General features: G+C 39.1%; 14 protein-coding genes and 6 long non-coding RNA genes across 29 annotated transcripts; 12 read left to right on the plus strand and 8 right to left on the minus strand.

Annotated features, from left to right (window-relative positions):
- Window positions 1–577: 577 nt before the first annotated feature.
- Window positions 578–4045, minus strand: LOC121796112 (diphosphomevalonate decarboxylase 1-like). Its single transcript, XM_042194856.1, has 10 exons — window positions 3600–4045; window positions 3095–3293; window positions 2724–2787; window positions 2526–2589; window positions 2368–2448; window positions 2031–2117; window positions 1694–1851; window positions 1501–1549; window positions 1069–1193; window positions 578–960 (listed from the first exon to the last, which is right to left on the minus strand). Exons 1-10 carry the CDS (start codon window positions 3816–3818, stop codon window positions 738–740), a joined length of 1269 nt encoding a protein of 422 aa, XP_042050790.1. The 5' UTR covers window positions 3819–4045; the 3' UTR covers window positions 578–737.
- Window positions 4046–9913: 5868 nt separating this feature from the next.
- Window positions 9914–11286, minus strand: LOC121804371 (putative nuclease HARBI1). Its single transcript, XM_042203878.1, has 2 exons — window positions 11070–11286; window positions 9914–10952 (listed from the first exon to the last, which is right to left on the minus strand). Exons 1-2 carry the CDS (start codon window positions 11275–11277, stop codon window positions 9952–9954), a joined length of 1209 nt encoding a protein of 402 aa, XP_042059812.1. The 5' UTR covers window positions 11278–11286; the 3' UTR covers window positions 9914–9951.
- A 522-nt stretch (window positions 11287–11808) lies between these two features.
- Window positions 11809–12876, plus strand: LOC121805081. The gene is made up of 2 exons (XM_042204854.1): window positions 11809–12078; window positions 12153–12876. The coding sequence occupies exon 2, from the start codon at window positions 12153–12155 to the stop codon at window positions 12792–12794; it is 642 nt and encodes a 213-aa protein (XP_042060788.1). The 5' UTR covers window positions 11809–12078; the 3' UTR covers window positions 12795–12876.
- An 11811-nt stretch (window positions 12877–24687) lies between these two features.
- On the plus strand, window positions 24688–26654 carry LOC121742985 (pentatricopeptide repeat-containing protein At3g04760, chloroplastic-like). The gene has a single exon (XM_042136151.1). It carries the CDS (start codon window positions 24765–24767, stop codon window positions 26508–26510), a length of 1746 nt encoding a protein of 581 aa, XP_041992085.1. The 5' UTR covers window positions 24688–24764; the 3' UTR covers window positions 26511–26654.
- A 70-nt stretch (window positions 26655–26724) lies between these two features.
- On the minus strand, window positions 26725–35164 carry LOC121742961. 4 transcript variants are annotated; one of them, XM_042136114.1, is made up of 16 exons: window positions 34933–35164; window positions 33696–34181; window positions 33244–33487; window positions 32402–32682; window positions 32052–32213; window positions 31138–31899; window positions 30959–31050; window positions 30393–30455; window positions 30230–30318; window positions 30082–30147; window positions 29250–29849; window positions 28996–29070; window positions 28761–28828; window positions 28591–28648; window positions 27842–28061; window positions 26725–27623 (listed from the first exon to the last, which is right to left on the minus strand). In XM_042136114.1, exons 2-16 carry the CDS (start codon window positions 34112–34114, stop codon window positions 27031–27033), a joined length of 3792 nt encoding a protein of 1263 aa, XP_041992048.1. In that variant the 5' UTR covers window positions 34115–34181; window positions 34933–35164; the 3' UTR covers window positions 26725–27030. The 4 variants fall into 4 exon arrangements, with proteins under 4 accessions (XP_041992048.1, XP_041992056.1, XP_041992074.1 ...); XM_042136122.1 differs by having other exon boundaries at window positions 31162–31899; window positions 34933–35163; XM_042136140.1 differs by lacking the exons at window positions 33244–33487; window positions 34933–35164 and having other exon boundaries at window positions 33696–33810.
- A 5650-nt stretch (window positions 35165–40814) lies between these two features.
- On the plus strand, window positions 40815–44758 carry LOC121742994 (ACT domain-containing protein ACR12-like). 2 transcript variants are annotated; one of them, XM_042136162.1, is made up of 10 exons: window positions 40817–41032; window positions 41359–41419; window positions 41599–41721; window positions 42522–42613; window positions 43073–43157; window positions 43467–43526; window positions 43787–43842; window positions 44007–44112; window positions 44202–44270; window positions 44448–44758. In XM_042136162.1, the coding sequence occupies exons 1-10, from the start codon at window positions 40890–40892 to the stop codon at window positions 44508–44510; spliced, it is 858 nt and encodes a 285-aa protein (XP_041992096.1). In that variant the 5' UTR covers window positions 40817–40889; the 3' UTR covers window positions 44511–44758. The 2 variants fall into 2 exon arrangements, with proteins under 2 accessions (XP_041992104.1, XP_041992096.1); XM_042136170.1 differs by lacking the exon at window positions 43467–43526 and having other exon boundaries at window positions 40815–41032.
- A 468-nt stretch (window positions 44759–45226) lies between these two features.
- Window positions 45227–47381, minus strand: LOC121743007. Of its 2 annotated transcripts, XR_006038191.1 has the most exons (4): window positions 47128–47381; window positions 46991–47051; window positions 45752–45815; window positions 45227–45283 (listed from the first exon to the last, which is right to left on the minus strand). It is a non-coding gene; the product is annotated as an uncharacterized LOC121743007 (long non-coding RNA). The 2 variants fall into 2 exon arrangements; XR_006038190.1 differs by lacking the exon at window positions 45227–45283 and having other exon boundaries at window positions 45652–45815.
- On the plus strand, window positions 46062–48978 carry LOC121743017. The gene is made up of 2 exons (XR_006038192.1): window positions 46062–46826; window positions 47375–48978. It is a non-coding gene; the product is annotated as an uncharacterized LOC121743017 (long non-coding RNA).
- A 427-nt stretch (window positions 48979–49405) lies between these two features.
- LOC121743040 lies at window positions 49406–51560 on the minus strand. Of its 2 annotated transcripts, XR_006038200.1 has the most exons (4): window positions 51307–51560; window positions 51170–51230; window positions 49931–49994; window positions 49406–49462 (listed from the first exon to the last, which is right to left on the minus strand). It is a non-coding gene; the product is annotated as an uncharacterized LOC121743040 (long non-coding RNA). The 2 variants fall into 2 exon arrangements; XR_006038199.1 differs by lacking the exon at window positions 49406–49462 and having other exon boundaries at window positions 49831–49994.
- Window positions 50241–53105, plus strand: LOC121743050. The gene is made up of 2 exons (XR_006038201.1): window positions 50241–51005; window positions 51554–53105. It is a non-coding gene; the product is annotated as an uncharacterized LOC121743050 (long non-coding RNA).
- A 478-nt stretch (window positions 53106–53583) lies between these two features.
- LOC121743029 lies at window positions 53584–55737 on the minus strand. Of its 2 annotated transcripts, XR_006038198.1 has the most exons (4): window positions 55484–55737; window positions 55347–55407; window positions 54109–54172; window positions 53584–53640 (listed from the first exon to the last, which is right to left on the minus strand). It is a non-coding gene; the product is annotated as an uncharacterized LOC121743029 (long non-coding RNA). The 2 variants fall into 2 exon arrangements; XR_006038197.1 differs by lacking the exon at window positions 53584–53640 and having other exon boundaries at window positions 54009–54172.
- A 498-nt stretch (window positions 55738–56235) lies between these two features.
- LOC121743023 (germin-like protein subfamily 3 member 2) lies at window positions 56236–56997 on the plus strand. Its single transcript, XM_042136201.1, has one exon. It carries the CDS (start codon window positions 56254–56256, stop codon window positions 56896–56898), a length of 645 nt encoding a protein of 214 aa, XP_041992135.1. The 5' UTR covers window positions 56236–56253; the 3' UTR covers window positions 56899–56997.
- A 7935-nt stretch (window positions 56998–64932) lies between these two features.
- LOC121796127 (cytochrome c oxidase assembly protein COX15-like) lies at window positions 64933–67828 on the plus strand. Its single transcript, XM_042194876.1, has 7 exons — window positions 64933–65283; window positions 65601–65899; window positions 66143–66368; window positions 66464–66712; window positions 66793–66903; window positions 67082–67213; window positions 67480–67828. Exons 1-7 carry the CDS (start codon window positions 65053–65055, stop codon window positions 67648–67650), a joined length of 1419 nt encoding a protein of 472 aa, XP_042050810.1. The 5' UTR covers window positions 64933–65052; the 3' UTR covers window positions 67651–67828.
- Window positions 67829–69300: 1472 nt separating this feature from the next.
- Window positions 69301–70038, plus strand: LOC121804147. The gene is made up of 2 exons (XR_006051115.1): window positions 69301–69447; window positions 69538–70038. It is a non-coding gene; the product is annotated as an uncharacterized LOC121804147 (long non-coding RNA).
- Window positions 70039–70883: 845 nt separating this feature from the next.
- On the minus strand, window positions 70884–72871 carry LOC121796135. Its single transcript, XM_042194887.1, has 3 exons — window positions 72079–72871; window positions 71444–71598; window positions 70884–71373 (listed from the first exon to the last, which is right to left on the minus strand). The coding sequence occupies exons 1-3, from the start codon at window positions 72662–72664 to the stop codon at window positions 71119–71121; spliced, it is 996 nt and encodes a 331-aa protein (XP_042050821.1). The 5' UTR covers window positions 72665–72871; the 3' UTR covers window positions 70884–71118.
- Window positions 72872–73993: 1122 nt separating this feature from the next.
- Window positions 73994–75909, plus strand: LOC121743057 (pentatricopeptide repeat-containing protein At4g21065). The gene has a single exon (XM_042136240.1). The coding sequence runs from the start codon at window positions 74044–74046 to the stop codon at window positions 75826–75828; it is 1785 nt and encodes a 594-aa protein (XP_041992174.1). The 5' UTR covers window positions 73994–74043; the 3' UTR covers window positions 75829–75909.
- Window positions 75847–79307, minus strand: LOC121743066 (vesicle-associated membrane protein 727-like). Of its 2 annotated transcripts, none has more exons than XM_042136260.1 (6): window positions 79177–79307; window positions 78496–78728; window positions 78208–78409; window positions 77992–78112; window positions 76298–76360; window positions 75847–76213 (listed from the first exon to the last, which is right to left on the minus strand). In XM_042136260.1, exons 2-6 carry the CDS (start codon window positions 78683–78685, stop codon window positions 76085–76087), a joined length of 705 nt encoding a protein of 234 aa, XP_041992194.1. In that variant the 5' UTR covers window positions 78686–78728; window positions 79177–79307; the 3' UTR covers window positions 75847–76084. The 2 variants fall into 2 exon arrangements, with proteins under 2 accessions (XP_041992194.1, XP_041992185.1); XM_042136251.1 differs by having other exon boundaries at window positions 79029–79292.
- A 6310-nt stretch (window positions 79308–85617) lies between these two features.
- Window positions 85618–89988, plus strand: LOC121796143 (glyoxylate/hydroxypyruvate reductase HPR3-like). 2 transcript variants are annotated; one of them, XM_042194898.1, is made up of 6 exons: window positions 85618–86178; window positions 86380–87356; window positions 87470–87556; window positions 88423–88966; window positions 89038–89263; window positions 89379–89988. In XM_042194898.1, the coding sequence occupies exons 1-2, from the start codon at window positions 85678–85680 to the stop codon at window positions 86896–86898; spliced, it is 1020 nt and encodes a 339-aa protein (XP_042050832.1). In that variant the 5' UTR covers window positions 85618–85677; the 3' UTR covers window positions 86899–87356; window positions 87470–87556; window positions 88423–88966; window positions 89038–89263; window positions 89379–89988. The 2 variants fall into 2 exon arrangements, with proteins under 2 accessions (XP_042050832.1, XP_042050840.1); XM_042194906.1 differs by having other exon boundaries at window positions 87470–87531.
- On the plus strand, window positions 88475–89295 carry LOC121798038. Its single transcript, XM_042196895.1, has 2 exons — window positions 88475–88966; window positions 89038–89295. Exons 1-2 carry the CDS (start codon window positions 88475–88477, stop codon window positions 89293–89295), a joined length of 750 nt encoding a protein of 249 aa, XP_042052829.1.
- A 6656-nt stretch (window positions 89989–96644) lies between the features above and the next one.
- On the plus strand, window positions 96645–97526 carry LOC121798123. Its single transcript, XM_042197008.1, has one exon. The coding sequence runs from the start codon at window positions 96645–96647 to the stop codon at window positions 97524–97526; it is 882 nt and encodes a 293-aa protein (XP_042052942.1).
- The last annotated feature ends 21795 nt before the right edge of the window (window positions 97527–119321 follow it).

Below are 119321 nucleotides of genomic sequence, written 5' to 3' on the forward strand. Positions count from 1 at the left end.
ATAGTATCCTCTGTTTCAGCTATGTTTTGGAAAAAGTATAGCAAGTGTTGGTGATAGAGTTTCTAGTCTGGTCATACCAATACCAAGCCTTTTGTCCATGACTCTGTGGCGGCCTATCAAGTGCAATGGAAGGGCCTAGAATCAGACTACTTAGCATAAATGACTACAACTATATGATCATTCTGGTTCACGGATTTGGCTATAATAAAAACGAGGCTCCTATTGCTGGATCGGTATTGCATCAAAAAGGGTTTTGAGTTATAGAATCCTTCTTTTCTTATTAACTATCTCTCGTCTTGGTGAAGGTGACTCCTAACTACTTCTTAGGCATTGGATGAGAAACTGGGATACTTGGTTTCTTTTGATAGACTGGGTTATAGAGAATGTGATCCTGACCCAAAAAGAACGATGGAAGCTCGGAGATCAACTAGAACTTGGCACAAGTCTTACCTAATATTGTATGAATTCACTCCAACTCTTGATAGAACATAGCTTAGAAGGAGATTGGAGTAAGGAAATTGTGTACAAGATTTTATGCAGTTATTTTCAAGTATCGTTTATATCTGAAGGTTTGATATTCCTGTGAAAGCAAGAGTTGTTCTATTATAATATTTGTTAATAGATTCTGAAGAGATTTTTACACAATAATTTGGTAGAAAGCAAGAGGAAATGGCTTAACAAGAAAAACTCCTTACAACAAAATGTAAAGGTTCACACGGCTTCTGAAATGTGGCTATTCACTTGGGCAGCCCAGTTTCAGGGTTAATTAGAGACTGGCTTTCATCGGCTAGAACAACAGGACCTCTCCCTGGTCTTGTGCAGATAAAGTAGCTAACATCTCCCCTATATCTCTGTGTCGAAGGATTCTCCTTAATTTCAGGTGGTGGGGCCAAAGCTTCGATATCCTTCAAGTCCTCAATACCAGCATCTTTTAGTATCGTCTTGTCACCAATGACATAGCTGTGGAAATGAGGGTCGTATACAGAATAGCACATGAGTTATCGCATGTACAGATCATATATGCAAGAACAACAATATTGCTCGTATAATTTGGGAACTCAGAACGACCTGTTCAAATCAGTATCGGATTGAGGAGGAAACTGAAAGAGCAGCCTTTGAAGCAAAAGGGCTGCAGTCTTTCTATCTTTTGAGATTAGTACTGCATTTGGCCCAGCATCAAAGGTATAAGCCACCTGTGAATTATCTTTCTATTAGTAACCTTTTATCTAAGCAAACTGCAAACAACTGCCACATGTCGAGTGACAAGGGATTAAGAGAAAGTTAACAGACATAATCCAATCGTGGGGGACTACCTTGATTTCTTAGAAACTCATGACGATGAACTAAAATGCCCACAGTCAAAGTTAAGTCAGGTTATAGAAAAAAGTCATAGGAAGAAAGTGACAGAAATTGTCAATTAGTTCAAAGGTACATAGAATTTCGTTACATATGCGATATGTTTTAACTAGTAATTAAGTTACAAAGAGAATAAAAATGAACCAGAGGTGATCCTTCATGACGATTCCATTTCTCAACACAGCTGATAATCCTGAAATATTCATGACTTGATGAGATTCAAATTGATGATTTACAAAATAATGCTCAAATATTTGAAAATGTAAAATGGAAGATGAAATTGGGTGAAAAATATAATATGGTGAAATAATTATTTGAATTGAAAAGTGGTGCTTGCCTGTGAGATGTGTCATTCATGTAAAATATGGGGGGCAATGTGTCCAAGCAAACTGCATGGAACTGATTACTGTCCGCACAAGCCAGACGAGCAAAAGATGGAAAATCACGCTTAGCTATAGCTTCTTCCATTTCTTTTATACGCTTAGGTACTACTTCCTGTGAAGTTTCAGCACACACTAAGACATTTTTGTCTAAAAAATGATACCATAATATCCAACATAAAGAAGAAGACTAGAGAGAGGCCCATGAGGGTTAATACTAACAATTTCAAAAATCAAGTTAGACATGTAATATCGAAAAAGTTCATGCAGTACCAGGGAAAGTCACGGACAAACCTTTGCTCTATGTTTTATAAGAGCACTGGTTTCAACTGTGTCACGCATTCCAGATGTACTACTAGTTTCCTTCTGTTTTGAGCTTACCTGAAATTCAGACAAACACCACTTATAACAAGTACTATGCTTGGTCCATGCAGAATTATATGTTAGAGACTTACAACAATCAATTGAATGTAACAGATAGGTGAGTCTAAATTTTTATCTTATTTTTAAAAAAGTACCTGTTCCATTGTTCCTTCTACCTTTCACTCTTCGCTATTTTATTTTATAAAAACACATTTACACACATAAGCTGGTAACTGAATGTGATGTTAAGAGAAATATGGCTACATACCACTGCAATAATAATAACGAGGTCATCCCAGTGTTTTTCATCAGCAAGTTGCACTGCGATACTGTCACTACCATTATCCTCCTGCAGTTATCCTTGAAAATTAGGTAACAACAATCAATGAACAAAAGTCTCAAAAATAATGTATTTATGAAAATTACTTTTCCCATGATCCACTTGACAAATCCACCATACAAGCTGCGGCAAGCACTTCCCGAGCCTTGCCTGATACACATACAGAAAACAAAATCATTAACTTTTCACTCAGATCTGCATAGTAAAGAAGATCACAGACTTCATAACCTAGAAAATATTGAAGACGTATCTGATATCAATGAACTCAGGAAATCTATATTTACCTTGCAATAGCAGAAAGTTTGCTGTGATCTTCTTTCACATTCATTAGCTTTGCCAAGGAAAAAACTGAAAATAAAAATGATCAACTTAGTTATGCGAAAAATAAATGTAGCTGAAATATTTCAGTCACTTTACTATGACTAAAAAACATTTAAATAACCCCAAATTAGCACATAGTCACCAATAGCTTTCATTGACAACTTATGACACAGAACTAGGTCTTTGGGTGACCAACCCAAATAAATATTTACACAACTCCAAGCCTACAATTGCTTCCGTGTATGAAGGAATACAATATAATCATGCAATGTGGAACATACAAGGCAGGATTTTTTGATTTTGTAAGTAAGTGATAGAGGGAGTGTCAAATTACCTAGGCATGCCAAACCAGCAGCTGATGATGCTAAACCAGCAGCAGTAGGGAAATTGTTATAAGAAACAATGTGCACATGTAGCTTCTCCCAGTCCTTTTTAGTGATTTTGATGCCCCTGTTCTCATCCTCAAAATCAGTAGCACGTGAGCGAAGTTCTCTAAAGCAATTTTGGAATCTGCCTCCAGAAAGAGATACCTCCTGCACAGTTAATATCCTAGTTTAAACAGGGCTAATTGAATATCCTTTCGAACCCTTTTACAAATAGTCGTATCAAGTTACAAGTATGTTGGACACTAACCACCAAGCCTAGTTATTCTTGTTCAATATCTACTTAACTCAACATTAGCCGATTCAAATAAGAAGACTTTCGATTATATTCATAAATTTCTGAAACCTCCCCCAAAAAATCAAAATGTAGAAGCCAATTGCATAAGTAGAATACTGTATATTGCAGCAATAATCAGTCTGTTACTGAATGAAGAACACGCACACGCATATTTATACCTTTCCGTTGAGCCAGATACGATCATGAGTGAAGGCGGGGCTGACAGCGACGGAGGTGGTGGTGCAGAGGTGGCCGGGGTCGAGCGTCACGCTGATGCTGTCGTTGATCGGAAGAATCAGCTCCTCGTCCCTCTTCCCCCAGTACTTAATCACCGCTATGTTAGTCGGCGTCTGCGCCGTCACACTCAGAACCCATTTCTCGCCGACCTCCGCCGCCATTAAATTCTCTTTAATTTTTTGGGAAGATGCTCTACTCTGTCTGGGTGGATTGGATCTGACAGCTCGGGGCGCTGTATTTATGCAATTGGGCGGCGTGAGTGTGTAGATTCGATTGGTTGTACATATATGTTCATGCGCAGTGCGTGTGAAGGGGTAGATTGGTCAGAATAGAGGAACGCCATTGTTGAGTGAAGTTAAAAAACAGTTAGCTTCGTCACAAACTAGGCAGTCGCGATGTGGGGCCCATCCAGAACTATTGCGATTCAGGGTTTAAGAGCATCCACAACGGTGGACGCCGGCCCCGCATCCGTCCGTGCCAACGGCAAGGACGCTGCTCGCTACTGCTGCGCTCGCTCCGTGCCAGCGAGCAGGCGACGTGGCGGCACGCGATTGCCGTTGCCTTTGAATTATTATTTTTATTTAAAATTCGTTTTTTAATTTTAAATAATAATAAAAAATAAAAAAAATATTTTCCAAACCCCAAAAATATGGCAGTTTTTTTGCCCGTTTTTCTGAATTTTTTCCCCCAAAATCATCTATAAATACACACATTCATCATCCATTTATCACATCAAATCATCTCTCATTTATAATTCTCATACAAACTATCACATTCATCCCTCACTCAAAACCTCAAATGGAGGCGCGAAGAACAAGAATACTACAAACAACATCGTGCCGCTTACGAAGCATATGTCGCGGCGAATACCCCCGCTCCTCCTCCTCAACGAACTAGATCAACTCGCCGCTACATCCATCGTGACCGGGAGGGAGCCCACGAAAGGCTCGTTGCCGACTACTTTGCCGACCAGCCGCGGTTTCCGGGAGATTACTTCAGGCGCCGTTTTCGCATGTCAAAGCGCTTGTTTATGCCAATTGTTAACACATTGTCCGCACGTGTTGAATTCTTCCAAACAGGTCCAAATGCAGCCGGCCGGCAAAGTATCACGCCGTTGCAGAAGTGTACATGTGCCATCCGACAACTCGCTACTGGGAAAACGGCCGACATCTTCGACGAGTATTTGCATATCGGTGAGTCCACTGGAATCCTTTGTCTAAAGAATTTTTGCGAGGGCGTTCGTTCAGCTTTCGGTGATTAATTCCTTCAGGTACCCACCACCGATGATTGTCAACGGTTGCTTCGTCTTCACGAATCAGTCCATGGCTTTCCCGGAATGCTTGACAGCATTGACTGCATGCATTGGAGGTGGAAGAATTGTCCGACTGCTTGGAGGGGGCAACACTTAAGCGGTCACAAAGGCGGCGGCCCAACACTTATCCTTGAGGTAGTCGCCGACTACTGCCTATGGATTTGGCATGCATATTTCGGCGTTGCCGGATCCAACAACGACTTGAACGTGCTCTATTCGTCACCCCTCTTCAATGATGTGATGAATGGTGTAGCACCGGTGATCGACTTCACCGTCAACGGAACTACATACCACATGGGTTACTATCTCGCCGATGGTATCTACCCAAGGTGGTCGACTTTCGTGAAGACGCTCAGCAACCCGCACGACCCGAGACGAGTTCTTTTTGCGCAGCGTCAAGAGTCCGCGTGGAAAGACGTCGAAAGAGCCTTTGGAGTCCTTCAAGCCCGATTCAACATTGTGAAGGCACCGGCTCGGCTGTGGTACGTGAATAATACAGCCGACATCATGTTACGTGTATTATCTTACACAACATGATTATAGCCAACGAAGGGCCGAGGGCGGCTAGCTTCTACGACGAAGATGAAGCCGGAAGCTCATGCCTCCCCCACGCCGAGGTGAGCATACGACGGTTGGCCAGAGGATCGAGACAAAGCACACAATGCGCGATACCCGAACCCACATTCAGCTACAAGAAGACCTAATCAAACACATGTGGGCGAAATTCGGCAACGAGTAGTGGTTTTTTTAATTTTTAGTATTTTAATTATGTAATTTTTAATTTTTAGGATTTTAATTATGTCGTTTTTATTTTATTTGTCATTTGTAATATTATTTAGGTTTTTTAAATGAATTTTAGTATTATGGAAATGTTTTTGTTTAATTGAATTTTAAATTAATTGTGCTCGTCCTTGCGGAATAGCACAACTGTGGGTGTTGTGCTCTTGCCAGAGAGGAGGCAGAAAAAGTGGGCCGGCCCACAACCGTGTCGCTGGCAAGAGCACGGTTGTGGATGCTCTAAGCCTTTAAGAGCATCCACAACCGTGCTCTTGCCAGCGGCATGGTTGTGGGTCCGGCCCCACTTTTTCTGCCTGCTCTCTGGTAAGAGCACAACACCCACAGCTATGCTCTTACGCAAGGATGAGTACAATTAGTTTAAAATTCAATTAAACAATAACATTTCCATAATAATAAAATTCATTAAAAAAACCTAAATAAAATTACAAATGACAAATAAAATAAAAACGACATAATTAAAATCCTAAAAATTAAAAATTACACAATTAAAATACTAAGAATTAAAAAAACACTACTCGTTGCCGAATTTCGCCCACATGTGGTTGATTAGGTCTTCTTGTAACTGAATGTGGGTTCGGGTATCACGCATTGTGTGCCTTGTCTCGATCCTCTGGCCAACCGTCGTATGCTCACCTCGGCGTGGGGGAGACCTCGCTGTTGAGCTTCCGGCTTCATCCTCGTCGTAGAAGCTAGCCGCATTCGGCCCTTCGTCGGCTATAATCATGTTGTGTAAGATAATACACGTGAACATGATGTCGGCGATATTATTCACGTACCACAGCCGAGCCGGGGCCTTCACTATGTTGAATCGGGCTTGAAGGACCCCGAAGGCTCTTTCGACGTCTTTCCGCGCGGACTCTTGACGCTGCGCAAAAAGAACCCATCTCGGGTCGTGCGGGTTGTGGAGCGTCTTCACGAACGTCGACCACCTTGGGTAGATACCATCGGCGAGATAGTAACCCATGTGGTATGTATTTCCGTTGATGGTGAAGTCTATCGTCGGTGCTACACCATTCATCACATCATTGAAGAGTGGTGAAGAATAGAGCACGTTCAAGTCGTTGTTGGCTCCGGCAACGCCAAAATATGCATGCCAAATCCATAGGCGGTAGTCGGCGACCGCCTCAAGGATAAGTGTTGGGCCGCCGCCTTTGTGACCGCTTAAGTGTTGCCCCCTCCAAGCATTCGGGCAATTCTTCCACCTCCAATGCATGCAGTCAATGCTGTCAAGCATTCCGGGGAAGCCATGGACTGATTCGTGTAGACGAAGCAACCGTTGGGAATCATCGGTGCTGGGTGCCCGAAGGAATTCATCCCCGAAAGCTGAACGAACGCCCTCGCAAAAATTCTTTAGACAAAGGATTCCAGTGGACTCACCGATATGCAAATACTCGTCGAAGATGTCGGCCGTTTGCCCAGTAGCGAGTTGTCGGATAGCACACGTACACTTCTGCAACGGCGTGATACTTTGTCGGCCGGTTGCATCTGGACCTGTTTGGAAGAATTCAACACGTGCGGACAATGTGTTGACAATTCGCATGAACAAGCGCTTTGACATGCGAAAACGGCGCCTAAAATAATCGGCTGGAAACCGCGGCTAGTCGGCAAAGTAGTCGGCAACGAGCCTTTCGTGGGCTCCCTCACGGTCACGATGGATGTAGCGGCGATTTGATCTAGTTCGTTGAGGAGGAGGAGCGGGGGTATTCGCCGCGACATATGCTTCGTAAGCGGCACGATGTTGTTCGTAGTATTCTTGTTCTTCGCGCTCCGCTTCCGCCATTATATGGGTGAAATCTATTTGAGGTTTTGAGTGAGGGATGAATGTGTTGATAGTTTGTATGAGAATTATGAATGAGAGATGAATGAGAGATGATTTAATGTGATAAATGGATGATGAATGTGTGTATTTATAGATGATTTTGGGGGAAAAAAAATAAAAAAAATTCAAAAAAAATCAGAAAAAATGGGAAAAAACGGCAATATTTTTTGGATTTGGAAAATATTTTTTTTATTTTTTTATCATTATTTACAATTAAATACCGATTTTTAAGTAAAAAAATTTTTTGAAGGCAACGGCTATGCCGTTGCCCAATCCCGTGCCGCCACGTCAGCTGCTTGCTGGCGCGGCGCTGCTTCGCCTCGCCAGCGGCGCGGACGGCGGTGGCGACTGTTGCCACCATTGCGGATGCTCTAAGGTTTAATTTCTTTTTCTAAAGTAGTCAAACTTGAAACAATACTGCAAACTACAAATCCTAAAATGCAGTAGAATATTACCTCCAACAGTACTGCAAAGTGCAAATCCTAAAATGCAGTAGAATATTACTTTCTAACGGTGCTACAAAACCAATTTTATTATAGGTTTTTAAAGATAAAATACTATCTTTCAGTAATTGTACTAATAAATATTAAAATTTTCCATTTAAACATGATGGACTAATGAAGGAACGAAATACGGAATCTTTCAATGTCAACAAATATTTTGCTGCAAAGCTTCACGGGCATTTCAGTTGATGAGTACGATGGCTACGGTATAATCCATTTAGAGCATCTCCAAGGAGAAAGTTAAAAGGAGAGTTAAATAATATAACTAATATATTTACTTTTTTTTATGAAAAATCATTCTTCAAAGGGAGAGGTATTTGAGAAGGTATCATACTTTTTTTTCAATTTTGAAGAGGTATCTTTACCTCCCAATCAATGAAGAGGTAAAATCTTATAATTAGCATATTTGTCTTCTTTTCATGAAAAACCATTCTTCATGGGGAAAGATATTTGATTACACTTTATGTTTTTTAATGCATTTTGTACTATTATTTTATTTTTAAAAAATAATTTACCTTTTTATATACCTTTTTCCTTTGAAATATGTTACTTTTTAAAAGGGTAAATTTCACTTTTTAAGAATGTAAATACACGCTATACCTTTTCTACATACATTCTCTTCTTGGAGATGCTCTTAGATGATCTGTGAGTTATACATTCTCTTTTTGGAGATGCTCTTAGATGATCTGTGAGTTATTAAATCTCATTTAGCTGTTTGTGAAAGTTATTAAAGATAAATCTCTTCTTGGAGATGCATAAATCTCATTTTGCTGTTTGTGAAAGTTATTAAAGTCGGTGTACTAATTATAAATCCTGCTACAGACATGCTGATTTCATTTAATACAAGCATCTCTTACTTATGTTCATTCTGAGACAGAGAGATCTGTATCATCATTTTGCTTGCTTCTCAGACCTCTTTATTCTAGACCTTTTATGAGCTCTATGACCAGTTAATTTCCATAGTGTGATATACTTGATATAATATATATATATATATAGGGGTGTGATAAACTACAAACCCTCTATAATATAAACTATATAAACTTTAATCCTACTCACTTAATACAATTAATCAAAGGTTAATATAAGAGATTTTTCTAATGTCAACATTTCCTACAAATCTGTACACTCCGTTAACATCGAACGATCAGAATTTGTACACCCCCGTTGACATAATTTGTACACCCTGTTGACATCAGTCCCCGTTGACAGAATTTGTACACTCCGTTGACATCAGCCCCCGTTGACAGAATTTGTACATTCCGTTGACATCAGTTTGTATAGTTTGTATTATAGAGAGTTTGTATTTGATCACACCTCTATATATATATATATATATATATATGGTTTCCTGCTTATGGAAAGCTCCTTTAATGCTAAAAATTGGGAAGTCTGGTCTTTATCGTCAGTCAGACCATCTCCAACCATTTACACCAAACTCAAACCCATTTTTCCAGTTCTGTCACATCAAACAGTAATTCTACTCCAACCATTTACACCAAACTCAAAACCCAAAAGAATATTCCATATTCACCTATTTTTTTTACTTTTTCAATTTTAACTACATATTTATTTAAATTACACATTCACCCCACGACATTTTGTCAATAATTTTCTAAATATAATTAAATAATTTGATATAATTATTTATAATATATATATATATATATATATTAAATATATTATGCATTCAATAAAATATACACTAACTTCAAATTATAATACATCAAACGTACTATAATAACATTCAAGCATAAACCAAAATACATTCAAAGACATCATGATTATACATAACTTAAAATACATTCAAAGACATCATGATTATATAAAACATAGGACAACGCATAAAAAGTAGCTAAAATTCAAGATTGTGTATTTGAGAAATTTTCCCACAAATGATCAACTAATGCATTTCGAAGTTCTAGATGTGCATTTTTATTTCTTATTGAGGCATACCGAGTCAAGTACTCTTGAAATCGAACATCTTCATTTGTCGTCATCTCAACTTCTGGTTGTGGTGCGTGTCTAGCAACTTCGATTGGAGAACTCAGGTCACGCTCATTTTCAACTATCATGTTATGCAAAATTATACATGTAATCATTATGTCACGCAACACTTCTTTATCCCAATACCGCGCTGGTCCTGCTACAATTGAGAAACGTGATTGGAGAACACCAAATGCACGTTCTACATCTTTTCTACATGCCTCTTGCCTCATAGCAAAATATTTTGTCTTTGGGGTACGAGGCTCATGAATTGTTTGCACAATAGTAGACCATTTTGGGTATATTCCATTAGCTAGGTAATAACTCATATTGTATTCTTTGCCTTGAATAACATAATAAGCAGGAGGAGCAATACCTTGAGTGAGATTATAGAAAAGATGAGAGGAATCTAACACATTGATGTCGTTGTTGTTGCCGGGCAATCCAAAAGAAGCATGCCATATCCAAAGATCATAATCTGCCACAGCTTCAAGGATAATTGTAGGACTTCCACTACGACCTGAAAATGAACCGCTCCACCCTGTAGGACAATTTTTCCATTTCCAATGCATACAATCTAAACTACCTAGCATCCCTGGAAATCCACGTTGCTCACCAATATATAAAAGTCTAGCAATATCATTAGTTGTCGGGCTTCTCAAATATTGCGTTGAAAAAACTTCTATTATTGCACGACAAAAACGTTTTAGACTTTTGATCGCACTGCTCTCATTTATTTTTACATACTCATCACAAGCATCAGCTGGTACACCGTATGCCAATATACGAATAGCAGATGTTACCTTTTGAAGAGATGATAGTCCAAGCCTTCCGGTTCCATCTGGTCGTTGCACGAAGTAGTCATCGTGTTCCTTAACTGCATCCACAATACGAAGGAATAATGAACGAGACATCTGGAATCTCCTACGAAACATGGTTTCATTGTACAATGGATTATCAGCAAAATAATCATTGTACAATCTAGCGTGAGTACCCTCTCGGTCACGGTTGATGACAATATGCCCTAGAACTGATCCACGATATATTTGTGGACTTTGATGGTCACGAAGGTATTGGATCAACATGTTGTTGTCGATTCTACGTTGCATATCCTGCATAAATTGGTTGTAAGTGTATATCATATGAGAATTTTCACCATCTTCATCAGAAGATGAAGAGCTAGAAATAAAATTCGAATTCATGGTGAAGGATAGATGAATTTGAGTGATTGATTGATATGATAAATGATCAAAACATGCCTTCAATTTATAATGATTTTACAAAAGCACAATCTGCGTGCTTTCAATCGTAACCACACATCGGAAATATAGATTTAAATCCTAGCCATCCATTCAAATTCTAGAAACAAAAAAGCACAATCCACGTGCTTTCAATCGTAGCCACTCATCGCAAAAGTAGATCTAAATCCTAGCCATCCATTCAAAATCCGGAAACAAAAAAAGCACAATCCGTGTGCTTTCAATCGTAGCCACCCAGCGAAAAAGTAGATTTAAATCCTAGCCATCCACTCAAAATCCGGAAACAAAAAAATCCCAATCCGCGTGCTTTCAATCATAGCCATTCATCGCAAAAGTAGATTTAAATCCAAGTCACCCATTCAAAAAGTAGAAAAATAATTTCATATCTATAAATGTAAGAAACCACAACATCACAATTATCTCATCCAAGTTTTTATCTTTATCTCACAAAATGTCAGTTCGTCAAGAAAGTTATACAGAGAATGAAGACATACTTTTGTGTAAAGTTTATATGGAAATTTCACAAGATCCTAGCATAGGCACATGACAATCAGCACAACGATTCTGGCAGCGCGTGGAAGATGGATTCAATCAAGCTGAAGAAAGAGATCCCACTTGGCAGGAGCGTACGCAAAGATCTATGCAGGCTCATATTCAAGCCATCAAGAAAGCAACAAAAAATTCCATGGATGTATCCGAGCTGCTGAAGCAAGAAATCGAAGCGGTGCTTCAAATGCAGACATAGTGAGTGCTTAATCATATTTTAATGTTTCATTTTCTCTTTGAACATGCGATTAATTGATTATAATTATTTGTAGATGAATGAAGCCATGCAAATGCTCAAGACAGATTCAAAATACAAATCGGGTTGGAAATTTTTTCATGTTTGGGAGATGATTAAAAATTTTGAAAAATTTAAAGATTGTGCAGGGAGAAGCTCTAGACAACAAGCATCACGTGGGATGCAAAGTTCTGATTCAGAAAGTCAGGCTCATACTATGCATGGCTCACAAACTTTGTCTTCATTTCCTATGAGCTGTGATGATGGCGAGGAACAAATCCTTGGCGGTTCTTCTTCATCAAGGCCTATCGGCGTGAAGAGGGCTAAACTGAAGAAAAAACAGTCTGATAACTCGGAATCAATTATTGCTACTCTAGAAAAACAAAATGAGCTATATACTGCAGACATGAAACAAGCAAACGATAATATGTCTATGTTTTTGAAACAACAACAGAATAGCCATGATCTCAAAACTGTGAAGGAAGAAAATAAAATCATGGCTATGGACTTGAGCTCCATAGTCGATCTGGATAGTCGTGCTTATTTCCAAGCCGAGAGAAGATGCATTTTACAAAAAAGAGCTCAGCAACAAGAACAACCAAATGACTATGCAACTGGAACATATCCTCCGTACTTCGATAATATAGGAGGTTCTGGTTCTGGTTTACCGGATTATTAGATTATGTTTTTCATTTTGTTATTGTAATATGTTGTTTGTCTTTATTTTAGTTTTATGTTGTTGTAACATAATTTCCATTTGTAGGACGTGTTAGGTAATATGAGTACTTTTATTACTAAATATTGTACTATTATTTAATTTGTTATATTATAATATTAAATACTAATATTACAATTCATACTCAATAAATTATTCAATAAATTATATTAAACATAATTTCACAAATCACACAAAATAAATAATTAATGCTAATAATTTGTATAAAATAAACTAAATATCAATTAACTTTCTCAACTAAATATTGATAAAACCGTATTAAAACATATAAATACTATGCACCATTACATTTATACATATAATAGTAATTAATTAGCCTAATTCTCAAATAAATACTCCACATATGTTTAATTGGAGGTGGTTTAATTAGCCCATGCCATTAATAAATATAATCTATACCTAATTTTCTCTCTCTCTGTCTCTCTCTCCCAGCGCCGCATCGTCTTCTTCCCCTTCTCTGGTTTTTTATTTCTCTTCTCTGCATCTCTGCTTTTCCTTCACATCTTCTTCAACCATCTACAACTCTCCACAATTGTTGCTTCCATTCGAAAATACAAAGGATGAGGGAGCTAATTGCAAATTCCAGGAACTTCAAAAAGTGAGATGCAGTAGCTACAGTGCTACTGCATCTTTGGAGTGATACTGTTCAAAAACGCAAAAATGGGACGATTTGGGATGCGTTTTGGAGTATGATTGGAGGTGTTTTTCACTGGAAATTTGCATTTTGCAGCATGTTTGGAGATGGCCTCAGTTAGTCATCTGCGGTAGCTGAATATTGAATAACTGAGATCTAAGTGAAGCTCTTTTGCATTGATGAGAAAGAAGAAATAAGTATAACATAACAAGTTTTGTACTTGTACAATTCATGTGAATTCTTGTTTTGTACATGTACAATTCAGCACATACCAAATTATTTTTTCTGTGTCATCTACTGATGCTTTTTAGATGGACCGAATACTTTGAAGTTTCATTTGACGGGGAGCCTCAAGATGAGCTATTGGTTTTACTCTACATAATGGTGTTGCCCTAGGATGAATTTCGAACAATTGATGTATCCAATTCAGGTTGAGGAGGAACAAACTTAGCAGCAAAATTAGGGTTGTTGGAGAAGAAAAGGGTCGTGTTTCCAAAGACTCGAATCCAAGCAAGAAACTGCAGCTAATACGCAGTGTTGGTGTGGCTCTTTCATCCCTTGTTGATGCTAGAGAGAGATGTAATCGTGTTGTGGTCTATGGTCCGAATTCTTTGGAAGAAGACATAAAACTGCTTATGTATCTCCTTTTTATACTCCCTCTCTCCATTAAAAATGAAATATTTCATAAAATTAAAATAATTATATCTCTACTTTTTCATTTCTCTTACTTTACCCTATCTTCATTAACTCCCTAAACAACACTGCATAAAATCTCATACCTCAAATATTGAGTTTTCTTTTTTTGTTTAGGCTAGCAATAGAGTTCCATTTTAATGAAAGAGTGTAGTGTTCTTCCGACTTAGGGAGTGACGCATAACTGTTATGCGTCATTATTAATGAAACACACAACCCTTATGCGTCTTCTGTTAGTGACGCACAACCATTATGCGTCGTTAAAGACGCATAACTGTTATGCGTCTTAGTGTAATGACGCATAACGGTTATGCGTCTTAGTGTAATGACGCATAACGGTTATGCGTCTTTCAGTCAGGTTTTAACAGCAGAAGGCAGAAGCAGCGCACAGAATACACTTTCTATTCCTCTCTCGATTTCATGCGATTTCCGGCGATTTCTAACGTTTTCTCTATAAGACCCGGTAATTGTTCTTCAATTTAGCTACATTCATCATTATTCATGTTTATTTTGATTTCATTTGTTAGTTTTACCCAATTTATTAAATTAGGGCTTGTAGGAAAAATGTCCATAATTGTTGTTTTTAAATGTTTTTTATGCAGAAATCATGCAAGTATTTGTGAGTTTGTATTGGGGTGGTAGAGTAGTGCAACTACCACATATGGGTATTGGTTATGAACCATCTCATGCGAGGAGCTCGATCATATTAAATTCATGTGTTTCTTATTCTGAATTGGTAGCAATGATCTGTGATGCGATGAGAATAGATATGAACCAACACATAATTGAATTATTATGGAGACAATGTATAGTCTTTGCTGCCCAAACCTTACTCTCCGTCCTATGAACTCTCAAAACATTTGTTGTGTCATTTGCCAACAATGAGGCTGAAATGTGTTCGTTTTGATGAAAGAGTAATGACGGATCCTCAGGTCCATAACATAATTGTTCTTCGGAACTTGCAGATGTCATCTACTTCAAAACATTCACCCAAAATTTTTATGAAAAATATTGTAAAACATAACCAAGCTTCAATTTTTATCATAAAAACTCAACAATCTAACTAAATTGCAACTTCAATTGAAAACGACAAGCTATATTCCAATTTGAAAACATAATCAAGATTCAAATAGGCAACAAAAGGGGCGTAATTACAAAAACTGGATCACTTACTTCTACCCATTGAATTATATGCATATGAAATACACAAATAGGCAACAAAACAATAAAAATCGACCAAAAATCCATCAATTTCATCATAAGCCCTAATTTTGCTAAATTACGGAAAACATGCACAAATTAAGCAATAAATGATGTATTTAGCCAAATTGAAGAACAATTACCGGAATATGGTTGAAAATGGTGGAAATTCACCGGAAATTGTTGGGATTCGTCGGATGAAGTCGACCCTAGACGATTTGTTCGCTTGGTTCGCTGCTTTCTGCCTTCTGCCTGTTTTAAAACCCGACAGAAGACGCATAAGTGTTATGCGTCGCTAGGGAAAGACACATAAGTGTTATGCGTCATTTAAGAAAGAGGCACAATGCTTATGCGTCGCTAAATAAAGACTCATAATGCTTATGCGTCACTAAATAAAGACGCATAATTCTTATGCGTCATTTAAAAAAGACGCATGATGGTTATGCGTCTCTCTATTAACGACGCATAACGGTTATGCGTCACTCCCTGAGTCGGAATACAACTAAAACGCTTCATTAAAATAGAATTCCATTAACATGCATTACCAAAAAAAGAATTTTTCCCTCAAATATTTTATATTTAATGGGACGGAGGGTGTATAAATTTATCAATGTTAGTTGTTCAATAAATTGTAAGAATAAAATATTATTATCTAACCCATGGAGTGTGGTCGAGTGCCATGAGACCCGTTTATCCTTAATTAAAATATTAAATGGTCAAATCTTTGTCTTTAGAGCATCCACAACCGTGCTCTTGCCAGCGGCACGGTTGTGGGCCCGGGCGGTACTATTCATGCCTGCTCTCTGGCAAGAGCACAACACCCACAACTGTGCTCTTCCGCAAGGACGAGCACAATTAATATAAAATTCAATTACACAAAAACATTTCCATAATATTAAAATTCATTTAAAACCCACAATAAATATTACAAATGACAAATAAAATTAAACGTTGCATAATTAAAATCCTAAAAATTAAAAATTACATAATTAAAATCCTAAAAATTAAAAATTACATAATTAAAATCCTAAAAATTAAAATGACACTACTCGTTGCCGAATTTCGCCCACATGTGGTTGATTAGGTCTTCTTGTAGTTGATTGTGGATTCGAGTATCGCGCATTGTGTGTCTTGTCTCGATCCTCTGGCCAACCGTCGTATGCTCGCCTCGGCGTAGGGGAGACCTCGCTGTTGAGCTTCCGGCTTCGTCCTCGTCGTAGAAGCTAGCCGCCCTCGGCCCTTCGTCGGCTATAATCATGTTGTGTAATATAATACACGTGAACATGATGTCGGCGATATTATTCACGTACCACAGCCGAGCCGGGGCCTTCACAATGTTGAATCGAGCTTGAAGGACCCCGAAGGCTCTTTCGACATCTTTCCGCGCTGACTCTTGACGCTGCGCAAAAAGAACCCGTCTCGGGTCGTGCGGGTTGTGGAGCGTCTTCACGAACGTCGACCACCTTGGGTAGATACCATCGGCGAGATAGTAACCCATGCGGTATATATTTCCGTTGATGGTGAAGTCGATCGCCGGTGCTACACCATTCATCACATCATTGAAGAGTGGTGACGAATATAGCACATTCAAGTCGTTGTTGGATCCAGCAACGCCGAAATATGCATGCCAAATCCATAGGCGGTAGTCGGCGACCGCCTCAAGGATAAGCGTTGGGCCGCCGCCTTTGTGACCGCTCAAGTGTTGCCCCCTCCAAGCAGTCGGACAATTCTTCCACCTCCAATGCATGCAGTCAATGCTGCCAAGCATTCCGGGAAAGCCATGGACTGATTCGTGAAGACGAAGCAACCGTTGGCAATCATCAGTGGTGGGTGCTCGAAGGAATTCATCCCCAAAAGCAGAACGAACGCCCTCGCAAAAATTCTTTAAACATAGGATTCCAGTGGACTCACCGATATGCAAATACTCGTCGAACATGTCGGCCGTTTGCCCAGTAGCGAGTTGTCGGATGGCACACGTACACTTCTGCAACGCCGTGATACTTTGCCGGCCGGCTGCATCTACACCTGTTTGAAAGTATTCAACACGTGCGGACAATGTGTTGACAATTCGCATGAACAAGCGCTTTGACATGCGAAAACGGCGCCTGAAGTAATCTGCCGGAAACCGCGGCTGGTCGGCAAAGTAGTCGGCAACGAGCCTTTCGTGGGCTCCCTCCCGGTCACGATGGATGTACCGTCGATTTGATCTGGTTCGTTGAGGAGGAGGAGCAGGGGTATTCGCCGCGACATATGCTTCGTAAGCGGCACGATGTTGTTCGTAGTATTCTTGTTCTTCGCGTTCCGCTTCCGCCATAATATGGGTGAAATCCATTTGAGAATTTGAGTGGGGGATGAATGTGTTGATAGTTTGTATGAGAATTATGAATGAGAGATGAATGAGAGATGATTTGATGTGATAAATGGATGATGAATGTGTGTATTTATAGATGATTTTGGGGAAAAAAAAATAAAAAAAAATCAAAAAAATTCAGAAAAAACGGGAAAAAAACGGCCATATTTTTGGGATTTGGAAAATATTTTTTTTTTATTTTTTAGCATTATTTATAATTAAATACCGATTTTTAAAAAAAAAATAAAAAAAAGTTTAAACACAACGGCTATGCCGTTGACGAATGGGAGCGCGCCACGTGTGCGTCCGCTGGCACGGACGTGCTCGATACATCGAGCAGCGCCGTGCCAGCGGCGCGGCTGCAGCGGCGGCGGTCCTGCGCCTTGCCAACGGCGCGGACGGCGGTGGCGTCTTTCGCCACCGCTGCGGATGCTCTTAGGTATGAAGCAGCTTTAAATTCTTGGGCATGTCTTACCCATTGAGGTGTCTACGAATCCGCGTAGAAATTAGTCACTCGGCTCGTCCTTGGAAATTATAAAAAAAACAAAAAAAAATATGATTATCTTATTTTTACACTATTCTCTTTAGACCACTAATTAATTAAGCTTTTTAAAATCCGGTATCACTGAAGAGTTACAATTATGACCGTAATTAACTTATTTTTTTCCGTATTCCATTTTGCCAAAAAAAAAGCATTATTTTTCCAACTTTCATCATTAATTACTCTGGGATTCAGAATAAAAATAACAAAGAAAATAGAGATAAATATTGACGGATATTCTCCGTAATTGTTCTCTGACGACCGATCTACCATTTGTCAGAAAATTATTACTTGCGACTTTTCGACACGTGTATATTGCTAAGACATTCTGAAACGTGAAAATAAATTGAACTGGAATGAATCTTGAGAAATCTGTAATACTACTAAGTACTAAACCAGTGCTACTATACACACGTGAACTTCATATCACATGGATGTTATTAGTTGTAAATAATTTATTAATATTACGTTGGTTTAATTAATGTGGTCTTTCTTATTCGGTATGGGTTCATTAAAAACAAATTATTAACCTTCTTTCGAAAAAAGTAAAATGGTATACGCGTATTATTATTATTGTTATTATTAGTATTAGTATTAGTATTAGTATTAGTATTAGTATTAGTATTAGTATTAGTATTAGTATTAGTATTAAAACACAATCGATCCTTGATGTACTTATTAATAATAAGCGCTTTTATTGCTGATCCAATTTAATTTCGATACTACATCTATTTTTTCTTTTTAAAACTAGTCGTTTCCAATTGCACTATTTCTTGCATTAAAATACACTTTAGTACAAAAAATATAGTACTAATACTTAAGTACATCTCATAATATTCGATTTTCTAGACTCGTACGTAGATGTAATGTTTGGGTTTTCTAGACGCTCAACTTGTAATATCTAATCTCTTGAAATTAGCTTAATATAAGTCCGTTGTATACCTTCAAGGAATTTTACTTATATCTTAAAATTTAAACATAATTAATGTATTATTCTAATAATTATACTCCGTTATAGAAACCATTATAATGTGACTGGATATTCCAAATTTAAGAGTACATGAATTCAATTTTAAGCTTGATTATGTTTATATCAATAAGTCAGTCAGTTTTTATATACTCGTATTTGCAATACTCAACTCGTGCTCAGCTCAGGGACGGAGCCAGGATTATAAATGAAAGGGGGCAAAGTTATATGTGATGAAAATTTTAGAATTTGAGAAGGGGCAAATACAAGAAAATTTTAATAATTTTACAAAATTGGACCATAAATTAGTACATGTAAACATATTTGAGGAGGGGCATTTGCCCCACCTTCTTATAAGGTGGCTCCGTCCCTGGCTCAGCTCACAGGTAGCTACGAACAATAAGATAAATTAATTTGTTGTATTTTGATGTTAAAATATAAATTAATTAGTTGAAGCGTCTAGCGTGTATTACGGGGTGATTAAATTTTGAATTCGAACAATTAATAATAATTGGGCATCGGTTATATTTGTCATCGACGATAAATTAACCTCAAAATGTGGACGCATTGCAAACAGGGGTGTGGTCTATAATCTATATCAAATTTAGAATACCTAATTTGAATTATTAAATCATGATAGTGTGAATTAGATAGATGAGATCATTAATGCCAGCTCTTACCAATTTTGAATATTGACTTGAAAATCGTAACTCCGCCTGTTAAGCTCTGCTCAATGATGTGAATATCAATTTAGGATTCTTTAATTTATGAGTTTTTGTTTTTCAAACTTCTCCGATTGACATTACTTTTTTTTTCTTCTTGACATTTAGATTTTTCACTGGAAAGAAGGTCGATCAACATAACATAACCATATACATTGAAATTATATAACACGCGAATTATATGGCTATTAATCGTTTCTTAATAATATACTAATTGTTTTATTAAATAATAAATTGACTACAAATTTGTTATCTTGTAACACTTCCCTATTTTCCTTATTATCTTGTGACACTTTTTCTTAGTTTTTGTCTACTGGGATTATGAACTTTTAATAATTCTCCTCTAACCAAATAGTAGTACTGAACACACGTCACCCAATCCAATAAATCAAAAGATAAAATGCGATGGAATGCATCTTCTTGATTAACTATTCTAGGAGTAGTATTTTGTCTCGATTATCTATGTATTCTTGTCGACCTATATTTGAATGTTTGTAATAGCTATAGTCACCTTATTTATCGCATTTTTCTGTATGGCATTAAAATACGTACATGCATCTAACTATAGCACGAATTACAATTATATGTCGGTGTTCCATGCCATGTCTACAACATCTTAATTTAGTTTCTTTTTTACACCCCACATGACGCATTTCATATTTGTTTACTGTAAAAATCCAGAACACTACATTTAACAAAGTTATACTACTCCCTCCGTGTCTCATGTTACTTACATCACAAACTCCTTACACTATTTATAGTTTAAGTTAGAATTAATGCATTTAATTAATATGTTAGTTTAAGGTAAGAGCTCATTTATTAAGTGATGTCTCATTACACTTAAAATTTTAATTTAATTACACTAAAAAATCAATCCTAAATTTACGGTCTAAAATGAAAAGTGCGAGTAACATGTGACGGAGGATTTTTTGCTTGTTGAGATCGAACTACATATGGATCGATGTTCACCAATGCATCCATAGTAGATTTTCATGATTGAAGTGTAGAAAAAACTAGTTCTTTATACGTTTATTTTCAATTTATCAATTACAGAATTACTACAAGATTTATTTTAATGACGTGGCATAATAAAGTGACCAAAAGTTTGTAAATAATGAAATGTAGTACAAATTAATTAATCAATGATCAGAAATTTTAGGGAGTGTATATTTTGTTGCCATGAATTGAAAAGTTTAGTCTCAATTGCAACCTTTCAAAATTAGGTTGAGTTTGCATCATCTCCCATAATTTGAGATTAAATTAGCAATATATAGAATAATTTCCACAATTATTTGGATTTAATTTTGATACGTAACAACCATAGTTGTTTAAAAGATAGTAGGATGGCTAAAATATATACTAGCATAGTTCCTTTGTCATTATCTTATGAGGGAACATCCCCATATGCTTACTTTAATCTTCCCAACTGATCTCCTTCTTCTTCTTCTCCTCTCTCTTTCAATCCAACAAATGGCTTCTGATCAATCCAAGTTAGATCTATCAGAAACCTCCTCCGATCTCCCACCGGAGTCCTTCTACGTCCCCAGCGACGACGAATACGAGTGGTTCGATCGCAATGCTGTAATGCAGCGCAAATCATCCTTGAAGATAGGCTACAACCGCAACTTCACCTCTTTCTCTCATCGCTCCACCGTCGTCTCTCATCAAAAACCATCGGTTTTTGCGCTGCCCAAGGTTCAGAAAACCGGTAGAGCTGAACCGGGCAGGTGGTTGTTCAGAAGCCGGTCTGAATCGGGCGGGAAGGCTGCCATACATGCAGCTGAACCGGCTTCACCACGAGTGTCTTGCACTGGGAGGGTCGGGTTCAAGAGCGGTGACGGTAAGAAAACCGGCCTCGCTAGGATTTTCAGCTCTATATTTGGAACTCGGACCGGTCGAAGCCGGTCGCAGAGAAGGGGAAACGGTCCAGTGGAGCTGACCGGTCGGTTGGAGTCGGGTGAGTGGTCAAATGGTACGAGCGCGTAAATTAATAAATATATATAAATTTTGGGTCCCATTTTTCATGTACAAATGTATAGCCATGTAGATAAAAGTCACTATATATTTACGCGTTTTTTTCCTTCATTATTATTGATAAAGATATGTGTTTCATAGGTTTGTTATGATTTTTAATTCTCGATAGAATGCTGTTTGGTCGTCCTTTTACACAATTCTTGGGTCGTAATTCATTTATTAGGGGAAATATTGCTATGAATTGTGTGGGAAAATGACTTTAAAATGGGTAAATACAGAATTGGTATATTCTCTATATTATTATCGACTCTATATTGTGTATGCGTGTGTGGTGATTAATCGGGTCATATATTGGGATATCCAAAGAATTAGCATATATAATAAGAAATCAGAGTTAATGCGCGTATGGTGATTAGTAAATATCATTTCAAATTTCAAATGGTACTAGTAGTAGTAATTTATTATTGGTTAAAGAGTAGCAAAGGAAGAAAAGTTGAAGGAGTTTGAACTAGTTCAAGGCAATAATTAAGATGGTGGACCAAACGCAGAATTGATTATAGTTATACACTCGCTCCTCTCAATGATTAAATAGAGAGAGGGATTGAGGAGCATCCACTTAATTTAATACCAACCAAAATTTGAAAACAATACATCATGTTTATTTTTTATACTTGGTGCGCCATGTAAGAAACACGATTTGCCTAAATCAATAATTACTTGATTAATATACATGCTTTTAGCTGGTATTCTTTTAATAGATTGATCAAACATGTTGAAAATTTGGACAAGTTTTAACATAATTTGTGTATTTAAAGTAAAGGCTACTAATAAGTTGTACATGTATGTGCATAGTAATTGCAAGTTTTGGACAAGATTTAGCACAATTTATTATTTTTGATATGTGGGGAAGCAATGCTTGTTGGTAGTTCCCAAATACGGAGTACACATTACAGCCATGATTAGGTAAGAAGAGCTCAATTAGTTATACGAAGTGGAGTAGTTCAAAAGAAAAAAACAAACAGAGGCAGCAGCATTCAATATAAATAGTATTCATTCAGTTTGAGTGTGCAAGTTATGATGATCCCCTGGTTAAATAGAATGTTGAAGATTTAATCTATTAAATGAAAGGAACCAGATTTTATTATCTCAGCAATGTTACATGGGTTAAAAAACAACGTAAGCCGAAGCAACTTACAGTTATAGTAGTACATATTACTAAGCACAATAACAAATCTAAGACATACAAACAATCATGATCATCAGAATTTAAACACGTGATTATATTGATCCAGCTTCAACAATCAAAATTAGCTCCAGTGACTCACCAATACAAACCAAAAACATACAGTATTTGAAGAAAGAAGAAAGTCACATTACTAAGCATTATTCAACCATTAAATATCAAATATCAAATATCAAAATCAGCGAGATAATACCATATCCATATGCACAAAACACTAGTATGTTAAGAGAGAGTTCATTTATTCTATATACTCCACATCAGCTTTGTTCTCACAACTGATGTGGGAATTGAGTCCGTAACAATAAGTGTTAGAAATATAAAATATTATAGGGATCAATTACATTGATTAGGATCAATCACATTGTTTATAGATTTAATACTAATTAGAGGAGATTGATATCATACCTTATAAAGGTATTTGTAACACCTATTTAAAGGGTGATTGGCAGAACAATAATCATCAAGCAATAAAATCGTGAATTACTTTTCTCTACATTCTCTCTATTCTCTCCAAACCCTAGCCATGCCTGATACACCATTCAAGAATAAGCCCTCCTCTAATGAATCAAAAATCAAGCAACTCGATCCAGAAATCAATCTAGGTAGGAAATGAATGGCCTTTCTTTATAGGTTTTGGTTGTGGCGTGATTTCCAAACGAATTCATTTTGTGAACTTCAAGAAATATACTACTGGTAGTAGTAGTGGAGTACTTCCTTCTTTCCCTCATAGTTGAGGTAAAACTTTTCGCTGAGAGTTTAAAAAATGGATGTTTAGTATGTTAAGTAAATGGATAAAAAAGTACAGAGAATGGAGTAGAAAGTAAATAAAGTAGAGAGGATATAAAGTAAGAGTAAGAAAAAGTGTTAATTGTTTTATACATGGAAATGACTCAACTATGAGAGAACTTCCCAAAATGAAAAAAATGACTCAACTATGAGGGACGGACGGAGTATTATTTTCTCTCTTTTCCCGTTTAGACATGAATACGTGATACTTTCATATTTGTAATTTATAATAGGGTTCATTTCCTATGAAATTTGGTGAAATGTAATTAACATGATAAATCACAATGTTTTAAAAAAGTTTAATTGTCTCATATATTGTTTATAGAGGCAAATTCAATGTTAAATTGGTGTAGAGGTGTAAAATTTTTGGTATTGTCAATTAATATTGTCAATTAATATTGTCATATATGTATATTAATGTTACGACGTAGACAATTAAAGAACGTAATTTTTAGCTTATGAAAATCAAATATGACAATTTTAAAAATTTTGTAACCTCATGATTTATCATTCAAATTTTAAAGATAAAAGAGAATTTTATCAAACTTCATAATTTTATAGGTAATTAATCATTTATAATAAGTTGACTAAGATAATGAATTATCAACTTGCTAATGAGAAAAAGCGAACCCTATCAAAATATGACACGTGTCGCCACAGAGGTCCCTTATCCGATTCTTAATATGTAATGAAAATCGGGTCCTGCATCCGATGGTGGTAATGGAAGTGGACAACAAAAGGCAACACCTTCACAACCATCTCTCTCGATAATGCTCCATGAGAGCTCAACCTCGTGAAAACTAATGACTACAGCTCTCTGTGCTGAATTCTTTCCTCAGCGCCTCCTCTTCACCCCTCACAAACTCCGCCACAAAATCCCTTCTTACACCTCCCTTTTCAGATGCAGAAGCAACGGAGATTCCCAAATCACAAACCTAGACACACTCAAGGTTAAGCTTTCTACTGAGGCTAGGTCCAATCATGTCTCCGCCTACACCGATTTCAAAGAAGCTCATTTCTTGAAACTTCTCCACCGATCCTGCAAAGCCGGGAACTACGATGAAGGTCTCTACTTTCTTGAATGTATGGTCAATTTGGGGTACAAAGCAGATGTCATTCTCTGCACCAAGCTCATCAAGGGCTTCTTCAGCTCCAAAAACGTCGACAAAGCTGCCAAAGCGATGAGGATTCTTGAGAGATATGGCGAGCCCGATATCTACGCTTACAATGCCTTTGTTAGTGGCTTGTGCAAAGCTAATATGATTGATTCTGCTAATCAGGTGCTGAGCAGGATGCGGAAGAGGGGTTTTGCACCTGACATTGTCACCTATAATATTATGATTGGCAGCCTTTGCAATCGCGGGAAGCTTAGTTTAGCTTTGAAGATGATGGATGATTTGATAGCGGAGAAGAATTGTCAGCCTACTGTCATCACCTACACTATCTTGATTGAGGCCATGATTCTTGAAGGTGGGATTGGTGAGGCAATGAAGATCTTTGATGAGATGCTGGCTAGAGGGCTGCAGCCTGATATGTATACTTACAATACCATTATTAGAGGGATGTGTAGATGTGGACTGATGGATGAGGCATTCGAGTTTGTTAGGAGCTTGACGAGTAGAGGGTGTAAGCCCGATGTGATCTCGTATAACATCTTGTTGAGGACTCTGCTGAATCAGGGGAGGTGGGATGAGGGGGGGAGGTTGATGGAGGAGATGTTTGCAGCTGGGTGTGAGCTGAATGTAGTCACCTACAGCATTCTGATCAGTTCGCTGTGTCGGGAGGGGCAGCTGGAGGAGGCCATCAACATGTTGAAGATCATGATGGATGAGGGGTTGAGCCCGGATACTTATACCTATGATCCATTGATCTCAGCTCTGTGCAAAGAAGGGAGATTGGATTTGGCGATAGCATTCTTGGATTACATGGTCTCGAGCGGCTGCTTTCCTGATATAGTGAACTACAATACTATATTATCAGCATTGTGCAAGAATGGCAATGCTGATGAGGCTTTGGAGGTCTTTGGGAAGCTTGCTGAGAACGGGTGCCCCCCGGATGTGAGCACCTATAACACGATGGTGAGTGCGTTGTGGAACTCTGGGGACCGGGGTAGAGCTCTGGTGCTCGTCTCGGAGATGATAGGTAAGGGGATTGATCCTGATGAGATCACTTACAATTCTCTTATATCATGTCTGTGTAGAGATGGGATGGTGGATAAGGCTGTTGAGTTGTTGGGAGATATGGAGAGTAGTGAGTTTATACCATCGGTTGTTACTTATAACATTGTCATTCTTGGACTGTGCAAAGTTCGTAGGATCAGTGATGCTATTAGAATACTGGCAGAGATGGTTAGGAAGGGCTGCCTGCCTAATGAGACGACGTATGTTCTGCTAGTCGAGGGTGTGGGGTTTGCAGGGTGGCGAGCAGAGGCCATGGAGCTTGCAAACTCTCTGTGTAGGAGAAATGCTATATCAAATCAGGCATTGACGCGTCTTCATAGAACGTTTCCCGTGAATGATGCTTATGCAGGAGGCTCTGCTAGAACATAAATGAAAAGGCTAATTTTGTGTTTTTTGCTCTGATTCTGTTTAGTTGCAAGTCTATATTGATTAGTTCTTGATCTTCACTGTTTTTTCACAAAATTTTGATGGTGTGCAGTTGAAGCCATTAATACAAGAAATTCTTGAGAGAAACTGCAGAATTCGTCATTATATTCATAGCATGCACACATTATTATCTACTATTGTCGTGATGGATTCCGAATGAATAAACTTGAATTATGTTTATTTTGATTATAAGATTATTGAATCAACATCCTTTGTCAAAATGACATCTTACAATAATGTAATACAGAAAGAATGATAGAAATACAATCACAACATCTCTTAGTGGGGAAAATAATTAGTCAGACTATGAAGATTTTCCTAGATTACAACAAAAATGCATACTTACAAAAGCCATTAGGCCAAGACGAACGTAGGGTGAGGCACCCACCGAACTGAAAAAAAATGAGCAGTCTATTTCTCTAAACAAATCAGTATTCCAACAAGCTGTACAAGGGGGTGAAGCTCAGAAGATGAGCAGGTCTGAGAGGTCATCCATGGGTATCTCAAGGCCGACAACGTCATCGTGTTCTTCACCGTCTACTTCAAAATTGAACCAAGAATTGAGATCCTGAGGTGCATCTGTGTCGCAATCTACACCTAGCTCTTCTATACCGTCTATGTTGTCGAGGGGCAGAGCCGAGAAGTCAGCCGAAGAATCCTTGGCGTCTCTCGATGACCCAGGAGGGGAATTACCGGAAGACATGAATCTAACATCTTTTCTCCTGTTGCCACTGTGGTTTGCTGCTTCACTGCCTGTTTCTGCGATTTTATTGACTCCAGACATTGAAAGCTGAGCTGTTTTCTGCTTCGGTTTCGATTTTGTTTTGCGCTCGCCCTTTGCACCACCCATGGACAACCTTCCGTGCTTGCTTGAATCCCTATCCCTTTCGCTTCTCTTTCCCTTTGCACCACCAGACATGCCTAGACCAGCCGAGGCTCGGAAAACGGAACCACCTACATCATCAAGAGATAGTTCTTTTTTCTTTCCCCTATTTGATATTGGCCCATTTTTAGCAACACCGTGATCGAAAAGACGAAGTGAAGTCCCAAGTGCATCTGCCAAATTAAAAAAAAAAACATTTTTACTATTAAAACGAATAGAAGATAAGAAGGATAAAACGGAAAATGCAAATATTGTTTCCAAGATGTGTTGAACATTATTACAGGATCTAAAACACATTAAGTATATCACAGCATATTGAGAACTTGCTGGGAGTTGGATCATATTTTGTATTGGCTATTTGTAACTACATTTAACAAGATAAAGTGCTTACCATTAGCAGCTGCTGGGTTAACACCAGAAAGTAGCTCCATCTCAGAGAACTGAGGAGGTGGTGCGTAAACGACTTCCCGAAGTGCAGGCTCAGAAAAACAACTGATACCTGAATCTTCGAATTTACGGCATCTAATTAGTGTCCTCTTGCAAAAAGCCAAAGCAACTTGTTTTGGCACCTTAGTAACTCCATGCTTAGAAGCAAAGGCTCCTTTAGTTGCCTGCAAATCATTCCAAACAAGAACCGAAATCAGTATGTAGTTTTGTTCCATATAAAACAAGAGAAAATGGTGCAGTGCCTTACTAAAGATGATGGTTACTGAGGACACTTAAAAAATGTATCAATGAGAATTCAACAATTCAAATGTACTACTCCCTCCATCCTTTAAAAATATAAACTTTTTGGAATGACGCAGGTTTTAATGCACAATTGATAAAGTAAGAGAGAGATAGAAAGAAGTGATTGAAGTATTATTGTTAGTGGAGAATGTGTCCTATCTCGTTAGAGATAAAGAAATTTCCTAAAATAGAAAGTTAATCATTTTAATTTTTAAGGGACTGACCAAAATGGAAATAGTTTCTATCTTTAAAGGACGGAGGGAGTATAATATTAACTCACACAGTCTCACTCGAGTGGCAGATGGACAGGAAAAATCAATAAGGTATAGTTTCACAGACAATCCAGTACTCCAGGGTTCGGAAGATTTATTTATCGATAATACCATAGAGCATCAAGAATTTAAAACTGACCAGAAGTTTCTTATAGCTCGACTCAACAAGCTTGTCCATTGCAACCTGCTCAGGGTCCCTGACATACAATAAAACACATTGTATGTATCATGAGTTGATGCTAACAATACTTCTACTACTCCTTGATTATTTTTTTAACATATGATGGCTTCAAGTAATAAGAAATTTACCTTCTCATGCCATTTTCTCCTTGAATAGCCTTATCTATTTTATCCAAGCATGTTTTCTTCTTCCTAACCTAAATTTTAAGCGCAGGAAAGAAAATCAATCACATTGAACCATGCACACAGCCTTGAGATGTTGAGAGCAAGTGTTCGAAAGAGGAAGGAAGCAGGAACTAGTAACAAAGACTGCTCATCCATGAATTTAGAGAAATATGTATATCTTAAAGATAGTGCAGATGACCTGTTCAAGAAGTCCCTTCTCCAACCTAGCAATTTCATGGTTGATTCCCTCATCTTCTTTGTCAACCAGTGCAGGCTGCATAGTGTCCATTAGACAGTCATTAACAAAAACGCATAAAAATAGGAAACGATAATTAATCACCTATATGTGCACTTTAACATCAGGAATGTTATTCAGATAAGTTGCATGAAGAAAAGGAGAGTAAATATGAAAATTGTAATTTTCAGTATCAGTCTTTATGATCTGAAACTTACCACAGCTTCCAGGAACAGGCCAATGCTCTCCAGTTCTACTACAAGCTTTTCTTCAACACCCATCTGCTCATATTGAAAATTTAAGGAAGAAATGCTGCTATTATTTGGCAGCACGCTTTGTGGAGCATGCTCAAATCTTGAAAGCCTAACCAAAACTTCAACCTCTGAATGCATGAAACCATCTTTTTGTGTCAGATCACCATTACACATATAGTCTAGTGCAGTAGGGCTCCTATTAACATCCATATTCCCGTTACAAGGAAAAATCTTATGTGCATTGCCATTTTTCCTTGTTTGAGCCCCAATTATTGGCTCAGAGAATTCTAAGTTATTCGCACGCTGACTTTCAGTTTCAGAGAGGAAGTATGAATTATTAGCCGAATTCCTTAGTCTACCAAATCCAGTTTCTTCAAACTCTTCAATTTCATCTTCCATAATAAGAGCAGATAGTACTCTCTGATAAAGTGGAGTACTTCTGCAAAAGCTTTTCTCTGCATCTGAGGACCCATGTATAAAGGAATTAGGGCGTTGCTCAACAGAATCCAACCTATCTAAAGAAGCAGAGCCAGAAGCTGGCATAGCTACACGGCGATAATCATCCTGATAAAATAAAAGCAAGCACTTTAAACATCAGATACCGTAGAAAACCAGAGGTGTGTGACAGATTCTGTTAAGAACATATTAGAAAACACTCAAAAAATTATTTCGATAAAAAGATTCAGCTCGAGTTATGAAACAAATAGCAGATTAGGAATATCACATGGACCAACAAGGGTTGGAGAAGTGGTGTTCAAATGAAATATGATGAAATATTAAGTTACAAACCAGCTACCTGATCGAAATCCCCATTGCTCTGGTTCTGAGCCAAACTTGTACATGACACTTCAGCCAATTTTAGCTGATACAAAATAAAGAGAACATTTAGAAATTGACTAACAACAAGAATTGGAGAATATAAGTAACCATCAATAAGGTGTCACCTGTTGTGATGAGTATGATTTTTCATCTTGACCTATAGAAGCAAACAAGGCCTCAAATGTTTTCCAGAAGGCACTTGAACATGCTTTGACTGCAGCATGGTGGTGATCAGCAAAACATGTAGGATAAACTTTTTTATAAGATAAAAAAAACAGCTATGCTTACAGCTAGAGGTGCAGGCCAGATTAGCGGCTGCCAAGAGTTCTTCACGATCATCATCTGATTCCCCTGAGAAAGAAGAATACCTCAGTTTGTTCTGATTAACTCAATACCAAGACACATAAACTGTCTTAGGGTTCGTATCACTTATTCTGCTAAAGGACTCACACTTCATTCTGAACATGACATTGAACTCATTAAAGTGAAGGTGGTGAGCTTAATTAAGTGATAAAGCAGGTCAAGCACAAGGTACAAGTTCTATTGACAACTATAAGGTACTGATAAAAAGCCAAAAAGTGGAGCTTTATCTTAGCCTAAGCTCTACAGGACTCAAGAAATGAACAAGGAGCAATTCATAGATCTAAAGAGAAAGTAGGTTAGAAACCCATTAAAAGAACCACTGCCGGACCAATGGTCAAACCTCAAATAGAAATAATTAGACTTAAAATCTACAATTTAAAGATTTCATCTACCACTGATCACATAGTGGATTCAAGAAACCTACAAAAACTAAAATTTTGATTGGCACTGTCCCCATAACCCAAAATTTAAAATATATTGAAAGGGTTTACCACTGCAATCCGGGGATCCCCCATGTGTCACATGGCCAAGACGAGAAAAGTTTCTGCGGTCTGAAAGCTTCTTCAAAGGACGGCCTGACTTACTGTGACATATGTAAAGACTTATTGAGCAACAGGAAAAAATTACATAAAACTAGGATTCAGTGTACTCAGCAAAGAAAATAAAGTACCACCCACTCTTCTCAAAACCAGACCTTGCATTTCGCAGAGGCTTGGTTGGCACCACATTATCCATTTTTTCTCTTGTTGGTGAAATACTAGCTCTAGAAAACGGTGATACTCGTCCACTCCTCCCTTGCCTTCTCACACCATCAGTAATATCTTCTTTGGCAACAATTTTATTCTTTTTAATAGGGATTGTTGATGGTCCAACACTCTGGCCTGCATTTGCAGTCCTTTCTTCCAGATCACTACTTCCCACACATTTATCATTTATTCTGTTATCACCAGCACCGGATTCTTCACTTTCAGACAATCTGGCTGGAGATGAAATATATTCAGATTTTACTTTAAAATTTTGGCTCCCATTAGTGATGCTCTTGGTAAGAAGTGAAGTGCTGATCCCACCAATGCTTATCCTTGGACCAAACTCTGTAGGAGAACACCCTTCAGATTGCATCTGCATTTCATCATTGTTTGATACTGGAATAAGATTTGTTCTCCTTGTTCGTGACATCTTCTGTGGCCTCTGACCACCCCATTGAGTTATTGGGGGAGAGGATGATCCGGAAGGTAAGGGACGCTTGCGATTGTTAGGCCCACCATTGGAAGTGTTTTTAGACACAACTTGACCCTGTTCCCAACTCTCCAAAGTTCCAGTCACGCGAGGAGAATTAGCAGCAGACATAGAGCCACTCCGAGGTGCCCTTGAAGCCTTTCCTTTAACTATTGGGCTAGACGACATGGTATGGTTCTCCTCGCGATTATTCAACCTAAAAGGAGGCCCATAAGAATTGTCATCCCAATAAATTCCACTTCAGATTAACATAAATAATTAAATTGATTAGAGACCATTATTGCAGAAGGGATAAATTGAAAAAAAGTTCTTAGCTAAGCACAGATGTATAAAAAGAAAGACACATACTTAACATTTACTTTTCCCAGGGGTCTCTCCTTTATTGGTCCCCCAGACACATCCCTTGAGAACATTGATTTTTCTTGTTCACTTTTGAAGGTTACACGGGGAGTAGAACCAGCAGAAGATGGCATAGGCTCTAGCTTGTTACCACCACCAGAAGCCCCTGATCTGTCAAAATAGCATATCCAGGGCAAATACATGATAATATTAGAAACAATACCATCAACAGTTCCATAAATTTAATACTCCCCCACAAAACTAATCTCCATGGCAAAAAAAAAAGTGAGCAGCGAGATTAGAACAACAAATAATTTCTGGATACTTCAGTAAACAACGGCAACAACAGACTTGATTACCTGAAACCATGTGAAGAATCAGCAGGGAGCAGACTAGAATCCATAGAAACCTTATTATGCATGTTCCGTTTCAGTTCACCATCATTGTCAACGGATCTTGAAGACACTGCACCAGCAGAGCGCTTCCTTTTCATTTTCTTATCCCATCCTTCTCCACCAGCAGGTAACCTTCTTATTTTTTCCTCAACCATATCAGGTTCTGCATTATTATCTTTAAGAAAGTCTCTTTGTTTTGTCACTGTCATAGGCTGCCGCAGTACTGTGTTATTCCTGCATTCTGCCTGAAAATAGGGAAGTGAGCAATTAATTCTAAACACAATAACAAAAGTAACCTCAAAGAACCAGAACTATTGGTGAAATTCAAGTCATAACCACTAGAAATGTAAAACACAAGAATGTAAAATAGATACCAGTGCATTTTAGGCATAACATTGTAAGATACTTATTTGATATCTCCTCTAAATCAGTAGTTATAATTATGTGCCATTTATAGCTTTCCCTTATTAATAGACCAAAAATAGGAAGTGTGGGTTTGCAATGTACACAAGCACTTCAATTCATAATCAGCAACCTTTCCTGCTATTAAGTACGCCAGGTCAGAGTGAAGAATAGCTATCTTATACTTCTAGTCTTGTTTTCATATTGTTTTCAGGGTGGATATTCTTGGGCGCAGTTTGCTTGTTTCTTATGAGAGAGAGAGAGACTGATATTGTTGACACAACGATAGCAGAATGAAAGATGTGGGATGAGACATTTGCAACTAGCAATCTATTCGTTAAGTAAAAGTACGATGTTAGAACCCAAATCAGCAGAAATAATTAATAGATTCTAGTTCTACAAACCCGGGGTTCATTTGTTGAGGTACGTGACCGCTTACTGAGACCAACATTCTTAGACCGGTCATCAAATTTCTGACCCCCTAATTCCGAAGAATTCCGATGTATCTGAGATATCTTCAAGGTTGCACCACTAGATCTTTCATTTGACAACTGCTCATTCCGCAGCTGCTGAGGCTTCTTTGAGGGCAAAGCCTCAACATATTTGCTCAACTTATTCAAATGCTCATCGAACTTTTTAGCTCGCCCACTAGTCAAAAAGAGAAGTATTTGTTTCATAATATACAAAGATGATAAGAAAAACAAATAAAAAACATTTATGCACGAGCAAGGTTTTAGATAACTGTGCTCTGGAACATAAAGTGAATTTTAGAAACTGAAGGAAATGGTCCAATTCATTATGATCTTCATGAATGCTCAGCACATGCAATATTTCCAAACAAATATATAATTCTTACTTGGCTTTGAAACAAGTATCTGCAACACTAGCTCTTAATCGTTTTAGCTCCTCAACAGCTGCTGGAGGTGAATTCTTTAGATGAGCAAGTCCAAAAGAGTTTTCCTCCAAATTGCTCCCAACTGAGTTACTCAGAACCCTCCTCAACTCACCATACCGAGCATGTCTTGGATCACCCATAACAATTGGCTCCAAGATTAGGCATTGAGATAATGAGGGCACATCTCCCGGTGAAATAGCACTACCCCTAGAATTAGCCTTCCCAGAAGAAATATTCCTACTATCTGAACCTTCTCTGAAACTTGAAGACCGACCCAAAGAGGGAGAAGTGTATCCCCTCTGGCTACTCTGGTAGTTACCAGCAAAATTAGTATCTGGACTGGCTGACATCAAATCAAATCTTGAGTTTCCATCCATCATTAGGATGAATAACTCATGTCTCTAAGTCCTTTCTCTATAAATTTCACACTGCCTATGCAGCCAAAAGCTGGAAAAGCCAAAAAAAAAGAGACAAGTCATCAGAGATCTCAAAGGGCATTGGACACAACTAAAGAACTCCCAGAATGAGTCGAGTGTGTAGATAAGCAGTAATGAGTCAACGGCACAGAGACAGTCACTTAAAAATGAAGCACTCCAGAACCGAGCGAAGTTGGGAAACTACAGTTTTTGTATAGACTCATGATTGATGTGACATTTCTAATTCTATAGGTACTTAAACTTCTATATCATGCAAATACGTAATTAAGTGACCTCTTTACAAACAAGTGAATTATCCCATAAATAAAATCTAATAATTCAAAGTCCATCGATTCACTCTGCAGTAATGAGCTACCACACACTTCAAAAATACTTCTTTAGCGGCTCAAATCAAAATACAAACATAAAAATTAACCATAATCCAAAAGGGTGACATTGAACAAGACAAAAGCAATAAGCTAAACATAACTATAAAAATGTACTAACTGCCCATCAATTCGTATACAAAGTCAAAAAACAGAATTAAACAGGGAATCATCCAAAATTTGCTAAGCAAATAAAAGTGGCAGTGAACAACAAACCAACACATAAACTACACGATAAAACACTCCAACATTTCATTCAAACACTAAAAAAACCCAATTGACCAAGTCCAAATTAGGGTTTATTGATAGATCCTCGTTCCCTCCAAAATTCAATAAATTGCACAGCTTCCGGCTCGAATATATATCGATAATCACCAGAAGATCGAAGTAGCTAACCTGCATTCGTAGATCGAGCGGGATCGGAGCAGAAGGGGGGAAACAGGGAGATAGAAAGAAAAAAAGGCGCTAGTAGAGAGAGAAAGAGAGACGGCGAACGTAAATAAATTTATGTAATCGTATTTTGTTTCTCTTTTTTCTTCGATTCACTGAATATTGGATTGCTAATTTGCTAGCTGGATTTTGGGGAAAACGAATAGTAGCAGTCCAGTATTTTTTTGCCCTAAAATTTAGGACACGAATTTTATTGCTCCCTCACTCTGGGAAAAAAAATTTACTACTACTAAAAATCATTACTGACAATTTTTTAGAATGTCATAATCTGTATTGGCGTGCTCCCATTTTCGATTTGTGCAACTACTTAAATTTTATGATAAATAAATAAATCTATGGAGTCATAAAATTACTAGCCAAGTGTAGCCATTAAAGAATATTTCAATTAATATAGATAATAAAAATAATGATAATTATAATTAATTGTCTCGTGTAGTGCTCAAATGTTTTCACGCTAAAGGTGCTTTAATGGTGAATCGATTATTAGTTAAGTGATAACTTAACCGATTAAGGTTAGTAACAATTAACCGATAACTATTTTCGATTTTGGTTAGTGTGTAAGAAAAAATTGATTTTATCAGTTTAACCGGAAAAACAATCTAATACTGTAATTAATAAGTAAGTATATTAATGTTAGTTCTTTATTTGAAAGTGAGGATGTAGAGCAATTAGTTAAGCTTTTGTTTCATATACAAAGGATGCACGTTTGATCCTTGATACTCCTTTTTTTTATCTTGATTTGCCTCTTTCTTCTTTCCCATTATCGAAGAGAGGTAAAATATTATTACAGAATGTTCTCCTAATTCGGTAGCATTTCCTGATTTATTCAGAATAGCTACAATAACTCATTTGGAAATCATCATTCAAAGTGATATGCATTTTACTTCAATCTGGATGAACAACTATTACGTGTATAACAGAATTGAATGAGAAAATCGATTGCGCAAAGCTCTGATAAGAGGAAATCTAAGGGAGAAAATCCAATTTAATGTACACGTAAATTATATACACACACATATATATGGTTAATGTAATAAAATTTATTTTCAAATCGTCTTGTTGCTAGTTTTATATTTTTAACATATTATATGGAGTAATTATTATGCAATAGTATAAATAAATAAAACTACACTACATACTCATTCATATAATTAAATTATTTATTATGTGCAATGCTATCAATAAAAATAAAAAGCAGTCCCATCAAATAAATTATATATTATTTTGTGTGAAATGTTAATATGAAAAAGAAAAACAGTCCTTTGAAATAAATTGGTGATAAAATCTGCAATTTTTATTATTAACGATAAAAGATGATTATTATATATACAGTATTTTTTAATATTAGTGATGGAGTATATATAGTATATTAATTTGGAATAATTTCTTAGCTTATACAATATTGCCATTTTTTTCTTTAGTTCCAGACTTCCAGCGGGGAAGTAGGAGTGTGCAGTTTCCATTCTTTAATATCATTCCTTTTTTAAGAGTATTTAAAAATTCAAATACAAGATTATACAATTGGCGGTGGACCCTTTTAAAATTCCATTTAGGTTGGACACACCAAGTCATCTTGCTACTTTGGTATTCCTAGACTAGAGAATATCTTCTCAATCTAAGGAGAGTTAAGCATGGGTGAGCACGGTGGCGAATCCATGATTTTTCATTTAGGGGTACGATAAATAATTATAACGATTCGAAGTTTCAAAATCTGACCAATCGTTTTTATTTTATTTATTTTTTCTTGCTAAATATTTATACTTGTAATTTTAATATAAAAACTAACGAACGAAACAACATGCATTAGAAGAGAATAAAAATCTATTAAAATATTTAAAAACTAAAATTATAAAAAAAGTATCCTATTTTTTGAGAAAAACAGAAAAATGAATGATGTGAGTTGTGTCGGTTTTGAATCCAATTGAATATTTTAAAACAGAAAAAATAAATATATACTATGCATTAGATAGATTTCCACTTTCAAAAGCATTTTAGAATATTTAAAAAGACAAGTAAATATATAAAAAATGCAATATTTGAAGATACAAATATGTAGGAAAATGAAGAAGGCGCGGTGATGAGAATCGAACCCTGGCCTCCAGGGTGAGAGGCAGAGATAAATACCACTACACCACCTACGCGAAATTGTTTTAGGGGTACAGTTGTACCCCTTTGTTTCCATGTGGATCCGCCACTGGGTGAGCATTCATTTTTTTCCCAAAACTCGAGATCTGTTTGAACAGCCATGCATATACTTACGGCTCGTTTTGTACCGTGGATTGGATATAGCATGATGATAAAATTTTCGGGTCAAAAGTAGGATAGTGCATAGATTAGGATTTTGTAATATTATTTTGTAGATTGGATAAATTTTCAGAATAAAGTATTTATAGTTTCATGATTTTAGAAAATTAGATTACTTAAAAGTAATGGGGTCTTAATGGAGAAATTTCAAAATAAATGATTAAATTCGCTGATCTTTAGTAATTAGGGATTCAATTCGCTGACCTTTCGTAATTTGGTATCGAGGCATGCGTATTCTTCAAAATAAGGGATTTCTGATATTTTATCTTATTTATGTTCTTTTTAATATTATTTTCCTCTAACCATTTATCAATTGTCTAAATTACGCCCTTCAAATTTTTACGCTTCTTCCAACCTGGTGGTAACCAAACATCAGAAAGTAACAAAGTGTTGGAATATAATGGATTGATTTCCCCACCTTGTCAAATTGACAATGTCAGTTATTTCTGTGAGCTTATTTGATGCCACATCCAAGACCCGGAGGTTGACTAGAGTTGATAAGCCTTCCATTTTTGTAATACCACTATGGCTCAGGTACAATTCTTCCAGTGCAGTACATTCCTGCAAATCAGGGCATGTGAATTCATCTCTAGTAATGCGGAAACCCTTCCTTAAAAGAAGTTGAATTTAAGGAGTTTCTTTAAAATGTAGCATTATTAACTCCACGTAGCTACCTCAAGTCCTGCCATGGATGTTATCCACAATAGTAGAGCCCCTGGCCTTGAGCCAAGCCACAAAACTTGGTCGGGCCACCAAAAATACTTGTTCACACTATAGTGGACAAGCCCAAGCCACTAAATGAATTATTTTTTTTCATTTTTGTAGTATATTTTAATTTAAGTAGAATAAGAATTATCGGACTATAATAATTATTAAAAAATGTATTTTTCAAAAATTTTAAAAAAAATTGTAGAGAATGGTGTAAAATGTGTGTGAGGTAAAAAATGGTGGAATGAGGTATTTATAAAAAAATTGTAAATATTTATAAAAAAATCGAAAATAGGGGAGCCGCGGCTCGTGCCCAAGCACCGCGGCCGAGCCGCCGGCGTGGCTATCCCCTGGGCACCCCCCCCCCCCCGGCCGCGGCCTTTGGTGGCACTCGTTATAGGGAGCCGCGGCTCCCTTATTGTGGTTACTCTAAGCGATTACTTTGAAGGCTACGCTTCTTAATGCATTTTAGTCCACAAAGGTCAATGGATCGGATATGATTGCGCCCAAGCCATAGCTCAAGCAAGGATGACAAATTTTGTAGGTTCTCCATTAAAAATTTGAAGGGGGTAATTTAGGTAATTGATAAATGGTTAGAGGGAAATAATATTAGAAAAGAACATAATTAAGATAAAATATCAGAAATCCCTTATCTGAAGAATACGCATGCCTCGATCCCAAATTACGAAAGGTCAGCAAATTGAATTCCTAATTACAAAAGGTCGGCAAATTTAATCCCTTATTTCGAAATCTCTCATTTTGATGGTACCAATCAAGTATGCATACTGTTTTACAGTATTACACGTAAAGCTTGATATCTTTGGACAACAAATCCTTATTTTCTCATGTTCATGTTCTCAAGTACTAAAACTATTCGTTTTTTTATAGTACTAATAATCTTATTTAATAATGGTCGAAAAATAAAATAATGTGCACTTAATTAGTATAAAGTCTTATGGGGAGCGTACAAAGTAGACAATATCATGCTAATATGAAGTTTGAGTGTGCAATGGCAAACCCTCATAGTGTTATCGAAGTCGAGGTTTGACGTACCTGTGTGGCTCGGGGTTCGGTCTATTGCATGCACGTTCTCCAGTGTTCTGTGTGAGCTTGATCAAGATATGTGGTGATCTGAGGTCAGGGACGGATTTATATGGCTTTCACAAGGGGCAAATGCCCCACCTAGAAAAAATTCATGTATGCTATTTTTAATAGTTAATTTTAATTTTTTTTAAATAACCATATTTTTGCCCCTTCTTAATGTATTAAAATATCTTTATGCATATTTTTGCCCCACTCATGTAGAATTCCTGGCTCCGTCCCTGTCTGAGGCGTGCGTGGTCGTGGAGGATTGTTGAGGTTCAAACTGTCCCAAATCAGAATTAATATACGGTGACCTGTTCTTGGTTTGAGGGGAGGATTACTAGAGTTCAAATCATCCCATAATTTATATGAGGCCTTTTAGAGTGTCCTAAAAACAAAATAGGGAGGATTTTGTACAAAACATACAATATCATACTCCCTCTATCCTGCAATAGGAGTTTTATTTAGTTATGACATGAGTTTTAAGAAATGCAAATAAAAGTGAGTTGAATAAGTTAGTGGAATTTGGATCCCACTTATATATTGGTTTTATAATAAAATGTGAATGAACTAAGTTGATGGAATGTGAGGTCTACTTACTATTTACGATAAAAGTAAAATACGACTCATAGTGTGGGATGTACCGAAATGACAAAATATGATTTTTATTGTGGGACGGATTGGGTAGTACTAATATGGAGTTGGAGTATATATGGAATAACACTCACAAGTATTCCAGTATATATGTTGATGGATAATTGAGCTTATTCACAAACAGTAGTATTTACGCTTAGGGCACCCGCAACGCGGGCCGTGGCCGTCGCGGGTTCCGTTCCGGCGGAACGGTTCGCCGGCGCGACGCGTTGCGGCTCGCCAATCCGTTCCCAGGCCGTCCCCATTCCGTGCCGTGAGCCGTGCCGGCGAGACGCGGCACGGCTTGTTCCTCCACGCGCGCCGCCGCTGCCTGCGAGACGTGGCCGCCCCTGCGTCGTGCATGACGCCCACTCGCCGACCCGCGAGTGGGCGTCGTTAATTATGACGCAATAAATCATTTTTTTTAAAAAAATTCGAATTTTGTAAAAAAAAAAAAAATTAAAAATGTGTAAACGGTCATATGACCGTTTTTTATATCCGTTTAACATTTTTTTTTAATTTTCCCACGTTTAATTGTGTGTTTTTTATTGTGTGTTTTTATTTTTTAGGATTTTAATTGTGTGGTTTTTATTTTTTTAAGTTGTAGTTGTAATTTTTTTTAATGTTGTGTGTTTTTTAATCAAGTGTGTTTGTTTTTTATTAAAGTGTGTTTTTTAATTGAATTGAGTTGGAAATAAAAAAAAATGAAATTGAATGAATAGTAATTTAAGGAACGGTTAAGGAACGGTTAAGGAACGGAGGGTTGCAGGTTCCGTTCCTTAGTTAAGGAATGGAGTAAAAAAGTACAGTGGGGCCCTCAAATAGTGGTTTAAGGAACGGTATAGGAACGGTATAGGAACAGCGTTGTGGATGGCCTTACAGCGGTAAAACAAATCGCATTAGAAGCATCATACGAACTTGAGACAAAGACTCGCTTTCGTTTAACATAACCTTCAAATTGATTCCCATGATTGAAGAGGCAAGCCGAAATGACAAAAGACAATCAAACTACCAGATTATGCCGCAATCACCATCCTCAGTGTGGGGTCGACAGATGACGTCATAGATCACCCAATTTAGAAAAAACAAAAATATCCTCTTCAATAATTCTTCCTCCTTGCCACTGCAACTTTGACACACACAACACACACTGGAAAATATTCGTCACCAACCAAATGGCGATCTCCAAAGCCATCCCCATCTCATCCGTCGCGGCCCTTCCGCCGACTTTCTCTTCCGCGCCCAGATTATGTCCACCGACTCCAAATTCTAATTTTTACTATTCAGTCATACCACCAATTAATCTGTCCACGAAAAGGTAACCCCAAGACTTCACTTTTTTGGTGCTGCCTGGGTCTTTCGTTATCTGGGTTTCTCGAATTAGGTTTATATCTTTCTAAAAATCGAGTCTTGAGTGATTAACTGCATTTTGTTTGAGTGCTATATCGGTGAATTGCGTATATGGATGACTTTGATGTTAGTAGCATCGATGTGATTTTGTTAATTATATCATCTGTGGATGACTTGTTTAATTGTTTTAGATGTTTAGGATGTGTCAACTTTGATATGTTTTTGCAATTTACAGTGGATGTTTGCTATATGTTGGATATTGATGTGTGATGCATTGTTTGAAAATTTCTCTAGGAATGTGGCGTTGATGTGTGCCTCTATTGATGGAGTGGAGTCATTTGGTTCAATGTCGCTGGTAAGCCTAGCCTTTGTGTGGAAAATTCATTGTTTAGGTTTCGATCTTGAAATTTGAATTGTGAATTTTTACTTCTCCATCTCTTAATTTGAAAATTTGTTATGGAAAGTGCGTTCTTACTGGCTGAGTTTCTGTCCATATACCTAAGCTCATAAAAATTAATGAAATTTCTATTGCAGAAATCTCTGGAGGAGAATGATTCTATTCCTATGCCTATTGTTCTGATAGATCAAGATTCTGATCCTGAGGCAACTATTGTGCAAGTCAGTTTTGGAGATCGCCTCGGTGCCCTACTTGATACGGTAAATTGACTTCTATTCTCACTGTAACTTTCTATGATCTTTCCCCAGCATATGACACTGTTACCTCCTAATCCAGAATTGTTGTCTTCTTTTTTTCGCCGAAGACATTGGTTATGTTAGGTCGTTTCATATTGTATATTTTTATACAACAATTATGATACCGTGTCATTAACAGTGCTCTGATTGTTTTGGGAAGCCCTAGAAGACTATAATGCAGTCATTACATTATTACACTGTTACCTCCTAATCCAGAATTGTTGTCTTCTTTTTTTCGCCGAAGACATTGGTTATGTTAGGTCGTTTCATATTTTATATTTTTATACAACAATTATGATACCGTGTCATTAACAGTGCTCTGATTGTTTTGGGAAGCCCTAGAAGACTATAATGCAGTCATTACATTATTACTGCCAAAAATGATGCAATTCTCTCAAGATGATCCTTTTACCTATTCTTGCGCGCGCCGTGGGAGATGGGGGGGGGGGTTGCATTAATGTTGACAACAGGAATGTGCCTTATTTTGCGCTTGCTTCAGAATAATCTCACTTTTCTCCCAAAAAAATATTTTGGTGCTTTTAGTTCCTGAATGATATTTCTGCTGGTTTAGTTTACTGTTATTATTTGATGTGTGCATTAAAAGATTATCAGACAGTGTAGCTTTCCGCTGATGATGAATTGATACAATTTTCTTTTTTTCTTAATCACGTGCGCGCGATACATTTATTGTGCTTTGGTTCTATCGTGTCATATTTCCCGGTTGAGAGGTTACTTTATCCACCAATATTCCTCTTTTATGACAGATGAAGGCACTGAAAGACTTGGGTTTGGATGTTATGAAGGGAACTGTTACAACAGAGAACTCAGTCAAACAAACAAAATTTTTTATCACAAGGTTGTGAGAAACACTTTTGTCTTGTTTGTTCTTACTTTGTGGCTAAAATATCATGTTATCTGCTATATCATGTCATCTTGTTCTTCATATTTTGTTAATGGTTCCATAAATTTGGCAACAATGATTTAATACTATAATATATTAGTCAGCTAATGGCATCATGACGTGAGATTAACTGAAAATGAGAACATGTAGATCTATATATTTCATCAATATTATTTTGTATAAATTGGACTTTAGTTATATCTCACGTTTCCTGTGAGAAGGGAGGTAACTTTACAAATAATCCTTCTTACTTTATCATGCTTGTCTGAATCAGTGGACTTTTGACATTGTTACTTGAGTGACATCTATTTGTTCCTCATTAAAAATATAAGGTTTCAACACTGGGAATAATAGGATGTTTTAGCCTTTATTTGTTAAAATCTGAATGCCACATGTAAGCAATGTTCTCTGCAGGGCATCGGGGCGTAAAGTGGAAGACCCTGATCTCTTGGAAGGGATTCGTCTGACAATTCTCAACAACTTACTAAAATATCATCCAGTATGTTTGTTTGTATAAATTTAGCTCACACAATTCTCAATATTGCAGATTTCATTGTAGCGCTTATGCTGTGTCTGGACCTGTTATTAGTGATAGCCTATGGAAAAACCTCATAATAACGACAATCTCTTCAAGCTGAACTTGAAATACTAAAATTTTTTCAACTAATTTACATCTCAATGTGCTTAAAATTTAAATGTAAAAAATTAATTTAATTAACTCATATGTCATAATCATGATTTTCTCCTCTGCAACATTTATTAGTGGATATTTGAACTGCTTAATTTTGTAGCTTATGTGATATTTTAGGAGTCCAGCGAACGGCTTGCTCTAGGTGAAGTTTTTGGAATAACGTCACCAGAAGAAAAGGTGTGATCAAATAAATTTCTGTTTTTTATCTTATATTTTTATAAGAGGCTATTTCCCAAATCTGTTTTAATTACATATCTTGACTTTAAAATGTGTGCAATTATTTTATCATCTGATGTTTAGTTTTTCTTTGTAAAATCTATTTCCCTGAGGCTGGAGAGCTCACAGGTTGTTTGTATAGTTGAGTTTGAATTGATTTACAGATGTTGAAACTAATTTGCCAATCTAATTCGCAACAATATATTATTTTCTAAGTGCAGGTTCCTGTCAATATCGCAACTCACATACAGCTTAAGGCCGATGGACCTCGGAGAAGGTATTGTTTCAACCAATTAACATGGCATCTTCCCATCACTGGTTTTATATTATGGAATTCTCTGAATTATTCCTGATTAGGAATATTTGCTTCACAAATTATTATTCGAATCCCTCATAATGTAAATAATGTGTAGTCATGCTTTATTTCTGTCACAATTTCAGCTTGCTCTGCATAGAGACAGCAGATCGTCCAGGGCTCCTGCTGGAGATGATGAAAATCATGAACGATATCAATGTAAACGTTGAATCTGCAGAGATAGAAACAGAGGTAATGTTTCACTTGTTGCATTTCACATCTTTCTCACCTACTGTTTCCACTAGTATCGTTTGACTAACACAATGTATGCGACCATTCAGGGGCTGGTGGCCAAGGACTCGTTTCATGTCAGTTATGGAGGGGCTGCATTGAACAGTTCCTTATCTCAGGTACTCGAACGTGATTGTTTTTACTCCCTTGACCTTCCATGCTCTCCCATGAAACACATATTTTCATACTCCTGATTCTTTTCAAAAATTTTCATATTACTACTAGTAGAATGAAGCCATGAATCACGATTGGCTGTTTCCGTCTCTCTCTCTCTCATATGTGCTTCTTGATTGCAGGTTCTTGTGAATTGCTTGCGTTACTACCTGCGGACGCCAGAGACGGAAGATGATAGCTATTAGAGGAACTGCTTTTCGACTGTACATTATCTCCAGCTGCAACTCTGTATGCAAGAAAATACTCATCAAGACTGCATGTAAACCTCGTTTCTCCAAAGATGATTATATTCGAACTGCTACTGTAATGGGAGGAAAAGAGTTCCTTCATAAACAATCTATGTAACTTTGCATTGTTATCAACCTTATGTGAACCTGTAATGCGGCAACAAGTCGAATTTGTCGACACAAATTAACAGTTATTCTCTTCTCAAGGCTTCTTCAGTTTATGATTTTATATATTCTGTGTCCCTAAGTTTAAGATGAATGAAGGAATGCTCTCACTCTCTCTCTCTCACACAGCCAGATAATGACTTGTGGTCCATTGGGGGTGAGAATATACACATATTTTGCTTAAAAAGGTACAGATAATGAACAATAAACAACGTAAAGGCTGAGTAATCTGGCACTCATGTCACGCCCGCATTTTCTAAGGATAGAAAACACGGTTGATCGCGACTAGGGGAGGGTTAAAGAAGCGGGGAAGAAAGGGGAAATCAACACAACTCAACCATAGCCCGAAACAAATGGGAATAGCTCGAATAAAATCAGAGTATCTCAACAATCAACAACTCAAAAGAAACAATATTTAGCGATACAAGAACTCAAAAGAAAGACAACTACTTAGCGGAAGCATTTCGAGAGAAGGAATATGCCACGTGTGAAGACATGACACATTCTACACACTTAACTTTCTTCAACGGTCTTGCTCAACACCCACCGCACCCGTCACCCTCAACCTGCAATTTTTTAAAAGAAAAGCAGGGCTGAGTACTTGATGCACTCAGTGGACTCATGCCGAAAACATTTTATAAAAAGTATTTATCATGCCACCATTGAGTGACCTTGGGGTTTTAACTTTAGAAATCGCCCAAGACACTAAAATCATTTCCATTGTAAAATTCGGTTGATCAACCATTTTCCCATAGCTATCTCCCATATCTGATCCATTGATGACAAGGAACGTGGCCACATTCCAAGTCACTAGACCGGCCGACCCAAAAGACGGCTCACGATCTCCATAGGTGTACACTAGCCTGAATAGGGACTCACTCCCTAGACAGACCCGAATTCGATTATCCATTGATGGCAAAAGCCACATCAGATAGGTTCCATAGAATAAAACAAAACACGGCATGACAAATATTCATATTATTTTCACATAAAAATATACTTATGGCATTGCCCTTATTTAAAAGAAAGCTCACCTCGTTTGCTTAATTCTCTACACTTCCTTCCCTTTGGTATCTCGATTCCCTTGCGAAATCTCACCTTTAGAATTTAAATAATACATATATCAACATACTTTCCAATCAAATCAATAAAATGCATGCATCCTAAGCGAAGTCTTTTATCTCGATTTTTGATTATTCGGCGGCCGCTTACACCCTTAATTCCTCCGTTAGCTCCTCGTATTTTTCTCCACGATATCGAAATAAAAATTTCCAAAATAATAAAAAGTAATTAAATTATCGCAAGCATTTTTCTCCTCGATCTATATTTATTTCGGACTTAGGATATAATTATTCATTCGTTGAAATATTCAGGAATTAATTAAATAATTCGCCACTATTAATTATCGGCCCAAGGATTTATTTAAAAGCCCAAGACTTAATATTTTCAAATTAAAATTTTAAAGCCCCAAACCCAAAAATATAAGGGAGCCCAACTAACAAAACATCCAATTTATTAATGTTGTCCAATTAGCTTTTAAAAACAAAGGGCAGGCCCAAGAAATCCTTTTTTTTTTACACGTATACTCCCTCCCTAATGGCCCCACATACACCAACAACAATTTATCCACCTTACTGCAAAAGTAACAAAACATATCAACTCTCCTTCTCTAAACAAAACGTCGGCTTCCCTCCCTCTCTCTCTACTGTATTCTTCTCCAACTTGCAGCTACTGACGAAACGAAGTTCCAACTTCACCTCCCTCTCTTTCGATTTTTCTCACAAGAAAACGAAAACTCCCAATTAAAGAGAAAGCCCCAAAACAGAAACCGTTGAATCTCCGATTCACTCCACGCCGCCAGCCGCCGCTGCTGTCGCGTACCCACCGTCGCCGTCGCTGATTCGTCGTTGCCGTTGTCCAACCTTCGCCGCATCAGTAGCTCCGACGCCGCTGCACAAAGCCGCCGGCTACTGCTCGACGGAGTTAACGGCGCTGCTGTAGCTTCGCCAGCCGCTGCGGTCCGCCGGGTCAGGCTGCTGCCGCCGCCGGGAGCCGCTGCTCCGTCGGTGGTCGTGCAGCCCCGATTCCGCCCCGATTTCACCCCGCTGAGTTAAGTTCTTAATTTGGTTTCGTGAGTTAAAGCTTGTTTCTTTAGTTTAGTTTGCTTCGATTCATTCGATTAGGAGATATATCGCAGATTGTGGCAACAGTAGGGGAAATATATATGGATGCAGTAGTATGCCATTGGAAATTTGGGTGGGAGAGGTGTATACCTTAAATTTGCAGATTTGCAACTGGACGGAACAGGAACTCCCTCTCCTTAGTTCTCAATTTCTGACCGGAATAATTGAATAAGTTGACTTGAATTTCAAATCATGTAAAGTAGAGGAAGAAATTCAGTAGAGTTTACCTTGAATAGAAGTTGAAAGAGGACGTCTGGTTTCTTGATTGCAGAGAGTGAATATGAAGAAGAATGAACTAATTTGGTGATTAAATTAGGGAGAGAGGTGGTTAAAGATGTGGGAGAGATTTTAGGGAGAGAGGGGAACGTTTTTTCTCCAACGTGGGGAATGAGAGAATTTTATAATCTGCTTTCTTTTCTCTTTTTTTTTTATATGTGTTGGATAAATTTGAATTTATCTAATATTTATTTGCAGATCACGGAGGGTGAATATCTCACCACGGAGCAGGAAAATCTCTATAGAATCTTTATTTAATATTTTGGCTTCTTAAAAAAAAAATATTCCATAGGCTCTCAAAATAAAACGGAACGATAGTTGGCTAAAAAAAGAAATTCGACAGTAATCCAAAAGCAACTTAAAGGAATAGGGAAAAGTCGGGCGTTACAATCTACCCATCTTAACAAAAATTTCGTCCCGAAATTTGCTTGCGTCCTTCGAATAAAGAATTTCTCCATCATCTTGTCTTCCAAGCAGCTTCCTCATGTCGTTTAATTAACATTGTAGTTAAAAGTCGTATAAACGTAATACCTCTGGCATGTCGTAAACGTCATTCTAGCAAAACATTGTAATAATCCGCGTGCTTCTCTGCCTGCTACGAAGGTTATCTCCATCGTATTGCCACTTTTAATAAATTACGCGAGATTAGACTATATTAAATTAAATCGTGCACTTCGCATCATCCCTCCTTGTCTTGCACCCTCTTTTGCGTTTGAACTTCATTACGTCTTCGCTATCTTCCACTTCTTGAAATCTTCCTCGTATTCTTTTTGTTCTTATCATTCAGGGAAAACGTAGGAAATAGTAAAATAGTTCACACATCAAGCTTGCTCCAACGTTTCGCGCTGGAAAAAGTTCCATTGTCCATTGACTCCATTCGCACTCTCGATCTCCTTGTCTCGTCGTGCCTTGACAAATTAGGGGTTCACCCCAAACTTTCAGATTCTCGTTCGTTTTCGTCACTCGGGAAAGTGATAGATTATCTCAACTTAAAACTACGGTTCGCGTGTATTCAATCTAGCCTACAACATAAGCACTCTATGTTCGCCACATACTTCATCATCTCTCATCTCAACATCTACCACAATTAACGTCATCCATACCACAAGATAAACACACAACATTTTCACATCTCATAGCTAAACACTTTCGCACTTCACATTTGCATTCATAAAATTTTGACACAAAAGCTTTCTTCAACCTCTTTCACACATTCCTCAAAAATTTCCACATCTCACTTTTAAAGTAAAAGTTTTGACTCAAAACTAAACGTACTTTCACATCAACTTTCATGCTTCGTATAAGACATTCCATAGAATAACGCATCATACCTTGCACCTCATAACGTAAATATCATCGCACTTCCATAGCTCAAGTTTCCAAACGAAAAAGTTAAAAACTATTTTTCTCGAAACTCAAAATTTTTTTTGAACAATTCATAAACACAACATTTTCTATTGATCAAATCTTTTCATAACAGATAAGTCACCCCATTGCATAACATATCGCGAAACACACACACACACATATATTTTCATATAACCATAGCTCATCTATCCCATTGTAAAACATACTTTGTTTTCATAACCATAGCTCCTATATCCCATTGTAAAACATACTTTGTTTTAATAACCATAGCTCTTCTATCCCATTGTAAAACATACTTTGTTTTAATAAACATAGCTCATATATCCATTGTAAAACATACTTTGTTTTTCCTAACCATAGCTTCTCTTCTCCTTTCCTGAAAACTTTCTCATAAAATTTTTTTCATAAAATTAAATTACCCCTTTCTTGATTGAGCGCGGCGAAGCGGGATGTTGAGCCTTCAATGCATAATTATTATTATCATTATTATTATTATCACTATTATTTTAGTCTAGCGAAACAAGTCTAGACTAAGTCAGAAAAAGACTCTCGGGTCCAGAGCGGAAAGAAAAAATTGCTCTGATACCACTTTGTCACGCCCGCATTTTCTAAGGATAGAAAACACGGTTGATCGCGACTAGGGGAGGGTTAAAGAAGCGGGGAAGAAAGGGGAAATCAACACAACTCAACCATAGCCCGAAACAAATGGGAATAGCTCGAATAAAATCAGAGTATCTCAACAATCAACAACTCAAAAGAAACAATATTTAGCGATACAAGAACTCAAAAGAAAGACAACTACTTAGCGGAAGCATTTCGAGAGAAGGAATATGCCACGTGTGAAGACATGACACATTCTACACACTTAACTTTCTTCAACGGTCTTGCTCAACACCCACCGCACCCGTCACCCTCAACCTGCAATTTTTTAAAAGAAAAGCAGGGCTGAGTACTTGATGCACTCAGTGGACTCATGCCGAAAACATTTTATAAAAAGTATTTATCATGCCACCATTGAGTGACCTTGGGGTTTTAACTTTAGAAATCGCCCAAGACACTAAAATCATTTCCATTGTAAAATTCGGTTGATCAACCATTTTCCCATAGCTATCTCCCATATCTGATCCATTGATGACAAGGAACGTGGCCACATTCCAAGTCACTAGACCGGCCGACCCAAAAGACGGCTCACGATCTCCATAGGTGTACACTAGCCTGAATAGGGACTCACTCCCTAGACAGACCCGAATTCGATTATCCATTGATGGCAAAAGCCACATCAGATAGGTTCCATAGAATAAAACAAAACACGGCATGACAAATATTCATATTATTTTCACATAAAAATATACTTATGGCATTGCCCTTATTTAAAAGAAAGCTCACCTCGTTTGCTTAATTCTCTACACTTCCTTCCCTTTGGTATCTCGATTCCCTTGCGAAATCTCACCTTTAGAATTTAAATAATACATATATCAACATACTTTCCAATCAAATCAATAAAATGCATGCATCCTAAGCGAAGTCTTTTATCTCGATTTTTGATTATTCGGCGGCCGCTTACACCCTTAATTCCTCCGTTAGCTCCTCGTATTTTTCTCCACGATATCGAAATAAAAATTTCCAAAATAATAAAAAGTAATTAAATTATCGCAAGCATTTTTCTCCTCGATCTATATTTATTTCGGACTTAGGATATAATTATTCATTCGTTGAAATATTCAGGAATTAATTAAATAATTCGCCACTATTAATTATCGGCCCAAGGATTTATTTAAAAGCCCAAGACTTAATATTTTCAAATTAAAATTTTAAAGCCCCAAACCCAAAAATATAAGGGAGCCCAACTAACAAAACATCCAATTTATTAATGTTGTCCAATTAGCTTTTAAAAACAAAGGGCAGGCCCAAGAAATCCTTTTTTTTTTACACGTATACTCCCTCCCTAATGGCCCCACATACACCAACAACAATTTATCCACCTTACTGCAAAAGTAACAAAACATATCAACTCTCCTTCTCTAAACAAAACGTCGGCTTCCCTCCCTCTCTCTCTACTGTATTCTTCTCCAACTTGCAGCTACTGACGAAACGAAGTTCCAACTTCACCTCCCTCTCTTTCGATTTTTCTCACAAGAAAACGAAAACTCCCAATTAAAGAGAAAGCCCCAAAACAGAAACCGTTGAATCTCCGATTCACTCCACGCCGCCAGCCGCCGCTGCTGTCGCGTACCCACCGTCGCCGTCGCTGATTCGTCGTTGCCGTTGTCCAACCTTCGCCGCATCAGTAGCTCCGACGCCGCTGCACAAAGCCGCCGGCTACTGCTCGACGGAGTTAACGGCGCTGCTGTAGCTTCGCCAGCCGCTGCGGTCCGCCGGGTCAGGCTGCTGCCGCCGCCGGGAGCCGCTGCTCCGTCGGTGGTCGTGCAGCCCCGATTCCGCCCCGATTTCACCCCGCTGAGTTAAGTTCTTAATTTGGTTTCGTGAGTTAAAGCTTGTTTCTTTAGTTTAGTTTGCTTCGATTCATTCGATTAGGAGATATATCGCAGATTGTGGCAACAGTAGGGGAAATATATATGGATGCAGTAGTATGCCATTGGAAATTTGGGTGGGAGAGGTGTATACCTTAAATTTGCAGATTTGCAACTGGACGGAACAGGAACTCCCTCTCCTTAGTTCTCAATTTCTGACCGGAATAATTGAATAAGTTGACTTGAATTTCAAATCATGTAAAGTAGAGGAAGAAATTCAGTAGAGTTTACCTTGAATAGAAGTTGAAAGAGGACGTCTGGTTTCTTGATTGCAGAGAGTGAATATGAAGAAGAATGAACTAATTTGGTGATTAAATTAGGGAGAGAGGTGGTTAAAGATGTGGGAGAGATTTTAGGGAGAGAGGGGAACGTTTTTTCTCCAACGTGGGGAATGAGAGAATTTTATAATCTGCTTTCTTTTCTCTTTTTTTTTTATATGTGTTGGATAAATTTGAATTTATCTAATATTTATTTGCAGATCACGGAGGGTGAATATCTCACCACGGAGCAGGAAAATCTCTATAGAATCTTTATTTAATATTTTGGCTTCTTAAAAAAAAATATTCCATAGGCTCTCAAAATAAAACGGAACGATAGTTGGCTAAAAAAAGAAATTCGACAGTAATCCAAAAGCAACTTAAAGGAATAGGGAAAAGTCGGGCGTTACAATCTACCCATCTTAACAAAAATTTCGTCCCGAAATTTGCTTGCGTCCTTCGAATAAAGAATTTCTCCATCATCTTGTCTTCCAAGCAGCTTCCTCATGTCGTTTAATTAACATTGTAGTTAAAAGTCGTATAAACGTAATACCTCTGGCATGTCGTAAACGTCATTCTAGCAAAACATTGTAATAATCCGCGTGCTTCTCTGCCTGCTACGAAGGTTATCTCCATCGTATTGCCACTTTTAATAAATTACGCGAGATTAGACTATATTAAATTAAATCGTGCACTTCGCATCATCCCTCCTTGTCTTGCACCCTCTTTTGCGTTTGAACTTCATTACGTCTTCGCTATCTTCCACTTCTTGAAATCTTCCTCGTATTCTTTTTGTTCTTATCATTCAGGGAAAACGTAGGAAATAGTAAAATAGTTCACACATCAAGCTTGCTCCAACGTTTCGCGCTGGAAAAAGTTCCATTGTCCATTGACTCCATTCGCACTCTCGATCTCCTTGTCTCGTCGTGCCTTGACAAATTAGGGGTTCACCCCAAACTTTCAGATTCTCGTTCGTTTTCGTCACTCGGGAAAGTGATAGATTATCTCAACTTAAAACTACGGTTCGCGTGTATTCAATCTAGCCTACAACATAAGCACTCTATGTTCGCCACATACTTCATCATCTCTCATCTCAACATCTACCACAATTAACGTCATCCATACCACAAGATAAACACACAACATTTTCACATCTCATAGCTAAACACTTTCGCACTTCACATTTGCATTCATAAAATTTTGACACAAAAGCTTTCTTCAACCTCTTTCACACATTCCTCAAAAATTTCCACATCTCACTTTTAAAGTAAAAGTTTTGACTCAAAACTAAACGTACTTTCACATCAACTTTCATGCTTCGTATAAGACATTCCATAGAATAACGCATCATACCTTGCACCTCATAACGTAAATATCATCGCACTTCCATAGCTCAAGTTTCCAAACGAAAAAGTTAAAAACTATTTTTCTCGAAACTCAAAATTTTTTTTGAACAATTCATAAACACAACATTTTCTATTGATCAAATCTTTTCATAACAGATAAGTCACCCCATTGCATAACATATCGCGAAACACACACACACACATATATTTTCATATAACCATAGCTCATCTATCCCATTGTAAAACATACTTTGTTTTCATAACCATAGCTCCTATATCCCATTGTAAAACATACTTTGTTTTAATAACCATAGCTCTTCTATCCCATTGTAAAACATACTTTGTTTTAATAAACATAGCTCATATATCCATTGTAAAACATACTTTGTTTTTCCTAACCATAGCTTCTCTTCTCCTTTCCTGAAAACTTTCTCATAAAATTTTTTTCATAAAATTAAATTACCCCTTTCTTGATTGAGCGCGGCGAAGCGGGATGTTGAGCCTTCAATGCATAATTATTATTATCATTATTATTATTATCACTATTATTTTAGTCTAGCGAAACAAGTCTAGACTAAGTCAGAAAAAGACTCTCGGGTCCAGAGCGGAAAGAAAAAATTGCTCTGATACCACTTTGTCACGCCCGCATTTTCTAAGGATAGAAAACACGGTTGATCGCGACTAGGGGAGGGTTAAAGAAGCGGGGAAGAAAGGGGAAATCAACACAACTCAACCATAGCCCGAAACAAATGGGAATAGCTCGAATAAAATCAGAGTATCTCAACAATCAACAACTCAAAAGAAACAATATTTAGCGATACAAGAACTCAAAAGAAAGACAACTACTTAGCGGAAGCATTTCGAGAGAAGGAATATGCCACGTGTGAAGACATGACACATTCTACACACTTAACTTTCTTCAACGGTCTTGCTCAACACCCACCGCACCCGTCACCCTCAACCTGCAATTTTTTAAAAGAAAAGCAGGGCTGAGTACTTGATGCACTCAGTGGACTCATGCCGAAAACATTTTATAAAAAGTATTTATCATGCCACCATTGAGTGACCTTGGGGTTTTAACTTTAGAAATCGCCCAAGACACTAAAATCATTTCCATTGTAAAATTCGGTTGATCAACCATTTTCCCATAGCTATCTCCCATATCTGATCCATTGATGACAAGGAACGTGGCCACATTCCAAGTCACTAGACCGGCCGACCCAAAAGACGGCTCACGATCTCCATAGGTGTACACTAGCCTGAATAGGGACTCACTCCCTAGACAGACCCGAATTCGATTATCCATTGATGGCAAAAGCCACATCAGATAGGTTCCATAGAATAAAACAAAACACGGCATGACAAATATTCATATTATTTTCACATAAAAATATACTTATGGCATTGCCCTTATTTAAAAGAAAGCTCACCTCGTTTGCTTAATTCTCTACACTTCCTTCCCTTTGGTATCTCGATTCCCTTGCGAAATCTCACCTTTAGAATTTAAATAATACATATATCAACATACTTTCCAATCAAATCAATAAAATGCATGCATCCTAAGCGAAGTCTTTTATCTCGATTTTTGATTATTCGGCGGCCGCTTACACCCTTAATTCCTCCGTTAGCTCCTCGTATTTTTCTCCACGATATCGAAATAAAAATTTCCAAATAATAAAAAGTAATTAAATTATCGCAAGCATTTTTCTCCTCGATCTATATTTATTTCGGACTTAGGATATAATTATTCATTCGTTGAAATATTCAGGAATTAATTAAATAATTCGCCACTATTAATTATCGGCCCAAGGATTTATTTAAAAGCCCAAGACTTAATATTTTCAAATTAAAATTTTAAAGCCCCAAACCCAAAAATATAAGGGAGCCCAACTAACAAAACATCCAATTTATTAATGTTGTCCAATTAGCTTTTAAAAACAAAGGGCAGGCCCAAGAAATCCTTTTTTTTTTACACGTATACTCCCTCCCTAATGGCCCCACATACACCAACAACAATTTATCCACCTTACTGCAAAAGTAACAAAACATATCAACTCTCCTTCTCTAAACAAAACGTCGGCTTCCCTCCCTCTCTCTCTACTGTATTCTTCTCCAACTTGCAGCTACTGACGAAACGAAGTTCCAACTTCACCTCCCTCTCTTTCGATTTTTCTCACAAGAAAACGAAAACTCCCAATTAAAGAGAAAGCCCCAAAACAGAAACCGTTGAATCTCCGATTCACTCCACGCCGCCAGCCGCCGCTGCTGTCGCGTACCCACCGTCGCCGTCGCTGATTCGTCGTTGCCGTTGTCCAACCTTCGCCGCATCAGTAGCTCCGACGCCGCTGCACAAAGCCGCCGGCTACTGCTCGACGGAGTTAACGGCGCTGCTGTAGCTTCGCCAGCCGCTGCGGTCCGCCGGGTCAGGCTGCTGCCGCCGCCGGGAGCCGCTGCTCCGTCGGTGGTCGTGCAGCCCCGATTCCGCCCCGATTTCACCCCGCTGAGTTAAGTTCTTAATTTGGTTTCGTGAGTTAAAGCTTGTTTCTTTAGTTTAGTTTGCTTCGATTCATTCGATTAGGAGATATATCGCAGATTGTGGCAACAGTAGGGGAAATATATATGGATGCAGTAGTATGCCATTGGAAATTTGGGTGGGAGAGGTGTATACCTTAAATTTGCAGATTTGCAACTGGACGGAACAGGAACTCCCTCTCCTTAGTTCTCAATTTCTGACCGGAATAATTGAATAAGTTGACTTGAATTTCAAATCATGTAAAGTAGAGGAAGAAATTCAGTAGAGTTTACCTTGAATAGAAGTTGAAAGAGGACGTCTGGTTTCTTGATTGCAGAGAGTGAATATGAAGAAGAATGAACTAATTTGGTGATTAAATTAGGGAGAGAGGTGGTTAAAGATGTGGGAGAGATTTTAGGGAGAGAGGGGAACGTTTTTTCTCCAACGTGGGGAATGAGAGAATTTTATAATCTGCTTTCTTTTCTCTTTTTTTTTTATATGTGTTGGATAAATTTGAATTTATCTAATATTTATTTGCAGATCACGGAGGGTGAATATCTCACCACGGAGCAGGAAAATCTCTATAGAATCTTTATTTAATATTTTGGCTTCTTAAAAAAAAAATATTCCATAGGCTCTCAAAATAAAACGGAACGATAGTTGGCTAAAAAAAGAAATTCGACAGTAATCCAAAAGCAACTTAAAGGAATAGGGAAAAGTCGGGCGTTATCTAGCCATAAAAAAGAGCATGAGCAATAGCACAAGTGGTAGCTGTTGGTTGCCACCTTGTGTATCTTTGTCGTGAAGCAAACTACTCTCTGTCTCTCCCTCTCATTGTAGACCCTTTTCTATTTGGAGTGTTGGTATCTTAAGAATAAAGATAACAACCTTTTCATTGTTAAAGTCAATAAATATGTCACAAACCTCTGCATATGGAGTTGGTCTTAAGAAACTGACAATAATTTCAGGTTCAAGAATTTAGTCTCAAACCCATTCTGATATTTTCAGATTCGCTACCCAAAATCAATCCTTGTTTTTCCATTTTCATTCTTTGATAAAAAAAATGTTGTTAAAAATAACAGCAATGCTTGCTCTTCTCCTGTACACATGCCTCCTAGTCTCAGCTTCTGATTCAGATCCACTGCAAGATTTCTGCATCCCCAGACCCGAACTCTTGCCCCTCTTTGTCTCCTGCAAGAACTCATCCCTTGTCACGGTTGATGACTTCGTATACTCTGGCATAAAAGTTTCAGGAGACGCGAGCAAGACGGGATTCTCGTCCATCCCAGTTAGTGCAAGCGCCTTCCCTGGTCTCAACACATTAGGCATGTCCCTTGTCCGTGCAGACTTTGAGCCCGGTGGCATCAACGTGCCACACTATCATCCACGAGCAACTGAGGTAGCATTCGTGGTGGAGGGAAGAATCTATTCGGGCTTTGTGGATTCAGAGAACCGCGTATTTGCTAAGGTTCTTGACAAGGGAGAGGTCATGGTGTTTCCTAAAGGTTTGCTGCATTTCCAGATGAATGTAGGCGAGGCACAGGCCACCATCATTGGGAGCTTCAACAGCCAGAATCCTGGTTTGGTGAGAATCCCATCTGCTGTGTTTGGATCGGCCATTAAAGAAGAGCTTTTGGAGAAGGTCTTTGGATTGAATGATAGGGAATTGGCTAAGTTGAGGAAGAAACTTCTTACTATTAAGGTATAGCAGTAGCAGATTTCTTTGTGTAGAATGAATTGTTGCAGCTGAAATTTTAATTTTTATCAGAGAATCAAGTTTAGTTCTATGAAAGTTGAGAATTATATATCTTTTGCCTTTTTTTTCCCTCTGATATATATACTGCCTATTTAGTTTAGCATTCATGAGTCATGACTAATTCATTCTCTTTGAAAAGCAGTAGTTATGAAAGAAACTATCATCTTTCACATTTATTTCAGATTTGAAGTAAAAAGTTCATTTAAAATGACTCATATACAATATCAAATTACATTTGAGTTCTAAAGCATTGACTGATATTAATAAGTGCATGAATTATTGTAAAATGGCGTCCAAAAAAAATGAATCGAACAAAATCTTCTGTGAATCATTAATTCGATGCCATGTTTGTTAAAAGTAAGAGTATGAAAGAAGTCAGAAAATCCGTATTAAATTGGAAGGAATTCACTGCTCAAGAACATTTGTGACAAACAAGATTCGAAGAAAGTGGTAACCATCATTCAAGAGTGCAATGCAAACTAATTATGGCCCATCATCATGTATTGTTGAGACACCCAACCCAACCCAACCCAACCCAACCCTTTCAAATAAGTACAAATCAAAAAGCTATATAGTCATCAACTCTGTGAAAACCCAATCACAAGACTATCGAATTTAGCTCTTGGATTTTGTATTTCAAATATTATCGCGTCTCATAACATAAGCATTTTTTAATATATGCCACGTGTATAAAATGACATCATAAACATACATGTACTGCGTATCGAAAATAAAACCAAAGCCACTTTTCCTAACAAACAGTGTCACGGTTTTATAACAATTGAGCAAAAGCTTGTAATAACTCAAACTCATAGGTAAACTTATCTCATCATAAGCTGATGGAAAGAGAATATTGCACCTAGATTTGATTGAGGAAAATGCTAAGGCCATCCGCAACGCTGTCTCTTATTCGTCTCTGAATCGTCTCATCTCTTCACTATTCATGGGCCGCACTAGGGGTGGGAAATTATACCGAAATACCGTAATACCTGACTTACCGTACCGAAAAAATACCGAAAATACCGATTTTTCGGTATACTGCAGTTTCCGGTACGGTATGATACCGTACCGCAGTGTTTCGGTACGGTAACGGTATCAATTTTTCTATACCACGGTATACCGAATCTTCGGTATATACCGAAGATTCGGTATACCGTGGTATACCGGTATACCGATAGATTATTATATATATGTATATATATATTAATATTAAATGTGTTGTAATATATATATTACATTTATATATATTATATTAAAAAAATTTAATACATCAATTAATACAATAAAATTAAACATTCAAATGATAATTTATTCAAACAAATTCAAAATTAACCCGAATTATTTTTTTATCAACTCATCCTATTAAATATAATAAACACAATAGCACATAACACCGAAAGAAGATTGGAAATACAATATCGGGAATATGTTTCAACAGAGCACATTTGAAAGAATTTGTATTAACTCACACCATTTAGTATATGATTCTTTGTGTAATGTCATATTCCAAATATACAAAGTAATTAAAATTTTTGTTTTATTCTTCGTCCCACTTCATAAAATGTCAATTAAAAATATGTGCAGCTGAAAATGAATCAAATCGTTTAATTAGTATTTAATTCATTGTATGCTATCTTATTTTATATACTACTTAAATTGAAGGATGAATAAATAGGATACTGATCAGTCATTCTTAATTCTTAAAGAGAAATAAATGTCCAATTTAAATTACTAACTAGTGTCACTCCCGTGTGATGCACGGGTCATTTTAATTTCTTCATATTTATTTCATTATGCGAAATAAAAGTTGTGAAATGATAAACATAAGAATATTCGTCATCCTCTTACTTTGGATTATACTTTTTCAATCACATTAACCCTACATAGCCACAAGAGTGCGTTTAAATGCTACCTTTTCTTAAAAATGTCAATACGATCACATTAAAATTTCAACACATATTTGTGTTGACATTTTAATAAATTGTCTTGACATTTAAATATCAGACTTAAAATTATAAAGCATTTTAAATCTGTGAAAATATGAATTAACCGTTGAGTTATAACTGCAGGAGCAAGTTTACGTTGCAATAATTAGGTGTTTTGATATATGGATGTTACACTTAGGGATGTCAATGTAACCCGAACCCGCGGGCCGACCCGAATAACCCGATAAAAATACAGGGTTAGGGTTGTAATTTCGCAGCCCGAATTTAAAATCGGGCCATTCGGGCTGACCCGTTCGGGTTGTCGGGTTAGGTGGGCTGACCCGTTCGGGTTACGGGTCGACCCGTCGGGTTGAAGGCTTCTGCACAACGAGCAGTTTTTGTAACGGTCATAACTTTCTCTACAAAGCTCCGATTGAGGCGTGCAATATATCCACGCGATGCTCTTTCGAAGCCGAAGAGAATGATATGTATTATAGGTTTATCAGACTTCAAAATCGCGAGAAACATTGACTCAAACAAGGCTGCTGCACATCCACATATTTTGTGTACATTTTCTAATCAATTTTCTATCATTTCTCAACAAACATGTAAACATACCAAAATACAGAAATATAATCAAAATCATCCAAGACAACCCTCTAAAACCATGCAAAATCCAAATACGCCAACCGACTATATAAGATCACGAAAAAAATCACCATGTGGTTCATGGATTCATAAATACTCGTATATAAAAGCTTTCTTTTAGTATATTTCCAATATAATAGTGCAAAGTGTTTTGACGCCGCTTCGTCATTGAATTATGCGTACTTTGATGATTCTTAAAACAAAGATAAATTATTATTTGACTTATTTACAGCTGGAATAAATTAAATTTGACCAATCATAATTTAAGAAAACTTAGAGTTACTCCAATTAGCTAGCATCTTGATAATTCACTCTTTAACTATTCAAAATATTTTTGTTACATCTACGATGCACCTCTCACGTTATGAAAATTTTATTTAATTTTCTACGAATTGATTTATGTTTGAATTTTGAAACAAAGTGTTGATTTATGTTTTAAATATATAAACATAAACATACTATTGATAGATATTTTGTAAATAATTATGTAATGAATAAGTTATTTAAATTTAAATAACTTAATCTTTTTTAAAAATATTAAAGAAAATTAAAAATATGTATTTCATTGTTGAATGATTAATTAAAAATATGTATATAAATAAAGAAAATTTAAAATACGTATTATTTTTTGAAAATATTAAAAGAATTAAAAATACGCATTGGCCCGAATAACCCGGTGGGTTAGCCCGAAACCCGAAGGGTTAGGGTTAGGGTCGAACTTTTATAACCCGAAAAAATCATAACCCGAATAGCCCGTACCCGAATGGCCCGAACCCGAACGGGTTGGCCCGATTGACATCCCTAGTTACATTTACACTCCATACATTTCTTCTGGTTTGGTTGTTTGTGTATTGTGATTATGCTCGACTATTAATAAAGGTTATCAAATGCAGGGTCATCTTCAACGATTTTTTGTGGAATTTTGAGAAATGAAGACAACGTGGTTGCAAGAAATGAAGATAATGTTGTTGATCATGACTTCATAAATTGTTTTAGATTTGAATGTTGAAGTTTTATTAATTTGAATGCTATGAACAAGATTTGATTGTGATGAAGTTTTATTAATTTGGGCTTTTTTAAATAGTTGAACACTTGAATTGTTATTTTAAATATTTTGGACACAATAGGTTTTTTTTCGGTATACCATTACCGTTACCATACCGTTATTACGGTGTACCGTACCGTGTTTCGGATACCGAAACACGGTACGGTACACCGTAATAACGGTATGGTAACGGTATCAAAAAATATCATACCCGGTATACCGAAAATTCGGTACGGTATCGGTATTGAATTTTGTCATACCGTACTTTCCGGTACGGTATGCGGTATGGCACGGTCGGTACGGTATACCGTACCGACCCACCCCTAGGCCGCACTGTACTTTTCATCTCATCTCTTAACTAAGAGACAACACATGCAACCCTCTATCTTTTAATCATCTCATCCCTTAACTATTCATTCAATTTCATTTTTTATTTTTATTTTCAACAAATTCAATTAATAAAAACACACTTCATTAAATAAAATAAAATTACAACTTAAAATTAAAAAACACATAATTAAAATCCTTTAAAAAATAAAAATTACATTATTTAAAATATAATTTTATAGAAATTATAAAAACTACTCCGCCGGCGAATCATCCCCCGAAGGCGGTGGCGGTGCACTCAAGCTACCTGGAGGCGGAATACCAATTTGTCTTGCCATATACTCAATTCTGACAAGATGTGCTTGATATTGGGGAGGCGTCATGCGGGAAGTGTCAGCTATCGTGGCGGTCAAGTACATGGACAATAAGGTGTTCGAGCCCGAGACCGAGCCCGCCTGACTTGATTCGCCTCGGCCCCTCCTCCCTCTAGCCGCCTTCGCCGCCTTGGCCCCTTGCGGCCGACGATGTCCACGAGAGGAGCCCCTTGCATCAGTGGCCGTGCCCTCAACCTCTTGTGAGGCGTTGCCTGACCCGCCCTCACTGGACGAGTATTGGCCACCCGTCGTTTGCTTCGTGCGTTTCAAGCTCGAGCCCGTGCTGGACTGGACACCGCCGGCCCACCTTTCAACGTCTTTGACGGTCTCCCAAACATCGACATGTTTGAATTCTTTGCCGTTGTCGTAAAAAAAGACTCACATAGTCGCTCTCATAATGTCGGCTCCACTGGCTCCGCTTTGGTATTGAGCCGCTTCAATCTTATAGATGCCGCAAAATTTTTTGACATCTCTGTCGACTCGGTCAAAATGACTGCGGAGCATCTTCATGGTGCGGCGGCGGGACCGAGACGGCTTGTTCTCGTCGTAGGCGTCGGTGACCTTTTCCCAAAAACACTTGCGGGTTTATTGATTCCCGACGATGGGATCGTACGAGACGCTGACCCAAGCGTTGAACAGAGTCATCGTGTCCTTGCGGCTGTATGGATGACGACATATATCCTCCTCCTCGGCCGCCTCCTCCTCTTCCTCCACGACGTCGAATGCGAGACCCCCTGGAGCTTCCACCGCCTCGTCCTCCTTCCGGATTGGGTTCATCCGGAAAATCCTCTCTAATTTGGGATAATCCCTGCAATTGCCCATACCTCGGGGCGGAGAGACGAGAGTATGCATCCACATCAAAATAGGGTGGTTGGTACGCCGCCGGCGTAGGCAAACCGGAACCGGCAGCACCCAAGACATTGTACATGCCCCCCAGTCGCCAAACGTGTTCATGTCATATCCGCCGGAGCAGCCCTCGTTTCCGTCGCCGGACATTTTGATATGAAAATTGGAGAGGTGAGATGAAAATTGGAGAGGAAAGAGAGATGATTTGAGAAGAATAGATGTGTGTTTGTGTGTATAATGAGGATGAAAGATGAGTATTTATAGAGTAAAAAAATAAAAAAATAAAAAAAATACCTTTGAAAACGGTAAAAAAACGGTAACATTACTATTAAAATTTTTTATTTATTTATTTTTTAATTAAATTTGATTTTTTTTAAAAAAGATGATTTATTGCGTCAGCGTGACGACACCCACTCGCCGGCGACACCCACTCGCGGGCCGGCGAGTGGGTGTCACGCCTAGCGTCAGTGCGCGCCACGTGGCGCTGGCGTGTAGCGAGCTGTCGCGCCAGCCGTCCCTCCGGGACGAGACACCCGCCGAGGTGAGATCGAGACGTATCCCTGCAATGCCGTCTCGCTGCCGTCTCGTCTCTCCGAGACGAGATAGAGACAGCAACGAGACGCGTTGCTGATGCTCGACGTATTTTGAGAATATTGCAACTAGTTGTACTTGATTCTGCTCATTGGTGGAGCTAGTAGGATAAGGGCAGTTGGCATCATATTCATAGCTAGAGAGGGATGAGTGCTTGCTCTGGAAAATGAAAATCTCATCATCTTTGTCATCTACCCACTGCAGCTCTTCTTGATCATACTTGGATGAGAGAGAAGCAGCTCAAGGAAACAACAAACAAGAGTGAGCGGAGCAACCGAGCAAGGCTTTATTGGGGTGAAAGTTTGACATTTTCACATAGGAAAACTTTGGTGCAAGTGAGTGGTGTTTATATGTTTCAAAAATAATTGTAACTTGAGTAGCAGCGATAAAATGCAAACTCCAAATTTTTTAACACATTATGTTGAGTGGCAAATTCAACGGGTTATCTCATACTCATTGGGTTGTGTGGCAAATTCTATGTTTGAGTGGCAAATGTTACTCGGATTAATTTAACAAAAGAAAAAGAAAATATAATGCGACAAAATGCATTTTTAGGTAATACTACTGCTTAATATATTCTACTCTTTTAAATCTCATTGGGTATTTTTGGGTGTGTGTGATTTTAAGGAAAAAACAGATTTTCAACACCCAATAACTATTGGGCTTACACACTAAAATAATTCACCGTGACTTTGGGGCTCATGGGCCATGAAATGAAGTAGAATTAGACAACTTCCAAAAGGCTTAAGACAACAAGCGAGTTTTTTGTTAATCATTTACAGTTTTACGCTCTTTTTGGTGGGGTTTATTAGATTATGACGAGCCTTTTTTTAGTATTACTCCCTCCGTCCGCCATTAGGAGTCACATTTATGAGCAAAAATTTTAAGAAATGTTAAAAAAGTGGGTAGAAAAAAGATAGTGGAATAGAAGTCTCACTTGCATATATTGATTTTAAATGAAATATGAGTGAAATGAGTTAATGTAAAGTGAGACCCTATTACCACTAGTATCACACCCGGCGTTGCACGATCCATTCGATTTTCGTCATATTTATTTTACACCGTGAAATAATTCTCGAAATGATAAACATATCATCATACGAAATCTAAAAGCATAAAATATATACTAAAAATTCATTATATAAATATATAAAATCAAATAACATTTGAAATCAACAAATTTGTAAAAATATATTGCTTAGTAAATTCAGCAAAAATTTCTCAATAAAATAAAATGATCAACTAATTGGAATCAATAAAAAAGTTTATTACTACTTATTAAGAATTAATCTGCATTGATATTCTCTTCTATTCCAATATGCCTTCATCTTACTTCTAATCTCTCCCAGCCTCCTTTATCTGCTTCTCTCTATTTCCAATAGCCTCCTTTACCGTTCATCATCTCCAACACTTCCATCGCCCTATGTCGATGTCATTTTCTCCATCATGTCAGATTGACTCCAGCTATATAAGAACTTCAAACAAAAAATAACAAAACTTGCCTTCTATGACCCTGCCATTTTGTCATGGAACACACACCAATGGCAATTGATTTGTCGTCGGGCTTGGCCATCTCAAAAATGCGTACGTATCTCACTTTGATGACCGATTGAGTATTCCTAGGTAGCAAATCAGACATAGATACTTTGATGACCGATTGAGTATTCCTAGGTAGCAAATCAGACATATTTATAGAGGGTTTAGGGTATATATTAAGTTACAACCTCTCAACCAAATTAGGCTAATGAACTTATTTGGGCATTTCACTAATAATTACTTACGTTACAAAGTCTTGATAGTAATTAAATTAAATAAAATAAATTTTCATGAATGGAATTATACATTGATACATACTATAATTTGTACAATAATTATAATAAATTCACTTAATTTAAATTAGTGCTGAAAACCATATAAGTTCCCATTAGTAACGGCATTACTTGAAATTAAATTGAGTAGTAATACTCTTATTTATTAAAATTTGTACTGATTTAAAGTTGTTGGATATCTAATAACAAAATGAAATTCTGAAAATATATAAAAGTAAGAACCTTGAAAAAAAACAACAGTAAAAAGAATAATTGAAATATTATTTAAAATTTACTTAAAAATGATTCGGCAACTACATTAGCAATCAACGCCACACAAAATAATATTAAATATATGTAACAACATTAATATAAAACAAAATAATAATTTGTTTGGTTCACAACTCACACAGACCGGTTTGTGTGCACAGATTCTGAATCAATAAATCGGTTCGTCATCTTCTTCTAAACCCCAACCTAAACCCCATTGCTTGTGAGCAAAGCCATTGTAAAACCAAGGGAAGATTTTGCCCATCTATACAATGATCGATAATCGATTGCTTCTACTGCTACGAAAGTCCAGATCCGTAGCCCTCAAATTTTCCTCATCAAATTCCCCAAGATGCAATACATTTTCCCCACATTTTCAACTCTCAGTTGAGCCACAATCCAGATTTTATTCCTCGTTTCAAAGAATTATCCCTGGAGCCTCGGTCACACGAAGCTTAGTCGGCCGTGGTTTAATAAGATCGTTGCTTCAAAATGATTTTAAGGTATTATTTCATTTTCAGTTTTCCACGGTTCCTTCATCTTATTTTTATTGTTGCCATCTCCCAATTTCTGCAATCAGTTCTATAGGATGCTGGCTTTGAGAGTTTGTTGGAAGAATTTGTCCTTTTAGAGTATGATTGATAGATACTAAGGTGAAAATTGGAGTCAAAATTGCATCGTTTAGTTTTCAATTTTTGTTGCCTCTAAACGTCATCGGCAATACTTTTGGATAACTTTTTTTGAGATTCGTGGATGCATCTATTTTCCGATACAAATGGATGAGGTTGAAAAACAAGTTTCTTATTTTTTTTTATCCCAGAACTTTTGTAAACCCTCATTCAGAAATTTCTCCACTTCGGCATCTATTTCTTCAAAAAACACCGGAGGAGTGAAGCTTCTGGTCACTGCTGGGCCCAAAGCTCAGAAAGCAGTTGGTATTTGGCTTTTTGTATCCGCTGCTTGGGTCTTCAGTATGGTGGTACTTGGCGGTGTCACTAGGCTGACTAGATCCGGCCTTTCAATGACTGATTGGAAATTCACTGGTGGTCTTCCTCCTATGTCGGATGATGAATGGCTAGTCGAATTTGAAAAATACAAGCAATCACCTGAATACAAACGGTAATTCACATATCCTCCAATTTGCTCTTTATTGATCTACTGGATTACCTTTTGGAATATTATGCTATGCTAAGAGATCCACTTATTATTTTTCATAAGATATGTTAGTAGTATTTGTTTTCAACACATGAATTTTGCTTAACAATGGCTGCATTAGAAAGCTCTTGAAAACGTGTGAATCAATTCTGTGATAGTTCCCGTTAGTTGGACATTGTCATGTTATTCCAATTTTGTCAATTGCAGAATAAATAAAGGGATGAATCTTGATGATTTTAAGTTCATATATTGGATGGAGTATGCCCACCGCATGTGGGGAAGAGCATTGGGCATAATGTTTGCGCTTCCTTTCTCGTACTTCCTCCGAAAAGGATATATTACAGTCGGACTGGGACTTAGGCTCTCTGGACTATTTGCTCTTGGTGCTGGACAGGGACTAATTGGGTGGTGGATGGTCAAGAGTGGTTTAGAGGTGACTTCCAATTTTCCAAAGCACTAAATTTTTACATTCCAATATCTTGAAATAGATACAGCTTTTCAATAATGTGCTAACCTTTATTCTCTCAGGAACCCCCCTCTGAGTATACTGAACCACGAGTGAGCCCTTACCGCCTTGCAGCTCATTTGACCTCAGCATTTGCTATTTACACTGGGTTGTTTTGGACTGCTCTTTCTGTTGTTATGCCCGAACCCCTTGCAGCAGAATCCAGAGTGTGGATTCAGGGGGCAGCGAAAGTCAAGCGTATTGCACTTCCTGTTAGCATTCTAGTTGGGATCACCGCTGTGTCGGGAGCATTTGTTGCTGGCAATGATGCAGTATGTGTTTCAGACTTCACTTTTACGTACTGTTTGACTTTGGCTTTTTGGGATGATCTTAAGATTACGTATCAATCCAGGGCCGTGCCTATAATACTTTCCCAAAGATGGGTGACACATGGATTCCGGATGATGTACTGGTCCTGAAGCCGCTGATACGCAATTTCTTTGAGAATACCGCAACAGTGCAGGTAAGTGTCTTGTTGAACATTGCATGTGACTTTGGTCAATCATTCTTATTATCTGAAGTATTCAAAGCATAATTAAATTACATATTGTTTGATCAGAAATACTCTTCTGTTTATACCTTTAGATGTGCAAAGTGCTATTTTATCTTCTTCCTGATGTTTATTTTCTGATGGATGGCAGCTCGACCATCGAATACTTGCTACTGCATCATTATGCGCTATTGGTGGCTTGTGGTTGTATACAAGGAAACTCGATCTACATCCTGCAATACGGTCTTTGATAGGAAGCACAATGGGTATGGCTGCCCTTCAGGTACTAGTCCCCAACTGAGACTTGTTTTCCTAGTACAATTGAACCGTCCTACCACTACTAGGATAATGATGCATATAAACTCAGCTTGTGATTATATTAAGATCCAAGCTTTGATTGATACTCTATGAACTACACGCTGTAACGTCATAGAACTCTTCTTTAAACCCCTAAGTACTTATTAGAAGTGTTAGTGTTTGCTGAACATTGTCATTAGATAAGAAATTAAAAATGATGATATTCTCTTGTTTATCTCCCCCCCCCTGCAGGTTACCTTGGGGGTTACAACTCTTCTATCATATGTCCCAGTTTCACTAGGCTCTGCCCATCAAGCTGGAGCTCTAACTCTTCTAACCTTTATGATTCTTCTCAACCACACTCTGCGTCGGCCTTCGTTGCAACTTCTCAAGACTCTCCCTTCTGTTGTGAAAGCACCCTAGAAGATACTATGACAGTGGTCAAATGTTTTCTACAGCTGAGCTGTTATCAGCATGAATAAGATGAATGTGTTTTTAGTGGTGTTAGCGATGAATTGTGATTTGTTCATTTTTTTTATACCTCTAAACTAACCTGATTGATATGAGTCATATCGATAACTTTAATGACCTTTGTCTATAATTCTGCTGCGAAGTATTTTAACTACGCTTTTTTTGACTAAATTAATAGTACTACTAGCTTTAACAGTTCGAAATCGCATTTCGACTTTTCCATTCAGGAATAAATTCGTCGTGCTCGATATCTTAGTATTCAGTTAATCAGTGCTTTCCCACTTTTTTTTATGTTAGTCACAGTAGATTATTATTTTAAGTTAAAGTAAACCAGAAGGGCAGAACCATAAGATTAATTTCCCCCAGATGCAGGTTAATATGCTTTACAAGATTGGATCTGTATACATTGTAGCCCTTTTTAAGTTCTAAAGTAGACGTCCAAAAATTGAATAGGTAAATCAAAAAATGAATACTTACTTGGTTGGCCTTTGGTGAATAAAGATTAGAGTATCAAAATATCCTAGTTGGTCAAAAGTAAAAGGCCCCATTATAAATTCTCTAAGTATGAAATGTTTATCTATAAATTTTAATTTCGAATTATTATCCTTTAAATGAATACATCAATCAGATATCCTCTTAGAATAAAGGAAAAGTCCATCCTAAAACTTTCATTCAATATTTTTGGAATTCATCTACACTTCATTTATCGAGACTAACAGAAGATTCTATGTGATGTAGACCAGGTACCAAAAAGATTGAAGCAAGCCGGTTAAATAATCTATGGAAGAGCTGATCTCGTGATATTCTTTAAACACTTATATATTTCAATTCTAACACCCTTGACGTGTTTGATAAGATATAGAGAATTATATATGGACATTTCTAATTATTTGATGTCATATTTAAGCATAACTCAAAGCTCATGTTTATGTATCCCACCAATTAATCAAGCTAAATCACTATTATTTAATACTATACAAATTTAGATAATTTCTTTTCTATCAAACAATGAAAAAAATCTTATTTCTACACATCTTGACATAAAAGCCCGTATTTCTATGTTGTTTTACATATCTTCTCATATCCCACCTTTCTTATCAAACATTTGCATAATTTATGGAAAAGCTGATCTCGTGATATTCTTTAAAGATATTACTACCAATCTTTGATAACCACAGTTTTGACTATACAAGTAACATTTAGGTCTCAAACCAAGATTCGGAATGATTTAATGAATTTGGAGCCTGAAAAAAATCTTTCGTAAACTATTTATTTAATCAGGGCTAGCGCGGTTACTAAAAAGAAATGTAGGGTTCTCAAAAAGTTTACACAAATATAATGAAATTGTTTATTGATCTAAATTCCCGAGTTAGTAAATCTAAATCAAAAATCTTGTAGAGTAACAATTTTAGTAGAACACCATGCAGAGGAGATTCGGTTGTACGATAGTAAAGTTTTTTGCAACAGATAAGATCAGTTTGAAAATTATTATATTCAAGAAATATAACCTTTAATTATCTTACTCCACTTTACTAAAGTTGGCGGAAGAATAAGAATGGAATCAGAATAGAAAGAGAGGGACAATATATATGAATAAGAATCACAAGTGGAAAACAAAATCACAAGCTATATTTTCTTTCTTTCTTTGTTGCGTATGAATAATTTTGAAAGAAGCAAAAATGGTAAGCAAACAACTGCTATTTGTGCTCATGGCTCTCTTTTTCCTTCAACTATCTGCAACTTGTCTAGGTATATATTTTGAGCTCCCATTTGAAACCTTGAATTTCTTACTTATAAACGAATGAAATCATGTTTTTTTAATCAAGAATTTCTGTACAGCAAGAGTTGAAAAGATGAAGAAAAATGATGAAGGAAGAGGAAGAGCAGTTAACAAATTTAGCCACGGCAGTATTCCTGGGGCTTCCGGCGGGAGAGGGGCAAGAAATGGAGGATCACACGTGCCCACTGGTGGTGGTGGTGTGACGCCGCTGTATGCAGCAGCCGGTGCCGGTGCCGGTGGAGGTACTAACAACCACCACCCTCACCGCGGCGAAGGAAACCGCGGCACAAGCCCGGAGACATTGGCCATAATTACATTTGCATGCTTTTTAATTCTATTCTGTATTAATTAACCAATGGAGTACTATTTTTTTTTTGGTTTTTTTGAGATGCTGAAAAACTAGAAAAATGTCTGTATGTGTCATGTGTGTGTCTTTTTTTTTCATAGTTCATCATCATCTTACCGGACGTAGGTTGGTTTTGTTTGCTAGTCTGTTTATTATTGTCAAATGTACAAAATAGTGGTTATGTTATTTTCTGAAGTGAATTTTAGTTTTGCTATTATTTGAGTAATCTGTATTGGGTGTATTGTGATATGATATGATGGCAGTGCCAGTGTTGAATAATTTGAGAAAATGGGCATGATAACTAACATGCCTTGGTGGATTGTGGCCCTAAAAACACCTACTATTTCTTTCGGGTTTTGAACCGACCAATTTTATTACTCCATATTTAGTAGTACTAGTAATTTTGGTAACATGGTTTATTGCGATCATATATAAATTATGTGTGGGTATGTTTGATTTGAGAATTGATGCAAAGACATCTATTCATTTGGAGAGTTAAAATTAAGGTGTTTTATGGTGGAAGAAGAAAAGAATGCTGTTGAACTCGCATTTAAGTTGCATATGACGGCTTGATTAATTAGTAGAGAAAAGTAAATTCTACCTTGCAATAATAAAATATTGGAAATCAACTTACATCGGACGAACTCGGTTGCAATTGTTGTTTTTGTCAGTATTTACAATAGATTATATACATTGCAATGTGACATGCATCTTATCTGGAGTAATTTCAATTTTATAAATAAAGAAAAGCACCCAATTGATAGAACCATTATATTACAATGAAATTGTATGGAAAAGGCAGATAACATCTAATAGGGTGTTACTTTACCAAATGGATAACATTCCCACACATGCACCCTGTTATGACATGACACCTCATACTTCTTCAAGACAAATAGAGGTTGTAAAGAAAAAGGCCAAAACTTAAAGAAAACATCTAAAGAGTGGCCCCTATAAGTGTGTGTGGAATCTGATGCTTAGCCAGCCTCTATAATGAAATTACAGTACATATCTACACCAGGTATTAAACGAAGATTAGCAACTCTAATTCAAGAAAAGTTGTGAATCGCCATAACTTTCTTATTACAACAGTTTTGGAGAAATAATTTAGGGGATGTACAAACAGATTTTGGTGGCAGGTCCAAATTATGCTTTTCAATATTAAGCTGCTTAATATTGAAAAGCATGATTTGGACAGCAAATTAGAATGACTAATAACACAATCTCAACTTTGTATTGTTGAGAAATAGTACACCTTTTTGTAAGAATTGGGAGAATAGCATTAGCAACTCCACTAATCAACCATCATGTGCAGCATAAGCGATACTCGAGCATTGTCGCAGTATCTCTTGATCAAGCCAAAGTAGTGCATGCCATCTTGAGGGCACAGCCCTTCCATAAAGAAACGGAACAGGTGAGAGTGCGTCTCACGCATTGCATCCAAGGATTGTTGCAGCACTCTCTCTTGCTGCAGCTTATTCAGCTCCGTAGCCTCCATTAGTGGCAGCAGCTCATGTTCCTCCTCTTCAAAGTGTTGCTTGCAGTTGTCCTGGTGAATATAATCAGCGGTGGTTCTCATAAATCATGCAGGTTTAGTTTGCACACAACGAGAATCCTACCTTTAATTTGTAGAGGCGGGACAAAAGGCGAGTGAGGGCATCTTGGTAGTCGGGGCTTCCAACATTCATAACTCCTATTATCTTAATCTCCTCTTTTACACCATTCATTATAGGCAGGTCTCTTGCGTGATCCTCATTCGCAGATTTGCACAGCCCTAAATCATACTGTATGTTAGCATCATAACTAACTGGTATGCGTAGCAAAGCAATCATTAGAAATTCTTCCATTAAAGATCTCAGAAGGTTGCAAACAAACACAATCATGCCCTAATTAGCATTTGCAGGTATTGATCTCCCAAACTCAAACAAATTGACAAAATTCTGGGAAATGAAAGAAAAACTTAACTTTATAATCTTAATAACCATCTCCGCTTCTAAGTTCTAACTAGTATTTGCAGGTTTCATTGATCTCCACGAACAACATCATGCCCTAATAGGCTAATTACTCCTAATTCCTGATTCGGTAACCAATTTATAACGATAATACTTATAAACATAACACCAACACATTTATTGCAAATTAAAAATCGTTGTACATACGCAACAAGACTTGTACCATGGTCAAATTGAAGAAAACAGTATCCAGAATTAAGAAAAAGGCAATAAATACTCCATGAAAGAGAAAACGGAATTACCTCGATCGGCGGATTCAAGGATCTGAAACATGACCATCTCCTCCATCTGCGCGTGCTCGAGCAACAGCTGGTGCAGGTGCGAGTAGCTCTTGGCAAACTTCTTCACCTCCATCCTAGGGCTGCCCATCGACGGATCCCCACTCGCGTTCCCCCCACGCGCCCCCATGTCCTCCGCCCACTTCACCATCCTCTCCATATGCCAGTTCATGCTCCTGTGCTGCAGCATCACCACCCACACCACCGCCGGCGTCTTCGCCCCGCACCACCCCCACACATTGTTCGTCACCACCACCGGAGAGTCCGGGAACTTCTCGTCCAGGTACCGGAGAATCTCCTCCACCGATCCCGTCACGACGTCGGATTTGTACATAATCGTAGGGTTTGCTTGGGCGTCGGAGGGAACGAATTGGAGCGTCACCGGCTTGTACGAGAGGGCTAATCGTATGTGGGAGGTCGTGAAGCTGTCCGGGTGTCCGTACAGCTTAATCACCGGCGCCGGCGGAGATATCACCGGCGCTGGCTTTATTAGCTCCGACGGCGCGATCTCCGCCGGCGATTTCTTCCTAGTGCCCAAACAATTCCCCATTTCTTTCCCCGAATTAACTATGCTGCACAGTAATTGATTAATAAAGCTGGATTTTGTTGCAAGATTAATGGTGGTTTTGGTAAGGGGAGTAAATAAAGAGAAGTGATTGTATGTATAGTGTATGTATAGGGTGCATGTGGATATTGCTTGATTCAGAGGAAATGGAAATGATGGAAATGGAAATGGAGATTAATTGGTGTTTTTGTGTGTGATATAATACAACTGCTTACTTATAAATTTTGAGTGTTTTTTTATATGAGAGTGTCCGCACCCAAAGTTGGTCACGTGCTCGTCCACGTCTCGGGTTAATTAAATTATTTTCATGAATAAGGTTAGTGGACAAATTTATACTAACATGTTGAATTGGATTACACTAGCAATTTATTAGAAAAAAAATTATTTTTTTAATAATTAATTTGAATCAAGCTCAAAATTATATTATGATTTGATATAAAATTTCTATATCACTTTTTTATTGCTACATATAATACAATAAATAATAAAATTAATTTTTAATTAAAATTAATTAAATTTAAAAATTTTAAGGATATTATGTATATTTACTACATTTATCTTTTTAGATAATGGTAATGGGTAGTACTAAAATAATTAATAATATGCTTAGTATGATCAAAACAATATGTTCTTCAAATCCATGTATAAAATAAAAAAATAGTGATAATTCGAAATTTACAGAATTAATATTCTGTGTTGCCTCATCACAAATAGTTGGAAAATTTATTTTAGGATATTCAAATACAATAGTAAAACTAAATACCATGTTTACGCTGGAAGGCTCAAGTCGAAGCACATATAGAGCTGCAAGTCTAAAGAAAATTACTAACTCCATCATAAATTCATAATCCAAACCCATCAATCTAATTAAGTTGACAAAATGAATATTAGAGATTAATCATACTTTTTTGCCAAATAATATGAATAATTAAATTTGATAAAAACTCAACAATTAGCCGGTGAAAGTTGACAAAAAAACTTAGATGAAGTAAGTGTATTACTTTGTTAACTGTTAATAACGACATTGTCGTGCCTATTATTGATATTTTATATTTTAATCTCCAACGTTTTAAGTCATGTCGCAATATATTTTGTACTCCTACTAGTATTCCATAGCATATTAAGTAGTACTACCATTTAATTAATTAATTTATTTGTACGTATCAAAATTGGTAGTAGCTTATTAAGTAGCGCGGTCAATTTAATTTGAGTATACTGTCAACACAAATATTGAAGCAGTAATTAATGAAATTAACGACAATAACAGTCTTCCTAATTTCTTAATATGCAAATAAAGCTAGAAATAGTAAAACTTTAGGTGTTTTTATTACGTATTTAATTTAATTTAATTTCATCACTTGCCAATGCAACCGGAGCAACGACTCTCGCCGGAATTCGCATCCAGGCAGACGTACATTCTGAAGAAATGCATCGCGCTTTTGTACTCGTGCGCCACCTCCCTCCCCAAATTGAAGCAGCTCCACGCCTTCTCCGTCCGTCACGGCGTTCCCCTCTCCGACCCCGACATGGGGAAACACCTCATCTTCAAGCTCGTCTCTCTTTCGGCGCCAATGAACTACGCCCGCCAGGTGTTCGACAAAATTCCTCACCCAAATATATTCACTTGGGGCACAATGATCAGAGGTTACGCTGAGAGCGACGATCCATCCCCTGCTCTCGAGATGTACCGCCGACTTCGCAGGAGCTCTGCGCAGCCCGACACCCATACTTACCCCTTTCTTCTCAAAGCCGTCGCCAAGCTGGCCGTGCTGAGAGAGGGGGAGAAGGTGCATTGCGCCGCGTTGAAAGATGGGTTTTCTTCGCTGATGTTTGTTCAAAACGCCTTACTGCATTTCTACGGCGCCTGTGGCCGGGCGGAGAGCGCCCTCGAGGTGTTCGATAAAATGCCGGTTAGAGATCTTGTGGCTTGGAATTCTATGATCAATATGTACGCTGCAAACGGTATGCCAAACGAGGCGTTGACGCTTTACGGAAGAATGGGATTGGACAATGCCAAACCAGATGGTTTCACTTTAGTTAGCTTGCTCACTGCTTGCTCTGATCTAGGTGCATTGGCCTTAGGCAGGAGGGCTCATGTTTATATGATGAAGGTGGGCTTGGATAAGAATCTGCACGCTGTAAACGCTCTCGTGGTTCACTATACCAAATGTGGCAACATTACGGAGGCGAAGCAGGTCTTTCATGAGATGGAGGAAAGGAGCGTTGTGTCATGGACTTCATTGATTGTAGGGTTGGCTGTCAATGGATTCGGTGAGGAAGCACTTGAGCTCTTCAGGGAGATGGAGCAACGAAGATTGGTCCCGACTGAGATTACCTTCGTGGGCGTGCTATATGCTTGCAGCCATTGCGGAATGGTGGATCAAGGGTCTGCATATTTTGACAAGATGTCGAAAGAATATGGCATTGTGCCAAAAATCGAACACTATGGATGCATGGTTGATCTCATGGGCAGAGCAGGCTTAGTGCAGAAGGCATATGACTACATACTCAACATGCCTATACAACCCAATGCTGTGATCTGGAGGACTTTGCTCGGGGCGTGCTCGTTGAGTGGGAAACATCTAGAGATAGGGGAGATTGCGAGAGATCAGCTAAGAAAGCTGGATCCCAAACACTGTGGAGACTATGTGCTTCTCTCTAATCTCTACGCAGCTGAAAAGAGATGGTCGGATGTTCACAACGTGAGGCGAGCAATGATGAAAGAGGGGATCAAGAAAGTGCCGGGGCACAGCCTAGTTGAGCTCGGCAATCGGGTGCATGAGTTTGTGATGGGAGATGTATCTCATGCTCAAACGGAGGCTATATACGCAATGCTCTCTGAGATGACGAGGTTGCTGAGACTGGAGGGCTACGCGCCTCGCACATCGAGCGTGCTTGCTGACATAGAGGAGGAGGAGAAGGAGACTGCACTTACTTATCATAGTGAGAAGATTGCAATTGCGTTTGTGCTTATAAATACGCCGCCGAGGACTCCAATTAGGATCACGAAGAACTTGAGGGTGTGTGGGGATTGCCACCTTGCGATAAAACTGTTGTCCAAGATTTTTGAGAGGGATATTGTTGTGAGGGATGTTAGTCGGTTTCATCATTTCAGAGACGGAGCTTGTTCTTGTAAAGATTATTGGTAGGTTTAATGGTGGATAATGTTTGGGGACTGGTCTTCTGATTTGGATTTTTGAATGGCAGATTATTGGAAGATGTTTCAAGGAGATGAAGTTTACATTTTACAAAAATAACAATGATCTCCACAGTAAAATACAACTGACCAAATGCCAGGGTGTGAGCAAAGTAAACAACAGCTACTAGACTAAGAGTTTTTGTACATTGAGATGAAATAAAGCCAGAAAAAAACGTGACGTGTTTCAGTGCCAAGGTTTCCAAATCTCAACGAAACATAAGCCAGAGAAGGCAGAGAAGAACAATTACGACTCCTGCAATCATCGCCTTCATGCGGATATTTTGCAGCCACATTTGCCGACGCAACTGCCTCCCTTGCCTTTGGAAGCTGTCAGCCTGAATAACAATTCTGTAAACATATCAACAGGAAACAGAAGCTCATAATTTTCTACATAAAATGGGATTGAAGAGAGTTCACACCTGGAACTGAAGGTTATCAGTTTTATCCACTAATAATTCAATTTTTTCACCACGATCCAAAACCTGAGTGAAAACAAAAGATGCAAATGTTGGTGCTCCATCAATAGTTTTAAATAAGCGTACATAGAGAAAAAATAGTATATGGTATCTGATAGAAAAGATAAGAGAAACATGATAAAGAAATCAGTCTTAACATCTTCCACACTCCACTTACACTCAAAATATTACTGAACCCTTTTTTTCTAAAGCGAAGGAGACTCTGACCAGCAATGAAAACAAAAACAATACACTCGGAGATGTTAGGTACCAGGAAATGGTCGAATAAGAACTTATTAAATATTTTTGCTTTCACTTGATGATATTATAGGTGGCTAGGTGCTCAATAGCATGCTGAATGGGCGGCATTGCCCATCTCCTCTAAAGTCCAATATCGCCCCATGTTTTCCCACAGTTTCAGGCTACGATTCCCAGCATCTTCTTCCAAACCACTATCTCCTGCTACCAGTAGGCTCTTTACTTGTCACGGCATCATTTGGCATGAGACGAAAGTCGCGAAATTTTACATTGCAAGAAATGTAAAATAAAAGACTAGACGGCCAGATAGAGAGCAAGAGAGGTCAGGTTAGAAATTTCACCTGGTAGCACTATTAACACATTTAAATTTACTTATAAAATGTACTCACCAAGCTGGAAATGCACTCAGAAGAATGTTATGATGTCGTAGGATGATAGACATAACAAAATTCTGCTACTAGGATTTTTTTAAATGGCAGACCTAACTTCAACAGAAAGAATCTCAATAAATAACACAAGCTTTTGGAAAGACGGTTACAGTGAATATATTGCCGTCAATGGACCCCAATCAATATCATAAGGCAGCGACAGAGGAGTGACAAGGAGACAAAACGGTAAACTAAGTTCCACAAATTCTACGAGTACTCACATGCACACAACCATGTACTTATCTACGCTTCTAATAATCAGGAAAAAAGAACAGCGAAACCTGACTATTGCTCATTGACTATAAGTAAAAAGCCTATAACTATGTTTATTTAAATTGAAATAACTAAAGAATCATTCCTATTCTGAAGGAGATTAAATGCTCAATAACATGCAAATTTATCATGTGCAGTATGTCTATGCATACGACCATGTCTTGTGTTTGTGAGAGAGGGAGAATAAACAACGCAAGAAGAGCATCCTTTAGTTGGGCCAACTCAGCCAATCTAGGAATACCTATTCACTGTCTACGAGTGATAAGATATTATGACTATCGACGACTCAAAAAGTGTTTTATCAATTTTTGGATGAACATTTTACCTATTTGATTTCATCTGCAAGTGATCTTGGATAGACAGGCTTTGTGTCCTTGGACTTATAGCATGCTCTCTGTGTATTTAGGTGCGTTCCCATGTGTATCAGGGAGTGGGGGCGGGGGGATAAAAGCAATGTCTTATGGGCATATAAACAAATTTTGCAATTTGGATTTCATTGAATCATGAGAAGATACTGGTATAGCATGACTACAACTCCATTAACTAAAGCATCAACTACCTGAATCATATACTACATCTCAGTAACTTCCTCTAAACAGATTCAATAGAAAGTTGTACTAAAGAAAACATTAGCATATTTACTGCTCAATGTATCAGAATTTAAAATTTTCCTCAAGAGAGGAACAGACTGAAATGTACCTTCTCGATGTTGTCCATCATTATCCCTTTGACCTCTGTTATTTGAGACTTCAGTTTGGACAGCTTGTTCATTTCCTCTGGATGATTCATACAATACTGCATGTGCTCCTTGAGCTGTGGTCTGGCAGGGAAAACAAAAAAAGGAAATGAGTTCCAGAATTATGTTAGGATAAGTTCATATATGTCCCCAAGATACAACAAAAGACATATACACACCCAAATTCTCGATCAAGATTGTATGCGATGCTAAACCGGTCTTCAAACAACAGGTCATCTTCATCTTCATCATCAGCTAAAGGGTGTGGATCATCACTCTTGATGCTAGCGCCATAGCGCTGCTTGAAGTCATCCTTCACTCTCTCCAAAAATACGAAAGGTATGCTTCTTCCCATCGATTCATCTGCAACAACTAGAAAAACTGCACGCCAAAACAAAACATAGCAGCAGAATGTAATTTGAGCAGTAAAGTGCACAAGCTAAGCATACAAATAAAAACGCACATACCAAATCCACTATCGAGAAGGAAATTGAAAGTGTGACCATCACACGAGTACGTGTACTTGCTGCTGTTAGAAGGAAGCTTTTGCAAGCACTGAACGGCAATTGTGCTGAAGTTTCCAGAGTAAGGAGTGTGCTCTGCTAGCACGACAGTCCCTTTGGCAACGAAGCTATAAATCAAACCCTTCGGAACCATTATTCAATCTCTAATAGATCCACAATTAAACGCCCGCTTTAGCCTAAAAACGTTGAACAGAAACAATCAGCACAAATCCAAACCCATAACTCCCAAAGTCCGATATACAGGAAATGAATACGGTCCATAAAGCAAATCAGCTCTCGCATAGAAATGATAAATTCAACAATCAGCCATCAAAAGTAATGAACAAAGTTGAATTGAAAACTGTACTGAGTGACGATTATCAAACCATGCTACACCAGATCATATGATTAACCGAACAAAGAGAAAAAAAAACCTAACACACTAAGCAGAAATGTCGAATAATACAATGCATACGAAAAAATTAGAGGATGCCTACCACCAAATAGAACAAACAGGCACTGAATTAGACAAAAAGTAACAAAAAAAAGCGAGCAAATTAGCTCATCCCGTCGGCGGATAATACGAATTTCGATCTATCGCATAGAAGTGTTGCAGAAGTAGATTTTTAATGGAGGTTTGATTACGTTGGCGTGAAGCAAATTGAGAAACTCGCCAAAAGAGTGGAAAGAAGAGTAGTAAATTAATTTCCCCTACTTTTTAGATCAGCGCCTCTACTTATTTTGTTTGTTTCTGAAATTCGCTCTTGTCCCTCAACTGGCGTCGCCCACCTCGGTTTATTTCGTCATTTACGTTTTTTTATACTTTGATACACATTGACGTTAGACTTAGATTGAACTCATAGAAGGTCATAACTTTTCGCCTTATAACAGCAGAGACCCCTAACATTTAAAAATCTCATCTCAGGTATCTAATAAATTATATAATCACAAACCGGGTTTTTTCGGACCATAGCACCCTAAGGAAGACAGAAATAAAATAAAAAATGTTTTATTCTTGTATTTCCCTGATAAGCATGTTCTCGTTTTGGCACACTCTCTATCTTCTTGCGACCTGAATTTCTTGATTTCTGGTAAAATTTTATATTTTATATTGATTCTGTCTGCTTTACCAGCTTTACCATACATGATACCGTCATGGCAAATATATTAAATTCATAAAATGTTATTTTGTCTATTTAAATAATGTGATCGAAGTGTAGTAGTTCAAAATTTAATTGATGGTGATATTCTTCTCAAACTGTTTTGATGATTTGATGTTTTAACATTGAAGAATTTTCGGCCACCATGTGACTATCAATTTCACTTTGATTAGTATTACTTTTATTTATAGGTCAGAAGTCTAATATGGGGTATTTGACATAGTATAATCTATAGATGGACATTAATCACATTTAATTTAATACCACTATGTAAAATGAACTTGTCTAACGTAAACTTCAGTTTTATGTGACAATTTTGCATGTGATTGTGATTTGTTTGTGTATTTATAATGCGATCATTTTCATAAATGAATGTTGGTCCATGTAGCACAATCATATTATTAAAATGGGCAAAAATATATATTATCGAATCAATATTACATTTTTTTTTACTATTAACACGCGTTTAATAAGACATAATTAACGAATCAAAGATTTTGTTCTCTTTTTACTAAATAATAATTGCTCCATAATGAGGAAAATAGGGATTCGAGATGCATGTTTAAATATTACTCCTACTAGTTTATCTCTATATTTTCTCTCCAAATAAAGATAAACATACATAAATTACTGGTACATAATCGACCAATTTTATTTAACCATTTATATTATTTCCTTGTTAGTTACTCCTATTATATTTCTAAATATATTATAAAAATTGGTTTTATTTAATTTAATCTATAGATGGACATTAATCACATTTAATTTAATACTACTATGTAAAATGAACTTGTCTAACGTAAACTTTCAATCTGTACAATGAACTCGTCTAACGTAGTAATATTTAAATTGTTGGATGTATAAAAATTTAAAAAGTAACGCAACTGGATTATTATACATGTGTATATTTTCTAAAATATAGTAAAATCCATATAGTGTCTCAAATAGCTTAAAAGTCAAAAGTGTATTTAATTATTTATTGAGGAATACAATCTAGTCAAATATGTACAGCCTTGAGTTGACAACGGTACAGACTTGTGCAGAGTATGCCTGCAGAAATGCAGGTTTGGTAGGTAAAGAGACTAAACTGCCCTTCAGCCAATTTGGGCATTTTCATCCGGAAAATGGCAAAAAACACAAGGTTTGTGATTATATATTTTGTTAGATACCTATGATGGGATTTTTAAATGTTATGGGTCTCTGCTGTTACAAGGTGAAAAGTTAGGGATCTTTTGTGCATGTCACTCTAGACTTAATATCAATGTTTTAAAAATAAGACCGATAAGTAAACCGATGAAACTATCGGTTCACGGTTTAATTGATCGAACCGGTTGGATCACTTCTTGAGCCGGAATACTATCGCATATACTATATAGATATTAAAATTTAATTAAATATTAAATATAATTATATATAAAGTACTTCATCCGTTCCACAATAAGAGTCACATTTTATCATTTTAGTCGGGTCCCACAGAAAGAGTCACGCTTCATTTTTACCATAAATGGTAAGTAAGTCTCACATTCCACTAACTCACTTCACTCACATTTTATTATAGAATCAATATAAAAAGTGGGTCTCAAATTCCACTAAGACTTCTAACTCACTATTTTTTACATTTCTTAAAATTTGTATCCACAATAAGAGTGACTCCTATCGTGGGACGGAGGGAGTAGTATTAAAGTCAATTAATTAGTTTACAGGAGTAGGAATATATAACTAATGATTTAGTATTAGTTAATGGAGCTAAATATTACCAATTCAAATAATATTTTTTGTAAGTGTAATTAAATAAAATTATCAAACTTACAATATTAAAAACGTTTTGGAACCTATTTTATACATATAAGGGGGCATTGAATTTAGTTTTTTCATTAAATGTTTTAATTATCGCATAAAATTTTCATTGTATGTATTAATATTTTAAATAGAGTTAAAATTATAAAAAATGACCATTTACTTATATATCAAATCCGTGTGTTACTTTCAAAAACTAGCTGTTAGCATAAGTGGCATGGCATTTAAGAAAAATATTAAATATTTTATTTTTATTTAAAAAAAAGGAAATGATTCAATTTTGTTGAGATATTCCAAAAAGAATTACAACTCAATTTAGTTATTAGTGGATATATAATCAAAAGTCCTTCATATATGATTATACCATAGAGCTATGGACTAATGATGCTAATAAAATTGTCCAAAAATAGTTAAAAGGGTAAAAGTGTCCAAGAATGATGCAAAAAGTCCTTCCTATATGATTATACCATATGGCTATGGAGTAATGATGCTAATAAAATTATCCACTCATCTATGAACTAAATTTATTGTAATTTTATTAGAAACATAAAAATTTGTTACTCACAATATATAAAGTCTTAATTCCCGAGGAAATTAAAACCGCTCCATATTAAACCCAACATGAATGATGCACTTTTTATTAACACTAAATAAACCTGCAAGTATACATAGTATATATAGTATAGCTAAAGGTCAGTACCAGATATCGAACACAGGGAAAACAAACACAAATTGGCTATCATTTACTAAGCTTCTTTCACTATTTGGAAAACCGAAAGTTTTGAAGATTTTGAAAACTAAAAACAACTTGAAAGCAATAAAACAACTAATTGCGAATAATTAAAGAGGTAAAAATATGAGAGATAAGAGAATTCCAGGGATGTGCGTTCACAATTATGGTTATACAAATTCCAACTACAATACCCTAGCACAGTTTATACTTCGATAGAACGAGTCACATAAGTTTTGCCCATGCGGCACAAGCGTAGATTACTAACACTAGGGTTGTCAATCCTAGATCCGTAACTCCTAAAAGCTCCTAACACCCTTGAAAAGTCCCCACTCTCAATTAACACTGCCGTTTTAAGGGAAGCTAATTGTAGTGTCGACTATGTGGATCTAACTCGCCAACCTCCTCTCACAATTATGTAGCATGTTATATTAAATCATCACCGAATGTGTCATTCAAACGTGAAGTAAGTATTATAGAACAACTTAGGAAAGGAACGAAATAAAAACAAAACAGATATTAAATAACAAAACGGAATTGTATAACCAAAGTCGTTGCTAACACATCCCTAGAATCCTATGAATTTAGTTACACATAATTGAATAAGCTAAAAACATAGAATGAAGGGAAAACAAAGTGAACATAAGAACTAAAGTAATAAAACCCAAAGGTTGAATCCTTGTAGCCTTGATCTTTTTTTTAAAGGAGGATTGGCGATGGTTCCCCATCTACCCCCCGAAGTGACTCGGACCCCCGACGTAACGGTCGGAGGTGAAGCGTCTTACCACCGAGCTGCGCTTCGTTGTCGGGATGGGAAGGAACGAGTCAGCCAACCTTTCTCCAAGCACGGGTCCAGACCAGTTAACCTATCAACCCAATCAAGGGGACGTCGTTAACCTATCTCCCCCAGCGCCTGGGTCCAGGCCAGGACTCAAGAACCCCCCAGGGGAAATTAATCCCCAAGATGTGCCTCCCAGGGGTCGAACTCGTGACCTCTAGGATGACGCGGTATCCTTGTCTCCCTCCTCAACCACTTGAGCTAAGGGGCTTGGATCCTTGTAGCCTTGATCTTCTCTTGATTCCTTCTTCAACCTCGTGCACAATGAAGAACTCTCTCAATTTTATGCTCTAGAATTACAAGGCAAAAAGAAGATACTAACGAAGAGGTTTGAGAGGATATTTATAGGGGAAAAATCGAGCAACATGAAATAAGGAATAAGGTGGCTAAGTTTGGTAAATCTTGGGGAAAAAGTAGGTCAAATTCGTGGGCTGCATTTTCGCAGCGGGCCGCTGCACCTTGGCCAGCGGTCGCTGCACAATGATCCGTAGCCTCCGCCTCTTGGATAGTGGTCGCTACACTGTGTTGCAGCGGTCGCTGTGAATATTCCAGTAGCGTCGGAAACTCTTCGAGCGGTCGCTGCGCACTCCCCAGCTGTCGCTTGGCGTGTTCTTCGTTTCAGTACAACTTTCTCCGGAGCGGACAGCTACTGGCTCAACGTTCGTTGGGTCACAGCAGTCGTTGTGCATTGTGCAGCGGACCGCTGGGAATCTTGAAAGCTCTAGATTTCCAACTTCGACTTTTTGCTGTCTTTTAAGGCTCAAATATGCATAAATCTCACAAAACACGTCAAAATACCAAAATAGAGAAAATATACAAAATATGGACATGAATTATGATTTTGACATTAAAAATGGACCAAATAAAGACCTTAAAACTGTGCAAAATCCGAGCGTATCAATGAACCCAACAAAAGATGTACTATTAAGATTTTTCGAGACTCACAAGGCAGGAAGTGACAGGAACCCTAGCCCATAAACTCGGCTGTATAATGAAGAAAATATGCTACTACTACTATATATAGAGAGAGAAATAAATTAAAATTAAATTGAAGAATTCGTATTTGAGTTAAAAACAAATAAAATGATGTTGTTTATAGAAATAAGGAATTGTTTCTGAATTATTTCTTTTGTTTTAAAAAACAATTAGTAATACAGAAATAAAAAATGTGATACACGAGGCTGTTGGCCCCACCGAGCGTCTTTAATTCAATACCCTAGCTACCCATCTGAATACCCACCGATTACTTAATCGCATTTTATTAGGAAACTATCGGATGCTATGCATCGTGGACATTTGATAGCGCTATAATTATAGATACTAGTAGGCAATTAGGTATAAATAAATAACCTCCTAAACCCATATACAATGACCTCCCTTGTGCCTGAAACAAATACTACTCCTTACCTAGACCAAGACACAATATTTCTCGATCCTCTCTTTTTTGCGTATCAAATCAAATAATGAAATTAATTAGGTTTGCCGTTTCAAATAATGAAATAAATAGTACTACAATCTCATAACAAAAAAAAGAAAGATTAAAAAAATATGAACATACTTTTCCAAGTTTGAACCACATGTGTACTGGTAAGACCATCCACAATGGCGCCTAGCGCACCGCCTAGCCGAGCCCCGGCGCTAGGCGGTCCGCTAGGCGAACCATTGTAACCGCCGAGCCGGTTTCCGGAAGAAAAATCGCCTAGCGTTAGGCGATGTGTGGGCGCTGGACGATCCGCTCGGCGCCATTGTAGGCTCCGGATCGCCGAGCGCATAGCCCAGCGGATTTTTTAATTTTTTTTATTTAATTTTTTTTATGAAACTTATTCTTGGTTGTTTCTATTTTATAGAGACATCCGTGAATGTTTTATGTTCCACTTTCGATGTGGGACAAACTCATTCTTGGTTGTTTCTCTTTAATAGAGACACCCTTGAATGTTTTATGTTCCACTTTCGATGTGGGACAAACTCATTCTTGGTTGTTTCTCTTTTATAGAGACATCCTTAAATGTTTTATATTCCACTTTCGATGTGGGACAAACTCATTCTTGGTTGTTTCTATTTTATAGAGATATCCTTGAATGTTTTATGTTCCACTTTCGATGTGGGACAAACTCATTCTTGGTTGTTTCTCTTTTATAGAGACATCCTTGAATGTTTTATATTCCACTTTCGATGTGGGACAAACTCATTAATGAGAATGTTGTAATGTTATTTTAATTTTAATGAAGTGTGTTTTTTAATTAATGTAATTTTTAAAATTTTAATATTATTATTGAATTTTCCCGTATCTATGTAGTAAATTTAATTCCGTATTTTGTGTGATTGTTAATTATTTGTTTTATATAATTTTGAGTGATGTGGCTAGGCTTTGGCTGGGCTATTTGCTTGTTTTGATGATGTGGCAGTAGGATTTTTAGTGTTGATGATGTGACAGGAGTAGTTTGTGGCTAGGCTATGGCTGGGCTATTACTACTGTGGAAGGCCTAATATTAAATTTCACCGAAAATTGCATATATAAACAATAGAAAACGAGTAGTTGGGATGGCGAACAACTACAAAAAGCAAGGAAAACGCCACCATTCTTCCCTCAAACTGAAACCAAACCATTCCTCACACACAAAATGGGTCAAGAAATCAATCCCCAAACCAACGGCTTCCACCACCACCTAAACGGCGACGGCGACGGCGACCGCCCTGACCTCCTCGTCCTCCGCCCTGGCCTCCTCTTCAAGGTGTTCGAGCAGGAATTCCTCGCCAAATTCAACGTCCTCAAGGCCTTCGAATCCCCTCTCCCCCTCGACAAGTACCTCCGCGACCACACTCAGTCAGCGCGCGCCATCCTCTGCGAGGCCATCGTCACGCGGATCACGGCCGACCTCCTCCTCCAGCTCCCGGCGCTCCAGCTCGTCGTCGCCGACGGCACCGGCGTCAACCACATCGATCTCGCCGAGTGCCACCGCCGCGGCATCTCCGTCACCAACACCGGCGACGTCTTCTCCGAGGACACCGCCGACTACGGCGTCGGCCTGCTCATCGACGTCCTGCGCCGCATCAGCCGCGCCGACGCCTTCGTCCGCCGCGGCTCCTGGCCGCTCACCCCCGAGTTCCCTGTCGGTCGCAAGGTAGTTTATTTTGTTCTAACTTTTTTCAATTCAGTTTCTATTATATTTTGTAGTATTATTAAGTAATAAGTGGTGTCACTGTCATGTGGCGAGAAAGCGGCATTCAGGATCTTGTCGCTTCTCTGCTAAAAATAGGCGAGTAAATGTAATGACGTTAGTAATCAGAATTGAAATTGGAAGTTTGTATGTGAATAAATAAAGGTGCGAGGCAAAAGAGTTGGAATAGTAGGGTTGGGCAACATCGGCACCAAATTAGCAAAAAGGGTGGAGGCATTCGGGTGCAAAGTCTCATACAATTCAAGAACCAAGAAGCAATCGGCGGCCTACGATTTCTATCCTACGGTGGTGGACCTCGCATCGCAATCCGACATCTTAATAATTTGTTGCTCGCTCACCGAAAAGACACGTCATATCATAAACGAGGAGGTGCTAGGAGAGAAGGGCATCCTTATCAACATAGGGCGAGGCCCAATTGTTGATGAGGAGACACTGGTCAACTACTTGGTCGACGGCAAGATCGCCGGCGCAGCCATCGATGTCTACGAGAATGAGCCACGTGTCCCCTCCCAGCTCTTCCGGCTGGACAACCTGGTGTTGTCGCCTCATCGCGCCGCCTTCACCCAGGAAGCCTTCTTCGACGCCTTCAAGATTGTCATGGGGAATTTAGACGCCTTCTTCTCCAATACATCTTTGCTCACTCCCCTTAATACTAATGAATGATTCTTTTTTTTTTAAATAAATTAATTAATTATCAACACTGTATTTAATTTTTGGGATAAGTATACTGGATTTGGAAAGAAAGGGTTGTAATTGACGAAATTTCCTGTTTCATAATTAGTTCACAATACATGGTCAAGCTTGGCTTGTTGAAGCCTTGAAACTAGTACTAATATTATTGCTACTTTTATGGGGATCATTATTTTGGAGTTTTCATGTTTTATTTGAATTACATAAATATATTATTGCCGGTATTACTACAAATTTGATCACTATCGAGAATGCAAAGGCCTATTTTTTAGGGCTCGTCTGGTAGCCCTCATTTGCTGTGAAACCCAACTTCCATCACGCCTAATCCACCGTTTGGTACGCCTCACACCAATCGGCCGACCCGGAAAACAACAGTCGGGTTTCAGGCTTTCACATACTACTATCGGCGCATTTGAGTCAACTCTATCAAGGTGAGGGTGTGGTATTAGTTTTCGACTTCCGTCGATTAGGCTGAAAAGTTTACATTTGTACCAATTTGCCCTTTGAAGTCGTTAATTCCTTTTGTTTTGTGCACCGTTCGCAGCTGAAATTTGGTCGTCGGTGTGCGAATCGACATTCGCCGGTGTCGGACTCTTTTCAATTCCGGTTCGTTCGCATTACCTTTGTCTGGGTATGTCGATTTATCGAGTTTTGGGGTTCGATCTGTTGGCAGTGAATATGAATTTGGTGTTGATGTTTGAATTTGTGTTTGATTTGAACAAATTTGTCTCTGCATCTGTAGCTATAAAACTACCAAACGGTAGAATTGCATTGTTTTCAAGGTCGATCTGTAGGTTTATGTTTTGAATATGCAACTTGTGTCTGGTTGTGATGTTGCATTCTTTATGGATTTGTGCCAATTTTGCGAATTTGTCTTCGATCAGTCTGGGTTGCAGAGTTTATTTCGTCATGTATCCTCCATTAATTGAATCATTTTTTAGGATAGCTTTTTGAGCATCTACGAAAAGCTAGGACGTGCTTCTAAGTTGTCGTTCCGTGCTGCCGTATTAGTTCAAATTTGAGCTTTTGTGGATTGCAATCTGTTTGATTAAGATTAGAATATGTTATCGGTCTGGTTGTTTAAGATTTGAAATATGTTATTGCCGTATTTCCTTGCTTCTGTTCTTTGAGCAAAGTTTGTAAAATTGCATATGTTTTTTACTTTGTCTTGAATAATTGATTTGGTACGGCCTTAAAAAATGTCACTCAAATGAGAGGAGATCTTGTGCACCTACTCTAATTTATTTGTGTTTCTATGTTGTTGTTCCTAAGTAACCAACTAGTTCGAATTTGGAGGTGTGAATGGACTATTTCTGGATTGATTTCAGTGGTTGTTATTCGGTTATTTAAGATTACATCTATACTAACGTCCCTCGTTCCAGCAACCTAGTCTCTTTGTGATAGAGCTCTCTTTATTTGGTTCTTGTTGTAGTCGAGCATGCTCCTGATTGCATGGTATAAACCCTTGGATATTAACTCCTGATTGTCAATTTTCAGAATAGAAGACCCAAGGCAGAGAAAGCGAAAGGAGGTGGAGGCCGCGATAGTCATGATTGAGGACATTATCCGTGACCATCAACAGAACTACTTGACCATTTTAAATATGGTTAGCAGCTTGTTATACAATTCGAACAAAGCCCGAGATGAGGAAACACGGGGGTCTTACAGCATGTCAGAAAAAATTCCAGCTCAAGTCTCACATATGAACCGGCTTACTGGGGTGACTGACGTGGACTGCATCAACAATCTGCGTATGGACCGCAATGCATTTGGGCGCCTATGTCGCATTCTTCGTGATAGGTGTGGATTAGTTGATCAAAGGTATGTTCGCGTGGAGGAGCAGGTTGCAATGTTCCTTAGCACTCTGGCTCATCACACAAAAAATCGTGTTGTTGGGTTCCAATTTCTTCGGTCAAAACATACTGTGAGTCGCTACATCCATGAGGTTATGCGCGGGGTTATTCATCTGCACCGAACCCTATTCGTGCAACCGTCTCTGGTCGATGACAGTTGTGACAATCCAAGATGGAAATGGTTTAAGGTAAACAAATCGTTATCCAAACACCTGACTTCGTTGGCGTGTTTATGCTTATTAACTTGTACGTTTCACAGGGCTGCCTAGGTGCACTAGACGGGACGTACATTAATGTCCGTGTTAGTACAACAGATGCTCCTCGGTATAGGTCTAGGAAGGGTGAAATCGCAACGAACACACTAGCCGTGTGCGACAGGTTTATTCGGTTTGTGTACATTCTATCGGGATGGGAGGGGTCCGTTGCAGATTCAAGGGTTCTGAGGGATGCTGTTACTCAACCCAATGGTCTCAAAGTTCCTAAAGGTATAAACTTTGACTGGCATCGATTGGATTGAACTTGATTACATTTTAATTGGATTTAAGTGGCTTCGATTGTTTTATATACCTCAGATTGTAGCTAACTTGCATTTTGCATAAGGTTCGTACTATTTGTGTGACAATGGGATGCCAACAGCGAAGGTTTCCTAACACCTTTTAAAGGCGTGCGCTACCATCTCAAGGAATGGGGCCCTAACAATCAGAGACCAGCCTCACCCAAGTAAGTGTTCAACATGCGACATACAATGGCCCGTAATGTCATCGAGCGTGCGTTTGCAATTCTGAAGATGCGATGGGGTATATTGCGCAGCGCTAGTTTCTACCCAATCGAAACTCAAACCCGTCTGATTATGTGTTGCTTCCTCCTGCATAATTATGTTCGAGGGGAAATGGGTGTGGATCCGGTTGAAGTAGAACTAGATGCACTACACGGAGATGGAGACGGGTACCATGAGGGTGCGCAGTCAGAACCACCAGCTGAAGTCCAGTTTGTCGATACAATTGAAGCGTCACCCGGTTGGAATCAAAAGCGTGTTGATATGGCGAACTACATGTGGGAGAATTAGTAGGTGTTAGCTGAGTCCTTGTTGTTTAGTTGATCGAACCGTGATTTCAGTATACCGCAATATGCGGTATACCGCGATTTCGTTCTTATTGTGGAATGATTTAAGCTCAGTAGCTAGTGTTGAATGGTTAGATTTGTGTTCTTATTGTGGAATGATTTAATACATGAGATGGTTAGTGTTGAATGGTTAGATTTGTGTTCTTATTGTGGAATGATTTAATACATGAGATGAGAGTGATATTGACATTGATTAATTTCGTTCTTAAACACTATGGATAATCTAATTAAATGATACTTTCGTTATTTATTTATTTTTCTTTATTCTACCTCATTAGTTCCTTAAAAATAAAGATTTTATGGACTATGCTAGTTTTAATGTAAATTTAGTTAAGTATGAAAAAAAGAATAATAGTTTTAGATTTTTGGATGATAAAATGATACTTTTACATCATAAAACGATAGTTTGAGGGGACAAAATGATAGTTTCAAATGATAAAATGATACTTTTACATGATAAATTGATTGTTTGAGTTCTTTGGTTGGATAAAATGATACTTTTGCATCATAAAATGATAGTTTGAGGGAACAAAATGATAGTTTCAAATGATAAAATGATACTTTTGCATGATAAATTGATTGTTTGAGTTTTTTGGTTGGATAAAATGATACTTTTGCATCATAAAATGATAGTTTGAGGGAACAAAATGATAGTTTCAAATGATAAAATGATACTTTTGCATGATAAATTGATTGTTTGAGTTCTTTTGTTGGATAAAATGATACTTTTGCATCATAAAAAGATAGTTTGAGGGGACAAAATGATAGTTTCAAATGATAAAATGATATTTTTGTTTCATAATGATAGTTTTAGTTCTTTGGATGATAAAATGATACTTTTACATCATAAAATGATAGTTTGAGGGGATAAAATGATGTCGAAATGTTTCATTATTTGTTCACAACCTCAACATTCTTCTGCTCATCTGAAACAGAGTGTGCTTCCATCCATCAAAAACTCAGTTTCTAAACAATCAAGCCCTAACATATTAAAGCATATGCTTTTGTGAATAAAATTTTAAACCTGCACATTTTTTATGATTAACAGCAACTAACAAGATAGAAAAGCATTTTAAGTTGAAAGAGGGAAAACTCGACCAGCCCATAAGCTTTTTCAATTCAACTCTGATACTTTTATATCATAAAATGATAGTTTGATGGGATAAAATGATACTTTTGCCGTAGAATGATACTTTCAGACGATAGAATGATACTTTCAGCCGATAGAATGATAGGTATTTTTGGTGTATAAAATGACATTTTTGTTCAATAAAATGATACTTTTACCTTATAGAATGATAATCTAAGCGGATAAAATGACAGTTAGCTTATAAAAATGATAGTTTAGCAGGAGAAATTGCATATAAGCTGATAAAATGATACTTTAACGTGACAAAATGACATAAAACTGATAAAATGATACTTTTGCCCGATAGAATGATACTTTCAGCCTATAGAATGATACTTTCAGCCGATAGAATGATAGTTTTGCCGGGTAGAATGATAGGTATTTTTGGTGTATAAAATGACATTTTTGTTCAATAAAATGATACTTTTACCTTATAAAATGATAATCTAAGCGGATAAAATGACAGTTAGCTTATAAAAATGATAGTTTAGCTGGAGAAATTGCATATAAGCTGATAAAATGATACTTTAACGTGACAAAATGACATAAAACTGATAAAATGATACCTTTGCCCGATAGAATGATACTTTCAGCCTATAAAATGATAGTTTTGCCGGGTAGAATGATACTTTCAGCCGATAGAATGATAGGTATTTTTGGTATATAAAATGACATTTTTGTTTAATAAAATGATACTTTTACCTTATAAAATGATAATATAAGCGGATAAAATGACAGTTAGCTTATAAAAATGATAGTTTAGCTGGAGAAATTGCATATAAGCTGAAAAATGATACTTTAAAGTGACAAAATGACATAAAACTGATAAAATGATACTTTTGCCCGATAGAATGATACTTTCATCCGATAGAATGATACTTTCAGCCGATAGAATGATAGGTATTTTTGGTTTATAAAATGACATTTTTGTTTAATAAAATGATAATCTAAGCGGATAAAATGACAGTTAGCTTATAAAAATGATAGTTTAGCTGGAGAAATTGCATATAAAACCACAGGGAAGGAAAGATTATTTAACTCTAAGACATAGAAAACACATACTAAAAGATGATTTGATTTGAGGATTTTGATTTCAAAATTAAGCTAAAGCAATTACAAAAGATTAAACAAGAAAGGCGAATTAAGAGAAGAACGTGTTACTCCAAACATTCACGGATAAAACGATTTTTAGCCAAGCATAATCAAACTAGGAGCAATTGACAATGGAAGAAGAATCCTTTGATTCATGGAGTAAGTAAGCTTGAAGAATTAACAATTCATCAACACAAATCGGCACGTCTTCTTTTTCACTTCAAATCTCCCCCAAAGTCAACTTCTAATTTCCTCAATTTTTGTTCAATTTCCTTTCAATCCCAAATCAATTAAGTTTTTTTTCCCAAAGCTATAATGTAATCTAAAAAAAATGGAGTTTGAGGTGATTTTAGAATAAAGATTAGCGAACTAAGAATTTTGTGAGGTGATTTTGAGGTGATTTTGGTGGAAGAAATCTTGAGCCAAAGAAATAAATATTTCAGGCCTCACATGCATAAAGCAAACTAAATGTGAAAACTTTATACATATAAAGCTCAAATAAAGTAAAAGAACAAGTACAGATTGCAGAAAATTAATTGCAAAATTTAGTAGAAAGAATATGCCTAAGAACACATTAGCTAAAACCACTTCCTACGCAGCAAATGTCAAAACCCAATAGAGAATTCCAGGATTAAAAGTAAATTCTCATAGCAAAATCGTTCTGAGAAATCTAACATCAAGGGCTGTGAATGATATTTCATCATGCAAAAAAATGTTTTTTGGAACACAAAACAACTGATATTCATGAAGCTGTATAGGTAAAGTGGTCAAGCAACTATAAATCACAGCTTAACGCACTGTTATTTAAGAGCCCACAACATCATTAGATTACTTCTATCAAAATGAGGTACACTCATGCAAATGTATATATCAAAGTAAACGACAACTATTCTACCATCTACTAGTTGCCACCTAATACAGAGAAGTCCACATAACTACCGCTTAGACATCCACATAACTAGTACTTATGCATCTGGATTGAAATTATGTGTCTGCATCCCACACCGCTATATGCAAAATAAGTGGAATGTTGAACCAAAAAAACATCTCCATCCATGAAGCAGGACACGCCCAACCCTACATAGCAAGCTTCTCCTCCAGGATGTGGATAATGTAATCCGCCTTGTCGACGATGGAGAAGCCGCAGAATAAGTCCAGTCGTTCGGGTTCCTTAACAAGTATGTCGCATGCCATAAACTTCTGCTTCTTGGTGATTTCTGGGATTCCATCTAGCATTTTCGCGACTTCCACTCGCTTTGTACTCAGATCAAAGTCGTATCCGATGCGCATAGAGATAGTGTTGAGGCGGTCGCTGGTATTCTCATTCATCTTGGTCATCGCGTCCAACATCGACTCCATAACTTCTTCGACCTTGCGCTTGCGGAGTGCCTTCTTGGGAGCAGGTGGGCTTGGTATGCTTTTTGTGTCACTGTCAACAAAGGCATCAAACCCGTGCCCATCATAATTGAGCCCTTCATTGATCTGTTCCTCGGGGAAGAAGTCGTCGAGGTGGTAAGGACTCATAGTGGGTTGGGACTCATCAGCGATGGATGCGTCTGAGCCGTGGAGAACATCATCAGCTTCAGACACCTCATCCGCATGTCCACCCGATGCGCGATCCTTACCGAAGATCATTTTCCAGTCTTCGTAGAAGGGCCAAGCTTTGTGGCGCATATGTTTGGCGTGGCTGTCAGACTAGATAGCAGGTTTGATGTTAAAGGAAATGATCAATGTGAATGTGTCAAAGCTCACCATAAAATACCTTAACAATTTGAGCCCATTGGTCATCGTTACACTCAATTCTATGCCCACCGTCTGAGTTGAAGCCGATTCCACTACGGTTTAGGATATTGGACAACGAGTGATAGTCTCTCTTCCAAGTGGCGATCTTGGAGTTGATGTGCGGCGACACCCTCAACTCAGTGTTCGGGATCTCCCGTTTCAGCACGTTGTATATCATTTTAGAGTGCCCGGGCCGGAATCCGTTGTCCGCCTTCCAACCTCCCGCAACGATGTCGTGCAAAGCCATGATCATAACCTCTTCCTCTCGCTTCGACCAAGAACGCCGCGTACGTTCCGGCTTAACAACCCCAGACGGACCACCCGATGCTCCAACTACACCCACATCACATAACACAGAGTAACATCCACTCAACACAGACTCATACACTACAATTGACATATAAAGTCGATTCCATACCAGATTGACTCCCGTTGCACGTCACCTTCGCCTTTCCCTTCGACGCCATGGCTGTGACATTACGCATATAACATAATCAGTGCGACTAGTACGACTAACAAGACCAAGTAGTGAACACCATCGTATATATTTGTGTCGGAATACAACAAGAGGATAAGCAATCGCATGACCGAAATTTGTGCTCAATAGGCATCGAAGAATACGTATTCCATAGCAACATAAATACACATCAACAGATCAGTGAGCTATCACTAACCTTGTTTCAGCGGCTCAAAATGCTAGCCGGTTCGGGTATGCTCGATGAGGCGTTCTGCTTGCTGATGATACAATACTGGTAACTAACATCCAACATTTAAGTAACCTAGTTATGCTGCATAATGAAGTTTCGGAGTGATTTGGCGGGAATCAATCGTAATTTACCGCCTAATTTGGCTCCAAATTTTGGTGGATCGCCGCTAATTTACTTCCTCACGATGAGAGGGTAATTTAGTCACAATAGATTTTGTTTCCTTCACACCCTGCTTGAACCAAACATTATATATAAGCCCAATCAGCCTACATGGGCTGAACCAAACAATGTATAAGCCTACCAACCAATTTAGGAAAGCCCATTAACAATATAATCATGTTAAAATTTGTGGTGGCTACCAGACGCACCCTTAGTAGTAGTAGTAGTAGTAGTAGTAGTAGTAGTAGTAGTAGTAGTAGTAGTAGTAGTATTATATTAATAGTATACAGGGGCAGTCGGTGAAAAGTGGAAACAATCGATCACACACTATGATGTAGTTAGAAAATTTAATTAGAAAAGGATTGAAATTGGCGTTAGTTGGAAGCACGTGTGATGCGAATCCACAAGTCTCGCATCGTTTGATCAACCCCACTAAGGACATTCATCGACCAATGACAAGGGCAATGACAAAGAAGATGCAAGAAGCTTTAAGCACATTCATCTGTGGAATAAGCTCATCCGAAGAGAGAGCTCGAGTAGAGGACGACCGGAAGCTGAAAATGGTGCTCAAGGCCTCGTGGGAGGACGGAACGGAAGCGACGCTCGTCAAGACATGTCTTTTGGAGTCATCACCGCTTCAATGCGCGACGTTCGTATAATGGCCATAACTCTCTCATCCGGACTCCGATTGGGGCGTACAAGATACTCACGCGAAGCCCTTTAGAAGACGAAGATAGTGCTTTTGGAGGATTCCAGAGAAATCGCCCGACCGGGCAATTTTCAAGGGGAAAACGCCCGACCGGGCTTTCTGTCAGTTTTTGGTCGCGAATTCCAGAAAGTTCGCTCGACCGGGCGTGTTGCGCGACTTGCGTTTTTGGACTCTTTTTGTTTCTTTTATTTAGCACTTTTAGTCCCTTGTATAAATACCAATGTCTAGGGTTTTGTGGGGGGACTTTTGAACATTATTGAAGAACAAAGACTCCATTGGAGCACCCATCTTCATCATTGAAGATTTATCCAAAATCCCTTGTGGTTGCATTTAATCTATTGCCGGGCTTAGATTATTTGTTAAGGTATGCTTGCTAGTTCTTGTGTTGCTAGTTGGTGGAGCCATTAGGTTTTTGTTTGTGAAAGTAGTCATTGGGTTTTTCTTTCTTGAGCTTGAATCTAAATCATAACACTTATCATCTTCTTCTTCTTTTCCATCTTTTTATTGTCATATTTCTTATTTGGGTTATTGGATATTATTGCAAGAACAAATCCGGGCAACATATGTTTATTGAATCCTTAAGATTCACATTATTTGGTATCAAGAGCCATTGGTTCTTGTTCTTGTAAGTTTGAACCAAAAAAAAAACAAAAAAAAAAAGAAATTGTCAAAAAAAAAAAGTCATACTTCAAAATATATCCATGGGCTTTAGCTATAAATTGTTATATGTGTCATTGGGTATGTCAATGTGATTATTCCAAAGTTGTAGACCAAAATTACATCAATTGTTGGGTCTATTGTTGTTGATTGAATTTATGCACACAAAGTGTTTGTTGTTTTGTCCCTTTGGCCTAGCACCTTGCTTTCACTTACCTTGTGGCTTCTAAGACTAGTAATTACTTGTCTAGTTGTATACTTTGTTTGTGGATTGTGTTACCCTTGTGGATGAACATTCATTGAGAGCAAGTGAGGGAGCGTATCTCAGCCACCAAATTTCTAAGCCTTCCGAGTGACATTGGGTGTGAGTTTGGGGAAAGGGGATTTTACATTGTGGGAAGTGAGCTCCTCACTAAAACCTCCATTCTCGGGTGTGTGCGTTTTTTTTGTGTTACTGACAAGAGGGACTTGTCCCTAGCTTTGTGAAAATTATTTTGTAGGTACTCAAGATGGTGGAACCTAGAAATACAAACTCAAGGCACAACTCACCCGTAAGGGAAGTTGCTTCTTCTTCCGAGGGAACTACAAAGGATATGTTTTCCGCCATTATGAAGGAGTTACATGAGGTGCGAGGGAATATGAATGCAATGCAAGGAGATTTCACGGCACTTCATGAGGATGTTGCTATCCTAAGGGAACAAATAGAAAACAATTACTCATTACCATCTAGTCGTCATGGTGGAAGTAGGGGAGGACGAAGTTCTAGAAGGAGTGAGGCTACATACTCTAACCACCCAAGCGAACATCATTACTATGATATGGAGGGATGGCATGAGGGCGCATGGCAACATCATAATGGGAGAGGTGGAGGATATGGCGCCAATAGAGGCCATGGAAACAATCGAGGTGGGCACGAGAGGAGAGGAGACCGGTATGACGACCCGTCGAGGAATTTCAAACACACTATTCCGGAATTCCATGGGAAGTTTGAACCCGACACCTACCTAGAGTGGGAATCCCAAGTTGACAAGATATTCTCCTTACACAACTACTCCGAGGAGGATAAAATCAAACTCGTCCTAGCCGAATTCCGGGGGCACGCCAACACTTGGTGGACCGAACTTATGAGAAATAGGCGAGCCTCGAGAAAGGGGAAATTGAGGTCATGGGTCGAGTTGAACAATCTAATGAGGTCTACATTCGTACCTAAGTCTCATTACCACAAGTTAAGAGGAGAGTTGCAAGACTTGAGGCAAGGCAATAAAAGTGTCATGGACTATTACTACGAGTTGATAGCTCTAAAGGGAAAAGTGGGACATGAAGAGAGTGAAGAAGCTACCCAAGACCGCTTCATTCACGGCCTCAACGTACACTTGAAACATAAGGTCTAAATTGAAGCCATGAGGGGCTTGACCATGGACGAAGTCGTTGGTTTTGCCGAGACATTTGAGAGGCAAGGGAAAGAGAAGTCCGTGAGCAAGGGCAAGGTGACCACCCAACACACCTCGGCGGGAGCCGGCGGAAGTAGGTGGAGTGCACCCCTTAGGAAGGAAGGGGTAGGCCATGTGGCTAACCCCATCAATAAGACCCCATTGAAGGCATTACCGGCCCCACCACCGGCAAAGGGGGCGGAACAAGTGGTCGAAATGAGAGCCCAATGCTTCAAATGCAAAGGGTATGGTCACTATGCCCGGGAGTGCATAAATCAAAGGGTGATGGTGATAGGGCAAGATGGGAATATCTATAGTGAAGATGAAGAGGGGTCGGAGATTGGTGGAGACGAGGAGCTTTGCCCAAATACTAATATTGAGTTTTCAAGTGAGGAGGAATTGACCGAGAGAATGAACAACATGGTGGTCCTAAGGGTGCTAAACGTACAACCAAGGCAAGAGGAGCACAAGGAACAACGCTCTAACATCTTCCACATGAAGTGCAAGGTGTTGACCAAAACTTGCTTAGTAATCATCGATGGAGGGAGTTGCACCAACGTGATTAGTGACAAGCTAGTCCCCAAGTTGAAACTTCAAGAGTTGAAACATCCAAGCCCTTACCGGTTACAATGGTTGGGAGATAGTGGTGATCTCAAGGTCACTACACGAGTCAAGGTCCCAATGAGAGTGGGCGAGTTCGAGGAGGAAGTGCTTTGTGATGTCATTCCAATGTCCGCTTGCCACATACTACTTGGCCGACCTTGGGAATACGACAACAAGGTGACAAAGGATGGTTACACCAATGAGTACTCATTTGTCTCCCGCGGCAAAAGGATTCGATTGAAGCCTTTGACTCCTAATGAGATTTTTGAGGCCCATAAGCATTTGAGCAAGGAGCGTGAGAAGGAAAAAAGGCTTGTGAGAGATTGTGAGATAAAAAAGCCAAGTGAGTGTGGGGTTGGTGAGAGAAAGTCCAAAGAAAAAATGAGTGCTCCTCATTCCACTTCCGAGAGAAGAGAGTGTCTCTTAGCTACTAAATCCGAGCTTGGGTGGGCACTAAAAAACAAATCTCCTTTACTCCTTGCCATTCCAAGGCAAATTTGTGTGACTAACACTAACCATGAGGAAATTTCAAAAGCTATTCAAATTGTTTTGCAGGAATTTGAAGATGTGTTCCCGGAAGAGCTTCCCAATGAGCTACCACCCATTAGGGGAATTGAACATCAAATGGATTTCTTGCCCGGGGCGTCTCTACCAAATCGGCCCGCCTACAAGGCCAATCCGAATGAGACTAAGGAGTTACAAAGGCAAGTTGAGGGACTCCTTGCCAAAGGTTTAATCCGTGAATCTCTTTCTCCTTGTGCCGTGCCGGTCATACTTGTACCTAAGAAAGATAGTTCTTGGCGCATGTGTGTTGATTGTAGGGCCATTAATAAGATCACCATTAAGTATATGCATCCCATACCTAGGCTTGATGATATGCTTGAAGACTTGTGTGGCGCTACTTGTTTTTCTAAAATTGATCTTGCTAGTGGCTATCACCAAATTAGGATGAAAGAAGGCGATGAGTGGAAAACGGCTTTCAAAACTAAATTTGGGTTATATGAGTGGTTAGTCATGCCTTTCGGTTTAACTAACGCTCCTTCTACTTTCATGAGACTAATGAACCATGTGCTTAGGCCTTTGATAGGAAAGTTTGTTGTGGTTTATTTTGATGATATTTTGATATATAGCCCAAATGTCGAGGAACATGCTAAACACCTTAGGGAGGTACTTTTGCTTTTGAAAGAACATAGGTTGTATGCCAAGTTGCCAAAATGTGTGTTTTGTGTGGATGAAGTTGTTTTTCTTGGATTTGTTGTGGGGAGTGATGGTGTCAAGGTAGATGAGGAAAAGATTCGGGTCATAAAGGAGTGGCCTACACCTAGGAATGTTAGTGAAGTTCGCTCTTTCCACGGCCTTGCTAGTTTCTATAGAAGGTTCGTAAGGGACTTCTCTACCAAAGCCGCTCCTTTGAATCATCTTGTTAAAAAGAATGTTGTCTTTAATTGGGGTAAGGAGCAAGAGCATGCTTTTCAAGCTTTGAAGCACGATCTCACACATGCACCTTTACTTGCTTTACCCAATTTTGAGAAAACTTTTGAGTTGGAGTGTGATGCTAGTGGTGTGGGAATTGGGGGAGTTTTGATGCAAGAAGGGAGACCTATTGCTTATTTCTCGGAGAAATTGAATCAAACTCATCTAAACTATCCCACTTATGACAAGGAGTTTGATAAGGCTAATTTCATGCATCGGTCTAGGGGTTCATTTCATGAAATTGCTGGGTCTAACGCATTGAATTAAGTCAGGTCTGTGAAGTTTTTCGCCAGATCCAGGAAAAGAAGAGGACGCTTGCATGGTCCTAGGAAACTGGCGAAAGGGTGAACAATTGGAAGGAAATTGCTAGACGGAGGAAGCCTCGGAGTTGAAGGGTAGAATAGGGATTTCTACGAAAACTCTAGAAGGCTATGTCCGCATCTATAAAAGGGAGAAGCATGCAGGCTGGAGGGACCTTCTCGGTGGAGGCCTCACTAACAGCTCCTTGCTCGATTCACCTTTCCACACACTTGACTCTGAATTTGCGAGAGATTCCAGTTAGCACTCGACTGGTGGTTCACGTTTAGCTTTCCGACAATGGTTCGAGGGTTGTAACACCGTCCTAGTTCAAGGGCGAAGAAACAATTTACATTTCCGTTGCTATTTACACTGATTCCGCCGAGCTTCGCTGTTCGAAGCTCGGTTTTGTTTTGACAACCAATATTTCCTGTTTTATTTCGGATTTTACTTTCGCTTATGTCTATTGTGTTCATTTCTGGTTTGCTGGTTGAGTTCGATTGATTTCGAGTTAGGATTGTCGGAGTTAGTTATTTTTGCAGTTGGTTCTGATTTATTGCCGATACTTGTTGTTTGGATCTGAAGAATGGTTCTGCTTTTTGGATGAATCGGAGGTTGGGTTTTGCTGGAGTTTGTGATTTGTTTGCAGATTGTTCATGATTGATTGAGATCGGAGTAGATCTGTGAAAATCGGAGTTATGGCGTTGGTTTTGCTGTTCGTTGGGTTCGGATGGCTTGGATCCGGAGTGGATTAAGCGTCCGACGTAATCTGAGAAGGAGTACTTGATTTCCATGCCTAGTTTACGTATTTACATTTCATTTCGCCTAGTTTACGTAGATCTGTCGTATTTTCGAGTTATTGTAAGTTTCCGTCGACCAAATCTGTTTATTATGTTTGAATCTGGGCATTTCCTCTGTTTTCTCCATTTGCGAATCTGAATTAGTTAGAAAAGTGCATGAAGATTGTTAGCTGCAGCTTTACCGTACGTTGTCAGGCTTGGCTTTCATGGTCCCCACTTTTTATTTCCTTTGTCTAGTGGTTATCGGTAGTTATGTACTCGGTCTAGGAATTGTTTAACTTTTTCTGCCTGTTACTTGGTTTAAGAGTCCTTGTTCTTCGGTCTAGTATTTACGTTTTGTGCCTAGGTCTAGTAGTAGTTAAAATCTCAACCCCTTTTGCGTGGCAGCAGCCATTTTGTCCAAATTCTCTCAATACTAGCCTACGAATCCATCTCTGTGGGATCGACTCCACTTCCCTATACTAATCCATAGTATTCGGGTTGAGGAAATTTAATTGTTGAAGGAGAGTCGTGAGTGCCCAACGACCGAAGCGCCATTCGATCCCTCGAGTTACTGGACCCTGTGATTCAGTTAATTCGGAGAAGCGTGGTGTCTCGACCTAGCAGTTGCTCAGATCGATTTTTGCAAGCGCACAACTCACTAGATTTCTCGTCCTTCAAATGGCGTCGTTGCCGGGGATGGATGGCGTGCTTAGTGCTAGTGTTCAGAGTCTGTGGTGTAAATAGTTTTGATTTGTTTTCTTTCTCTTTTTGTTTTGCAGTTTATGAGCAGAGGCTCAAGGTCTACCTACTGGAGCAACTCATCTGGGTGGACACACGGCCAGTTTGGTTGGCGGGTTAAGGATACAGTCTCTACTGTAACCACCAGATCAGGGTTCACCACAGGAGGCCCGTTTCCGAGTGAATTTACTAGCGACGAATCTTGGACGTCGTCAGGACGCAAAGATCCAGAATCACCACCCGAATCAGAAACAGAGTCAGAAACAGGGGAAGCAGAGGAATTAGTCATGGCGCAGGTGGTAGACCCAGATCCAGAAATCGGCTCTCTCACTGCCCATTTAGATGGAGAACCAGCTCAAGCTATAGTAATGAATCCACGCCAGAGGACTATCGAGATCAAGACAAACGTACTTGGCATCTTGCCGACGTTCTCTGGGCGTAGAAATGAGTGTCCGTATGAGTTCTTAAATGAATTCAGTAAGTTATGTGGTATTCAGAAGAGGCCGAATGATGCAACAGAGGAGGATTATCGCTTACGAGCGATTCCGTTTACCTTGAAGGGGGAAGCTAATACGTGGCTATTGAGGTTGCCTCCGGATTCTATCCGCACGTGGAGGGACTTCAAGTTGGAATTCTTAGATTATTTCTTCCCATCCAACAAGACGAATGCACTTAAGAAAGAAATACTAGAGTGTAAGCAAGATTACGATGAATCGTTGAGTCAGTACTGGTCGAGATTTAAGGGGTTGTTGGATGCATGCCCGAATCACCGGATGATAGAGGCAGAGACCTACTCTCTGTTTTACGAAGGAGCCACTCCCGAGTCAAAGGACTTAATGAACTCCTCGAGTGGGGAAATTTCACAAGAAAAATGGGAAGTGAGGCAAGAGAGATCCTAGGGAAGTTGATTGACGCTAAGAAGGCGTACGATAACCCTAGGAATGCAGTGAAAAGAGGATCGGTGCATGCTGGGAGAGAACAAGAAGATAACAAAGTCGAAGCGAGGATTGATAGGCTCGAGAAGGCTCTTTTGAACGCGATTGAAAAGACGATTCCACTGGCTTCACAAGGGAAGGAGAAATCTCCTGGTCCAGGAGATAATCAAATGCAACAATATTACGGGACCCAGGAAGGAGATTATCAGGCCCAGGTCAATGCAATGGGAAGTTGGAATCCCGATGGGAGCTGGAATCCAGGGAGACAGAGAGATGCGCCTTGGAGAAACCATCCGAATTTCAGATGGACTGACAACGAACAGAATCAGCCGGCACCACAACAAAGTCAGCAGTTTGCACCTCAGCCCGAAAGACAAGGTAACTGGTCAGGAAGGAATCAAGAGGGGCAGGGCAACTGGATTAATCGGAACCAAGGAGACCACTCGAGCTGGGGAAACAGGAATCAGAATTATCAAGGGAACCCTTATGTACCACCGCACCAAAGGAATTTCCAAAACAATTACCAGGGCCAAGGAAATCAATACAATAACTCTTCAGGCGGTCAAGGAAACGCTCGTCAGAATCAAGCAAGTGGACCGACTCTGAGTATAGGGCCGGGACCCAGTCAACCACCAAAGTTAACAAAGAATATCGATGATATGGTGCAAGACCTCGTCAGTTCTCAGCAACATATGCAAAACAACCTGCAATCGAACAATGACGTAGTGCACAAGCTGCAAGATGCTCAACAGGAGCAGAAAGCAGTCATGGATATGTTGGCTAAGCAATTGTCCCAAATAGCCTCTTCTTTGAGTGACATGCGGGGAAACGAAGGAAAAATTCCGGCCTCAGTAAGGCCACCTGATAGAGCTAATATAAGTCAGATTACCTTGAGGTCCGGGAAAGGATATGAGGGACCGGTGGTGAGAACAAAGGAGGGGACAGATCCTAAGGAAGGCAAGAAGAAAGAGGATACAACTCCCAGACCCAGACACTTGGAGGGAGGAAGTCCCTTGGTCAAGGATGACCTTGAGGAGAAAGATTTGGAGAAACAATTGCCTAGACCGACCGAACCATTCTTCCTCGATCCAGAGCCGGAGTTGGAAGATGGGGCAGTGGGAAAAGAAACTGGAGAGTTATCAGCTGAAAGTTCTACCGGAGCAGGGAAGCGACTGAAACCTTTTCCGAGTCGGGGGGAAGCCAAGAAACAGAAGGAAGAACCGGTAGACTTCATGGACATTTTTGGGAAGTTGGAAATCAATCTGCCATTTTTACAGGCCCTGAAGATGCCAGTATTTAGCAAGTTCATCAAGGAATTTATAGCTGGGAAGGCTAGGCCCAGTGGGAAAATTCTGATAGGCGAGAATGTCTCCGCAGTAATTCAGAAAATGAAGATGCCTTCAAAATGCAATGACCCAGGTATGTTCACCTTACCCATCTCTATTGGTAATGTGAAAATCGAGCATGCTATGTGTGATTTAGGTGCGTCGATAAACGTGTTACCACTTTCCATATACAAGAAGTTAGTTGGGGTAGGCATGGTAGATACGAAAGTTGTGATTCAATTAGCGGATAGGTCATGCATTTGTCCTGAAGGGGTGCTTGAGAATGTGATAGTCAGGGTACATGACTTCTTGTACCCTGCTGATTTCCATGTGATTAAGATGAGTGATAATGAGTCTGCTGAGTCGGGCGGAGTACTTTTAGGGAGGCCCTTCCTACGAACCGCTAAGACTATCATTGATGTTTTTGATGGAACAATTTGCCTTGATTACAATGGGGAGAAATATACATTCAGCATTGATGAGGCAATGAAGAAACCTCTTGACGTTGAAAATATGCATGCTATAGATGTTATTAACCCTTTGGTCTAGGAATATCTTGAGACGGAATTAATGCAGGAACAGATTGAGAACTCCGAGATGAGTCTTGACATTGATAGAGAGGTAGCCAGTTGGTGTCAAGCAAAGAACACAAGTGAGTTATCTGATGAGGAGTTAGCTGAAGCAATTCTGGAATTCTGTGCAAATCCGGAGCTAGCCAGGTCAAGGAATACACCTTATGTGGCGAGTGTGGAAGGTTCTGCTGGGTCAAGGAAGGGAATGACTACGGAAGTAACAGAGAAAAATCCCTTGCCCCAGGAAAAAGATGTTCCCAAGAAAGAGCTGAAAACACTTCCACCAGGCCTAAAGTATGTTTATCTAGAGGAGAACGAAACTTTCCCTGTTATTATCAACAGCAGCTTGACCGAGGGACAAGAAGAGGAACTGCTGAAGGTAATCTGAAGAAACAAGAAGGCTATTGGGTGGACACTCTCTGACCTGGTAGGAATTAGTCCAGATTTGTGCATGCATCACATCCGCTTGGAGGAAGGAGCAAAAGCCTGCAGAGACCCTCAACGCAAATTGAATCCTAACATGAGGGAGGAAGTGCTGAAGGAAGTATTGAAACTACTCTCCCTAGGAATCATTTATTCCATACCAGACAGTGAATGGGTGAGTCCAGTCCATATGGTACCCAAGAAGTCAGGAATACAGGTGGTCAAGAACGACAAGAATGAATTGGTGCCCACCAGACTAGTCACTGGGTGGAGGATGTGCATCGATTATAGGAAGTTAAATGAAGCGACCAAGAAAGATCATTTCCCTCTACCTTTCATTGACCAGATGCTGGAGAGGCTAGCGGGCAAGCAATACTTCTGTTTCCTAGACGGGTATAGTGGGTATTTTCAAATCTATGTGGATCCCGAGGACCAGGAGAAGATAACTTTCACGTGTCCTTTCGGCACGTATGCTTACAGGAGGATGCCGTTTGGCCTGTGCAATGCGCCAGGCACTTTTCAGCGGTGTATGATGAGTATCTTCTCGGATCTTTTGGAGGACTGCATCGAGATTTTTATGGACGACTTCACTGTGTACGGGAATTCATTTGACTCATGTTTGGCTAGTCTGGATAAAGTATTGAGAAGATGCCAGGAAAAACATTTGGTTTTGAACTTCGAGAAATGCCACTTTATGGTCCCTAAGGGAATTGTCCTAGGGCACGTAGTCTCGGAAAAAGGTATACAAGTAGACCAGGCAAAGATTGAGGTGATATCAAAACTGCCTTACCCGACGAACCAGAAGGAGGTAAGAGGATTCCTAGGGCACGCAGGATTTTATAGAAGATTCATTAAGGATTTTGCGAAGATTGCTCAGCCACTCACTCATTTGCTGCACAATGATGTTGAGTTTGTTTTCAATGAGGAGTGCATAAAGGCTTTTCAACTACTGAAAGATAGACTAGTATCGGCTCCCATTATCCGAGCGCCCGATTGGAGTTTGCCATTTGAAATAATGTGCGACGCGAGTGACTATGCAGTAGGGGCGGTGCTAGGTCAAAGAGTTGACGGAAAAAGTTACGTAATTTTCTATGCGTCAAGAACGCTCAACCAGGCCCAGAAAAACTATGACACCACGGAGAAGGAAATGTTGGCAGTCGTGTACTCTTTTGAAAAATTCCGACCATATTTGCTTGGGTCGAGGGTGATAGTCTTCACTGATCACGCTGCGATAAAGTACTTGCTGGCGAAGAAAGAATCCAAGCCGAGATTAATCCGTTGGGTGTTGCTTTTGCAAGAATTCGATTGGGAAGTTAGAGATAAAAAGGGAACTGAAAATAAAGTAGCCGATCATCTGAGCAGGATATTTCAAGGGGAGACCGAGGAAGCAATACCGGACGCATTCCCTGAGGAACATTTGTACTACGTGAAAAAATTTCCTCGACCTACCAGCTGGGAGGACGTTATGGAGTTAACAGGTCCAGGGGATGACGAAAAAGGGAAAAGCCATCAAAACGCTGAGCCATGGTTCGCAGATCTGGCAAATTACTTAGTCACTGGAGAAGTGCCGAGTTCGCAAGTAATCTCTCGGGCCCAGAAGATGAAATTGAAGAGCGAGGCCAAGTACTATTTCTGGGATGACCCGTATTTGTGGCGAATGGGAGCCGACCAAGTAATCCGGAGGTGTATCCCGGAGTGGGAACAGAGGGATGTGCTGAATCATTGCCATCCCTAGCTTGTGGAGGTCACTTTGGACCTAGGAAGACAACAAGGAAGGTGTTAGATAGTGGTTTTTACTGGCCTACGTTGCATAAGGATGCGTTCGAGTTTTGTCAGAATTGTGAGAGGTGTCAACAGACCGGGGGAATATCCAGGAGGGATGAGATGCCGCAAGTCCCAGTGATTGTGTGTGAGATCTTTGATGTTTGGGGGATGGACTTCATGGGTCCATTTCCGTCTTCATACGGGAACACCTACATACTTGTGGCAGTGGATTATGTGTCAAAATGGATAGAGGCAAAAGCAACCACCTCGTGCGAAGCTAAGGAGGTAGCAAAGTTTCTTAGAGCTAACATTTTCAACAGGTACGAAGTGCCGAGAGCTATAATATCTGACAATGGGACACACTTCCGCAACCGGACTATTGAAGCTCTGATGAGAAAATATGGCGTCCATCACAGACTGTCTACACCTTATCATCCTCAATCCAACGGCCAGGCGGAAATATCCAACAGAGAAATAAAGGCGATACTGGAAAAGACGGTTAATCCGTCCAGGAAAGACTGGAGTAAGAGGCTTGGAGACGCACTATGGGCTTACCGGACGGCATACAAGACGCCTATTGGGATGTCACCATATAGGCTTGTGTTCGGCAAAATGTGTCACTTGCCCGTGGGAGTAGAACACCGAGCATATTGGGCGGTCAAGGAAATAAACATGAGACCCGAATCCTGCGAGGAAGAGAGGAAATTGCAGCTGCAGGAGTTGGAGGAACTAAGGCTGGAGTCATATGAATCGGCGATGTGGTACAAAGAGAAAACAAGACTCTGGCATGACAAGAACCTCCGGGTCAAGGAATTGCAAGTCGGGCAGAAGGTTCTCCTATTCCAATCCCGGCTCAAGCTAATGCCTGGTAAGTTAAAGTCCAAATGGATTGGGCCATACACTGTTGTGAGTTTGCGTGCAAATGGAGCTGTAGAAATCCAGGGAAGTTCTTCAAACTCTACTCCTTTTCTTGTTAACGGTCATAGGGTAAAGGTATTTTGGGATAGCTCGGAGATGTGTGTAGTGGACGAGATGCCACTACGCGCACTCCACGATATCGCCTAATAGATCTGGGGAGTGAGTGTTCTTAGAGATTTCCTAGGTCCAGCATCCAAAAAGTTTTAGCATGACCTGACCTAGGGAATCTTGAGAACACTTGAACATAAATTGTAAATATTCAATCGCTTTCTTTAAATCAAGAAAAACCCAAACAAATCAGAAAAAAAAATAATCTTCCAAAAATATTTTCGAAATACCAGACTCCTTAAGGAATTTTTTTTGATACCGTCATACCCTAGACCCGGGGAGTCTGGCGTTTCAATTTTTAGTTTAATGTTTTTCTTTAAGTGTGATTTTGCAGAAGAAATTCACAAGGGCAAGGAATTGTGGAGTAAAAATTTTGGAGGGAGTTGGCCCCGGTTCGGATTTCAAAAGGAACTTTATGGGGAGGCGTACGGTCGCAAGCGTCATCACCTGCAACCGCCTGCCAAAAACGTCCTCTCTCATGCCTACACTATAATCGGTTTAGCCTTCCTATTTTCATTACCTATTCTCTCTCCAATATTCACGAAAACGAAAAAATCCCCAATTTCCTCTCCCCTTTTTCTCTCTCTCTAACCCTAATCTGCAAATTCTGCCCCAAATTCTTTACAAAAATTCCACAGAACATCCATGGAAAACAAGCAAGGAACCGGTAGCACCTCAGGATCCGCCGACTCTGGAGCGGCGGCGTTTATGGCCGAGCTATTCCAGAAATTTGGGGGTGCGGAGAAGGAGATGGAGGCATTCGCCATGTTTGCAACCGCAATGGGTAAATCCGTACAGGCTGCTCCGTCTTCTAGTGTACCACAACCGGAGGCCGTCTCAGAACCCGTCGCCGAACCTGAAGCCGTTCAAGCCATCGCCCAGGAACCCACTGCCGTACCAGAGGAGACAGTTGTTCCGGAGACCACCACACAACCAGAGGACATTCAAGAATCACCGACCACTAGCCCGGAACCAACCACCGCAGGGAATCGTGAAGACGACTCAGATTTGGTCACAGGGTTGGAATTGTTGGCTATGTGCGAACCAAGGGTAGACTCTGCAACTGAGGGGGAAACCCCTGTTTCGGTTAGTGTTTCTGAGGGGGTGAAGCCCGTACTTGCTAGTGAGGAACATGTTGAGAGAGATGTTATGGAGCCATCCGGGGAAGTTAAAGATTTTGCTGCTGTTGTTAGTATTTCTGAGGGGGAAACCCCTGTTTTGGAAAAATCTGTGGAGGGGGAAACCCCTGTTTTGGAAAAATCTGTGGAGGGGGAAACCCCTGTTTTGGAAAAATCTGTGGGGGGGGAGGCCCCTATAGTTGGTGAAGATGGGGGCGACGAGGCCCTAATTTCTGAACAAAATGTGGAGGGGGATACCCCTGAGAAACCGGTGGGTACTGAGGCCCATGTCGGGGAAAGATTTGAGGGGGTAGAGACCCCTGTTTACATCTCGGGGGCAACCCCATTGTTGTCCAAGGAGGGAGAAGCCCTCGATTCTGAAAATAGCCAGGAACCCGCTGACGCCGGGGTGAAGTTGATTGTGGATCTGACCAAGATCCCGGAGGATACCGACTCGCCGGTCAACCCCAGAGATGCTAGGAGGCGGGCTCGCCGGAGCCTCATTGAGGAGATTGTTGAGACAGTGGAGCCGACGGAGGAAGAATCGCTGGGTCCAGAGACCGCAGCATCTGAACAGGTGAACTCTCCCAGACCTGGCAGGGGGGGAGTGATGAGGAGAAGCGTCGCCAAGCGGCTGAGAAGAAAAGGAAGGGGAAACAAATTGCTCCTTCCTCGACCAAAAAGGCGAGAGGGAACTCTACTAAATCCACGCTTCCGCCGGCAGCCAAGGTACCATATGCCGCAGAAACCGAGAGCCCTTCTGAGTCCAACGACTCGGAAGAAGAACAGGAAGAGGAATTCAACTTTGAGCCGACCGAAGTATGGACGTTTGACGACCCAAAGCGCACGGCCATTTATAAGGAGAATAGTACTGAGGGGAAGGTCGCTAAGTCAGGAAAGATGTATAGCTCATCGGAGCTCAAAACGATTGCTTGCAACGATGAATTCCGGACTTATATCGATGCAATAGGCTTCGATTGGTTGCTCAAGCACAGTACTACCGAGGTCCCGATTGACCTAGCCCGAGAATTCTTTTCCACCTTCCGATTCAAGTCCACTACCGATTTGGATGCCGAATCCATCAATTTCAGACTTTTCAGTGAGGAACATACAATGAGCATCCGGGAATGGACCTTGCGGATGGGTTTGCAGACGCGAACGGAGGACGATGAAGGCCTGTGGAACGAGAGGATGATTGGTCCACCAAAAATGACGCCGGGATTCAAAGCGCAAAGCGCCTGGGAGTTCTTGACTCACCCGAGGGTGGGTCAGTTTAAAACAATCTTTTCGAAGGCACACCACATCGAAAATAGGGTCCTGCGATTTGCCCAGACTTTTATTAGTTACAATTTAATGGGAACCGCCAACAACGCTCTGACTACCGCCGATCTATACTTCACATGGTGCATGGCTACGGGGGTAAGAGTTCACTTGGGCTATTGGATAGCCCAAGCCTGCCATCAAGTGACTGCAAATCCTTCCCGGCACCTATACACGTGCCACCTGCTCGGAGCCTATCTGCAGAGGAATGTAATCATGAAGATCCATAAGGCATGCCGAGAGGTAAAGACATGTTCGCCCCCTGAGGTTTTTAACATGGATTATTTTTTCAATAAAGGGTTGCTGATCGCACGCGGAAGGGAAGTATGCTTTTACGAGGTTGGGCAGTCAGAGGCTCAGGTGAAACAGGACCCCGATGTGGTGGAAGTGAAGGATACGACTGACGTAGAAGCAGGAGCCAGGATTGAAGTAGAGGAAGTGCGAAAGGAGGTAGGTTGGATGAGGTCAGAAATGAAGATGGTTCGGGAGGAAATTGTGTCCCTGTGGGGGAAAAGTAAGAATGGTACTGAGAGTGTCAGGAAAGATGTCGCTGGAGTACGAACGGAACTGGAAGACATAAGGACGGAAGTTCGGAAGGTTAGGGAGGAAATGGTGGCCCTCAAGGGGCGCTTGTCCGATCTTGTGGCGACATCGACCAGATGTACTGAGAAGATGACGGAAGGAGTTGAGTTGATGATGGCGATGACAATGTGGGTTAGAGCAAGGTTCCCAGAGACACCGAAGGAACTTCCGAAGCCTAGCGGCGATTCTACAACGCCAGGTCAAGGAAGTCTGACTGCGCAGAAGCCACCGCATGCCCCAAGGCCCCAGACTACTCCATCTCCTTCTCGGCCCGTGATATTGAGAACAACCGTACCCCGCCCGACAGAAGAACGACATGAGAAGCCGGAGTTGCCGGCCAGAAAGAAAGCTAAGGTGACCCACCAGACAGCGCCACCAAAGTCTGGCCCTCGCGGGGGCCAGACCCCGAATTGAACCCCCCACGGAGCCAAGTAACCCTTATTTTCTTTTTTTTTTTATTATTTTCCGTTTTGTTTGTGTTATGCCAGCATGCTCTGTAATTGTACATATGTGTTGCCTTTCTTACACTTAGCCCAACTTTTGGTCTAAGTGTGAGAAGGGGGTGTTTTGTTTTTTTTGCATGCCTTGGTTGTTTGTTGCGCCTTCTCCCACTTAGCCCGATGCTCGGTCTAAGTGTGAGAAGTTTTGCTCTGTATTTGTGTTTGTTGTTGTTTGCTTTATTAGTCTGCTGTTAGTACTTCCCTTTTCCCCCCTTCACTACGATGGCTTGGGGACAAGCTTGAGTGAAGCGGGAGGGGGGGGAGTAAGTTTCGTTTTTGTGTCTTAGGTTGTGTGCTTCGCATGAGCTAGCTAGATAATAAGGCGAGATCCCCTTAGTAAGAGTGATTGAAGAGAGAAAGCAGATCAACTTTGACACCTTCTTCCTTAATAAGCCGAATGCGATCTGAATGAAGTTAGGACGATGGAAAATGCCTTAGATAACCTAGTTGTACAGCCCTACTATAAAGTGAGTTATAAGCCTAAACACTTTTAGAGCTAACATGAAAAAAATGGGCTATCACTTGATGCTTAGGGAGTAGAGTCTGACGGAAAAAAAGGGGTTTCTGGAGGTATAAGCTGGACGAAGTCCAGGAAAAGGAGGTATAAGCTGGACGAAGTCCAGGAAGTGGAGGTATAAGCTGGACGAAGTCCAGGGATAAATAAACTAAAAATTCGGAGGTATAAGCTGGACGAAGTCCAGGGGAAAGGGGTTATAATACAGGAAAATGAGGAAGAGGAAAAAAAAGAAAAAAATATAATCCTCAAGGGCAGAAAAAAATCGTAGCCTGGCCCAGGGAAATTTATAGGAAAGGAGGAAGAATAGGAAAAAAACTCTCATAACCCGACGCATCAGTGGTATAACTCTAACTTTAGAGCGTTTTGATCCTAACATCCCTGGTGAGGAATGAGTGATCAAGCGAACCTAACAGATGGGAAATCAATAGGCTATCTTGACTAACTGACAGACCGTTTAGGCAGACGAAGGAAGGGGGAAGATTTGAAGACTGTAATCGATCAGATTGAACTTGAGCTTGTGGGGATAGTAGCTTAAAAATTCAAAACTAGTTCATGCTTGTTTGTTTTGTTGTGTTTCTGTTCTTTGTGTTCTTTTCTTTTCTTAGTCCGTAGTTGCTTAGGTCTAGGAGTTTGTTTTGTTTTCATTTTTTTTAGGGTTTTACTTGGTAACCATGCATTGAAATTCGCCTTATTCCTATTTTCTTGTCTTTCATACTTGAGGACAAGCATGGTTTAAGTGTGAGCAGTTTGATAAGGCTAATTTCATGCATCGGTCTAGGGGTTCATTTCATGAAATTGCTGGGTCTAACGCATTGAATTAAGTCAGGTCTGTGAAGTTTTTCGCCAGATCCAGGAAAAGAAGAGGACGCTTGCATGGTCCTAGGAAACTGGCGAAAGGGTGAACAATTGGAAGGAAATTGCTAGACGGAGGAAGCCTCGGAGTTGAAGGGTAGAATAGGGATTTCTACGAAAACTCTAGAAGGCTATGTCCGCATCTATAAAAGGGAGAAGCATGCAGGCTGGAGGGACCTTCTCGGTGGAGGCCTCACTAACAGCTCCTTGCTCGATTCACCTTTCCACACACTTGACTCTGAATTTGCGAGAGATTCCAGTTAGCACTCGACTGGTGGTTCACGTTTAGCTATCCGACAATGGTTTGAGGGTTGTAACACCGTCCTAGTTCAAGGGAGAAGAAACAATTTACATTTCCGTTGCTATTTACACTGATTCCGCCGAGCTTCGCTGTTCGAAGCTCGGTTTTGTTTTGACAACCAATATTTCCTGTTTTATTTCAGATTTTACTTTCGCTTATGTCTATTGTGTTCATTTCTGGTTTGCTGGTTGAGTTCGATTGATTTCGAGTTAGGATTGTCGGAGTTAGTTATTTTTGCAGTTGGTTCTGATTTATTGCCGATACTTGTTGTTTGGATCTGAAGAATGGTTCTGCTTTTTGGATGAATCGGAGGTTGGGTTTTGCTGGAGTTTGTGATTTGTTTGCAGATTGTTCATGATTGATTGAGATCGGAGTAGATCTGTGAAAATCGGAGTTATGGCGTTGGTTTTGCTGTTCGTTGGGTTCGGATGGCTTGGATCCGGAGTGGATTAAGCGTCCGACGTAATCTGAGAAGGAGTACTTGATTTCCATGCCTAGTTTACGTATTTACATTTCATTTCGCCTAGTTTACGTAGATCTGTCGTATTTTCGAGTTATTGTAAGTTTCCGTCGACCAAATCTGTTTATTATGTTTGAATCTGGGCATTTCCTCTGTTTTCTCCATTTGCGAATCTGAATTAGTTAGAAAAGTGCATGAAGATTGTTAGCTGCAGCTTTACCGTACGTTGTCAGGCTTGGCTTTCATGGTCCCCACTTTTTATTTCCTTTGTCTAGTGGTTATCAGTAGTTATGTACTCGGTCTAGGAATTGTTTAACTTTTTCTGCCTGTTACTTGGTTTAAGAGTCCTTGTTCTTCGGTCTAGTATTTACGTTTTGTGCCTAGGTCTAGTAGTAGTTAAAATCTCAACCCCTTTTGCGTGGCAGCAGCCATTTTGTCCAAATTCTCTCAATACTAGCCTACGAATCCATCTCTGTGGGATCGACTCCACTTCCCTATACTAATCCATAGTATTCGGGTTGAGGAAATTTAATTGTTGAAGGAGAGTCGTGAGTGCCCAACGACCGAAGCGCCATTCGATCCCTCGAGTTACTGGACCCTGTGATTCAGTTAATTCGGAGAAGCGTGGTGTCTCGACCTAGCAGTTGCTCAGATCGATTTTTGCAAGCGCACAACTCACTAGATTTCTCGTCCTTCAGAGTTGTATGCAATTGTAAGGTGTTTGGAAAATTGGCAACATTTCTTGATGCATAGGGAATTTGTTATCCACGCGGACCACGAGTCCATCGAGTTTTTGAGTGGGCAACACAAGCTTGGCAAAAGGCATGCTAAGTGGAGTACCTTCTTGGAGACTTTTCCCTACGTCATCCGGTATAAAAAGGGAAAAGAAAATGTGGTCGCCGATGCCTTGTCCCGTAAGCCTTCTCTAGCTTTGCTTTGTAGTGATATGTATGTTGGTGGTGCTTGTGTTTTTCGAAACTATATACTTACTATGTGCACTTCCAAATTCTTTGCTTTTGATAGCCTTAAGGCACTTTATGAGCATGATCTTGACTTTGCTAGTATTTTTGTTGCTTGTGAAAAGGGGTCATTTGAGAAGTACTATCGACATGAGGGCTATCTCTTTAAGGAAAATAGGTTGTGCATTCCGCAAGGGTCATGGAGAGAGGTTCTTGTGAGGGAATCCCACCTTGGGGGGTTGATGGGGCATTTTGGGGTAACTAAAACTTATGATATCCTATGTGAACATTTCTATTGGCCCAAAATGAAGAGAGATGTTGAGCGGTTTTGTGGGGGGTGCATCGAGTGTAAGAAGGCTAAATCCAAGTCAAATAACTTTGGCCTATACACACCCCTCCCTACCCCTACACACCCATGGGTTGACCTATCTATGGATTTCGTGCTAGGATTACCCTTATCCCAAAGAAAGAATGATAGCATCTTTGTAGTGGTCGATCGCTTCTCCAAAATGGCTCATTTCTTGCCATGTTCAAAACATAATGATGCCAAACACATTGCCGACTTGTTCTTTAGGGAGATAGTTAGGATCCATGGTATTCCCCGGACCATAGTTAGTGATAGAGATGTCAAGTTCCTTAGTCATTTTTGGAAAACTCTTTGGAGAAAGTTGGGGACCAAACTTTTATTTTCCACCACCGCCCACCCTCAAACCGATGGCCAAACCGAGGTAGTGAACCGAACGCTTGGGGGATTACTTAGAGCCTTGGTGAGTGAGAATAGGAAGTCTTGGGAACTATGTCTTCCCATTGCCGAATTTGCTTACAATCGGACTACCCATTCCTCTACTAATTTTTCTCCATTTGAAATTGTTTATGGGTTCAACCCACTAACCCCGATGGATCTTGCTACGTCGGACTTGCCTTCTTCTCTTGTTTGTGATGTAGATGGAGCTAGCAAGGCTCAGTTTGTGAAGGACCTTCATGTTAAGGTGCAAGAGAACATCCAAAAGAGGAATGAACACTATGCAAGGGTTGCTAACAAAGGACGTAAGGAGGTGATCTTCAATCCCGGAGATTGGGTTTGGGTGCATTTCCGAAGGATTCGCTTCCCAGACAAAGTGAAATCCAAGCTCGCACCACGAGGAGATGGACCTTTCCAAATCAAAAAGAGGGTCAACAACAACGCTTATGTCGTCGACCTCCCAGGTGAGTACAATGTTAGTTCCACATTCAATGTCTCTGACTTGAGCCCTTTTGACGTCTCAGGAGTCGATCTGGATTTGAGGACAAATCCTTCACAAGAAGAGGGGGATGATGCGAATCCACAAGTCTCGCATCGTTTGATCAACCCCACTAAGGACATTCATCGACCAATGACAAGGGCAATGACAAAGAAGATGCAAGAAGCTTTAAGCACATTCATCCGTGGAATAAGCTCATCCGAAGAGAGAGCTCGAGTAGGGGACGACCGGAAGCTGAAAATGGTGCTCAAGGCCTCGTGGGAGGACGGAACGGAAGCGACGCTCGTCAAGACATGTCTTTTGGAGTCATCACCGCTTCAATGCGCGACGTTCGTATAATGGCCATAACTCTCTCATCCGGACTCCGATTGGGGCGTACAAGATACTCACGCGAAGCCCTTTCGAAGACGAAGATAGTGCTTTTGGAGGATTCCAGAGAAATAGCCCGACCGGGCGATTTTCAAGGGGAAAACGCCCGACCGGGCGTTCTGTCAGTTTTTGGTCACGAATTCCAGAAAGTTCGCTCGACCGGGCGTTTTGCATGAGCCAAAACGCCCGACCGGGCGTGTTGCGCGACTTGCGTTTTTGGACTCTTTTTGTTTCTTTTATTTAGCACTTTTAGTCCCTTGTATAAATACCAATGTCTAGGGTTTTGTGGGGGGACTTTTGAACATTATTGAAGAACAAAGACTCCATTGGAGCACCCATCTTCATCATTGAAGATTTATCCAAAATCCCTTGTGGTTGCATTTAATCTATTGCCGGGCTTAGATTATTTGTTAAGGTATGCTTGCTAGTTCTTGTGTTGCTAGTTGGTGGAGCCATTAGGTTTTTGTTTGTGAAAGTAGCCATTGGATTTTTCTTTCTTGAGCTTGAATCTAAATCATAACACTTATCATCTTCTTCTTCTTTTCCATCTTTTTATTGTCATATTTCTTGTTTGGGTTATTGGATATTATTGCAAGAACAAATCCGGGCAACATATGTTTATTGAATCCTTAAGATTCACATTAACGTGTTTGAGCGGTAGTAGGTGAGTGTGGCTGCTGTATGTGTATCCAACATCCTTGTGTGTTTCATAGCAACCTTGTTGGAACGTCGTCAATTTTAGTGGATCTATTTATTCGTGTGAGTTACTCCACTAATTTAAAATTATGGAGTAGTAGTTCACGTTGTGCAAATAGAAGTTTCTATCATAATAAAATTGGAATATTTATTAACCTTTACCCAAAATAAAACACTTATGTCCATTACTGCTACCAGTAGTTTGGTGGTCTATACTGTATAAATTTATCAAAATAAGACCACGGATTTCTGCGTATCAATATATGTGTGGTCGGTGTGCACGTTCATAGGAATGGGGGTGGCGAATGAGAATTCATCTTTATATTTCTCATTCATGATAAGGTATAAGCAATAGTTATTATTAGCCTATATGGTAAATAAGTAGTTCCACTTCTTAACCAAGTTTGGAATGTTCCTTTTTCCATATATATATGTTGCCTCAACTGCCAGTCCACCACCTACTATTATTTCATAACATAAAAATATACTACTTTATTTATTCCTTTAATGTGACACATTTTTTAGAATGTCTATTCAAAGTGTATTTTTTAAAAATATGGAACATCTGCTACGCAAATTATGTCAAGGTATCATTTTTTATCCGTAAAATAATACAGAAAGTCAATAAACTTTAAATTTCTCTTTTTCTTTCCTCTTTCCTTTTCTTGCTTCTCTTTTTCTCCATCATTTACGATTATAATCTTAATCTACACTTGTATAATCCCACAACACAAATATCAATCACAGCCCAGAACGAAAGCAATAATCCAATCACTAAAGAAAAAAAATGTTGTACTTTTAAGCAGAAGATGCTTAGAGCATCCACTATAGGGGCGGCGCCGCCCGCCCCCAATCCGCCTCCGCCCCGCTGATCTATAGTGCATGGTGCGTCCGCCCCGAGGCGGACACCATTTTTGGGGCGGAAGGCCCTCCGGCGAGAATGGTGCGAGGACGCGCAGGTCACGCCTCGCCGCGCCTATAGGCGCGCCGGCCGCCCCCGGAAATATATTTTTTTAATTATTTTTTAAAATTTCTTTATAAATACCACTCCTCTCCCACTCATTTGTAGCGGCGTCGGCAGCGGCAGTGGCGGTGAGGGCAACGGTGCCGTCAACCGGCGGTGGACGGGCCACGCACTACACCAAAGCGGAGTCCATTGCTGTGGCGCGGGCGTGGGATGCGGTCACATCAGACCCCATAGTGGGCACCGATCAGACCGAGGGGAGCTTTTGGAAGCGCGTCATGTTGGCATACAACGAGTTCAAACCTCGAGGCGCCAAACCGCGTGACGGGGAACAACTCCGCAAAAAGTGGTCTAGGATTCTGCATGCCACCAAGCGGTGCTGAGAGTGGCCGAAGCGAAGCCGACGTGAAGGCGCTGTCTATGACTCAATTCAACACAGAAGGCTGGTCGAAGTTCACCATGTGGGAGGAGTATCTTGTTCTCGAGCACTGTCCGAAATTCAAGGCCATCTGTGCGCAAGAGCGGGCAGGAGCTCCTAGGGCGAAGCGTACTAGACACAACATAGCCGAGGACTACAACAGCGGCAGCGGCTCGCAATCATTCGACCTCAACGACGAGCAAACCGAAGAGCCCTCCGCTACACACTCTAGGCACCCACGCCCTCCGGGACAACATGCCTCTATCCGAAGCGCTAGAGTGGCTGGAAGTTCCTCCCGCATATCGTCGGTCGTGTCTGGATCGCCCATCCCGCAGCCCACCCCTATACCACAACCCATGGCCCCTGGTCCCCACGAGGTCTTGAGGGAGAACCTAGATGTGCAGTTGATGAAACAACTGCAGGAAAACTGTCGTTTCTACGAGACCGCAACCGACCCGGTCATCAAGGGTATATACTGGAAACTCATAAGTCGGATCCAGCGCCGGCTAGGCTTGTCTGATGAGGATTTGGCACGGCCGGCCGGCGGCAGCGGGGGAGGCGGCGGAGAAGAGGATGAGGAATCCGACTCCGCCACTGAGTAGACGGTGACGGCGTTTTTATTTGTAATGTTTTTAAATGTTCGTTGTATAATTTTACCCTTTCCAATACAATGAATATTCGGTTCCAATTACCTCGTTTTCTAATTATTTACATTTCGATAATTTTAATTATAATTGATTTAAAATAAACGAAAAAAATAAAATGAAAAGTGGCTAAAAATTTTGGGGCTATTGGAAGTGTCCACCTTATAGCTGCAGACACTTTTTTGTAGGTGCGGATAAATAAACTGGGGTTGTGGAAAAAAAAGGTGGCGGGGCTATTGGAAGTGTCCGCCTTATAATGGATGCTTAGGGTAGGGGTGGGTCGGTACGGTATACCGTACCGACCGTGCCATACCGCATACCGTACCGGAAAGTACGGTATGACAAAATTCAATACCGATACCGTACCGAATTTTCGGTATACCGAAATTCCGGTATACCGGAAATTCGGTATGATATTTTTTGATACCGTTACCATACCGTTATTACGGTATACCGTACCGTGTTTCGGTATACCGTTAAAAAATGGTATACCGAAACACGGTACGGTATACCGTAATAACGGTATGGTAACGATAACGGTATACCGAAAAATAATTGGTTTCTTGATTTGTTCATTTACTAATTGGTTTCTCGATTGTTCATTATTTTTTGCTATCGGTAATTCGTTCATCACTCTATTCAATTTTATATTTTGGTTAGCATGTTATCAAGTATCATATTATATTTGTTGTTGCCGATGATGTTGATCTTTAAGTATCTTTTAATATATATTTATGGATTATTTTGATTACATATATTCAGAATTTTATCCCATAATCGTGGTTAATGATAAAATGAAGGTACTTATTGATTATTTTTGGCTATTTAGACCAATATAAAATAATTGGTCTTATAAATAAAATCTCCAAATAGATTT

The sequence above is a fragment of the Salvia splendens genome, chromosome 1 (assembly GCF_004379255.2).
Source record: "Salvia splendens isolate huo1 chromosome 1, SspV2, whole genome shotgun sequence".
NCBI lineage: Eukaryota > Viridiplantae > Streptophyta > Magnoliopsida > Lamiales > Lamiaceae > Salvia > Salvia splendens.

Excerpts from the sequence above, each read along its gene's own strand:
- LOC121743057 (XM_042136240.1), top strand. The coding sequence starts at position 74,044 with ATGCAACCGGAGCAACGACTCTCGCCGGAATTCGCATCCAGGCAGACG.
- LOC121796135 (XM_042194887.1), bottom strand. The coding sequence starts at position 72,664 with ATGGGGAATTGTTTGGGCACTAGGAAGAAATCGCCGGCGGAGATCGCG. Across the intron at positions 71,599-72,078 it reads CCTTGAATCCGCCGATCGAG|GGCTGTGCAAATCTGCGAAT; the intron begins GTAATTCCGTTT and ends AGTATGATTTAG. Across the intron at positions 71,374-71,443 it reads CCCGCCTCTACAAATTAAAG|GACAACTGCAAGCAACACTT; the intron begins GTAGGATTCTCG and ends TATATTCACCAG.
- LOC121796127 (XM_042194876.1), top strand. The coding sequence starts at position 65,053 with ATGATCGATAATCGATTGCTTCTACTGCTACGAAAGTCCAGATCCGTA. Across the intron at positions 65,900-66,142 it reads CAATCACCTGAATACAAACG|AATAAATAAAGGGATGAATC; the intron begins GTAATTCACATA and ends TGTCAATTGCAG. Across the intron at positions 66,713-66,792 it reads TTGTTGCTGGCAATGATGCA|GGCCGTGCCTATAATACTTT; the intron begins GTATGTGTTTCA and ends GTATCAATCCAG.
- LOC121804371 (XM_042203878.1), bottom strand. The coding sequence starts at position 11,277 with ATGAATTCGAATTTTATTTCTAGCTCTTCATCTTCTGATGAAGATGGT. Across the intron at positions 10,953-11,069 it reads CATCAACCGTGACCGAGAGG|TTAAGGAACACGATGACTAC; the intron begins GTACTCACGCTA and ends TTGTGGATGCAG.
- LOC121742994 (XM_042136162.1), top strand. The coding sequence starts at position 40,890 with ATGGCGATCTCCAAAGCCATCCCCATCTCATCCGTCGCGGCCCTTCCG. Across the intron at positions 41,722-42,521 it reads TCGGTGCCCTACTTGATACG|ATGAAGGCACTGAAAGACTT; the intron begins GTAAATTGACTT and ends CTTTTATGACAG. Across the intron at positions 43,527-43,786 it reads TAACGTCACCAGAAGAAAAG|GTTCCTGTCAATATCGCAAC; the intron begins GTGTGATCAAAT and ends TTCTAAGTGCAG.
- LOC121796112 (XM_042194856.1), bottom strand. The coding sequence starts at position 3,818 with ATGGCGGCGGAGGTCGGCGAGAAATGGGTTCTGAGTGTGACGGCGCAG. Across the intron at positions 2,788-3,094 it reads TGCTGGTTTGGCATGCCTAG|TTTTTTCCTTGGCAAAGCTA; the intron begins GTAATTTGACAC and ends TTTTATTTTCAG. Across the intron at positions 1,194-1,500 it reads GTCATGAAGGATCACCTCTG|GTGGCTTATACCTTTGATGC; the intron begins GTTCATTTTTAT and ends GATAATTCACAG.
- LOC121798038 (XM_042196895.1), top strand. The coding sequence starts at position 88,475 with ATGATTGAGGACATTATCCGTGACCATCAACAGAACTACTTGACCATT. Across the intron at positions 88,967-89,037 it reads CAAGATGGAAATGGTTTAAG|GGCTGCCTAGGTGCACTAGA; the intron begins GTAAACAAATCG and ends TACGTTTCACAG.
- LOC121742961 (XM_042136114.1), bottom strand. The coding sequence starts at position 34,114 with ATGATGGATGGAAACTCAAGATTTGATTTGATGTCAGCCAGTCCAGAT. Across the intron at positions 29,850-30,081 it reads GCAATGGGGATTTCGATCAG|GATGATTATCGCCGTGTAGC; the intron begins GTAGCTGGTTTG and ends TTATTTTATCAG. Across the intron at positions 27,624-27,841 it reads TAACCCAGCAGCTGCTAATG|ATGCACTTGGGACTTCACTT; the intron begins GTAAGCACTTTA and ends TTAATTTGGCAG.
- LOC121796143 (XM_042194898.1), top strand. The coding sequence starts at position 85,678 with ATGGGTCAAGAAATCAATCCCCAAACCAACGGCTTCCACCACCACCTA. Across the intron at positions 86,179-86,379 it reads AGTTCCCTGTCGGTCGCAAG|GTGCGAGGCAAAAGAGTTGG; the intron begins GTAGTTTATTTT and ends GAATAAATAAAG.
- LOC121798123 (XM_042197008.1), top strand. The coding sequence starts at position 96,645 with ATGGTGGAACCTAGAAATACAAACTCAAGGCACAACTCACCCGTAAGG.
- LOC121743066 (XM_042136260.1), bottom strand. The coding sequence starts at position 78,685 with ATGGTTCCGAAGGGTTTGATTTATAGCTTCGTTGCCAAAGGGACTGTC. Across the intron at positions 78,410-78,495 it reads CCTTCTCGATAGTGGATTTG|TTTTTCTAGTTGTTGCAGAT; the intron begins GTATGTGCGTTT and ends TTTGGCGTGCAG. Across the intron at positions 78,113-78,207 it reads AATCTTGATCGAGAATTTGG|ACCACAGCTCAAGGAGCACA; the intron begins GTGTGTATATGT and ends TTTCCCTGCCAG.
- LOC121805081 (XM_042204854.1), top strand. The coding sequence starts at position 12,153 with ATGAATGAAGCCATGCAAATGCTCAAGACAGATTCAAAATACAAATCG.
- LOC121742985 (XM_042136151.1), top strand. The coding sequence starts at position 24,765 with ATGACTACAGCTCTCTGTGCTGAATTCTTTCCTCAGCGCCTCCTCTTC.
- LOC121743023 (XM_042136201.1), top strand. The coding sequence starts at position 56,254 with ATGTTGTTAAAAATAACAGCAATGCTTGCTCTTCTCCTGTACACATGC.